Here is a 144,179-nt window from a genome sequence, read left to right on the forward strand (position 1 = left end):
GGCGTATAACACGCACACGCTATTTGCACCCAACTTTCATGGTGAAAAAGTGAGTGTTATACGCCAATAAATACAGTATTTATATATATATATATATATATATATATATATATATATATATATATATATATACAGTGGGGACGGAAAGTATTCAGACCCCCTTAAATTTTTCACTCTTTGTTATATTGCAGCCATTTGCTAAAATCATTTAAGTTCATTTTTTTCCTCATTAATGTACACACAGCACCCCATATTGACAGAAAAACACAGAATTGTTGACATTTTTGCTGATTTATTAAAAAAGAAAAACTGAAATATCACATGGTCCTAAGTATTCAGACCCTTTGCTGTGACACTCATATGTTTAACTTAAGTGCTGTCCATTTCTTCTGATCATCCTTGAGATGGTTCTACACCTTCATTTGAGTCCAGCTGTGTTTGATTATACTGATTGGGCTTGATTAGGAAAGCCACACACCTGTCTATATAAGACCTTACAGCTCACAGTGCATGTCAGAGCAAATGAGAATCATGAGGGCAAAGGAACTGCCCGAAGAGCTCAGAGACAGAATTGTGGCAAGGCACAGATCTGGCCAAGGTTACAAAAAATTTCTGCTGCACCTAAGGTTCCTAAGAGCACAGTGGCCTCCATAATTTTTAAATGGAAGATGTTTGGGATGACCAGAACCCTTCCTAGAGCTGGCCTTCCGGCCAAACTGAGCTATTGGGGGAGAAGAGCCTTGGTGAAAGAGGTAAAGAAGAACCCAAAGATCACCGTGGCTGAGCTCCAGAGATGCAGTCAGGAGATGGGAGAAAGTTGTAGAAAGTCAATCCTCACTGCAACCCTCCACCAGTCGGGGCTTTATGGCAGAGTGGCCCGACGGAAGCCTCTCCTCAGTGCAAGACACATGAAAGCCCACATGGAGTTTGCTAAAAAACACCTGAAGGACTCCAAGATGATGAGAAATAAGATTCTCTGGTCTTATGAGACCAAGATAGAACTTTTTGGCCTTAACTCTAAGCGGTATGTGTGGAGAAAACCAGGCACTCCTCATCACCTGTCCAATACAGTCCCAACAGTGAAGCATGGTGGTGGCAGCATCATGTTGTGGGGGTGTTTTTCAGCTGCAGGGACAGGACAACTGGTTGCAATCGAGGGAAAGATGAATGCAGCCAAGTACAGGGATATCCTGGACAAAAACCTTCTCCAGTGTGCTCAGGACCTCAGACTGGGCCGAAGGTTTACCTTCCAACAAGACAATGACCCTAAACACACAGCTAAAATAACGAAGGAGTGGCTTCACAACAACTCCATGACTGTTCTTGAATGGCCCAGCCAGAGCCCTGACTTAAACCCAATTGAGCATCTCTGGAGAGACCTAAAAATGGCTGTCCACTAACATTTACCATCCAACCTGACAGAACTGGAGAGGATCTGCAAGGAGGAATCGCAGAGGATCCCCAAATCCAGGTGTGAAAAACTTGTTGTATCTTTCCCAAAAGACTCATGGCTGTTTTTAGATCAAAAGGGTGCTTCTACAACATACTGAGCAAAGGGTCTGAATACTTAGGACCATATGATATTTCAGTTTTTTTTAATAAATCTGCAAAAATGTCAACAATTATGTGTTTTTTTTTGTCAATATGGGGTGCTGTATGCACATTAATGAGGAAAAAAAAATTAACTTAAATGATTTTAGCAAATGGCTGCAATATAACAAAGAGTGAAAAATTTAAGGGGGTCTGAATAATTTCCGTCCCCACTGTATATACACAATATATATATATATATATATATATATATATATATATATATATATAACATATACAACATATATATACAACATATACAGTACAGAGATACAGTATCTCACAAAAGTGAGTACACCCCTCACATTTTTGTGATAATTTTCTTCTATCTTTTCATGTGACAACACTGAAGAAATGACACTTTGCTACAATGTAAAGTAGTGAGTATACAGCTTGTATAACAGTGTAAATCTGCTGTCCCCTCAACATAACTCAACACACAGCCATTAATGTTTAAACCGCTGGCAAAAACAGTCAGTACACCCCAAAGTGAAAATCTCCTAATTGGGCCCCAAGTGTCAATATTTTGTGTGGCCACCATTATATTCCAGCACTGCCTTAACCCTCTTGGGCATGGAGTTCACCAGAGCTTCACAGGTTGCCACTGGAGTCCTCTTCTACTCCTCCATGACATCACGGAGCTGGTGGATGTTAGAGACCTTGCGCTCCTCCACCTTCCGTTTGAGGATGCCCCACAGATGTTCAATAGGGTTTAGGTCTGGAGACATGCTTGGCCAGTCCATCACCTTTACCCTCAACTTCTTTAGAAAGGCAGTGGTCATCTTGGAGGTGTGTTTGGGGTCGTTATCATGTTGGAATACTGCCCTGTGGCCCAGTCTCTGAAGGGAGGGGATCATACTCTGCTTCAGTATGTAATAGTACATATTGGCATTCATGGTTCCCTCAATGAACTGTAGCTCCCCAATGCTGGCAGCACTCATGCAGCCCCAGACCATGGCACTCCCACCACCATGCTTGACTATAGGCAAGACACACTTGTCTTTGTACTCCTGGTTGCCGACATACACGCTTGACACCATCTGAACTAAATAAGTTTATCTTGGTCTAATCAGACCATTAATCCATGTCCTTAGTCTGCTTGTCTTCAGCAAACTGTTGCAGGCTTTCTTGTGCATCATCTTAGGAAAAGGCTTCCTTCTGGGACAACAGCCATGCAGACCAATTTGATGCAGTGTGCGGCGTATGGTCTGAGCACTGACAGGCTGACCCCCCACCTCTTCAACCTCTGCAGCAATGCTGGCAGCACTCATACATCTATTTCCCAAAGACAACCTCTGGATATGACGCAGGGCACGTGCACCCAACTTATTAGGTCGACCATGGAGAGGCCTGTTCTGAGTGAAACCTGTCCTGTTAAACCGTTGTATGGACTTGGCCACCGTGCTGCAGCTCAGTTTCAGGGTCTTGGCAATGTTCTTATATCCTAGGCCATCTTTATGTAGAGCAACAATTCTTTTTTTCAAATCCTCAAAGAGTTCTTTGCCATGAGGTGCCATGTTGAACTTCCAGTGACCAGTATGAAACAGTGAGAGCGATAACACCAAATTTAACACACCTGCTATCCATTCACACCTGAGACCTTGTAACACTAACGAGTCACATGACTGAAAATGGCTAATCGGGCCCAATTTGGACATTTTCACTTAGGGGTGTACTCACTTTTGTTGCCAGCGGTTTAGACATTAATGGCTGTGTGTTGAGTTATTTTGAGGGGACAGCAATTTACACTGTTATACAAGCTGTACACTCACTACTTTACATTGTCGCAAAGTGTCATTTCTTCAGTGTTGTCACATGAAAATATTTTCAAAAATGTGAGGGGTGTACTCACTTTTGTGAGATGCTGCATAGATATATATATATATACACTAAATTTATAGAATATAAGTCCTCATGCACACAGCGCATTAGAAAAAGAAGCTGCAAAGCCACTACCAACGCCAACAAAAAGTGGCTGTAAAAACACGCTTTTAGTAGCTTTTTGCATTGGCATTAATGCGTGTTTAGCCACGTTAGCTTTTATCGGCGTTTCTCTGCTTCTATTCAAAATCAATGCTTCCCCATGAGAGCCATCTTAACTGATCTGACTTTCAGCCCATCGATTTGAATAGAAGTCGCATCCAAGTAAGATCATCATGATCCGACTTGTGGTGCAACTTGTGCTCTAAGGATCTTGAAAGGGAACCCCACGCTAAAGGGTAAAAAAAAAAAACAGCTTGGGGTCCTCTACCAGAATCCATACCAGGCCCTTTGAGTCTGGTATGGATCTTGAAAGGGAACCCCATGCCAAACTTAAACAAATATGGCATGGGTCCCCCCAAAATCCATACCAGACCCTTATCCGAGCATGCAGCCCGGCATGTCAGGAAAAGGGGGTATGAGCAAACACCCCCCCTCCTGGACCATACCAGGCCACACACCCTTAACATGGGGGGTTGGGTGCTTTGGGGCAGGGGGCCCCCCACCTTAAAGCACCTTGTCCTCATGTTGATGGAGACAAGGGTCTCTTCCTGAAAACCTTGGGGGGTGTTTGTGGGGGCCTGCAGGCAGGGCGCTTATTGGAATCTGGAAATCCCCTTTAACAAGGTGGCCCCCAGATCCCGCCCCACCCATGTGAATGAGTATGGTGTACATTGTACCCCTACCCATTCACCCTTAAAAAAAGGCAGTGTAGTGTAAATAAAAACAAGAGACGGTTTTGACAAGTACTTTATTAAAAATATCCCTGCAGTCTTCTTCCTCTGGTCTTCTTCCTCTGGTCTTCTTCCTCTGGTCTTCTCCGCCGTTGCTGTCTTCTCCGCCCCCGACCCAGTCCTCCTTTCACGCTGTCTCCCGTTGTTGTGTCAGCTCCGCTCTGCTGGTTATTATATAGCCATGGGGCCTGGCCCTCCGGTGACATCACCATGAGACCCTGCCCCCTGTGATGTCACGTGAGGCCATAGAATAACAAGGAGAGGCGTTTTTAAGCTGCAAAAAAAAAAGTCTGATGCTGGTAAAAGCAGCTGTAAAAACACCCTGTGTGCACTGTGTGCTAGAAAAAAATGAATCCTTCTATGGTTTTAGGTTGTCCAAGTAGTTACAGACAATATGGAGGATAACAGCATTCTATAGACTAATACTTTCATTTTTTGAGCCTATCATTTTCCTTATGTTTAAGCACTTTGATGAAATTACAAGACTTTGATTCCTTTTTTTTTTCTCTAGTGACTGATGTAGATCCGGATCCACAGGACATCTGTTACACTTACATGGATATAAGTCACCTGCCCCAAGGTTAGTTAAGTTTGAACATTCTGTTATGGGAAACCATTCAGTAGTAAACATCAATGGGAAATAAAAAGATATGTTTTGAACCTTCATCGAGGTAAAAAGGGCACCCCCCTCTCCCACACATTTGCAGAACAAATAATGGCACCGCCGTGTATCTGCTAAAGATGTGAACCCAGCCTTATAAACCGATTCAAATATTATTGCAGTATCTTATGTAAGTGTACAGAACTGGTCCCATCTCCTTTGCTTACTTGTATGGAGCAAGGGAATTTGGGAAGATAAGGAGATTCAAAAAAGGGGAGAAAACAAGTAAGAGCGGGACTTTAACCACTTCAGCCCCAGAAGATTTGGCTGCTCAATGACAAGGCCATTTTTTTTCTCTACATCTCTCTGATGTAGAGAAAGAAGAAAATAAATAAAATGAGGGGGGGGGCTAAAGGAAGAAGGGTGGGGCTAGTCTCAAAATAGATTATTCAAATCTGAAATAATGCATTACCAATGTGTATATTGGTTTTGAGCAAAGTTTCTTTGGTTAAACGCGTAACTCAACCAAATATTGTTTTTCATGTTAAACATATTTCTCATTAATGAAAGAAAATACTGTAAGTAGAAAAAAAAAGAAATCAGTCCAGATGCCAAAATCAAATGATTGTGATTGTTCTACTAATGTATGCTAAGTTAAAGCCCAACAACAGACTTGGGTCCTCCACTCCCATTGGAGCAACCCTGACATCTTCAAGTGAAACTAAACTCTAGAATGGAAAAACACATGTATATGAGCTGCTGGCGCTGCACACCCCAGAACATTATACAAAATGGAAGAATTTCCTCATGGGGTTTTTTAGCAGCCAAAACATATTCAAAATTGTTGATTAAAATTCTTTTATTTTATCAAAAAGCCATTGACAATTTCATGAAAGTTGTAAAAAATGAGCTCTGGCATTTACATGAAAATAGCATATCAATCATAATGAAACTACACATTGTATGAAACGCGTTATTTGCATTTTACTGCAACGTGGTCTTCCACATGATACCCCTACGTGTTGCGACCCTTCTAATTGTGGTCTTCTTCAAGGGGGATTTTTTTATTCTATGCAGGGAAAAAAATACTTTTATATGTTTTGGTCATTATTTTATATTTTAGGATTACATCTAACCACACACAATAGTGTATATTTACCAATCATGATGATGGAGAAGAAAAAGATATGTCCTGTAGCCAGAAGTTTCTTTAAAATCTAGTCTTGAAGAAAACCAAAATTAGAAGGGTTGAAACGTGTGTTTGGGGTAGTAGTTTTCTAGCAAAAAAATTATGATTTTTACACGTAGGAAAGAAGTGTCAGAATTGGCCTGTGAGGCAAGTGGTTAAAAAAAAACATGTATACATGTTATATTGTTCCACCAGGTATCTTTAGCTTGGATGACATTGTAGGTCATTTGTGTTATGGTGGAATAAATCTAATATTTTTTTTTAATTTTATCTCCTGTAGGTAATAAAGTAAAAAAGGTAAGTACTATGCATTTGACATCTTTTTAAAAGCAGTAGAATAATCCCAAACCAAACCAATTTATACAGCTGCACAGAGGATTTTTGGAAGTGTATTGTGATGATATGAGGAAGATTTATGGTTCTGCAAAAATGAGAAGGGTCAGCTTTGTAATTGTATACCTTCTAGGCCAGTGGTTCCCAACCTCGGTCCTCAGGTACCCCTAACAGGTCATGGTTTTAGGATTTTTTCACCTTTGCAGCGCTTTAAATCCATGTTAATGGCTTGGAATTTATGCCAGCTATTTTATCTAAGGGAAATTCCCAAAACATGACCCGTTGAGTGCATCTTCCTGGCATCGGAGCACCACAAACCAAAAACACTATTTATTTCATTTTTAATATTCAAAGCAAACTCCACCATACATCCATGTCTTCATGCTTTATTTTGTAAAATAAAGCATTTTGTAAAATAAAGTAAAATAAAGCATAGTAGACATGTGCACTGCCGAAAAATTTGTTCATTTTCGTTTGATTTGTTTGTTTGTTTTTTTGTTTTTTGGGTCATTTATTATGATCGCAATTCGTAAATTTGTAAATTTATCAATTCAAAAATTTGTAAATTCGAAAATCCAAAAATCCGACAATAAGAAAGAAAATCCGAAAATTCTAAAGAAAGAAAATCCAAAAAATTCTAAATAATAACTAACTAACTAACTAATAATAACTAACTACTGTATTAAATTATAGGTATTGGATTTTCCTTTCAAATTTGGCTGTTAGTGAACGTAACGAATACAAATTTATCCGAAGTTACGAATTATCCAAAATAACGAATGCTGCATCTAAACAAATGCAACTGAACAAATTAATAATAAATAATAAAAAGTTTTTATTATTATTATTGTTATTTATTATTATTAGTTTGTTATGTTCCATTCGTTTAGATGCGGCATTCTTTATTTCGGATCATTTGTAACTTCGGATAAATACGTATTTGTTACATTCACTAACAGCCAAATTTGAAAGGAAATTCCAATACCTATAATTTAATAGTTAGTTATTATTTCAGATTTTCAAATTTTCAGGTTTTTGGATTTTCAAATTTCGAATTTGCGAATCTACAAATTTACGAATTTCTGACTATTCGAATGTATGGGTTTTCATTCATTCGAATGTTTCCAAATTAACAAATTTGTTGAAATTCGTAAAAAAAAAAACCACGACTTTGGAACAAAAAGAATTGCACATGTCTAATCCCTAGCATTTCTAGCTAGGCCTGCCATGTGTACATGCCGTCCACTGCCTTTGCAGCCTAAGAGAGAGTGGTTGGAGGGTGGTAAAAACTGACTTTGGGTCCATCTATGTTTGAGATCATCTGAATAGAGGAGTATCTATACTCAGGGACACCAACCCTATATATCCTATTACTCTGCTTCCCCGAAAATAAGACCTAGCGTGATTGTCAGTGATGGCTGCAATATAAGCCCTACCCCCCAAATAAGCCCTACCCTGTTTCACTGAAAATAAGCCCTACCCTGAAAATAAGACCTACAAGGACTTTAACTAGGGCTTATTTGGGGGGTAGGGCTTATATTGCAGCCATCACCGACAATCACACTAGGTTTTATTTTCGGGGAAACAGGGTAGTACTGGCCTAGGGGGTATTGCCCCAAGGCCATTTATCCATTTTCCCATGCCACAAATTTAAATTGTGTTGCAATTCTTTTACAGGACGAGTTGACTGTTACATACGCTACACTGAAGTATTCAGATATCTATGAACAAAGTTTAAGACCTAGAACAGATGAAGTTGACTCTGGCACTTTCTCTTCATGACATTGGAAGTTCTTTTGAGGTCCTCACTTCTTGAGGAGCAACAAACAACCAATAGATAAGGAAATCTCTGTGAAAGCTTTTCTCGGTCAATAGCTGCCTTGTTCCTATAAATACATGGCTTTTACTTTTTGTGGGTTATATTTTGGGAAATAATAAATCATTTTTTATGAATGGGAATTTAGTGAGAGTAGTCCTCCAAGCAGGAAGGCTAAGAAAATGCTTAAGGATATATGTACACTCCTATGGTGGATCTTCCTTTCTAAATGCTGCTTGCCTGGCTGTCATACTGATGTTTTGGCTGAAATACTTGCTGGGACATTTATCTGGAGTATAGAGATAGGAACTCTGACTTTTCTCTGACTTTCATTTGTTGCATGGGTGATCCCAGTCCCCAGTCCAAAATTACTGACGCAAGATGCAGCTAAGCTTATTACTGAAGAGAAGAGTGGAAGCCGTACCCAAAAAAACGTTAGTTACCACAGCGCAAGCATTTGAAGCCAACTTTAAAATTTTACTTCTACATTGCAATGAACCTGTGCTGTGGAAGATAGCCAAAGGTAGCACCCAACCTTCCTTGACACATTTTACCACTCCTGGCTTGCTCACAAGGATACGAGAAGTCCCTTCCTCTTTTGTTGGTTCTTGGGTGGAAACATTGCTGTATGCGGTCAACTTGACATGACAATGAAATAATATGGTAAGAGGAGCTAAGTGAAGTGTGGCAGATATTCTTTTACATGATGTCAATCCATTATACACCATGCTCATATAATCAGGTATTGAAATGCAATTAAATGGTTCAAGTACAATCGACAAACAAAAGTGAAATGAGTTTATAATCTTTGATAATATTGTAAAATAAAGAACATTTTAGAGACAGCATTATGAACAAAAGTGAGTGAATTGTTTTGTTAATCAGGTGCATTCAATAATATATTTTATTTTGGATCATTTTTAATGAACATAAAATTGATGACTGGGATAAATTAAGACTGGGATGCCATCAAAGTTCTTGTGCGTGTGAAGGCAGGCGTACCAATACTTTTGGCAATATAGTGTGTATATGAGTCACCGCACGCCCAAAAGTTTCTTGCCTTTATTTGTACACTTTATTGTAGAAAGTCCAATACCCCACCTAGTAAGGGGGAGCTTGGCTGAGAATCACATATATTATGCCAAGCTCCCCCTTACTAGGGTGGGGTATTGGACTTTCTACAATAAAGTCTACAACTCAAGGCAAGAAACTTTTGGGAGCGCGGTGACTCATATATACACTATATTGCCAAAAGTATTGGGACGCCTGCCTTTAAACGCACAAGAACTTTAATGTCATCTCAGTCTTAGTCCATAGTGTTCAACATTGAGTTGGTCCTCCCTTTGCAGCTATACCAGGGTCAACTCTTCTGGGAAGGCTGTCCACAAGGTTTAGGAGTGTGTCTATGGGAATGTTTGACCATTCTTCCAGAAGCGCATTTGTGGGGTCAGGCACTGATGTTGGACGAGAAGTTGGGAACATGAAATTGGCCAAAATGTCTTTGGATACTGACACCTAAAGAGTTCCCTTCACTGGAACTAAGAGGCCAGGCCCAACCCCTGAAAAACAACCCCACACCATAATCCCCCCTCCACCAAATGATTTGGACCCGTGCACAAAGCAAGGTCCATAAAGACACGGATGAGTGAGTTTGGGGTGGAGGAACGTGACTGGCTTGCACAGATTCCTGACCTCAACCTAATAGAACACCTTTGGGATGAATTAGAGTGGAGACTGCACTTCTGCACAGAGCAGGAGCCTGGTTGCAGCACCAATTTCCCATTTAGGATCATTAACTGGGCAGGGAGGGGAGAGGACACAATTCAGTGTATTAACCACTTGCCAACTGCCTCATAGCAGTTTTACTGCTACAGGGTACTGCGCTGCGCAGGACCTGTCGGTTCACTTTTTGGAAGAATGGTCAAACATTCCTATAGACACACCTTGTGGACAGCCTTCCCAGAAGAGTTGAAGCTGTTATAGCTGCAAAGGGTGGGCCAACTCAATATTGAACCCTACGGACTAAGACTGGGATGACATTAAAGTTCATGTGCGTGTAAAGGCAGCTGTCAATATAGTATATATATATATATATATATATATATATATATACACTGTATATTTTGTACATCATAGTAATCTAGTACAAATAATAGTGGTAGAAATTTTAAGAACATAATAAAAAATGTAAAAGAGTATATATATTTTTTCCTTACATTCTTTTTTTTTATTACAATAATTGTATCAAACACTTATGCCCTGTACAGACGATAAGATTTTCCGACAACAAATGTTCGATGGGAGCTTGTTGTTGGAAATTCCGACCGTATGTAGGCTCCATCGGACATTTTCCATCTGAATTTCCGACAAACAAAATTTAAGATCTGGATCTCAAATTTTCCGACAACAAAATCCGTTGTCGGAAATTCCGATTGTGTTGAAGTTTGAGCCGACATCCGTCGGAAAAAAAGCGTAGGATTTGTAGGAAAACTGATATCATTTTTTGGCCATTACACTAAAAGCCCATTAGGTGTTCAACTACTGTGGATTGGTAAATGGTCTTTGGGTGTTTTGGGTCTTCTTGATTTTTTTTATTATGTCAAACATACAGAGATTCTCTAATCATGGATTCATCTTCAACGATGTGGAACTTAGCACAATAGACAACAGACTCAATTTCCGAAAGGTCTAACAAAGCAGCAGACTATACATTCTCCAGTCCTGTACAAGCACAAAGGAGATTTAGTGATGGATCCTAACTAGTAAAAAATATCAAAGGTTATATTCCAGCTGTAATCTAGTTTTTAATAGGATCCTCTTTTTATAGATCCCTGGGTCAGTTTTAATAAAATATTAGACTTCATTAAGATGTTAAATAATAATTTTGAGTTACATTGAGCAATGTGCAATCTTGTAGCATTTTCAAGACAGTCATTCAAGTAACATTCACATCTTTAGAGCTCGGTATGTGTATCTTCAGACCTTCACAGAGTGTCCTGTGTTTTGTGGCTCATTATGTCTCATTGGGTGGAATTGGAAAATCTGCTAAAGAAAAGATAAGTATTGAGAATTACTTTTTAGGAAATTATGTTTTGGAATTAAAAAAAGTCAGATTTAGCTGTTTCATTACAAACCAGGAAATAAAGTGTGCCTGGGTCAGTGTGATAGTAAAAGCAAGTAACGCTTTATTCAGATACACCTACATAAAAGTATCTTGCAAGCTGCACACAGAGTGGATGTGGATCACCAATCAAGCAGTCAGCCGTCACAAGAGATGAGAAGACCACTGTGGGGATAAGCTCAAACCTGTCATATGGAGGTGTATAACCAACAGCGTCTCCAGCTCTCACACCTGCTCTCACAGAGCTAGCAAGAGACCAAATCAGGATGGGGGCGGGTCGGGCCGCAACGTGTTTCCTAGGCGCCGCCTCCTTCTTCAAGAAAACCCGCCCCCCTCTAGAGGGGAAAATTTATACTGAACGGACAGAATTTTCCCTTCTAGAGGGGGGGCGGGCTTGCCTGAAGAAGGAAGCAGTGCCTCGAAAATGCATTGCGGCCTGCCCCCATCCGGATTTGGTCTCTTGCTAGCTCTGAGCTTATCCCCACAGTGGTCTTCTCATCCCTTGTGACGGCTGACTGCTTGATTGGTGATCCACATCCACCCTGTGTGCAGCTTGCAAGATACTTTCATATAGATGTATCTGAATAAAGTTTTACTTGCTTTTACTATCACACTGACCCAGGTGCCCTCTGCTGTTTTTGTTTGTCTGAGGGAACTCCCATTTCCTGCTGAGGAGCAGCCGGAGAGTGTGTGTGCAATCCCCACCCACCTGTGGATTCATCAGTCCTGTGGACTTCTCCTTGATATCCCTTACTACTATGGACTGTATGGACTTATTCTTATTAATTAATTCTGGATATATCTTGTTGTTTCCCCCCTCTCCCTGTTATTGATCCCTTATGATCTACCTTATAGCTGCCAGTGAGCGCTGACTCACACATTACCTGACAGTTCTGTGTGATATATTGCTAGGAAATAAAGTGTAATTAATTCCAATTCCAACCAACCTTTCAAAGCTGTCAACATTTTCCAAATGCAAAAGACTATCTTCATCCAGCCTTCCCGATACTGAAAATAGACCAGAACAGTTATGGCACACTAACAATATTGTAGCTGAATATGGGACAGTTGAAGTGGGGTGTATTTATAAAAAAATACACATCGCAATGTTCCTAGTGAAGTGTGAATAAGGCAACAAAAAACGGATTGTCACTAGGCTAGTTTCTGTGCTGGTTGAATGTTTTTCATTGACTCAAAACAGAAAATGTTGCATTTGGCCACTAAATGGTGATAAGTATCAAAGGAATTTCCTAAGATACTTATCTCCATCTAGTGGCCAAATGCAGTGTTCTATAATGCAGTGTTCTATAATTTAAATCAATGAATTTTTTCCTCATTCGCACAGAATGAATATACAGTACTTTCACTCAGCAAATTGCTATGCAAATTTTCTATGCATGCAACCCTTTGCGTTCAGGGGTAGGGATGAGCTTCGAGTTCGAGTCGAACTCATGTTCGACTCGAACATCGGCTGTTTGCCAGTTCGCCGAACAGCAAACAATTTGGGGTGTTCGCTGCAAATTCGAATGCCACGGAACACCCTTTAAAAGTCTATGGGAGAAATCAAAAGTGCTAATTTTAAAGGCTTATATGCATGGTATTGTCATAAAAAGTGTTGGGGACCTGGGTCCTGCCCCAGGGGACATGTATCAATGCAAAAAAAAGTTTTAAAAACTGACGCTTTTTCGGGAGCAGTGATTTTAATAATGCTTAAAGTGAAACAATAAAAGTGTAATATTCCTTTAAATTTTGTACTTGGGGGGTGTCTATAGTATGCCTGTAAAGGGGCGCATGTTTCCCGTGTTTAGAACAGTCTGACAGCAAAATGACATTTCAAAGGAAAAAAAGTAATTTAAAACTACTCGCGGCTATTAATGAATTCCCTGTCCGACAATACACATAAAAGTTCATTGATAAAAACGGCATGGGAATTCCCCACAGGGGAACCCCAAACCAAAATTTAAAAAAAAATGACGTGGGGGGTCCCCCTAAATTCAAAACCAGGCCCTTCAGGTCTGATATGGACATTAAGGGGAACCCCGCACCAAAATTAAAAAAAAATTGGAGTGGGGTCCCCCCAAAAATCCATACCAGACCCTTATCCGAGCACGCAACCTGGCAGGCCGCAGGAAAAGAGGGGGGGATGAGAGAGCGCCCCCCCTCCTAAACCGTACCAGGCCACATGCCCTCAACATTGGAAGGGTGCTTTGGGGTCCCCCCTAAAGCACCTTGTCCCCATGTTGATGAGGACAAGAGCCTCATCCCCACAACCCTTGGCCGGTGGTTGTGGGGGTCTGCGGGCGGGGGGCTTATCGGAATCTGGAAGCCCCCTTTAACAAGGGGACCCCAGATCCCGGCCCTCCCTCCTGTGTGAAATGGTAAGGGGGTATTTTGTACCCCTACCATTTCACAAAAAAACTGTGAAAAATGTTAAAAATGACAAGAGACAGTTTTTGACAACTCCTTTATTTAAATGCTTCTTCTTTCCATCTTCTTTCTTCTAATTTTTTCTTCCTTCATCCTTCGGTTTCTTCCTCCATCTTCTTCTTCTTCTGGTTCTTCTGGTTCTTCCTCCAGTGTTCTCATCCAGCATCTTCCTCTGCGGCGTCTCCTTTTTTTTATCTTTTATTCATCTTCTTCTCCGGGCCGCTCCGCATCCATGATGGCATGGAGGGAGGCTCCCGCTGTGTGACGCTTCTCCTCTTCTGACGGTTCTTAAATAATGGGGGGCGGGGCCACCCGGTGACCCCACCCCCCTCTGACGCACGGGGACTTCCCTGTGGCATTTCCCGAGATGTCAGAGGGGGGCGGGGTCACCCGCTCTCCGTTAATTAAGAACTGTCAGAAGAGGAGAAGCGTCACACAGCGGGAGCCTCCCATCCAATCGTGGATGCGGAGCGGCCCGGCATGGGAATTCCCCACAGGGGAACCCCAAACCAAAATTAAAAAAAAAATGACTTGGGGGTTCCCCCTAAATTCCATACCAGGCCCTTCAGGTCTGGTATGAATATTAAGGGGAACCCCGGCCAAAATTTAAAAAAAATTGGCGTGGGGTCCCCCCAAAAATCCATACCAGACCCTTATCTGAGCACGCAACCTGGCAGGCTGCAGTAAAGGGGGGGACGAGAGAGTGCCCCCCCCCTCCTGGACTGTACCAGGCCACATGCCCTCAACATTGGGAGGGTCCTTTGGGGTAGCCCCCCAAAACACCTTGTCCCCATGTTTATGGGGACAAGGGCCTCATCCCCACAACTCTTGCCCGGTGGTTGTGGGGGTCTGCGGGCGGGGGGCTTAACGGAATCTGGAAGCCCCCTTTAACAAGGGGACCCCCAGATCCCGGCCCTCCTCCCTGTGTGAAATGGTAAGGGGGTACCCCTACCATTTCACAAAAAAGTGTCAAAAATGTTAAAAATGACAAGAGACAGTTTTTGACAATTCCTTTATTTAAATGCTTCTTCTTTCCATCTTCTTTATTCTAACTTCTTTCTTCCTTCATCCTTCGGTTTCTTCCTCCATCTTCTTCTTCTTCTGGTTCTTCTGGATCTTCTGGTTCTTCCTCCGGTGTTCTCATCCGGCATCTTCCTCAGCGGCGCCTTCTCTTCTTCATCATCAACATGGGGACAAGGTGCTTTAGGGGGGACCCCAAAGCACCCTCCCAATGTTGAGGGCATGTGGCCTGGTACGGTTCAGGAGGGGGGCGCTCACTCGTCCCCCCCTATTTTCCTGTGGCCTGCCAGGTTGCATGTTCGGATAAGGGTCTGGTATGGATTTTTGGGGGGACCCCACGCCAATTTTTTAAAAATTTTGGCACGGGGTTCCCCTTAAAATCCATACCAGACCTGAAGGGTCTGGTATGAATTTTGCTGGGGATCCCTACATCATTTTTTTTTTAATTTTGGCACGGGGTTCCCCTTAATATTCATACCAGACCTGAAGGGCCTGGTATTGAATTTAGGAGGACCCCCACGTCATTTTTTAAAAAAATTTTGGTTTGGGGTTTCCCTGTGGGGAATTCCCATGCCGTTTTTATCAATGAACTTTTATGTGTATTGTCGGACCGGCAATTCATTAATAGTCGCGAGTGGTTTTAAATTACTTTTTTCCTTTGAAATGTCATTTTGCTGTCAGACTATTCTAAACACGGGAAACATGCACCCCTTTACAGGCATAATATAGACACCCCCCAGGTACGAAATTTAAAGGAATATTGCACTTTTATTGCTTCACTTTAAGCATCATTAAAATCACTGCTCCCGAAAAAACGGCCGTTTTTAAAACTTTTTTTGCATTGATCCATGTCCCCTGGGGCAGGACCCAGGTCCCCAAACCCTTTTTAGGACAATACCATGCAAATTAGCCTTTAAAATTAGCACTTTTGATTTCGAACGTTCGAGTCCCATAGACTTCAATGGGGTTCTAACGTTCTTACGAAGTTTTGGTCTGTTCGCAAGTTCTGGTGCGAACCGAACCAGGGGGTGTTCGGCTCATCCTTATTCAGGGGTTTAATTTTCTGTTTCAATGCTCTATCACAATGCAACCTTCTATTAATACTTGCACTGTTCTGATTGCATATACAGATAACCAATTTTGAGCTATTTATTTACTCCATGGTGCTATAATCCAGCGGTCGCCAACCAGTGGTCTGTGGACCACTGATGGTCCATGAGAAAATGTTGGTGGTCCCCAGGGGTTCTGCCAAAAATTAACATTGTGAAGGATGTATACTGCCCAATGTTGTTTCCAGTGTTGTTCTCAATGCACGCTGACAGCATTGATAACTGCTGCCACCCCTGTAGTTCCGGCTCCTGGTAACACAGAGGGAGACACCAGGAGTAGTGCAGAGAGCAGGAGGTGAAGAAGGAGGGGACTTCCAATGGCAGCGCTGATCACAGACTGTGGGAGTGGAGCTTGAGCTCATGGCTGGATAAGGAGGTGAGATCCAATGATGAGTCTGTGTAAGGCAGCAGTGTGATGCAGAGTGCCAGGGGGAGGGCAGAGAGCCAGATCATTGTGTTTAAGAGGCATCAGTGTGATCCAGGGGGAGAGGGCAGAGAGCTGGAGAATTGTCTGTATAAGGTATGTAAAATTAATGTCAGTGGTCAATGGGATTCAAAATTGTGAGTTTAGTGGTCCGTGAAATCCGAAATGTTGGCAACCACTGCTATGGCCCATTAAAACACTCTCTTGGGCTTCATAAAAAAACAATGGATTGGTAGCCCAACATTTAACCTAAAGAGCCAGGATAACCCTGCTTTGGTTTGGTCTATTACCAGAAATCTTTGCAGCATAGGTGCTGACCTGCTCCCTCCTTCTTGCTGTAGTTGCTCCGAAAACAGCTATGAAGGAGACGGCTGATTCATGGCTACAACTTGTTTCTTTAGTACCCACTTTCCTGAGACAAGCAATGGCAAGAAGAATGCAAGGCTGACACATCCCCTTCTGCATTCTTCTTGCCATTGCTTGTCCTGAGAAAGTGCAAAAATAAGCTGTAGCTATGAATCACCCGTCTTCTTCAAAGCTGTTGTCAGAGCAGCTACGGCTGGAGGAGGGCAGGTCAGTACTTATATTTAAATTAGATTCCGTGCTTAGGATAATATGGGTTGCTGCCCACCCTAATTGGGTTCCCGAAGGAACTTACAGAGGTAAGTATAGAAAATGGGGTGAATTGGCGCTACCCTATATGGTGCTCAATGGTTGGTCAGGAGGTAGTATAAAAGGTATACTGTACTCCTAACACCAGATCAGCAGTGGGCATGCTCCCTCTCGTGGGATGAAGTATGTGAATATTACACAGAAATCAGTGCTGAGAAAGCGTATGTATGTACATAATATAATATAAGCTAAATCCAATCAGCTGTGATCAAAAAGTAAAAAATTAACATAAAAATAAAAATGTAATAAAAGCTACATAGAAATCAAATGATAACATATAGGGCTGTATAGCATATAAGTGCAAGGGTGTCCAAAAAAATCCACACCCTATCATACAAATATTGGGCCTGTGTGCATAACCCACTACTATAGTGCAATAAGTCCACTTTCAAACATAAAATATATTAAGTGTCCAATTAGTTAGCCCAAAAAATTGATCAACGTCAAAGAAGCATACATGTGGAAAATAGAAAAATAAATAGTCCCAAAATGTTCAGTGTTCCATAAATAAAGTGACTTCCGTGCTCGACAGAGATTGTGACTGTAGTGATCCCCCAATGGGTCCCCACTCACCAGACGTAGATACCCCTGCAGGGGTAATAGGCATAGAGTGGGTGGCTTTATATGGCTTTCCTCCTTAGTAGTTGTGTCGGCCAGTCTGTTCCTCCATCAAACTAGTATCTCTGTTTGGTCAGAATCCAAGTATGGCTAATCAGAGCTTCCCAGGGCGTTCTCCATCACCAAACGGCGTCCTCACAGAAAAAACAAGGGGCTCCCATTGTTCAGTATTTAGGTAAAAATGTTATTAAACTAAAATAAGGATAGGTTTAAAAACAAAGTCGCTGGACAGCTAAAGCGAGGACCTTTGGTAAAAATGGTAAGCACCGAGCCAGTCCGTGGCATGCGTACCATCTGCGTTCCAAGCAGTGTCTTCTGGGTGTGACGTAAGAGCGTGGCTCTGTCTTACGCGTTTCGTCATAGGATGTTCTCAAAGGCGGACCGCACAATATCTGTCGAGCACGGAAGTCACTTTATTTATGGAACACTGAACATTTTGGGACTATTTATTTATCTGTTTTCCACGTGTATGCTTCTTTGACGTCGCTCAATTTTTTGGGCTAACTAATTGGACACTTAATATATTTTATGTTTGAAAGTGGACTTATTGCACTATAGTAGTGGGTTATGCACACAGGCCCAATATTTGTATGATAGGATGTGGATCTTTTTGGACACCCTTGCACGTATATGCTATATAGCCCTATATGTTATCATTTGGTTTCTATGTAGCTTTTATTACATTTTTATTTTTATGTTTTACTTTTTGATCACAGCTAATTGGATTTAGCTTATATTATATCCTTTAATACGCACTTATCCTTTAGATGTACATACATACGCTTTCTCAGCACTGATATCTGTGTAATATTCACATACTTCATCCCACGAGAGGGAGCACGCCCACTGCTGATCTGGTGTTAGGAGTACAGTATACCTTTTATACTGCCTCCTGACCCACCATTGAGGTCAGTACTTATAACTGCACACTGAAATATTTTGTTTCGGAATTTCGTCTTCGTCTGAAAAATAAATTTATTTAGTTACTTCCGAAATTCGTTTTGTTTTATTTTGTTTCGTTAAAAAATGTATTTGTCCAAAAATCCGAAATAATTAAGGTCGAATCTGTCATTGAAGGCTTATGGTGTCTGTCGAATGTTCTAAGAAGATTCGACGGAGCAGCTAAACTGTACGACGCCGCAATCGTACATTTCTGGTCGAATGTTCCGCCTACAAGCTATAGTAGAATTCTAATGTTGTATGACACTAGTAATAATTATATTTATTAATTATTACTAGTTAACCAACATTAGAATTCTTCTATAGCCTATGGGCTGAGCATTTGCCCATAAATGTCCTTTCGCAGCAACTGCTTCGTCGAATCTTCATGTTGAATCTTTTCTCTCTATATCGAATAAACTTGGACTAATAGAGTTAGGTTAGGCACATTCGACCTTTTTTACTATTGTCTCTATAATGTCGAATCTTTTCTCTCTATGTAGAATCCTTTCTCTCTATGGTGTCCGTTTATAAAACAGAGATCAGCCGTGATCTTCAGGATCGCGGCTGATCTCTGGTTATCTCTGGGGTGTACCGGTTTATATAGCTGAGATAAGAAGCAGGGAACATGTTCTTCACCACACATCACAGTATATGATCGTTTTGTCACAAACAGCCAGTTTATAAAAGTGAGATCTGAAGATCTCACAGCCGTTACACTGAAATATCTCTCTTCCAGATTCACCAGCTCAGAGGTGGAGAATCTGGGAGAGAAGCTGGTGTGATAAGAGGAAGAAGGCTTCTTTCTTCATATATATGTGTGTGTGTGTGTGTATATAGGTGTAAATATGTGTGTATATATATATATATATATACACACACACATACATACATACACACACACACACACACACACATATATATATATATATATATATATATATATATATATATATATATATATAGTGTGTGTGTGTGTGTGTGTGTGTGTGTGTGTGTGTGTGTGTGTATCTGTATATGTATATGTATATATATATGAATATATATAGAATATTTCCTTAGTTATCACATGTTTGAAAACATATAATTACATGCACTTTTAAACTTTAGTTTCACTTTTTGAACTCGGCTGCACCGTAATCTCACAATATCTCACGAGATTACAGGCAGCCCACCCAATTTTACACTTATCTCGGCCGTTTTCAGAGGAAACACTTCTCCTCTGTTCTCCCTCTGAGAACTGAAGCTCTCAGTTTTATAAACTGGCTGCAGAGGAGATAATTTACCTCTGAGAACTGCCGAGAACTGAATTGAGAAAAAACTTCTCAGTTTTATAAACGTACACCAAAGTCGAATATTTTCTCTCTGTGTGGAATAATCTTGGAGTAATAGAGCTAAGGTTAGGCACGTTCGACCACAGGTTCGATGGACACAGATCGCTATTGTCAGTGCCATGTCGAATCTCCTATCTATATCAAACTGTTGTCGCAACGAAAACAAAAAAAAAGCATTTGTTTATGTCGGATCTTTCGGTTTTTGGATTCTGCACGTTCGTTACCCCGAAAATACCCGAAATTCGGACGAAAATGTATTCGGACGAAAGGGAATGCACATGTCTACTTATAACTAGGGTTAGAAAGCACTTAGAAACAAGGGACAAAATACTACATGTACCTTGTCTCACAGTGAGGAGAAAACTTGAATGAGCAGGATGGAAAATTGTTTCTTCAAAGGAATTTCTAACAGTGTTCTTGTTTTTTTGTTCATTTTTTGTTCCAAAATGAAATGTTAAATGCAAATGAAAATTTTGAAGTCATTTTGAACAACATTCGCCAAGTCATCAAAATAGTTAATTGAATATTGAATCCTCGAGACTTCCTGATCCCATTTCCCATTGGTCTCCCCAACTTTTGCACTATTGTGTATAAATTGGGGACTTCAAGAAGTGGCCATAGGAATTACAATCATTAAACCAAAATTACAAATTATTATTTGCTTACCACTGAGCGGCTCTTGGTGATACTTGAACTTTAGTACAGGTAGCCTACGTCGATATCGATAGATTATGGCTAAAGCAAGGATAACTACCAATGCCACCACGATGAGCGCTGGCACCACATATGGATTAGAGGATTCTAAAAACAAAAAGTAATATGTCAGGGTTCACGAGGTCTCAAAAGCACTAAGGAAAGCTCCCATTTCTTTTTTTTAGTGTAATTTTTCCCATCCTACCAGCTGAATGATGGCACACTACTGGTGATAAAATAAAAAGGATGTCATTCTGGTGCAGAGATTAAAGCCAGCACATTGTTAACGCTATACGGCAATGAAAGAAAATATAGAATTGTGCTAAACCTGTAAATATAAAGTGAATATGAATCACCCACCAATTGAGGAGCAATCCAAAATTCAACATAAATCAAAAAATAAATGTGCAAGTACATGAATACTAATTTCTAGAACCAGAAATCCCATAAACACAAATACACATGAAAAAAACCTTCTAAACCATAAAATAATAAATGCTCCAAATTCAATTATAGCAATTATAGCAAATAGCTAAAATATAAGTGACATTCGTGTAAGTAAATAGATATATAATGTCCAACCATATATATAACTAAAATATATGCAACATCCACCCATGCAAAATAAGTCAAATAAAGTCCATCCACAAATAAGGTGAATCTTCAGAATGTTGGTATAGAGAAGATTGTGCTGAAGCCACCACCGCTATGTAGAGAATCACTTCTTACCAGAAGCCCAGGATCCCCCATTACAGAGGATCAGGGGAAGACTGTAGTATTAGTATATTCTCCAGGGCATACCGCGCAGGACCCATGCACTTCAGATCGTCTGTGCTAGTAGCACAATCTCCAATGTACACCAAACAGGACCGCTACTAAATGTAGTATCAGTAAAAATCGCCTGCAGTCTGGTGTGCCAGCTGGCACACACTCAGACAAGCCCGTCCTTCTGGAAACACAAACAGCAACATGAGGTGACGCCAGTGCGTTGCTCCTCCCTATGCGTTTCGTAAGAGAATTACGATGTCCAGGGACACTCTCATCCGCCATACGCGTTTCATAAGAGAATTACGTCATCCAGGGGCGCTGGCTTCACTTCATGTTGCTGTTTGTATTTTCAGAAGGACGGGCTTGTCTGAGTGTGTTAAATAAATACAGTAGTATAAAAGTCTAGCAGTCAAACACTGGATCATTAAATACCCAAAACAGCGCTGGAATAAAAAACAAAAATGTGTCACAGCATGTGGCCAGAAACACAGTTGTAAGTCTCTATGTAGAAGGTGATAATGAAGACAGTTCAAAGGCTTTTACAGGTGTAGAATCACTGATGTCCAAGCGTGCACCTTTCACCAGAAAATAAACGTATTCCACCACGTGATGCACACTCTCCCAGGGGGTCAAACTCACCAGAAGCCGCTAATAAAAGAGCACTGAGTAAAGGTATTCAACATCCACTTCAATAATGAGTCCTCATCATCAGCAAGATCCACTGGCAAAGGGGCTCCATATATACCATAAAACACAAGAGTAATACCACATAGCGTAATCCTGTTTATTAATGTTAAAATCCCCTATTCAACAGCGGTCCCCTTAATCTTAACTATGTACATTGTAACAAAGTAAAACGAGCAGATAAAAAAGCCCAAAAGGGCGCTGTCACCATATCCACACAACATCTTAATGGATTTAAATAACAGTGCCTTAAGCATCTAGCCAATCAGGCACTCCCAGTAACAGATGACGGCCACCAGCCTTTGCAGCCTGACTGGCCATAATATAAAGTGCCTCCAGCCACTCAGCCAATCAGGCACTCCTGGTAACAGATGACGGTCATCGGCTCCAGAAATCTGATTGGACATGAGCAGTGCAATGCTTACGAAGAGCACAGGAAAAACACAGACATAGCAGTATCATTTATATTTTCAATACACATATAAAGCACAATAAAACGACAATGAGCAGCAATGATAACAATGGCAGGAGCTAAGCACTTTAAGCAATACAAGCATAATTATAGCATCAAATCTAGGAATTATAGATGGACAATGAGTTTAAGATTCTAAAACAAATTAAGATCAAGTGGACAGGGTACTTAAATAAGCTCAGAGCAGCAAATCGCAAAATGTCACTATTAATAGGAAGGCAAAAAAGAATAAAAATAGCGGATAAATTAAGGAGTGATAATCCTATAATGAAAAAATAAGGAGCAAAAAAATAAAAAAAATAATATAAACTGTGCTCAACTTAATGAGCCATTCATAAATGGATAAATATATTTAGAGAACTACATATAACTAGGCATATAGACACACCAATCCCTTCAGAGAGGGTGAAGGTGACCTCTTATTAAATCAAAAGTAATAGCTACCAGGATGAATATATGGTAGATATCACTAGAAATCATCTAATAAGGCGAAAGTACAGATAGGGAAACCTTATATATGTCATGTATAATCTATATTAACTTATTAACAGCTCTGATCGGTGTACTCACATCTTTATCTTTTAAACTTTTTATTATTATCTTTATTATTATTATTATCATTATTATTATTATTTTTATTATTATTATTATCAACTGTGAGTATAGGATTGGGTATATGGGATTGTATGATGGTTATATATATATTTTTTTATGGTTGAACTAGATGGACTTGTGTCTTTTTTCAACCAGACTAACTATGTAACTATTTAATAATTCCATTCCATTTCTTTAGATGCGGCTATCGTTATTTCGGATAATTCATAACATCGGATAACGTTGTATTTGTTACAGCTTGCTATGGAGGCACCCAAACAGGTTCGCTCCCAAGCCACTGCTCTGTCTTGTCCATTCACACACAGGGTCCCTGTCCCCACTCTCTCCTCATTGGCTCACTGGCTGTGATTGACAATAGTGGGAATCAATTGCTGTCTCAACCAATGAGGCGGTAGATACCTAGTTCTCATGCACATTGCTGGATGAAGATGGGGCTCAGGTAAGTATTGGGGGGGGGGGCTGGGGGGGTCTGCTGCACACAGAAATGTTACTTTCATGCATAGAATGCTAGAGCCCTTACAACCACTTTATGCCCAAGCTTGCCTCCCGATCTGCCTTTGGATTTTTGCCTCTTCTTTATGACCTCAGCCTGCTAAAGGTGCAATGTTTTTGGGGGCCACTCGGGGTCCCTTCATTACACATGTAAAAAAAAAACAAGTTCAAGGGAAAAAATACTCCAGAAGAACACATATATAAGCAACAAGTTTTCTGTGTTCAGAACTGAATATTACTTGTTACTCAACCCATTCCCACAGCTAGGAGAACTACAAACATTTAACGTAGAACTATGGGAAAAAACTTTAGAAGACGGTTATAACCCCTCTTAATTTTTTTTTTCTGCCATCTGTGTCCTATTGGAGAGGTTTCCCTTCACTTCCTGTCCCAAAGATAAAACAGGAAATGAGAGGAAATCTCTGCACATTAAGGGAATTTCTTGGGGCCTCCTAGGTCACCAGAGCTCATGGGATAACACTCATGGGGTGTCCTCATGGGAAGATTTCTCCTCTATTACAGTACTTTTCTGAGGGACAACCCATAATTTGGGATTTTCTTTTAATTTTACTTTCGATGGTAATGGTAAACAGGACAAATAGAAAGGGGAAATCTCCTTGACGGGGACACAGACAGCAATAAAAACCGACAGGTGTTCTAATCCATCTCCCCTCTATCCAAACCTAAAAATATGTCCTACCTTTAGTTATATTTTAAATCAGTCAACCTCCCCAAATTGGAGACAGCAAAACTGAGTTGTTGTCTGTGTCCAATCGTTACCCGCAACCAAAGAAAAATGAAAACTGCTGCTGAACACCAGATCATACCTGTCCTGGGACATTTCAGACTCTCAGAGCGGGCTGCAGTGATCACAGGTTCTACAAGAGAAAGGTATTAGACATACATTATTCTATGCCCTGTACATTCAAAAACTTGTGGCACCCAAAACATAATGAAATTAAAACATTATCTACTGCTACTGATGGGGGGTCTTCCCTGCCGGAAGAAGACAGTGGTCACTGCTGGTGGCTATAGACGCTGGCAGTGATCTCATGAAAAAAAAAAAAAAAAAAATATATATATATATATATATATATATATATATATATGTATGTATACACTATATATTACCAAAAGTATTGGGACGCCTGCCTTTACACGCACATGAACTTTAATGACATCCCAGTCTTAGCCCGTAGGGTTCAATATTGAGTTGGCCCACACTTTGCAGCTATAACAGCTTCAACTCTTCTGGGAAGATTGTCCACAAGGTTTAGGAGTGTGTCTATAGGAATGTTTTACCATTCTTCCAGAAGCACATTTGTGAGGTCAGGCACTGATGTTGGATGGGAAGGCCTGGCTCGCAGTCTCCGCTCTAATTCATCCCAAAGGTGTTTTATCAGGTGGAGATTCAGGCCAGTCAAGTTCCTCCACCACAAACTCATTCATCCATGTCTTTATTGACCTTGCTTTGTGCATTGGTCCAAATCATTTGGTGGAGGGGGGATTATAGTGTGGGGTTGTTTTTCAGGGTTTGGGTTTGGCCCCTTAGTTCCAGTGAAGGAAACTCTTAAGCCGTCAGCATACCAAGACATTTTGGACAATTTCATGCTCCCAACTTTGTGGCAACAGTTTGGGGATGGCCCCTTCCTGTTCCAACATGACTGCTTACCAGTGCACAAAGCAAGGTCCATAAAGACATGAATGAGTGAGTCTGGGGTGGAGGAACTTGATTGGCCTGCACAGAGTCCTGACCTCAACCCGAAAGAACATCTTTGGGATGAATTAGAGTGGCGACTGCGAGACCTTCTTGTCTAACATCAGTGCCTGACCTCACAAATGTGCTTCTGGAAGAATGGTCAAACATTCCCATAGACACACTCCTAAACCTTGTGGACAGTCTTCCCAGAAGAGTTGAAGCTGTTATAGCTGAAAGGGGTGGGCCAACTCAATACTGAACACTATGGACTGAGACTGGGTTGCCTTTACAGTTCATGTGCGTGCAAAGGCAAGTGTCCCAATACTTTTGGTACTATAGAGTCTCTCTCTCATACTGATACTGAAGCTACAGCTGTCACTGTGGATTACATTGTGTTAAAAATGAATTTACTTAAAATATTTTTTTTTAAATGTATCAACAATGAATGATTTAAACTATTATTTAATCATTATTAATTATTATTTAATTAACACATTAATACATTATTATTATTATTATTATTATTATTATTATTATTATTATTATATTTAATTAAACATGTAAACTGTTATCTAGAAAAACAACCTTTTTTTTACATGTTTGTGCCTGTGTTATTCTTTATTAATAAAAAAATAATATCAATTGTGTATTTATAAAAAAAAAATTACTGTATACCCAAAAAAAATATTTTTTGACCTTTTGAATCTCTTGACCCTCCGTCTTAGATTCTAAGCTTTAACGAGCAGGGCCCTCTGATTCCTACTGTATTAAACTGTATTGTAATTGGACTGTCTGCCCTCATGTTGTAAAGTGCTGTGTAAACTGTTGGCGCTATATAAATCCTGTATAATAATTATAATAATATAAAATAATAATAAATAATTTACATGTCTTTAAAAAAAAACATGTAAAAATTATTTTGGTAGGAAACTAATTATAGATGTATCATTAAGTATATTTGGTGTGGGAATTTAGGCTTCGATGACCACTGGCCATGAAAAGCTTAACATTTCCAAGTATTAGATTTAGGAGCAAAACACAATGTTTTGTCAAAATAAAAATAAAAAAAACAGGCTTTTCCACAAGTATTACAACATCTTACCTGTAACATTAATTCTCAGGATATTACTCTTGGAGTCAGAGAAGCTGTTTTTGGCCTGGCATTGATAGGTTCCAGAATGGTGGAGATGTGTCGAATTTATAAACAGCACTTTTCCGTCATGAGTTATGTCATATAGAACACAGTTCTGACCCACGTCCTTGCCATTGTGGAGCCATACGTAGGAGGGAGAAGTGCCACGCTGCACGGAACATTTGAAAGTCACATTAAGCCCAGATGTCATGTCTGGTACTTGGGGGACCATTGTTATTTTTGCATTAAGTACTGGCACTGTTAGAAAGAAAGGATACCTAATGTCAGAGAACCTCAACCAAATCTTACCAGCCAAGGAAGTCTATCGTATGATTAGTAAATATTTAGGCAGGGATTGTGTTTATTGGTTAGTGGTGGGTTTTTCTTTACAAAAGAGAAAATGCCTTTGAGGTATACATATATGAGGCCTATATTTTGTCTGGGCAATACCAATCCCTTGACCACTCGTTAAAATTTCATTAGGCAACTATTTTTTTTTATGATGCTTAGGTATGGCTTTTTTGCATGGTTACATTGGTCCATAGTTACATTGGTCCAGCTTGGACCAATGTAAGTATGCATGTGCCATACCAATGGAATTCCCGTGAAAGCTGGAAATCAATGCGGTAGACATCTCTGCTACAGAGATCACCGTTAGCTTCTGGGGTTCTGTGCCGAGCAGCTGCTCTGCTGTATTATGAACGCGAGAGTTTGCTTGCTTGACACAGGTGCCATTTACAGAACGTCTTTTACATTTTCTCGATGAATGCAGGATGTTCTCTGATTGAATGAGTTGGAGAGGTGGGGAGGGGACATTACAAATCCCACCTCATCAAATCAAAGAATGCCTTGCATTCATTGAGAAAAAAATGGAAGGCATTCTGAGATTTTTCAGATTCCACAGGGATCGGCCAGGTATGGCACATACATTACATATTTACGTTGGTTCAAGTGACACCAATGTTACTATGCAGAAAAAAAGACACATGTAAACTTCAATGTAAGGTCAGCTTATCTTTAAACCTTGCACCCTCACTAAAATAAGAAGAGTTAAGTTAAATATAGAAAAAACTTTAACGTTGGGATAAAAATACCACACCAAATTCTACCCACTCTGCTGCTAGTGACCTCAATTGGCCTAACCATGGGCTCCTGAGAAAGCTAAGGACCTTGAATCTTATGGGGACACACACCAACAGCTCTGTGCATAGATGTTTTTCTTAAGTCATTTGGAAGTCCCTAGGTGGGGGTTGGATCTTGGGATCCTGAATTTTAAAACAAGGTCTATTTTGGAGTATATCTAAACCTAATACCTAAATTCCCATGTAAGCTTTAAAGTGGTATTAAAAGCTTGTTTTTTTTTTTATAAAATACATGTTATACTTACCTGCTCTGTGCAGTGATTTCTCTGGTCCCCAGTGCTCCTGGCCCTTCCCTCCTGTTTTCAGAAAACAGCTTGCTATGGGGGCACCCGGGCAGGCTTGGTCCCAAGCCAATGCTCTGAGAGTCCATTCACACAAGGAGCCACGGCTCGGCCCTGCCTCCTCTCTCTCCTCATTGGCTCCCTGGCTGTGATTGACAGCAGTGGGAGCCAATGGCTTCCACTGCTGTCTCAGCCAATGAGGAGGGAAAGTCCCCGGAGAGCTGAGGCTTTCGTGCACATTGCTGGATCGCAATGGGGCTCATTGTGGGGGCTGCTCCATACAGTTTTTTTTACCATGCATAGGTAGAGTTTAGGTATGACAATTGTTGCATAGTTATATTGGTCCAGCTTAGACCAAGGTAAGTATGTATGTGCCTAATCTGTGGGATCCCTGTGGAAGCTGGAAATCACTGTAGTGGGCACTGTTACTCCAGTGATTTCCAATAGCTTCTGAGTCCCATGCCGAGTTGTATAATGAACACAGGAGACTGAATGCAAAGCGTCCTCTGATTGGACAAGGCAGAGAGTGCGGGGAAGTATTGTCAAGGTCTCCACCTCTTCCATTCAGAGAACATTTTGCATTTATTGAGAAAACACAAAGTATTCTTTGAATGGCTCCCATACCAAGAGCTCAACCCCTTGTGTTTAGTAAGCAGCAAGGCAGCCACTTGGTCCTGGACCTGGAAGCTTACTGGATTTACTGTAGTAGCTGTGCCTATTACAGTGATTTCAGATCCCATCGCAATTGGCAAGGTAGGGCACATACATACTTACATTGGTCCAAGCTAGACCAATGTATCTATGTAAAAATTGCCATACCTAAACTTCAGCTTTAATATGTTAATATAATTTCAAAAGTTGTTTTAAATCTTTTTAAACCTGGAGTTTCTATTAAAAGAATAACTGGTGGCCCTTCCTTAAAGGTCCATGTTCAGGCACTTCCTGGTATGTAACAGCAGTGTGTCCCTGTCTCCCAATTGTGCCCCTGAGTGACCGTAAACTTATTAGAGAAAAAAGTTTGCTCCAGGTTGCCCAAACGGGATTACAAAGTTAAAGTGTTTATAACCCTAAAAAAAAAATGATGATACTGCCTCTTATAATGATAATATGGTCTGTAGCAATGCAGTGAAATTTACCCATTCCTATGGTGAATAATATCTGGTTGGTCCTGCCTGTGCCTCTCTGCATGAAAGTAAACTGACCATGCTAATTATGGCTGCCGATTTAAGACAGCGTGGTCAGTTTACGTCTTATGTCATGCCCCTGACTGTACAAGCACGTTGTGTAAGAGCGCAGCATGTGTGTAACTTACGTGGTCTGTGAAAAACCTCACCCCCCCGCTCACCAGTCCTGCCTCCAGCTGCTCCTCCCCGTTTGTCCCTCCTGCCTCCAGCCTCTCCTCACCCACCCATCCTTCTTGTATCAAGCCATTCCTCCCTGCCTATCCATCCTGCCTCCAGTCGTTCCTCCCTGCCCATTCGTCCCACTTCCAGCCGCTCCTCCCCACCCTTCGCTCCTGCCTCCAGCCACTCCTCCATGCCCACCTGTTCTGCCTCCAGCCTTCCCTACCCACCCATCCTTCTTGTATAAAACCATTCCTACCTGCCTATCCATCCTGCCTCAGCTGTTCCTCCCCGCCCATCCATCCCACATCTAGCTGCTCCTCCTCACTCTTCGCTCCTGTCTCCAGCCACTCCTCCCTGCCTATCCGTTCTGACTCCAGCCTCTCCTCCCCACCCATCCTTCTTGAATCAAGCCATTCCTCCCTGCCTATCCATCCTGCCTCCAGCCGTTTCTCCCCGCCCATCCGTCCCACCTCCAGCCTCTCCTCCTCACCCTTCGCTCCTGCCTCCAGCCACTCCTCCCTGCCAATCTGTTCTGTCTACAGCCTTTCCTACCCACCCATCCTACTTGTATAAAACCATTCCTACCTGCCTATCCATCCTGCCTCCAGCCATTCCTCCCCGCCCATCCGTGCCACCTCCAGCGGCTCCTCCCCACCCATCCTTCTTGTATAAAACCATTCCTATCTGCCTATCCATCCTGCCTTCAGCCGTTCCTCCCTGCCCATCTGTCCTGCCTCCAGCTGCTCCTCCACACCCATCGATCCTGCCTCCAGCCACTCCTCCCTGTCTATCCGTTCTGGGTCCAGCCTTCACTCCCCACCCATTCTTCTTGTTTCAAACCATTCTTACCTGTCTATCCATCCTGCCTCCAGCCGTTCCTCCCCGCCCATCTGTCTCTCCTCCAGCCGCTCTCCCCACACATCCCTTCTGCCTCCAGCCTCTCCTCCCCACCCATCTTTCTTGTATCAAGCCATTCCTACCTGCCTATGCATCCTGCTTCCAGCTGTTCCTCCCCACCCATCCGACACACCTCCAGCCACTCCTCCCCTCCCCTTGGAATAGAACAGTGACAACGTCATTCCTGGCAATGACGTATGCCCCCAGTCTGACACACACCCACTAACAGGTCAATGAATCGCTCGGGAACCTATAGCGATCACATGACCTGCACTTTAGAAGTGGGCGGTTCAATGAGGGCAAATTAGAAAGAAAAACAATGCATTTGTGGTAGTTCTAAATGCGCATATATGAAAATGTATTTTACATTTGGTAACTTTACAACCACTTTAACCACCATATAGTAATAACTGTTATACGAAAAGGTTATCGTAAGATTTCCATCTTGCAGATTAGAGAAAAAATAAAAATGGAAACTATTTCCTGCACACCTTGAACCAAAATATATGTTTTATTGCTCCTCTTGACCACTTTGCTGGAGGGAAAGGAAACTTCACAGGAATACTCCCCGGAATCTTCCTCGTTGACTTTGTCAGTACGGTATTTAGTGGAGGATCTAGCTGCTTGCTTTGTTTTTCCATCTTTATAGAATGTATACTCCAAGTTTGAAATTTGCCTGTTCTGGTTTACTGTTGTGTCACATGTTAGGACCAAAGAACTTCCTTGTGTAATAGGGTTTAAATTCACAATAAGGTTTGGAGGGGAAAACATTTCTAGAATATGAAAAAAAAAAGTTCATTGGTAAAAAGTTTTACATCACAAATTGCATTTCTGCCTAACCAGGGGCATAAACATAGCTATGGCAGCCCTGTTGCTCAGTAAGTGTAATAAGTCAAAGAGTGCACCAAATGAGAAATCCTTAGAAGTCCAAAGTCTTTATTGTTCAGCTGGTTACAACAAGCAGGTCAAAAGACACCAACCCGTTTTGGAGGCCACGCATTTCATGGCCTGGCTTGTTGTAACTAGTTTAACAATAGAGACTTTGAACTCCTAAGAATTTTTCATTTGGGCACTCTTTGACCTATTAGACTTGGGTGAATAGTCCTCCTGGGGGATCCCCGTCTTTGTGGTGAGCTGCAGACTACAGGCCAATTGGGCTCATTTAATGATTTTGTCCGCATTTTGATAACTTGTGAAAATCCATTTCCAGCACTCCTCCACCACTATCTCTTGGATGGTGGTCAATAACGCAGGGGTTAAATCCAGACTCCATTACATTTACTACCCTTGCCAAAGTAAATATGCAGCATTGATAGACATGTGAGCCGGTGTCAGCAAAGTAAAGGGCCAGTGAACTCCAGACTAACTGAAAAAGGACATGCTAGATTGTTTAACTAGTGTGGAAGGCTGCTCTCACTATAAAAGGTAGGGAGGTGCTACAGACATGGACAAGTCTGTTGATACCCTTTCATGAAAAAAGTAGAACGCAAAATTTTCTCTTAAATAGTATGAACCCAGAGAAAAGAAATTGACGTTCATCATTGTTTATTCCATATAACCTACAGTACATATAAACTATATTGCCAAATATCTGGGGATGCCTGCCTTTACACACACATGAACTTTAATGGCATTCCAGTCTTAGTCCGTAGGGTTCAATATTGAGTTGGCCCACCCTTTGCAGCTATAACAGCTTCAACTCTTCTGTGAAGGCTGTCCACAAGGTTTAGGAGTGTGTCTATCAGAAAGTTTGACCATTCTTCCAGACGCGCATTTACGAGGTCAGGTACTGATGTTGAACAAGAAGGTCGCAGTCTCTGCTCTATTTCATCCCAAAGGTGTTCTATCGGGTTGAGGTCGGGACTCTGTGCAGGCCAGTCAAGTTCCTCCACCCCAAACTTGCTCATCCACACTATATTGCCAAAAGTATTGGGCCACCCCTCCAAATCATTTGGTGGAGGGGGGATTATGATACAAGGTTGTTTTTTAGGGGTTTGGGCTTGGTCCCTTAGTTCCAGTGAAGGGAACTCTTAAGGCGTCAGAATACCAAGACATTTTGGACAATTTCATGCTCCAAACTTTGTGAGAACAGTTTGGGGATGGCCCCTTCCTGTTCCAACATGACTGCGCACCAGTGCACAAAGCAAGGTCCATAAAGACACAGATGAGCAAGTTTAGGGTGGAGGAACTTAACTTGCCTGAACAGTGTCCTAACCTCAACCCAACAGACCACCTTTGGTATAAATTAGAGTGGAGACTGCGAGCCAGGCATTCTCATCCAACATCAGTGCCTGGCCTCACAAATGCACTTCTGGAAGAATGGTCAAACATTCCCATAGACACACTCTTAAACCTTATGGACATCCCTCCCAGAAGAGTTGAAACTGTTATAGCTGCAAAGGGTGGGCCAATTCAATATTGAACCCTACGGACTAAGACTGGGATGCCATTAAAATTCTTGTGACTTGACTAGTTATATGTTTACTCCAGTGTCTAAAATGCTGATTCATTTCCCTTTTTTTTGCCAATTATGCAGAAATTCTACACAATGATGGCCCCAACACTTCTAGCATTAAGCTTGAAATATGTCCGCAGTGGTTAAGAAAAAAATATAAAACGAATGCTAGGCCAGTCTAATTATCAGTTTGTTAAGAAATCTCTTCAACGCCTAATGGAAAAGGGAAAAGTCCTGTACATCTCACATCTCTGCAAAACCCCATAAGAAGGTATATGACAGCCTTAGCCCAGGCTCCAACCAGGCCATGCTCTTAGCACGTTTCACTCCACCACGAGAGCTTAGTCATTAATTCCCTGTGACTAAGCTCCATGGGTGGAGTGAAATGTATTTGGGGTGGCCTGGTTGAAGCCCAGGCTGAGGCTGTCATACACCTTCTTATGGGGTTTTGCAGAGATGTGCGACTTACAGGACTTTTCCCTTTTCCATTAGATGTCTAGAGCTGGGACGAGCTCTGTCCTTTTCTGCACTCCAAGCGATTGCTACACAAGAAGACCCAGTGGAGCCTTGAGTGGCACCTGTAAACTTAGTTTGGCTTATTCTCAACATAATACAGGCATGTTTTCTTTCAAATTTGCCATCCTAATTTCTACTTTTAGAAAAATCAAAATGAAAAAATAATTTTCCTCGCCAATATTTTTGGCCTCATCACCTTGTACATCAATGGAAAGTGCTTGGCTCATCTTCGTCACGCTGTTCATTGAACTCTTAACTTCACAAGTGTAGTTTCCTGAGTCCTTCTGCTGAGCTGATTCAATTTTGTACGTGTCAGACGTGCTGAATGGCTGCACATTCACTCCATCTCTGTAGAAAGCCAATTGTAACTCTTTCTTGCCTCGGAGGGGGCTCAGCTCTGAGTTTAAAGCCGTTTGGCATGAGAGGACTACACTGTCCCCCTCTATTATCAGATCTTGACTTGCCTTTAGTTGTATGTAAGGGAACAGCTCTGAAAGAGACATTAAAACCAATACATAAATCACCTTTGAATAGTCAATTTCCAATTTTTACAATAATGGTTTGCCAAAAAAAAAAAATGTTTTCAGTCCAGGCAGGGAAAAGTAGAAGGGTGCCTACTGGTTATAACCCCCAGCTAGTTATTCTTTTACTCTTTTTAGCTTCCACACTGCTCAAAGGTAGGGATTCTCTTCCTAAGACCACAGGACAGTGTTGGGAGCAGGGGATTGGCTACTTATTCAGAGCTAAGGACTATTTCTCTGCTCTCCATGTAACATTGATGATGTCTGGTGGCTGGTCAGGTTGTCAAGGCTAAGAACTCTCCCCACCCCACATGACAGTGCTAGGGCATGGATTTTGGCCACTTACTCAAGGTGAAGGACTATCTCTTCAAATTAATATGATATTGATGTTGTCTAGTGGCTGGCCACTTACTCAAGAATAAGAACTTTCCCACCCTTAGGGGACTGGCCACTTACTCAGGACTAAGGACTATCTCTCTGCCCTATGTGACATTAATGGGCCATTTTCTTAGAGCTAAGGAGCTAATGTCTTTGCCTCCATGTGACCCTGATGAAGACTGGTGGCTGACAACTTACTCATGGCTAAGAACTCTCTTCATCTCCACATGACAATGCTGGGGCCTGGGGAATTGCCACTTACTCAGGGCTAAGGGCTATCTATCCACCCTTATACGAGATTAATGGGGCCTGGTAGCTGGCCAATTCTTCAAGGCTAAGAACTCTCCCCACCCCCACATAACAGTGCTGGGACCTGAAGACTGGTCACTTACTCAGGGCTAAGAACTGTCTTTCCACCCCCATGTGACCATGATGAGGTCTGGTGGTTGGCCACTTTCTCAAGGTTAAGAATTCCCCTCACTCCCATGTGACAGTACTGGGGTCTGGGAACTGGCCACGCACTCAGGACTATCTCTCTGCTAGCATGTGCAGTTAGCTTGTGTGTCACTAGGTGGCTCTGTTTCTAAATTAGTCTTGTATTGGGAAATTAGTAATGCAGTGTTAGGCTTCTTTAAGACAAAACCTTAATTTAATTGTGCAATTTTTTGGAGTTAGTGCCCATATATATGCCAGGATGGGGAACCTAGTAAGTTGGGGTATAAGAGCTAAGCACCCCAGAGCTATGCGAATGTAGTCAGCAAGTGCCTAGTGGCTCCTAATGGGGCTGAAGCCCTGAGGTAGTTCAGCAGCCAGAAGGACCAGCAGTTGTAGACTTGACTCTTTTACAGTTGTCTGTGAACCATGAGCAGGTTGCAAAAAGCTTTTTAGGCTAGGCAAGAGTCCTTTGACATGAGTACTAGTACACCTGGGAACAAGTGTAACATCTGGGAGCATGTCTGACTGGTCAGAGCTATAGATAGGTACATTGGAAGAGACCGGTATACTAATAAAGGGCACCTTGTGCATTCTCAGTGATGAAAGCTGAAAGATGTGGACTTATACATGGAGAAGTGGTCCCATCACTGTGGTGCTCCCAAGGAGAGGAGGTGAAGATGACTTACAAAATTGCATTCTGGCATTCCATGGCCAAATGACAGTTAAGGAATGTCTGTTCCTGTGTATGGTGTCCCATGCTAAAGAATTCTGTTAATTTGTCAATGTGATGTTAGATGTCATGGCAATCTTTTAGAATTTACAGTAAAGTGCAGAAAATACATTCATTGTGTGGATATTTCTTTATTCTTAAATAATAAGGCCTATGGCCATATTGACTCATGAGCAGGCCTACAGCCAGGAATTAGAAACAATATGGTAAATAAATTCACCAACCAGCAGGTGGATAGCTGTCCTATCAAAGAAGAAGTGGGGCACTCTAGCAATTTGCTACCAACAACTTTCCAATCACAAACCCCTTTACATCTTCATCTCATGTGATTTCAATAGGGTCTGGGGGCCGTCCACTTCCTTATGGCTAAGAGCTCTCCCCTACCAATCACATGACAGTGCTTGGGGACTGGCCACTCACTGAGGACTAAGAATTTATTTTCCATCCCAATGTGATAATACTGAAGTTCAGGTAGTGACCACCTACTCACAATTTAGGATTCTCCTTCTACCCCCCTCCCATGTAAGTGTGTTGGAACCTGAGAATGGACATATTAGGCCCCTAGCATTGCAATGGGACAGTTCAGGTTTACCAATAAAGTGTATCTAAAACCATTTTTTTTTCTTTTGCATAGAGTGTGGAAAGTTTAGGGTAAAAACCCCTGTCAGTTTATTTTTTCCATTCTGTGTGTAGGTGGGGATGTAGTGTGTGCAGTGCCAATAATTCACACAGTCAGGTGCACTAGAAAACTTGAATTAAAATAATGCAGTAACAGTTCATAACAAACCCAGTGGGAGGGCTACCCAGCCGAGTGCACTTACAGTTTCCAAAAATATGAAGGCGCAGATTCCAGCTAGACTGACAGCGTCTGTTGAGAGAGGGCAGAATGCTGCCATCCAGAAGAAATGTGACCCTACGCTTTTCCTCCTTGTCAGGAACCTTTCCCTAATGCTCCTACTGTCCCTCACAGACAGCACACCTGTCCCAACTCTAACAAATGTACCAAATGCACACCAAACCTGGGAGCCAGGGCCTTAAAGGGGCTCTGCCTAATCTAGGATGGTTGCCATAGTGACATGGGGTGGTAACATACACTCGGATAGCTTCCCCAGTAATCCCGGAAACCATAGAGGAACCCTGCTCCCTCCGCCATCCTCTCCAACTGCAGTGCCACTGCAGATTGAGCCACCTGCATTGGAGAAATTTTAGGCAGATTGAGCCATCTGCAGTGGAGAAATTTTAGGCAGATTGAGCCATCTGCCTACATGTGTCCCAATGGGGAGAATTCACTTCATTGTCAAGAAAATTTAAAGGTAGGAGGAAACCTCTGTAAAATGAAGTCCCCTCTTGGACACTGGAATGGGTGTCCCTATTGGAAGATTTCCTTTCTATTCCTTTTGGGTGACAGTTGTAAAGTTTAGATTTACCATCCCTCTGTGTTAACGATAATGGTAAACAGATGACTCTCCTTAACCGCTTCAGCCCCGGAAGATTTTATCCCCTTCCTGACCAGAGCACTTTTTACAATTTGGCACTGCGTCATTTTAACTGACAATTGCGCGGTCGTTTGACGCTGTACCCACATGAAATTTGCGTCCTTTTTTCCCCAAAAATAGAGCTTTCTTTTGGTGATATTTGATCACCTCTGCAGTTTTTATTTTTTGCGCTATAAACAAAAAAAGAGCGACAATTTTTAACAAAAAACAATATATTTAACTTTTTACTATAATAAATATCCCCAAAATGTAAAAAAAAAAAATTTCTTCATCGGTTTAGGCCAATATATATTTTTCTCTACATATTTTTGGTAAAAATAAAATCACGATAAGCGTATATGGATGGATTTGCGCAAAAGTTATCGCCTTTACAAACTTTGGGAAAGATTTATGGCATTTTTTTTTTTTACTTTCTGCGATTTTTAGCGGTATTGCAACATTGTGCCAGACACATCGGACACTTTTGACAAATTTTTGGGACCATTGACATTTATACAGTGATTAGTGCTATAAAAATGCACTGATTACTGTATAAATTACACTGGTAGGGAAGGGGTTAACACTAGGGGGCGATCAAGGGGTTAACTGTGTGTTTCCTCAATGTGTTCTAACTGTATGGGGATAGGACTAGGATAGGGGTAGGAGAGGGGACATTTCGCTGTTCCTACATAGTAGGAACAAACAACCTGTCCCCTCTCCTCTGACAGCATAGGGATTTGTGTGTTTATACACACAAATCCCCATGCTGGCTCTCGTGCATGGCCAGCAGTGATCGTGACCGCCAGCCACGCGCATCGGCGTCGCACGCGCGCGGTTCTTAAAGGAACCCCTTACCTGTACGGGGTTTCAAGCAGGGGAGCCATTCTGTCCCCGTATATGTATGCGAGCCGGTCCGGTTATTGGGGAAAAGGAAAGCATTACATATCTCAGAGTTTCCAAACCTTCCCTGCTCCATTCAAAAATTAAAAATAAACTTTTGGCCACGCACACACTTCAAGTGACAGGAGTGTTCTAATCATATAGCCATATTTTATATGCCAAGGTTAAGGCTTACCCACCTGCCACCCAATTCATCCTTCAAAAAAGAAAAATCAGCAAGGATAAACTGCAAATATGATGTTACCTGTGATTGAAACAAACACTTCCGCACTGTAGGAGCTAGTAGCAAAAGACAATTTCTTTCTTTTTGTGCAGCGATAGGCCCCAGTTATATTCTTGTAGGCTTTTCCAACTTGCAAATTGGACTCACTGTCCAAAATTTTCATAAACACTCCATCCTTGTAAAATTCCACCTGTGAAAAGTCCAAACCAGACCGATGGTGGCATTCCAGATTCAGATCATCACCTTCATTGATAATAGGAGGAGCTTGTAGAATGAGGTCACCTAAAATGTAAAACATATTTACACCCTGTTCCAAATTATTATGCCAATGATATTTTTCTCATTTACCTAAACAATTGATGTAAACAACAGTCAGCATAATTCTCATGTTATCAACTATTAAGAGTACAATTCAAATTTTATTGAACAAACCTCCTAAGGATAACAGTTTTTTTTTCTCAAGATAAAAAACTTACAATGCACTGTTCCAAATTATTAGGCACAGTAAGTTTCAAAACACTTTATAGGTGGTAAAGAACTTAAAATTGTCATTTGTTGTGTTTGCAGCATATTTACTGAAATCAAAAGCTATTTCAGTCAAACTTTGAACAACATTTTAACTTTTTAAACATTTTAACCTCCCTGGCGGTATGATTATTTCAGATTTTAGGTGCTGAAAGCGGTACCATTATTTTGCACAGAAATTTGGCGTTTTATATTGTAGGCCTGTAATTCTTAGGAATAGTTCACTTAAATCTGTCCAAACAAGAGTCTAGTAGACATCCCGGGTATGATAAAGTTTGAAAAACGAAATAAAAAATTATAATATAATAACTAACTATAAATAATTAAAACACATAATAATATAATAATAATAAAAATTATATAATAATGTAATCAAATCAAAAACACTGAAATTTGCTCAGTTCCAGAATTTTAGCTTTTATTACTTTTAGTGTTTGATGACGGATCTCCCCACAAATCACTATCGCTCAATTCTGCAAGTGATTCTAATTTATTATCGCTGTTTTCTAGCTGGTCTAAAACCACTTTTGATGTAAAGAGACAGTTTTGGTTGCTATGGACAATCTCCAGTTTCCAGGCAGAAAGAACAGTTTTATATATATAAAACTGCATGCAGGACACTGGGCAGACCACTAGGGACAAAGGGGATGTGTAGTTATTTGATACAGTACTGTAATCTGTAAGATTACAGTATGCTGTATCTATACTGTGTGTTTACTGTGTGTTTCACTTTTGAATTTGCCGCCGAACTCCGTCCCCGTGCGTCGCAACGCTCGCAGGGAACGGAGCTCGGCACTGTGAATCGAGCGAGACACAGCGGCTCGCCGATCACAGCGGGGAGACATCGCAGGAACCAGGGGACAAGGTAAGTAATCTCTTCCTGGATCCTGCGATGCAAGCCCGAGTCTGGCTCGGGGATACCGCTTTTGGTATGTAAAATCCACCCCGAGCCAGACTCGGGAATACCGCCAGGGGGGTTAACAGGTCACGTTACATTTTAACATAAGACCCCTTATTTGATAGCAGCTTCACAAGTCTTGCATCCATTGAACTTGTGAGTTTTTGGACAGTTTCTGCTTGAATTTGTTTGCAAGATGTCAGAATAGCCTCCCAGAGCTGCTGTTTGGATGTAAACTGCCTCCCACCCTCATAGATCTTTTGCTTGAGGATGCTCCAAAGGTTCTCAATAGGATTGAGGTCAGGGGAGGATGGAGGCCACACCATGACTTTCTCACCTTTTATCCCCATAGTAGCCATTGATGCAGAGGTATTCTTTGCAGCATGAGATGGTGCATTGTCATGCAGGACGATGATTTTATTACGGAAAGCATAGTTCTTCCTTCTGTACCAGGTAAGGAAGTGGTCAGTCAGGAAATTCACATACTTTGCAGAGGTCATCTTTACACCTTCAGGGACCCTAAAGGGGGCGACCAGCTCTCTTCCCATGATTCTGGCCCAAAACATGACTCCACCACCACCTTGCTGACGTTGCAGCCTTGTTGGAACAGGGTGGTCGTCCACCAACCATCCACTACTCCATCCATCTGGACCGTCCAGGGTTGCACGGCACTAATCAGTGAACAGGACTGTTTGAAAATTAGTCTTCATGTATTTTTCTGCGATCATTGGTTAGTGGTGGCCGAATGGAAGGTTTATGCACAGTTGCAAGACTCTGGAGGACTCTACACCTTGATGTCCGTGGGACTCCAGAGGCACCAGCAGCTTCAAATATCTGTTTGCTGCTATGTAATGGTGTTTTAGCAGATGCTCTCTTGATCCGATGCATGGACCTGGCAAAAATCTTCCTCAATGTTTCATCTGCACGAAACCCATCTGTGCTCTGAATCAGCCACAAATCTCTTAATAGTGCAATGATCACGCTTAAGTTTTTGTGAAATATCTAATATTTTCATACCTCGTCCAAGGCATTTAACTATTTCACTCTTTTCGGCAGCAGAGAGATCCTTTTTCTTCCCCATATTGCTTGAAAATGGTGCTCTGCTTAATAACGTGGAATACCCTCCTTTAGTAGTTTTTCCTTTAATTTGGCTCACCTGGCAATCTAATTATCACAGGTGTCCAATATTGTTTTCAGTGATCAAAAGAGCCCTGAGACATAATGCCATCCATGAGTTAAACTGAAAAACAAAATATTTAATCTTTGTGACACTGAAATAGAATTTGCATAATAATTTGGAACAGGGTGTAGTTGATGAACATCACAAGAATTGGGCCAGCCTGCATACATTTTCCCATATTTTCTCAAATTTGATTATTTTCTAGGAATGTCAGCTCCATCTAGTGTCTGAAATGCTGTATTTTTTCTGACCAAGGTATTTCAAAAAAATACATAAAAATCTGCATTTTGGCCACCAAATGGAGCTGAGGATACTAGGAAGTATTCGTAATAGAGAAAATACTGTAAAATTCATGCAGGCTGGGCTATTGCATGTAATGTTCATCCAACAAATGTGTTAAAACTAGACCCCTTTGTGTGGATAATACAATAAGAAAAACATTTTGCTTTTTTTTTTCACCCCCTGGGCTATTATGACAGTGTCATACAGAATCTCAACTTTTAGATGTTACATTCTTTTTTTTCTTCAAATAAATTGGACAGTTTTGCATAGGGTTGGGAGGTGGAAGTTCATGACCCTTTATGTCTCTGTTGGGGAGGTTTCCCACCACCATTTTGTTATTCACTTGAAGGTAATTACAAAAGACAGGGGGGCCCTCTTTACATCTAGAGGAAACCTCCACATACAGAAAGACTTCTTCATAGTAATGCCCCATACACATGGTCGGATTTTCCGATGGAAAATGTCCGATTGGAGCGTGTTGTCGGACATTTCGACCGTGTGTGGGCTCCATCGGACATTTTCCATCGGATTTTCCGATACACAAAGTTTGAGAGCAGGCTATAAAATTTTCCGACAACAAAATCCGATCGCGTCAATTCCCACCGTGTGTGGCCAGTTCCGACGCACAAAGTGCCACGCATGCTCAGAAGAAATTCCGAGACGGAACAGCTCGGTCTGGTAAAATTAGCATTCGCAATGGATACAGCACTTTCATCACGCCGCAAAAAATGGTTTACTACAGCGCACTCTCTTCTTCTTTATAATGTGAGAAGAATGAAGTAGTTTTGCTGCTCATATTCACACAGACTTGTCACAAACTTCTTTCTTTATTATTTATCGGGATTCCCTCAATATATTTTGATTTGTCACATCTGACTAATTTTTTTTGTTTGTTTTTAATTGTAAAATATTTTGTTTCAAGGCAGTTTTTTTTGTAATTTTTTTGACTTTTTATTCCAGAATATTTTTGTGTGTGTTTTGTGTGTCAAGTTACCACAACACCATTGATATCTTGTATTATTTAATCTCAATGAGATTGTTTGGTGTTGGTGTCTCTTGTTAATTTCACATTGTATTTTTGAAATGTACCTGCTTCCTCACAAACAAACTGTTTTTTTTTTAAGGAAAACACACATAGGCGAGTATAATTGAACCAAAAATTCCTTTATTAAGGGCTCAGAACCAAACAAAGAGGGAGGCAACACTGGAGAAACAGCAGAAATTGGTGAAGCCTTTGGCCCCCAGGGCACACATCAATTATTTTACTGCAAAATTGGTGGCATGAGGAGTCCATATCTAAGGGAGTGCAGTCTGGTCCAGAAGTCACAGAGATCCGGAAAGCAGCAGATGACATCTGTGTCCCCAGGCTGTGGTACTACAAGAGACTGCATCTTTTGTCAGACCAGACTGAACCCAGGGCCATCACTCTCTGGTCTTCCTTCCACGCTTCCTTCAACGCTGTGGCTGTGGTGGTGGAGTTGTGGCAGCAGGAGGAGGAGGAGGAGGAGGATGGTCCAACTCAATCACGTCTGTATTGGATGTGATTTCGCCACTCACCCCCTTAGTTAGGACTTTATAAATAAGTTTCTCACACATGAGGCGTTGGCCCTCCTGCATGCCCTTCAGTTTGGTGGCAGCCATGCAGGCAAAGGCCTCTTCATGAGTGGGTAAGGCTCTGAGGGACGCAGAAGCCTCCTGAATGAGCCTGAGCACTGAATCCTGCTTGTTACTCCCCTTCTTGGGTCTTTTGTATGGAAGGCGGAGGGGAGGAACCTGCGATTCGGTCAGGCTCGGACTGGTCCCAGGCTTCTCCTGGCTGCCACTTAGCCACGCCTCCTCCTGGCTGCCACTAACCCCCGCCTCCTCCTGGCTGCCACATTCCACAGCCTCCTCCTGTGTAGCACATTCCACAGCCTCCTCCTGGCTGAGGTCTTCCTGTGTATGAAAAAGGGACATAGTTTTAGTTTTTTCTTCATCAATCACACACAATTGTCACCTCATGACTGTTGCAAAATGAATGTTAAGAAATATAACTGATGATCATTCTGAGCCCAGCATTTTTCATTCTTGTCCCAAATATTTTTGCCCACTACTGTCTATTGATATGTAAAACACTTTAATAAATCTGCAATTAGTGATCAATAATAACATCTAGTAAACATCATTTATGTTTTGCAAAGAAATCTGTAGAAGAATGCTATACCTGGCTCCAGCTGGGCTCCTCCACTTCTTCCTGGCTGGAAGTCCCAGGTTGGACATAAGCCTCAGCTGGGGTGGAAGGAAGAGTGGAAGGAAGAGTAGAGAGGGATTCCCTGACTTCAGTGTGGTCTGACAGAAATCGCAGTCTCTCATAGTAACACAGCCTGGGGACATAAACGTCATCTGCTGCAGCTCTGGATCTCTGGGAATCCGTGACCTTCTTGCGCTCCCTAAGATAAGTGCTCCTCAGGCCACCAATTTTGGCTTTTAAATAGGGGATGGTTGCCGTGGGGACCACTGGCTTCACCAACTCCAGCAGTTTCTCCAGCGCTGCCTGCCTCTTTTGTTTATTATTATAATGCGGATTTTTCACCTGCCACAGACAGGGCAGCTCCCTGTACTTGTCTATGAACAGGGGGAGGAAGTTGTGGTCATTGAAGCCATCCATTTTTTCTGCAAAACACTACACGAGACAAACCCTAATGTCAGGCAAAACTCTCCTAATCTTGTTACAATATAGGGCCTCAATCTCGAAGCAGTATAGGCCCAAGTTTTGCTCTTACCTTCGTTATCACGATCGGTGCCTCCGATACTCCTTCCTCCGCTCACAGATCGTACGTACTATGCACGTGTGTTACGCTTTATACACACTGCGCATGCGTGTAACTCCGCCCGCCCCTGACGTTCTTTCTAGTCTATTCCCCGCCCCTTTTCGTTCGGCGCAGTGGGGGAAGAGCACATGGCGGAGACAGAGCAGGTGCGTGGTAATTATAGCAACCAGGAGGAGGGGGAGGAAAGCCAGGAGCCGGAAACGTCATGATCCAGAAGGAGAAGATTTAAGGCCTCAAATATGTCCTTAGGGGAGATGTTGGAGATGGTGGACATCCTGAAGAAGGCCGACTATGATGGAAAGTATGGACCTTACCCCAACCCCAATGTCAGAAAGGCCAAGATAATGGCGAAAGTGGTCAAGAGTCTGCACCGGAATTTCGGGGTACGACGATCGAAAGATCAGCTCAGGAAGCGGTGGTCGGACCTCAAATTAAGAGAACACGAGCAGTACAGAAAGATCCGGAGAGTGCTGCAAAAAAGTAAGTAGTTGTGCTGTGTTCCTATTCCTTTTATGTTTATTACGTTCGTGCTGCTCCATGTGCTTTTCTTAACTGTTATCCAGTTTAAAATGGCAACTTTCATGTTCATGGGCACATTATTCATTCGTATTAAACATTTTTCTTTCGGCCTATAAAACACCATTGTTTTGGCCATATGCATTTGACCACATTTTTTAGGGCCTACTTGTATGAAAATAATTTGGTTGTGTAGATGGGTTTGTTACTAGAATGAAATGCAAACTAAATTCTGTGTAATTTACACATCTGGACGCTGGAGCACTAGTGTGGGACACAAGAACACCCTTTTTATTAGGGGGCCCACACAGGTGCTCCAGTGTATACTATAGGGGGGTCTCCATCTGTGAAACTTGTACAAAACAGGTAAAGTATTGAAGCTTGACAAAGGACACTAAAAATTCTACATCTTGGAACTCTGCCAAAACAGACAATTGTACCCCACTTCCAAGCAATGTTGCATATTTATAGTTCTGCCATCAAATATCTGTGTGCTAAGTATACCATTTTTTTTAATATAGGGGAGAAAAGACTCGGAGGACACCCCTCATCCGAGGAGATCAGAGACCCCCCACCTCTGGAAGGAGGGGAAATCCCCCAAAGACAAGAAGAGCAGGAGGAGGAAGACGTAGTGGAACTAGTCACCACAACAGGTGAGTGTCTGCGACCACAGGCTCAGGTAAGTGATGGATGCCGGCATATTTATAATACATGTTTTTTTTTGGTTTCTATCTTTTTAGGTGATTGTGATGTTGTGGATCCAGGGCATTTCACCTCGGAAAATGCACAGATTCTGATCGGGGAGATCATGGGGTGTAATGTTGCATTGGAAAACATCAAGAAAAACATAAATGATGTTATTCAAAAAAATAAGAACATCATTGCTGTTTTGGGGAGAGTTTAAAACCCCTCCAAATCCCTTTGTTTTATGGTGTACTACAATTTTTTCATTTTTTGTCTAATTGTAGAAAATTTTGAGGATGCACACAGTGTGTCAACATGTGCTATCTGCCATCACGGGAGATCAATGGATGCATTTTGGGGGTGCAACCCCTTCCTCAATAATAAAGTAGATGTGAGGAAGGGGTGGCTCCCCCAAAACACGTCCCTTGATCCCCCGTGATGGCAGGTAGCACATGTTGACATTCAGGTATTTGTGTGCATCTTCAAAATTTGGCTTTTCCGGGGGTGACTTCACCCCATCTGAACGCAATATCAAACACAGTTCCTAAATACTCATGTCTGATATTGCCTTCAAGTTCTACCAAATGTGAACTTTGTAAGTTCAAGATTTGTGTCTTTCTTGTGTGTTTTTAAACATGCCTGTTTTACCTTAAATGGACATTTCTACTTTTTCTAATGCTACCCCAAAAATTGTTATACAACAAATATGTTGGTTTGTTTTAAAAACCTTTTCTAAATGCACATGCGATTGTGCAGGTATTAAAAAGATTGTTAATCAAGAATGTGTGGATTATTGTCTCAATGCTACAGCACTTTTGGGGTGCTCTAATTGGTGTTTTCTGTGACAATGGGGTTATTTCCTAAGTGAAAATCCACTTTGCACTACAAGTGCAGTTTTAAGTGCACTTGTAGTGCAAAGTATCTTTGCCTTTAGTAAATAACACCCAACAGTGCTTTGTATAAGGTTACACAATCACGCCATATTCAGGACTCACCACATTTCTGTCAGGTTCAGCTAAAACAAACACAAGCAGAAAATGTCACCAAAGATTTGCTTAATGTTTTTTTTATTTGATAAAGGTTTCACACATTGTCTGGCATATTGATAGCCCCCCTACCCGCAAAGAATTCAAGGTATCTTAGCCGGACATCACAGGCACTTAGGGAGGGCAAGCCAGGACGGCCACTTTCAAGCGCCGTCAGGGTTGGTTTATTTTGAATTCCGGCCTCAGCCCCAACTGAGCCAGCATAGTTGGCAGAATGTTGCCGTAAAAAGTTGTGTAGAACACAGTAGCCAGGATAATATGATTCAGTTTATACTCCGCCATATGTATGGGTGTAAGAAATAGGCGGAACCGGCTGGCCATGATTCCAAACATGTTCTCCACCACTCTTCTGGCTCTGGCCAGCCGGTAATTAAAAACCCTCTGGTCCGGGGTGAGGGTCCTCATCGGGAATGGCCGCAAAAGATGGTCCCCCAGCGCAAAGGCTTCATCCGCAATGAAGACAAATGGGAGTCCTTCCACATTGTCTTCTGGAGGTGGCAAGTCCAAGCTGCCATTCTGGAGACGCCTGTAGAACTCGGTCTGGGCGATGACTCCACCATCGGACATCCGGCCATTCTTCCCCACATCCACATACAGGAACTCATAAGTAGCCGACACCACCGCCAACATCACAATACTATTGAACCCCTTATAATTATAATAGTACGACCCCGAGTTGGGTGGTGGGATGATGTGGACGTGTTTCCCATCAATTGCCCCCCCCCGCAGTTAGGAAAGTCCCACCGCTGGGCAAAGTGGGAGGCCACAGTCTGCCATTCCTGTGGCGTGGAAGGAAACTGTTGAGGAAAACCAAAAAAAATTAGTCTTTTTGCACATAAACATGGAAAGCTGATTAGACACAAACATTCTTGGCCAACATCAAGATAACATTTATTTATGGGAAGTATAAGGTACAACTATCATATTCCCCCTCCCCCCCTCTCATGGGCCATTTCCAACATTATAGGGGGGGGCTCTTGGCCAGGTAACCCTCTCCACTTCATTGAGAGATGAATGCCTAAATAATGGGTATTACTTTGAACAGCCCCTCCTTAGTTACACTATTGGCAGCCCACTGGACAGGTAAGAAGTGTCATAATACAAAGATATAAATACACATTGTACACATTTTAGCACATTTGGACATTCTGCTATTACCTATCATGATAATAATAGCATACAAAAAATTTAAACAGTACCATTTGAAAGTATACAGGCAGGCCCTTGCACTACATGCTTGAGGGTATTCATCCATAAATCTGACCACTAAAGAGATGGGTATAGTGTGTATTGGTTTGGCCAAGTCAGCAGATAGATGATTGAGGATAGATAGAGAATGGTTATCAGCTGACTTGGGGCAGTTGGGGGGAGGGAGGGTTCCAAATGATTTGGGGAACCCCCAAAAAAAAGCCTCTGGAACTCTGCATGAATTTAAAGCACAAATCACATTTCAAAACATTTTAGGGGGTGTTTGGGGTAAAGCACTACTATGGAGCTGATAAAATACATTGTTAAGTGACTACATGAGGTGAATATAGGGCCAGGAGAGCATGCTGGGGAGGTAAGTGAAGGCAAATATGTATTAAGGACAAAAAAAATAATTACATAAAAATCCAGCATGCATGAGAACAAAGGGGACATTCACAGCATATTACAATCATGGTAATTAGGGAATGAGGAAAGAAATACAATATATTATCAAACATTAAATACAATAAAATGTGATATTAAAGGATAAAAATCTTACATTAATATAGTCCTTTTGCAGGACCTGTATGATGGCAGAACAGGTCTCTGGGATAATGATCCCCAGAGCCTGGGGGGAGATGCCTGTCGAGAACTTCAAGTCCTGCAGGCTTCTCCCTGTCGCCAAATACCGCAGGGTGGCGACGAGCCTCTGCTCCGGAGTGATGGCTTGCCTCATGCAAGTATCCTGCCTGCTGATATAGGGGGTCAGCAAAGCCGACAAACGGTGAAATACGGGGTCCGTAATCTGGAGAAAGTTCCTGAAATCATCAGGATTATTCTCACGGATCTCACGGAGCAAAGGCATATGACAGAACTGGTCTAGCTGAAGCAACCAATTCTTGGTCCATGAACTCCTCCCACCCTGTTCATGGACTGGACTTGTGTCAAGGTCAGGACCCCAACACCAAGCCCCTGCCCAGCACGAACTCTACGAGGAGTACATATACACAACATGGCTAGAAAACGATCGGATGCTCAGAACGAAGTAACAGAACGCACTGAAGAACAGCAAGGCCTGTGAAGAGCGACCTGAAAAACAGTAACGAATGAACAAGAACACAATGACAAGTCACGCGTAGCTTGCTTGCACGCACTGAAGAGCAGATACAAACCCACAAGCACAAACTGAACAGCAGAAAACGATCTGAAAACCACGAGTCTGAAAAAGCATGAATTGTCTCTCAACAAACTTTTACTAACGCGAGATTAGCAAAAGGAGCCCAAAGGGTGCCGTGCTTGGTTCTGAACTGGCCTTTTCTAGTCTCGTCGTACGTGGTTTACGTCACCGCGTTCTTGGCGATTGGAAATTCTGATAACTTTGTGCGACCGTGTGTAAGCAAAACAAGTTTGAGCCAACATCCGTCGGAAAAAATCCTAGGATTTTGTTGTCGGAATGTCCGATCAATGTACGACCGTGTGTACGGGGCATTAGAGTTGTGAATATGTGGAATATACTCCCTCAGGAACTAGTCATGTTTTTAAAAAAGAGCCGGATGCATTTCTAAATGCACAAAACATAAGTGAATAAATCAAATATTAACATTTAAAGGTAATAACACCAGAGATTGCTGATCCAGGAAATATCCAATTGCCTTCAGCGGATCTGGAAGCACTTTCGTCCCCTCTGGGGGAAATTTGGCCATGCTTTATATAGATTTGTTGCCTTCCTCTGAATCAACTGTGAGTATAGGGTTCTGTATATGGAGTTTTTCAATTTCTTTATTTTTTTCTCTATTGGCTAACCTAGATGGACATTTTCAATTGGACTGTCCAAATGGACTGGCCAGGCAATAGCATAGAAAGTAAAGGGAATCATCAGAACAGACACAGAAGCAAGAAAATCCATCTGACTCTTCACAATTCTACTAATAAAAGGGATTTATTGCTGTCTAGATCTTCTTTTGAGAATTCTTCCTCACTTCCTGTCAGAGGACACAACAGGAACTGAGGGAAGTCTCCCAGAATGGAGAAACACAGCACCCAATTGGAAGTGGTAAACCTTTCCCATTCCATTCCATTCCAAACTAAGACAAGTTTGGTAACCAAAAACAGATACTGTATTTCATCTAGTAGAGAAGTAATTGGTTATTTTGTACTTTTTACTTACTGTTGGAAACATCCAACCTGACAGGATCACTTAAATGAGTTACGCTGGACCGACATTGGTAATATCCGCTGTCATTCACGCTTGCAGATTGAATTGTAAATCTCTGTTGGGTCTCCTTTATCTTCTCATTGTCTTTGTACCAGTAAAACGTCTGATCTCCTTTCATGTTAGAATCCACATTACACATGAAAGTCATGGATTCCCCAGTAATAATTTTCCCAACATTTGGTGTGAAAGCCACCACGGCCATACCTAAAAAGACACAATACATTTAACAAGTATCATTTTTTTGTTTGTCTGATTGTTTTCATCTATTTTGCTGAAAAGATGCTAGAAATTTCTATTAGCTTTTTATTGTTTTAATTGTTTTCTGGTTTTGAGCAGTGAGGAATTGAACCTATAGTACCTGACCACAAGATTGTGTTTCCAGTGCGATCCCATCGCGCTGGTTCTCGGCGACAGGGTACTGTTTATGTCGCGCTGGCTCACTCATCGGGAAAGGAAAACTTTTTTTCCTTTTGCGATGAGCGACAGGCAGTGCTGACAGCTGTCTGGTATGAATCCTGAGGGGGAACGCCGCGCCAAATGTTAAATTAAAAAAATAGTGTGGGTTCCTTAGGTCTGGTATGGATTGTAAGAGGGACCCCCTATGCCAAAAAATCGGTATGGGGGTCTCTCCAAAATCCATACCAGACCCTTATCCGAGCACGCAGCCCGGTCGGTCAGGAAAGGGGGTGGGGACAAGTGAGCGTCCCCCCTGAACCGTACTAGACCGCATGCCCTCAACATGGGGGGGTGGGTGCTTTGGGGGAGGGGGGCACCCTGCGGACCCCCCCACCCCAGACCCAGAGCACCTTGTCCCCATGTTGATGAGGACAAGGGCCTCTTCCCGTTGGTTGTCGGGGGCTGCGGGCGGAGGGCTTATCGCAATCCAGAAGCCCCCTTTAATAAGGGGCTCCCAGATCCTGGCCCCCCCACCCTATGTGAATGAGTATGGGGTACATGGTACCCCTACCCATTCACCTAGGAAAAAAAGTGTCAATAAAAAAACACACTACACAGGTTTTAAAAGTAATTTATTAGGCAGCTCCAGGGGTCTTCTTCTGACTTCGGGGTCTTCATCCGACTTCTCCGCTCTCTTCTCCCGGTGTTTGACTTCTTCTCCCGCTGTTCCACCTCTTCTCCCGGGCCACTCTGCTATCTTCTTCCAGCTCTTCTGCTAGCGGGGGCCCGGTCTGCTACCGCTGTCCGGTTCTTCTCCCGTATCTCCTGCCGGACTCCCCCGCTATCTTCTTCCAGCTCTCTTGCTAATGGGGGGGCGGTCTGCTGCGCGGTCTTGTCCCCTCTTCTATTCTCTTCTCTTCTTCTGATGTTGACACAACGCTCTCTCCTGCTGGAATGCTGTGTGCGAGCTGCGGAGCCATTTATATAGGCAGTGATCCCGCCCCCTTGTGACGTCACAGTCCCAGCATGCTCAGGGACTCTGGGGTCACGCCCCCTTATGATGCCAGAGTCCCTGCGCATGCTGGGACTGTGACGTCACAAGGGGGCGGGGTCACGCCTATATAAATGGCTCCGCAGCTTGCACACAGCATTCCAGCAGGAGAGAGTGTTGTCTCAGCATCGGAAGAAGAGAAGAGGGGACAAGACAGCGCAGCAGACCAGCCCCCCGCTAGCAAGAGAGCTGGAAGAAGATAGCGGAGTGGCCCGGGAGAAGAGGTGTAACACCGGGAGAAGAAGCCGAACACCAGGAGAAGAGAGCGGAGAAGTCGGACAAAGACCCCGAAGTCGGAAGAAGACACCCGGAGCTGCCTAATAAATTACTTTTAAAACCTGTGTAGTGTGTTTTTTTAATGACACTTTTTTTCCTAGGTGAATGGGTTGGGGTACCATGTACCCCATACTTATTCACATAGGGTGGGGGGCCGGGATCTGGGGGCCCCTTATTAAAGGGGGCTCCCAGATTCCGATAAGCCCTCCGCCCGCAGCCCCCAACAACCAATGGCCAGGGTTGTCGGGAAGAGGCCCTTGTCCTCATCAACATGGAGACAAGGTGCTTTGGAGTGGGGGAGCCCGCAGGGCGCCCCTCTCCTCCAAAGCACCCACCCCCCATGTTGAGGGCATGCACCCTGGTACGGTTCAGGAGGGGGGGCACTCGCTCGTCCCCACCCCCTTTCCTGACCGGCCGGGCTATGTGCACGGATAAGGGTCTGGTATGGATTTTGGGGGGACCCCCACGCCGATTTTTCGGCATAGAGGGTTCCCCTTACAATCCATACCAGACCTAAGGGCCTGGTATGCCCCTGGGGGGAACCCACGCCGGTTTTTTCATTTAAAATTTGGCGCGGCATTCCCCCTCAGGATTCATACCAGACAGCTGTCAGCATTGCCTGCCGCTCATCGCGAAAGGAAAAAAAGTTTTCTTTTCCCGATGAGTGAGCCATCTCGGCACTGGCTCTCATGACGGGGCTCGCAGGTGTCAAATCTCGCCGATAACAGCGGCGAGATTGACACAATATCGCGGTCACTTACTGTACCTGGGTTTGGTTCAAGCAGGGTTTGCCGAACTTCAATGGGCACTGCCCTGGAGAACATTTACCGGTGCAAGCAATGTTTATAATATTATTAAGCAAAATAAACTAAATAAAAACACAGAGGGCATGTCCGTGATGGCACTGGGTTAAGGCTGCTTTTAGCAGAGCTCTCAGAGCCAAAATTGTTATCCTCCATTCTAAGGGTGCAGTAAGTCTCCCCTACCCTAGAACACCTTTCACTCAGTGGCAGCCTGTGCATAAGGGGCGCAGGGCGCTGCTCCCTCTATCCATGCATCCGGCCTCCTAATCTGCATGCAGGGCACTGGAAGCATGGATTTCAATGTTTTTTTTTTAAGCACATGATTAGAGCCTGAGGCTCTAATTGGCTTCAAAAAGGATGTGATGTCCCCAATCCCACCCAGTTGTGTGACAATAGCAAATTTATATTTGCTATTGTCTTCCTGGTCCTCCTCCTGGCCTATCAAGCATTGGCTCCTGAGACCGATTGGCCAGGGAGTCTCAGGACCCACTTCCTGTTCAGCCAGGAGATGAAGCACCGATTGGCCAGGGAGTCTCAGGACCCACTTCCTGTTCAGCCAGGAGATGAAGCACACAGTAGACAGTAGAGAGGTCTCCAGGGATGGCTCACCCGCAGCAGCTCAGCCACATCCAGCACTTCCCTGGCTCGAACAGGGGAGGGAGGAGAACAGGAGATCAGAGTGTCATCTTGGGCATCTGCCTCCTAAGTTAAGGAGGCCTTCCGCCTTCTCATCCATCCCGTCCGTCTCGCGCGAGGGGGAGAGAGTGATGTCGGTGATCGCCACCTTCACACCTATCTCCCATGGGGGGGGGTAGTCTCCCACGAGGAGAGGGTGATGCTGGTGTTCCCTGCCTTCATGTCCATCTCCCATGAGGAGAAACCCCCCATATCTCCTGCCGGGGGGGTGGTGTTGGTTTGCCGCCCCCCCAAAAAAATTGAGCACCAGCCACCACTGCTTTCACTACCTCATTGCTGCCACTGGGTCATGACCAGAAGGAATAATCAAGCCACTATCCACTACACTGGTGCCCTTGCTGACTCCCAGGACCTGGTGGGGGAAGCCAACACAGGTGCCATTACTATTCACATGGCATTCACATTCACACAGATTGAGCCTCTGGATTCACAGCAGCAGGGCACTGAGTACCTCACAGCAGTTATGAATGTCATACCTACTTGCCAGTCACCCCGATTACTAAAATTTAAACCTGCAGTCGAAAATTGGGCTCAATAGGAGGGACATAGACACCTTCAGAGAGTATATTGCAGAGGTGGAACAGCAGGTCTTCTCCACTGAAGGTAGAGAGACTAATCATGCTGCTGACTCAAACACACTAAAAATGAAATCTTTGGAAACCTAGCAGAGGATTCATAAAACTTTAACCATCAGAATAACTTGTATATCCTGGGCCTCCTTGAAGGGGTAGAGGGGATGGATCCCACTACTTTTACTGAACACTGAAAACTGCTCCCTAATGCTATGGTTTTCCTCCTTCTTCACTGTGGACTGTGCTCATCATATTCCAGCAACCGCGGGAACATCCCACTCTACATTTAGTTTCAAGCTTCTACACTTTAAGGATCATACATGGGGCAAGTGCTCGGGGAGACCTTCTCTATGGTAACAAAAACATAAAGTTTTTGACCAGCTCCCCAAGCTGTTATTGGCAATATAATGGAATAGGCAGGAGTAGGGGTGACATGATTACTCAAATATGGTCATGGCTATATTTGGGCAATGGTATAGGCCAAATATGGGCATGTGGCCATATTTAGCAAATTATGTCACTCCCTGTCCCTGCCTCTTTGCTTACGTGGCTGGAGATTACCAGTCATGTAAGTGTTATAGGCCAGGTGACATCAGTGGTTGGTAAGGATACACAGGTGCCTTAAGTGCTGCAAACCGAATACTTCGTTCATCCTTAGTTTTGAGTAAAAAAATGGCCAAAAGCCAAAAAAGGCGTTTCAATCAATTTCTATATCAAGTTTGACCATTTGGTCTGAATGAAACCAAAAACCTGCCAAGCATATGTCAGCATTAATGTGGCTCTGTACTAATGATAGCTCTAACCGTATTACTAAACCTAACCCTTTGTTTATAAACAAAGTTGTTTGATCACTATGCCAGTGTTTATTGGATAATAACTTGTATTTGTTAGAAAACATAATGCAATTTTTTTTTGTCATTCAAATTTTGCCCAAAGGGTCTGCATGATAAAATGTAAGGCAAATTTCTCAAAAGAAGACAAAATCTGTAATTCAGCTAATTTCTAATCAGGATATTTAGGAGTTTATTTACTAAAGGTAACAAACTGTTCAATTTGCAACAGAATTTTCACTTTGCAAAGGAATTTTCCCTTAGTTTAGTACACCAAGTACACAAATCCCTTGAGTAGAGCTGACCTTCTAATAACATCTGCAATTTCATAAACAGTCTTCTAAATAGAAGCCTATGTTCTATACACACCTTGTATTTGAACGGAGGTCTCTTTGCTTGTCTTGGTCACAGTTCCTTGTTTATTAGACACTTTACAGGTATAATTCCCAGAATCCTTTGGCTGCACTGACTGAATCTCGTACTTCTCTGATACACCGCGGTTCTGCACTTGCTGCCCATCTTTGTAGAAAGTAAAAAACAATTCTGTAGACTGTTTCCGGGGACTGAGGACGGCGTGACAGGTGAGAGTCATGTCCGCACCTTCATTCATTGAGTATGGGCTGACTAATACTTCCGGGGGTGAAAAAAGATCTAGAAAATGAAATACAGGAGATACGGGTGAGAGTTGTAATTAAATAAACCAGCCATAAGATAAAAAATAAATATCTTTTTATCTCACTTTTACATTGCCTAGATGGTCCATGTTGTACAGTAAATCTATCGACCTTGGTGTGGACTTATCTCTACTCAGCAGAGAGCAAAAGGCAAAACCTGACATCTGTTTTACTTTCTAGTTAATATCATATCAGTTGAAGCTCATCTACTACAATCAATTTTTAATGTCTACACTGTCAACTCTTTTAAACATTTTACCTAAATAGTTTAAAGCATATATGAGCAAAAGTATTTAAACCCTCTCCAAATGACTGAATGTTGGAATATTCAGTAAAGGGTACAGATAACACTACAATATAAACATTTTAGACAACTGTGCTCTTCCAGCCTTGTGGCAGCAGTTTGGAGGAGACCCTATTCTGGTCCAGCATGACTGTGGCCCAAGCACAAATCCATGAACACCTTTGGGATAAGTTTGAATTCCAAATGCAAGTCAGGTCTTCCTGTCCAATATGCAAGTCAGGTCTTCTTATCCAATATACTGTAAGTACTTGGGACACTTACCCAGAAACACAATCCAAAATCTTGTGGAAAGCCTTTCAAGAAGAGTGAAGTCTATTATATCCATCCATTAATTATATCCATTAGGGGGAGCAACTCCATAGTAATGGTTTTGGAATGGGATGTCCAATAAGATGGAATAGATGATATAGTAAAAGGTCTACAAGCATTTGCCCATATTGTGTATTACAGATCACAATCAGCTATTGGTACTTTATTGGTTTAAACCTTTTAAAATGTAAACTTAAAGTTGTACTCTAATCAGTCAACTAAATAAACAGTTACATTGCATACATATAAATAGTTTCACCTACCAATTTGCAATTCTGGTCTACCTTTCCTGTGACTATTCAAAAAGACAGCATTACCAGGTCCTTTACTGCCATTACATTTAAGCTGAACTTCTTGGTCAAGAACACCTCTCTACCCATACAAATGGAACAATGAAGTAACGGAAATAATTAATGAGGCCGTGCCTTTTCTCTTGTCTCCTGTAAGCATGTATACAGTGTTGGATAGAGATGTGCACAACGAAAAAATTTGTTGTGTTTTTTTTTTGCTAAGTTAATAATTTTGTTTCGTCATATTCATTGTGTTAGAATGATTGCTTTTTGGAATGTGTTCCGTATATTCGGATTAGTTTCATATATGCATTACTTTCTAATCAATTTGAATTTTCGGATTTGGAATTATTTCCATTTTATTCTATACTATTCAAAATTTGACAGTTGAAATTAGGAAGATGGCTATATTCTTTCTATTTTATTCTATTCTGTTTAAAATTAGAATTTTGCATTTCAGAAGATGGCTATATTCTTTCTATTACCGTATTTATCGGCGTATAACACGCACAGGCGTATAACACGCACATTCATTTTAAGAGGGAAGTTTCAGGAAAAAAACATAAATTATAAATAAGAAACTTTGAAGCAAAATAAGGGTCAGTGCCCATCTGCAGCCTCACCATTGCCATCAATGCTGCCTGATCAGTGCCCATCTGTGACATCACAAGTGCCATCAATGCAGCCTCATCAGTGCACATCAATGCAGCCTCACTGTTGCCATCAATGCAGCAGCCTCACTGTTGCCATCAATGCAGCAGCCTCACTGTTGCCATCAATGCAGCAGCCTTTACCATTGCCATCAGTGCAGCAGCCTCACCATTGCCATCAGTGCAGGCTGATCAATGCCCATCTGCAGCCTAGAGGGGACAGGGAGGGGGGCGGGACGAGCGCCGACAGATTACATACAGTGAGAATTTCCTATGATAGACAGAACAGTGGTCCAGTGGCGGCCCAGGAGACGGGACTTCCTGTTACAGAGGCCGCCAAGTAAACAGGAGATTCTCACTGTATGTAATCTGACGGCGCTCGTCCCACCCCCTCCCTGTCCCCTCCGAGGCAGCTAAAATTGAAGTATTGGCGTATAACACGCACACGCTATTTGCAGCTGATTTTCATGGTGAAAAAGTGAGTGTTATACGCCAATAAATACAGTATATTCCATTTCATTTTATTCTATTCAAAATTCAAATTTTGACAATTAAATTTAAAAAATACAATTTTGGAAGACAGCTATATTCTTTCTATTCTGTCCTAATTTATTCTTTTTTTCTATTCTACTCCTTTATTTTCTCTTCTATACTATTGTATTCTTTTATTTTATATTCTGTTGTATTCTGTTGTAGTCTAGTGTATTCTATTATTTTTTATTCCTTTCTAATCTATTCTATTTTATTATATTCTATAAAGCAGCATAAGTAGGATTCATCAGCTTATTTCACTTTTATTCCTCACTGTATTAATTGCAATATATTTATATTTCAAATTCATATTCAAATTCAAATTCATTTTAGAATTCAAATTTGTATAAATTGTTTTGGTATAATCTATTTTGGATTCATTGAAATTGTGATTCGGACATTATGGATACATCCGAATCCCTGAATAACGGAAATTTTGTCTGAATTTCGATCCATAACTAAACGAATTGCACATGTCTGTTGGGTAGACAGCCCCATGCTTACCAACAGAGCCCCGATTGAAACAAAAACATTGGGAGAAGGTTTTCAAAAGTTACCTGCTACTGAAATAAATTCCTCAGCGGTATAAAGCTTTGTAGCTGAACCGGTGTTTATAAATCGTGTGCATTTGTATTTTCCACTTGCATCTTTGGACACCACTCCAAGGTTTAAATCCGAAAGATATTCCCCAGATTTTATGATCTTGTCATCTTTGTAAAATGTTGTGTTTTTGGCTACACCGGTACGCCACATGTAACATTTCAGTGTGACAGCGTCCCCCTCGTGGATAAAGTTTGGGGCTTGCAAGATGAGCCAGACTAAACAAAATAAGTGCAATATAAGGACTATTTTAAATATATTATTAATAATAATAACAATAATAATCAATTTATCTGAATAAGTAGCCTCTTTTCTTAACAGTAAAATACTAGAACATTTTCCCATCATCTTTATCTACTGTATATTTCTGCACAATCATGATAAGTAGAAAACAATTACATTCCATAACTACAAGTACTAGAATTTAACCTGTCTATAAAAGTAACAATATACTTGCTTTACCATAACGGTGTAGATATCTAACTTTTTAGAATGGGGGTGTTTAGAATATAAAGTATAGCTAAAGGCAATGTTTTTATTTTGTATTGAGTAGAAAAGGTTAACCCTATTTTTTTTTTTTTTTATCTATGTTCCATTGGGAGAAATTTTCCCTTTACTTCCTGTCCTATAGACACAACAGGAAGTAAGAAAGATCTCCCCAAAGTGAGGGGAAATCCATTCTGAGACAGTTGCCACTTAACTAAGGGTCTTCATTGGAACATTTCCCATCTAAACCTTTTCTGGAGGCAATTCAATATCATTCATTTTTTTTTCTCACTACTCACTTTCAGACCTTGTGACAAAAGTCACCAGGACACAAAGAGAAGGTTAATAATAACAGCAGAAACACAGAGAGCAATACAATTTGAACAGAGTTTCTACACCCTTTGCCTGGACCTGGATCACCTGCTGGTGGCATTGTGATTCCCTGGGCGAGGGTTGTAATTCCAGTGTTCACCAGCAGTTGTCTCCCAGCAGGCAGAAAGCAAAGCAAAACACTGGAGCAAGAGGCACTAACAGAAGGACCTAAATATCCTCCCAGCAGCCAGAATAAGGTGGAAATCAGTTTCCATCTTATGCTGGCTGCTGGGAGGATATTTAGGTCCTCCCCTATTAGTGCCTCTTGCTCCAGGGTTTTGTTTTTCTTGCTGCCAGATACTGCTAGCCAGTATCCTGTTCCTGATCCTGCCTTGTATGCTGTATCCTGCTGCTTCTTTCCTACTCCTCTTGTGTCTGATCCCAGTCCTGGCTCCCTCTTCCCATCTGTTCCTTGCATCTCCAGTTCCCCTTATTTATCCATGTACCCCATTTTGTATATATTGTATATAGTTAGTTGTTAGTCAGGCTTTCTGTTTCCTAGGCTGATTACAGTGTCTTGAAAAAGTATTTATACCCCTTGAAATTTTCCACATTTAGTCATGTTACAACCAAAAACGTAAATGTATTTTATTGGGATTTTATGTGATAGACCAACACAAAGTGGCACATCATTGTGAAGTGGAAGGAAAATAATAAATGGTTTTCAAAATAGTTTACAAATAAATATGTGGAAAGTGTGGTGTGTATTCAGCCCCACTTACTCTGATACCCCTAACTAAAATCTAGTGGAACCAATTGCCTTCAAAAGTCACTTGTTAAGTAAATAGAGTCCATGTATGTGTCATTTAATCTCAATATAAATACAACTGTTCTGTAAAGGCTTCAGAGGTTTGTTAAGAGAACCTTAGTGAACAAACAGCATCATGAAAACCAAGCAACACACGAAACAGGTCAGGGATGAAGTTGTGGAGAAGTTTAAAGCAGGGTTAGGTTATAAAAAAATATCCCAACAAGCATAACTTATCCTGGCTAGGACGGATAAACTCTATAAATATTACACTACTCTCCAGACGGCTCTACCTGTTCCACTCCCTCCACATCCTAATTTAAAGGGACCACATTGGATCCTTTTAAAGCAAGTTACTGAAATTCACCTGGGGAAAGGGCGGATATAGAATTCCTCAATGTACCCTATATTGTCATAAGAAAAGGGGGGCCTAAGCCTACCTCAACTACACCAATAAAATTTGGCTTGCAGACTAGCCCAGCTTTCAATAGTGTATTCCAGATTCGAAAAACCGGACTGGGTTTAAATAGAAAGACAAGCAGTTCCCTACCACACCTTTGACTTCTTGCTGTGGTGTACACTGAAAAAACGCCGTCCAATAATGGTCCCTACCTTATCTCATTACTTCGCCTTATGGGACACTATGTGCATGTCGACGGCCCGGACCTCAGCAAGCAAGCCGCTGTCCCATTTGTTTAATAACCCTGACTTCAGGGATGAACATTATCAAAACAACAAAATCTCTGCGCTTAGGACAAAGAAAAAAGAGAGAAAAAAGGAAAAAAGAAAGGGGGGAAATTAGGGATGAAAGAAACAAGGCAAAGGGGAAGCTGAACCCCCTATGGAGAGGAAAGATAGGGGAGAAGAGGACAGAGAGGAGAAATATTAAAGAAAAGAAAACAAAAGAGAAGAAGGGCTAAGGAAAAAGGTGTGCTGCCTCCCCTGGTTAGGCCCTCAAAGGGCTAATGAATGTAACAAAGTATAGATAGGGGTTGTGGCGCTCCCTTGTGGGGGGTATATAAGTGAATACAGTGAATGCTGATAAAGATATGATAATTAAATACCATACGCAAAGAATAAATTAGTGCAACAAATCTTATGCTCATACATAGATTAATACCAACAAAAAATTGAAAAATGTGGAAAAAAAATATAATAATAATAATAAAAAATTATGAAAACATCCCATTCGCATGTAATGGGCAAGTGTAAAGTATTAATCAGTTACAGGTGCTAACCATTAGGTGCTAATAATTATATATATAGTGCATGTGCAACTCTGTAATTAGTCCAACGTGTCCCAAAAGTAGATGACAAATGCAAGCCAATAGGAGAAATAAATATAAAAAGAAAAAGAAAAAATGAGATAAAAAATTCAAATGGAGTTAAAAATACAAAAAATCTAATCAAAGGTGATATATTCAAAAATATATATATCAGAACAAAGTTCCAACTACATTGGTGACTGTGGTGCCCACAGAGAAGGATATCCGTGACTTCTGTGCTCCCCCTTTTGGCTCCCCACTCACCGGCACCCAATACCCCTGCAGGGGTGACAGACACTATAAGATTCCAATGCCGTCCTCTTGGTTGGTATCCCGTGGTTGCTGAAATATGGTTATCCTCTGTCCCAGGGTACCCAGCTCAGTCATCCATAACACCTTACACCCCCACGTCCAAGAAGGGGAATCGCCAGAGAAAAATCCTCATAAGAAAAGATGTCACTTTATAGTGTAGTATAATTTAAAAAGCTTTATTAAAATAAACTGATCCCCGATTGGGAACAAGAATAAAAACCGCAAACACTACACCATGGGTGAAGCCGATACCAGGAAGAGCTTTCCCGCAGCGTGCGGTCCAGCTGCGTTCCAAGCTCGCTAGCTCCATACCCGGAAATGACGTAAGTGCGTAGCCCCGTCTTACGCATTTCGTCATCGACGTTATCAAAGGCGGCTAAGAGAGCCATACCTTGGTATGGCTCTCCGATTTAACAAATACTCATGCTGAGTTACGTAATTATTATGTCCCATTGTATCTCTTTTGTTCCTCTTATATTCATCTTGTATATGATTTTTATTCCTCAAAATAAAACTTTTTGAAATAAAACAAATATCCCAAGTTTTGAACAACTCACGGAGCACTGTTCAATCCATCATCCAAAAATGGAAAGAGTATGTCACAAGTGCAAACCCACCAAGACATGGTCGTCCAACTAACCTGACAGGCCAGGCAGAGAGAACATTAATCATAGAAGAAGCCAAGAGGTCCATGGTAACTCTGGAGGACCTGCAGAGATCCACAGCTCAGGTGGGAGAATCTGTCCACAGGACAACTATTAGTCGTGCACTCCACAAATCTGGCCTTCATGGAAGAGTGGCAAGAAGAAAGCCATTGTTGAAAGAAAACCATAAGAAGTCTAGTTTGAAGTTTGCGAGAAGCCATGTGGGGGACACAGCAAACACGTGGAAGAAGGCGCTCTGGTCAGATGAGTCTAAAATTAAATTTTTTGGCCTAAAAGCAAAATGCTATGTGTGGGGGAAAACTAACACTGCACATCATTCTGAACACACCATCCCCACCCTGAAACATGGTGGTGGCAGCATCATGTTGTGGGGATGATTTTCTTCAGCAGGGACAGGGAAGCTGGTCAGAGTTGATGGGAAGATGGATGGAGCCAAATACAGGGCAATCTTAGAAGAAAACCTGTTAGAGTCTGCAAAAGAGTTGAGACTGGGGTGGAGGTTCACCTTCCAGCAGGACAATGACCCTAAACGTACAGCCAGAGCTACAATGGAATGCTTTAGATCAAAGCATATTTATGTGTTAGAATGGCCCAGTCAAAGCCCAGATCTAAATCCAATTGTGAATCTGTGACAAGACTTGAAAATTGCTGTTCACAGACACTCTCTAAGCAATCTGACAGAGCTTGAGCTATTTTGCAGAAGAATGGGCAAAAATGTCACTCTCTAGATGTACAAAGCTGGTAGAGACATCCCCAAAATGACTTGCAGCTATAATTGCAGCCAAAGGTGGTCCTACAAAGTATTGACTCAGAGGGGCGCCATACAAATGTCCCTCCACACTTTTCACATATTTTTTTGCAAAACATTTTGAAAATAATTTATCATTTTCATTCCACTTCACAATTATGTGCCACTTTGTGTTGGTCTATCTCATAAAATCCCAATAAAATACATTTATGGTTTTGGTTGTAACATGACATAATGTGGAAAATTTCAAGGGGTATGAATACTTTTTAAAGGCACTATAGTTAGATATTCTGACACTGGGGTTTTTAGTAGTAATGATGGTGATCAGCAACTTATAGTGGGACTGTGCAGCGTCCAGTGGCAGAAAAAGGTAATGAGTTGAGTGCATCAGGGCTGGACTTCAAGAGGAAGAAGCAGTAGAAGAAGCCAATCAGATCATGTGCTTATAAGGAAAATGCTGATGGGAGAAGAGAGCAGAGGGACAGGAAGATGAGCTCATCATTGGGCTGCTTCCCCTTTCACTGTTCAGTCACAAGTGGGGGTCAGCCCGGGATGACCTGGGCTCAAAGGAAGTGAGTTGAGGGCATCAGACTGAGGACATCTATTGGCAGAAAAAGGTAGTGAGTTGAGTGCATCAGGGCTGGATTGCAAGAGGAAGAAACAGTAGAAGAAGCAAATCAGGTCATGTGCTTATAAGGAACCTGTTGATGGGAGAAGAGAACAGGACAGGGAGATGAGCTCATCACTGTGCTGCTTCCCCTTTCACTGTTCAGTCACAGGTGGGGGCCAGTCCTGGATGACCTGAGCTCAAAGGAAGTGAGTTAAGTGCATCAAACCGAGGACATCTAGTGGCAGAAAAAGGTAGTACTTTGAGTGCATCAGGGCTGGACTACAAGAGGAAGAAACAGTAGAAGAAGCCAATCAGGTCATGTGCTGATAAGGAACATGCTGATGGCAGAAGAGAGCAGGGGGACAGGGAGATGGGCTCATCACTGTGCTGCTTCCCCTTTCAATGCTCAGTCACAGGTGGGGGCCAGTCCAGGATTACCTGGGCTCAACGGAAGTGAGTTGCATGCATTAGACTGAGGACATCTAGTGGCATAAAAAGGTAGTGAGTTGAGGGCATCAGACTGAGGACATCTGGTGGCAGAAAAAGGTAGTGAGTTGCTGCTTCCCCTTTCACTGTTCAGTCACAGGTGGGTGCCAGTTCAGGTATCTGGACTCAAAGGAAGTTAGTTGCGTGCATCAGACTGACAACACCTAGTGGCAGATAAAGGTAGTACTTTGAGTGCTTCAGGGCTGGACTACAAGAGGAAGAAGCAGATCATGTGCTGACAAGGAACATGCTGATGGAAGAAGAGAGCAGCAGGAGAGGGAGATGAGCTCATCACTGTGCTGCTTCCCCTTTCACTGTTCAGTCACAGGTGAGGGACAGTCCGGGATGACCTGGGCTCAAAGGAAGTGAGTTAAGTGCATCAGACTGAGGACATCTAGTGGCAGAAAAAGGTATTGAGTTGAGTGCTTCAGACTGAGGACATCTGGTGGCAGAAAAAGGTAGTGAGTTGAGTGCATCAGGCCTGGACTACAAGAGGAAGAAGCAGTAGAAGAAGCCAATCAGGTTATGTGCTGATAAGGAACATGCTGATGGGAGAAGAGAGCAGAGGGGCGGGAAGATGAGCTCATCACTGTGCTGCTTCCCCTTTCACTGTTCAGTCACAGGTGGGGGTCAGCCCGGGATGACCTGAGCTCAAAGGAAGTGAGTTGAGTGCATCAGACTGAGGACATCTAGTGGTAAAAAAAGGTAGTGAGTTGAGTGCATCAGACTGAGGACATCCACTGGCAGAAAAAGGTAGTGAGTTGAGTGCATCAGACTGAGGACATCCAGTGGCAGAAAAAGGTAATGAGTTGAGTGCATCAGACTGAGGACATCCAGTGGCAGAAAATAGTAATGAGTTGAGTGCATCAGGGCTGGACTTCAAGAGGAAGAAGCAGTAGAAGAAGCCAATCAGATCATGTGCTTATAAGGAAAATGCTGATGGGAGAAGAGAGCAGAGGGACAGGAAGATGAGCTCATCACTGTGCTGCTTCCCCTTTCACTGTTCAGTCACAAGTGGGGGTCAGCCCGGGATGACCTGGGCTCAAAGGAAGTGAGTTGAGGGCATCAGACTGAGGACATCTGGTGGCAGAAAAAGGAAGTGAGTTGCTGCTTCCCCATTCACTGTTCAGTCACAGGTGGGTGCCAGTCCAGGTACCTGGACTCAAAGGAAGTTAGTTACGTGCATCAGACTGATGACATCTAGTGGCAGAAAAAGGTATTACTTTGAGGGCATCAGGGCTGGACTACAAGAGGAAGAAGCAGATCATGTGCTGATAAGGAACATGCTGACTGGAGAAGAGAGCAGCAGGAGAGGGAGATGACCTGGGCTCAAAGGAAGTGAGTTAAGTGCATCAGACTGAGGACATCTAGTGGCAGAAAAAGGTAGTGAGTTGAGGGCCTCAGACTGAGGACATCTGGTGGCAGAAAAAGGTAGTGAGTTGAGTGCATCAGGGCTGGACTGCAAGAGGAAGAAGTAGTACAAAAAGCCAATAAGATCATGTGCTGATAAGGAACATGCTGATGGGAGAAGAGAGCAGAGGGACAGGGAGATGAGCTCATCGCTGTGCTGCTTCCCCTTTCACTGTTCAGTCACAGGTAGGGGGGCTGTCGGGGATGGCCTGGGCTCAAAGAAAGTGAGTTGAGTGCATCAGACTGAGGACATCTAGTGGCAGAAAAAGGTACTGTGGTGGAAATCTGTGGACTGAAGACGAATATTGCAAAAACGGGTTTTGTTATTTTAGCTTTTTTGAGCTATTTATGTTCATCTTTTTATTTTTGGCTTGCACTTGCCTGGTGTAGATTAATAGTTGGCTTGGTATAATTGGTAGAGTAATGGGTGTATCTAAATGTAAATGAAGATGGAGACCCAAACGTTAGTCCAGCATGGGAGCCATTGCCAATGAGGATTGAGTGACATGGCCAAGAGGGTAGTTAGAGCTTTTAGTTAGAGTTGAGAACTTACAATGAAAATTTGCATCTTAAATACAATAAGTATCCTTGAATACTTCTATGGTCAACATTTTTGTATTATACAACTGGATAGATTTGACTTAAACTATTTTCCCATCACTTACTTTTATGTCATTTTCTGATTTTGACTTACCAAAGAAAACATCGAGGTGTACCGGATCACTTTTTTCTCCAGAACCGGCTTGGCACTGGTAATTTCCAATGTCATTATCAGCTGCACTATAAATCGCAAATGACTGGCGATTTCTGGTCATGATATTATTATTTTTGTACCAGGTATATGTTTGGCCGAATTTAATTGTCCCCAAAGAGACACACTGTATTGTAATCGAATCTGTTCTCAAAAACTTGTCCCAGTTTAAGTAGAAAACCACCTCTGGCTTTTCAACCACTAACAAAATAAAAGCAAAAGAAAACAATTAGAAATTTCCAGATAGACCCGGCCTTTTTTAGAACGTTTTGCTTACAAGTTTAAATGAGTATTTTTTGCTAGAAAATTACTTAGAACCCCCAAACATTATATACTGTATATATAAATTTGGAAATTCGAAAGAAAAATTGAATATTCGAAAATTCAAAAATCTGAAATAATAACTAACTAATAATAACTTAAGTATTACTAACTATTAAATTATAGGTATTGGAATTTCCTTTCACATTTCCCTTTTAATGATTAATTCAAAATGTTGCTGTGGCACTAAAAAAGCACTGAATATGGTGTTCAGAACTTCTTCAGAACTTCTTCATGAAGAAGTCATGACAGATCCCATTATTGGAACTTAGACATGTGCACTGCCGAAAAATTCATATGTTTTAGTTTTCATTTCATTCGTTTTTTTTTTTTTTTTGTTGTTGGTTTTTTTTTCGGGTCATTTGTTGTAATCGCAATTCGTAAATTCGAAAAAAAATCTGAAAAAAAATTCTGAAAAAATTGTAAATTCAAAAAAATCTGAAATTTTAAAAAAATCTGAAAATCTGAAATTCGAAAAAAAATTGAATATTCAGAAATTCGAAAATTCGAAAATCTGAAATAATAACTAACTAATAATAACTTAGGTATTTCTAACTATTAAATTATAGGTATTGGAATTTCCTTTCACGTTTCCCTTTTAATGATTAATTCAAAATGTTGCTGTGGCACTAAAAAAGCACTGAATATGGTGTTCAGAACTTCTTGCAGAAGTCATGAAATCTCCCATATTTGGAACTTAGACATGCACACTGCCGAAAAATTAATTTGTTTTAGTTTTCATTTTATCCGTTTTTTTTTTGTTTTGTTTTTTCAGGTCATTCATTGTAATCGCAATTCGTAAATTCGAAAAAAAATTGTAAATTCTGAAAAAATTGTAAATTCAAAAAAATCTGAAATTTGAAAAAAATCTGAAAACAGAAAATAAAAAAAAAATCAGAAAATCGAAAAAAGAAATCAGAAATTCTGAAATTCGAAAAAAATCTGAAATTCGGAAATCTTGAAAAAAAATTGAATATTCAGAAATTCGAAAATCTGAAATAATAACTAACTAATAATAACTTAAGTATTACTAACTATTAAATTATAGGTATTGGAATCTCCTTTCATGTTTCTCTTTTAATGATTAATTAAAAATGTTGCTGTGGCACTAAAAAAGCACTGAATATGGTGTTCTTGCAGAAGTCATGACAGCTCCCATTATTGGAACTTAGACATGTGCACTGCCGAAAAATTCATTTGTTTTCATTTTCATTTCATTCATTTTTAGAGAATAAAATGGCAATCATTTATTTAAAAAAAGACTTTTTTTTTAATAAAAAAAAATCAGTAAAGTTAGCCAAATATTTTTGCATAATGTGAAAGATGATGTTACGCCGAGTAAATAGATACCCAACATGTCATGCTCGCAAATTGCGCACATTTGTGGAATGGCGACAGACTACGGTACTTAAAAATCTCCATAAGTGATGCTTTAAAAATATTTACAGGTTACATGTTTAGAGCTACAGAAGAGGTCTAATGCTAGAATTATTGTGCTTGATCTAATGATCACAGCGATACCTCACATGTGTGGTTTGAACACTGTTTACATATGCGGGGGTGACTTACGTATGATTTCGCTTCTGCCCGCGAGCTCGGCGAGGCGGGGCACTTTAGAACATTTTTTTCCTATTTATTTTATTTTATATTTTTACGCTGTCCCTTAAAAAAAAAACAATTACTCACTTTTGTTCCTATTACAAGGAATGTAAACATCCCATGTAATAGAAAAAAGCTTGACAGGTCCTCTTTATTGCAAGACCTGGGGTCAAAAAGAATGCCGCATCTGCCGCAAATGAGTGCTGCAAAATAACGAATGCCACATCTAAACAAATGGAACGTAACAATAAATAATAATAATAATAATAAGAAGAATGAAAATCCGATAATTAGAAAACCCGAAAATTAGAAAATCTAAAATAATAACTAACTAACTAATAATACACATCTATTAAATTATAGGTATTGGAATTTCCTTTCACATTTGGTTGTTAGTGAGCGTAATCATTTATCCGAAGTTACAAATTATCCAAAATAACGAATTACACATCTAAACAAATAGAACAGAACAAATTAATAATAAATAATAACAATACATTTTTTTTTATTATTATTATTGTAATTTATTATTATAAATTTGTTACGTTCCATTCGTTTAGATACGGCATTATTTCAGGTAATTAGTAATTTCGGATAAATTTGTATTCGTTACATTCACTAACAGCCAAATTTGAAAGGAAATTTCAATACCTATAATTTAATAGTTAGTAATAGTTAAGTTATTATTTGTTAATTATTATTTTTCAGATTTTCGAATTTTCAGGTTTTTGAATTTCCAAATTTCCGATTATTTTAGATTTTCCGAATCTCCGATGTTTTTTTTTCGAATCTACGAATTTCCGATTTTTTTTCGAATTTGCAAAATTCCAAATTTTTTCCAAATTCATGAATTTCCAATTTTTTTCACATTTACAAATTTTTTCGAAGTTACGAATTTTCGAATATTGAATTTTACGAATATTTGGAAAAGTTTGTTAAACGGGTTTTCGTTCATTCAGATATTTCTGAATTAACAAATTTTCGAAATTTGTTAAAAAACAAAATGAATAAGGAAACAAATTGCACATGTCTATCGGAACTTTTTGATAGTTTGATGCCAAGTGGAATACACAGGTGGTAGATGTTTTTTTTTAAATAATTAATATTATAACACTCCAAATTTCAATTCTGATTTTTTTTTTCTTTACTGAATGTTAACATTTTTCTTATTTGCATTGATTGTGCTGTATGTTTTACTCTCACCTTGTACCTTAATAGATACCAATTTGCTCATCTTCCTAACACTGCTGGTCGATGTTTGCACTTCACAGAAATAATCACCAGAATCCTTATGGCTTACAGAGGGGATTGTGAAAGTATTTGATGAGCTGAACCCTCTAACATGCCATCCATACCTATAGAAAGCAAATTGCAATTCTGTAGCTGCTCTTAGAGGGTGAAGAACAGTGACACAAGTCAGGGTCATGTTGGAACCCACCTGGATGGGGTTTGGGTATATCTTAAGTTCTGGTGGGGAAAACAACTCTGGAAAATAAAATAAAGAAAAAATGTGTTATTCTGGCACAATAGAAAGGTAGGAAACCTCAGGGGCAAATTTCAGGTCTCCCATATGCTTATGTCAGAGGTGGTAGGGCTTCCGACACCTTTATCCTCTTGAAAGGAGGTTCCAGGTCCATAGAACAGTGACCTCATGTTGCCTTTATCTTCAAAGAGGTTATGTATCCCCCAAAATTCTGTTGCTCTACTATGCAAATATTGACCAAAAGTTTGGTCCTTCCACAAGTGTTCTTCCTTATTGGCCTTTTAATTAAGTAAATGACTCCACTGATCAATAGGAATGTACATTTCCAGAACACAGAGGTGCCTTGAAAGTAAGGTTAGCTTGCACCTGGTTTTACATGTGCCTTAGACATGGGGACAAGCTAAGAAAGATGGATGCCACATTCCTGGAACCAGAGTGGAGCACAAGCGAACAGGATGACGTCACACAGCAGGGGACCATAACGCATTGGTCAGGACTCTATCTGCAGCAGACGCTCATGAAGACCTGGCATTCCTGCCAGTATGTTACATGGCCACACAAATGCACGCCGGTGCGCACAAATGCTGCTGGAGCACAGGTGTGTGCACGCATGCGCACTGACAGACCGCTGTATGCACGAATGGACTGGCGCCAAATGGCCTTTATAAGGGAGCCAGTTCCTCTTTGTGATTGCTGGTTTATCTTCAGTTCTCCAGTGTGTTTGTTCCTGTGATACCCTTGCATCTAAGAATACCCATTACCAACTCGGCTTGCCCCTGGGCCTGTCTTCTGTATACCACTGATCTGACCTCGGCTTGTTAAATGGACTGTCTTATCCTGCTCTTCTGTGTATGATCTTGGCTACCCTCCTGACCACGCTTGTTCTTGTCCACACCCAGTACCTGACCCTGGCATTGAACTGGCTTCTCTCATGACTCCTGCTCTGCCTGAATACTGTTGCTTCCCATGGGTGCCACCTGTCTGCAGACACTATTCTGGTGTCTTATCTGAGTACCTGGACATCTCCAGTCATAACACCCCTGCAAGCTATTCCAGCAGGCAACTCATGCTTCTTTGAGCCTGACTCCTCCTGTTTCACCTTCAGGGAACTGGAGCTTAGCCACAAAGAAAGCCCTCTCGCCATTGGCCTCCAGCACCAGGTACATGATAGCGTTTTAGAGCATGCATTCCTTCGTCAAACCGATCTTCAGGGGCTCCCTGCCACGAGACATCGTCCTATTGGCTTGCGCTCCACGCTGGTCCTGGAAGCGTGGCAGCCATGTTATTGGTGGGTGATTCCTTCTGTTGCGGGTCAGCACAGAACATTCTAGTCTCCTGTCAAATGATTTTATCAGTTTCTTCCCATTGACCCAAGTAGGTCAATTGTGGTCGATTTGAAAGCTAGAAGTTTTTTGGTTGTCCTGCATATCTCTGTTGCATGTCTGTATGTGAGAGATATTCATTTTGTAAAGGTAAGATAAGTTTGTAATTGAAGGATACTACTTATGAGGTTTTCGGACCTGGCTGTAATTTCCATACTTTTATAAAAACCAATAGTTACATTGTAGGGAGGACTGGGCACCAGTTGGGCAATCAAAATCAGATAGCAACAGAAAATAAAGCTATCTCTATGTGATACATTGTATTTGTAACAAGGGATATATTTTTCTAAAAACATAAGCAGGCCCATCAAAAAACAAAAGTAGACCTACATTAATTAGGGTAAGGAAATATTACCTGTAATCTCAATGTTTTCCTCATCTTCACTAGTCTTCAGAATATCATTTAAGTAGGCTTCTTTTGAGCATTTATACTTTCCAGACATGCTATTATCAACTTTTCCAAAAAATAAAGAAGTCTCTTTGCTTTTGCCTTTTATTAATTTAAAGTCCTTGTAGAATGTCACCATGGCTTTGGTGGTATTCACATCAAGACGGCTGTCGCATTTGAGGTGTAGGATATCGCCTTCAAACACATAACGAGGTACTCGCAAAATGGCAAGATCTGAAGAGGAGATATAGGCAAAGCTGTGAACAGTGACATCAAAGACCATACCTGAAGAATTATATTAAAAGAGAGGTGTATTCAATATCATCCGGAGTCACAACCTACATCCTGGACTGAGATGCCGGATCAAAGGTGATGCAGTCATGTAAATCCTGGTGCCGGTGAAGTTCTGGACTGCATTCATAAATGCATATCACAAACTTGCAACAAAGTTACAAATAACTAAGTGATCACTGGCTTCCACTTGCGTGTAGCATACATTTGAGGAAAATAGAAAAATAGCACTGGACAGTGGCTATATGTGAGCAGTGATGTCAACACACTCATCTCAAAACATTGCCCAAATTGTTCTTTCTGCTCCTCCCAAGACATCTTGGTCTCTAGCTCTCTTGCTACCTCCTCCCATGCTCACCTTCAGGACTTCCCCAGAACCACCCCCACCTTCTGGAACTCCCGACCCCAGTATGTCCAGTTAGCTCCTACCCTGTCCATCTTTAGGCAATCCTTGAAGACTCATTTATTTAGGGAACCCTACCCCACCTTCACCTATATACTGTAATTGGGTCACCTCTATCAGATCATTCCGGCAGCTATTACCTTTCGTACCACATCCCCCTCCCTAGAGGTTGGAAGCTCCATGAGCAGGGCTCTCCTATTCCTTCTGTATTGAAATGTATTGTAATTGCCCTGTACCCTTTTATACTGTAAAGTGCTGCACAAACTGTTGGCACTATAATAATAATTATGTAACCGAGGATTCCCGGTGACATCAGCAGCAGTGGTGGTGCGTCCATTAAGGGGGCATAGGGGCCGCCCCCTCTCTCCAGCCACCCCATCTATGTATAATGGATAGATTTATGCATTGCATGAATCTATCCATGGCTATCGCCCACCACCCCCTATTCAGGCGTCCCTTTTTGGATGCCTGAATTCCAGCGGCGGGGGTGTATTTTTGAAGCACCTGATTAGAGCCATAGGCTCTAATAGGCTTCAAAAGAGGTGAACCGCACGTGCAAAGCATTGCACTCGCAGTCCACCCAGGTGTGTTAGAAAAGAGAATTGATATTCTCTTTTCCTAACACTGAACCGCCTCTCCGCCAATAAGGTGCATGGGTATTTTACCCGTCACCTGATTGGCTGAAAAGACAGGCGCTACGATTGGATGCCTATCATTAGGAGGGGAGGAGACGCATGGAGGACACAGGAGCTGCTGTCTGTAAAAAACCTATAAACCATGCGCTTACTCCAAAAAAGTCATAGATGTAAGCAGCTAACACAACAAATAGAAAATTTGTAATAAATCATATATAACCAAGTGTAGCGCTAAAAAATGAGAAAGAAAATATTGCTATACCACATATAATAGCAAAATGAATTGTGAAAAGATAGTGTTTTGTATACTTTGTGAACATTCATACATATAGAACACTTATGTTATAAAGCCTTAGGGTCACCAAAAGTGATAACAGGATGTAAAAATGGCAATAAAGTCCAAAACTGAATGTGCAGATACGGTGAACATAAATTTCGCAATGGTGATAAATTCCAAAACATATACTCGTGAGAGATTTCTGTATGTAATCCAACATGTGCTGACAGACCCTTGTGCGAAACCGCCACCTAGGATGACTGGAGGCTTACCAGAAAGTTGGGACCCACCTAGCATACGCTATATGGGTCAAACAGGCTTGGATTGCTCACTGGCAATGAAGGTAGGGAACCAAGGGCTGGTGAATGGTGAAGTTGTAACGTTGCTATCCCAAAGAGGTCTTCTTCATATGGAAGCTCGGACACCAACGGACATTACCCACATGTAATGAAGAAGGGGCTCATAGCGTAATTCCGTAAACCATAAAAAATTTATTAAAAGGAAAAACACTTACATTTCAGAATAAAAAGCGCTTGCAAGTAAAATGGCGGCAGTGGAGTCCTCCCGACGCGTTTCGTCATACAAGCAGGACCAAGATACATTTCCTGGACTTGGAGATAGAAATAGTAGACAGAAAATTTAAATTTAACACCTACTTTAAGCCCACTGACCGTAATGGTTTTATTCCCACCACCAGTTGCCATCATAGATCCTGGTTAAGTGCTGTTCCTCGCAGCCAATTTCTCAGGCTCCGTAGGAACTGCACGGACACGGAATTATTTATCACACAAGCAGGTGTCCTTAAACAAAAATTTATAGACAAAGGGTATGACAACGCCAACCTGGATTTTGAGATCCAGAGAGCCATGAATATTGAAAGGAAAACTTTACTCGAGGTAAAGCCAAAAAAAGAACCGGATGAAAAGTTTAAATGGGCAATGATAACATCTTTCTCAACCCAGCACAAACAAATTAAAAGCATTGTAAAAAAACACTGGGATGTCTTGAGACATGATAACATTCTGGGCGGGTCATTGCCAGAAGAGGCCAAGATTATATTTAGGGGAGCACCATCTCTACAGGGTCAGATAGCCCCCAATGTTATAAATCCACCATCCCGGCCTTCTTTTTTCCATAACATGACAGGCTTTTACCCGTGTAGAAAATGTGTGGTATGTTTGCACAATAACCTGGAAGGACGTAAAGTCACAGAATTCACATCTACAGTCACGGGGAAAAGATATACAGTGAAATCTTTTTGCACGTGTAGTACCAAATACATAGTATATCTTATCACATGCCCTTGTCGTAGACAATACATTGGTCGTACCACCAGAACGTTTACAACAAGGGTAGGGGAACATATTGCTCTAATCAAAGGCAGGGACTCTAAGCATACGGTACCCAGACATTACAAGCAATATCATAATAGTAACCCCACTGGTTCACAATTTGTCATTATAGACAAATACGTCCCGCCGTGGAGGGGAGGGGCCAAAATCAGAGGGGTCTCTCGCCTTGAAATGTTCTGGGCGTATGAACTACAGACCTTTTTTCCTCAAGGCATGAACGTGGAAGTAGATGTTAATGCCTTTATAAACGAGTCTTGACAGATTTATCATGAGATAAGAAACATCAACTTCCGTTTAGGAGTACTAATACCTAGGGTGTATATTATGTCTGATACTTTTTACATGCATGTGCCTTTCCATCTGTTACACATTATTTTATTATTATGATTATATTTACTTTATTTTGACAATTGGGTAGTTATTATTAAAGTATTGTCGTTTTTGAAGTAATACAATATGAGCTATATGGGGACATAGAGTGAGTCAAGAGATGGAATAATTAATTGTCCATCTCTTCTCTCTCCTGCTGAGAATCCATCTTCTTCATATTTTTTTCATTTTTTTTTTTTTGTTTTCATGGACTCATCTATCATCTTTGAATGAAGTCCTGATCGTGTTTAGGTCACCCATTAATGCACACTCATTGCGTACACTTTGAAGGCCGGTCTGGGGATTATAACATCATTTCCGGCCCTTTTCCCCTCTCTGCAGGTCACTTCCTGTTGTGATCAAACGGAGACCGGAGGTGATGTACGCATGCGTCGTTTTTTGATGACGTTACCGTGCTGGACCACGCCGCGCGCATGCGCGAGCGCGGTCTCTATTAGACTATAGGGGATGTGATTGAGGTTGAGACGCACAGTTGCGGCCTCGCCCTTCATTGATGTCACCGCGCTGAACTACGCCGCGCGCATGCGCGAGCGTGGTTTTTTATCGTAATATACGTTAGGGGGGATGTCACTGATGTGGTGATGCAGAGTCACGGCCTCCCCCTCCATACACCCACTAAGAGGTCATAAGGGGTAGTAACAAGTGGAAGTGGGAGGTTCTGGATGCCGGGACTCTGCATCATGTCTCCTCCTGAAGCACATGACACCATTAGACCTATGGGAATGGAATCATTTGAAAGAGAGGCTTGGAAGGCACTCAGCATCATGTCTCCTCCTGAAGCACATGACACCATTAGACCTATGGGAATGGAATCATTTGAAAGAGAGACTTGGAAGGCACTCAGCATCATGTCTTCTCCTGAAGCACATGACACCATTAGACCTATGGGAATGGACTTTGCATCATGTCTCCTCCTGAAGCACATGACACCATTAGACCTATGGGAATGGAATCATTTGAAAGAGAGGTTTGGAAGGCATTCAGCATCATGTCTCCTCCTGAAGCACATGACACCATTAGACCTATGGGAATGGAATCATTTGAAAGAGAGGTTTGGAAGGCATTCAGCATCATGTCTCCTCCTGAAGCACATGACACCATTAGACCTATGGGAATGGAGTCATGTGAAAGAGAGGCTTGGAAGGCACTCAGCACCACGTCTTCTCTTGAAACACATGACACCATTAGACCTATGGGAATGGAATCATTTGAAAGAGAGGCTTGGAGGGCACTCAGCATCATGTCTCCTCCTGAAGCACATGACACCATTAGACCTATGGGAATGGAATCATTTGAAAGAGAGACTTGGAAGGCACTCAGCATCATGTCTTCTCCTGAAGCACATGACACCATTAGACCTATGGGAATGGACTTTGCATCATGTCTCCTCCTGAAGCACATGACACCATTAGACCTATGGGAATGGAATCATTTGAAAGAGAGGTTTGGAAGGCATTCAGCATCATGTCTCCTCCTGAAGCACATGACACCATTAGACCTATGGGAATGGAATTATTTGAAAGAGAGGTTTGGAAGGCATTCAGCATCATGTCTCCTCCTGAAGCACATGACACCATTAGACCTATGGGAATGGAATCATGTGAAAGAGAGGCTTGGAAGGCACTCAGCACCACGTCTTCTCTTGAAACACATGACACCATTAGACCTATGGGAATTGAATTACATGAAAGAGAGGCTTGGATAGCACTCGGGTCCGCCATTTTGGATGACCCCGGAAGTGCCAATGCAAACAAGCCTGGGAGCTGGATTCTCATCAGAGGGGTCTTTGTCCCTATATAAAGGAGTCTGGCTGCAGTGGGCAAGTACCCCAGACGAAGTCTTGTATGACGAAACGCCACCCCAGACGAAGTCTTGTATGACGAAACGCGTCGGGAGGACTCCACTGCCGCCATTTTACTTGCAAGCGCTTTTTATTCTGAAATGTAAGTGTTTTTCCTTTTAATACATTTTTTATGGTTTACGGAATTACGCTATGAGCCCCTTCTTCATTACATGTGGGTAATGTCCGTTGGTGTCCGAGCTTCCATATGAAGAAGACCTCTTTGGGATAGCAACGTTACAACTTCACCATTCACCAGCCCTTGGTTCCCTACCTTCATTGCCAGTGAGCAATCCAAGCCTGTTTGACCCATATAGCGTATGCTAGGTGGGTCCCAACTTTCTGGTAAGCCTCCAGTCATCCTAGGTGGCGGTTTCGCACAAGGGTCTGTCAGCACATGTTGGATTACATACAGAAATCTCTCACGAGTATATGTTTTGGAATTTATCACCATTGCGAAATTTATGTTCACCGTATCTGCACATTCAGTTTTGGACTTTATTGCCATTTTTACATCCTGTTATCACTTTTGGTGACCCTAAGGCTTTATAACATAAGTGTTCTATATGTATGAATGTTCACAAAGTATACAAAACACTATCTTTTCACAATTCATTTTGCTATTATATGTGGTATAGCAATATTTTCTTTCTCATTTTTTAGCGCTACACTTGGTTATATAGGAGCTGCTGTCTGACCCGCTGCAAGGTACCACCAGTCGCTGCCGTCTCCCGCATGCCTGACCTGCCACTGAGACAGGCTAAGTACCGGGCAGACGGCGAGCAGGCGGGGGGAGTCACATGCACATCTGCACTGCACCCCAGGCACCCACATCTCGCTTTTCCCCATCCTGCACTCAGTGGGAGCCACTCAGGAGACCAGATTTGTGGGAGCTGCTGAAGACAACCTGTCACTTGTAAACACAGAAGTTGGACTTCTGTGTTTACAAGTGATAGTGCTGAGCAGGGAGCAGATGGTCTGAGCCAGAGGTGGTGGAACTGAGTTCCACCAAGTTCCAGCTGAAAAAAAGCCCTGTTGGTAGGTATCTCATACATAGGTATGAGCACAGTAATTTAGGCAAAATTGATATCACCACAAAATGTATACAATGCAGACATGATCAATTTTGCTCATTAAGCTGCCTAGGCTAAATTGCTTTTAAGAAATTACTTTCCCTAGCCTGTGAGTAGGTGCAGCGTGGTTAGGCAGCTATGAAGACACAGAGTTCGATTTCAGAAAACCTTAGAGTTTGTATTGCAGAAAATGCCAACTACAGGCAACCCCAGTGGGAAAGAGCTGCTTAGGGTAACACAGTTCAGTTCAATGCAGAGAGCAATGGGTGAAGATGCACTGACAGCATCTGTCTTCAGAGGGCGGAATACTGCCTGGCTGGTCTGGTCCCAAAGGGGTGGCTTCTAAGCAGGATTGCAAGTCCCTAGCCTGTTCCTAGTCATCTTGAACCTTTATCTGCTGCTATCTCTTTCTCTGACAGATGGGTGCTCTTTCTCTACTCTAGCTGCTTCTCAAAATGCGCACCAAAATCTGGTGGAAGAGACTTATAAAGACTCTGCTAATCCAAGATGGCTACCAGAGGTCACCTGAATGCAGTGTAGCCAACCAGAACACTGCCCCCAGGAACCAGGAAATCAAAGACAAACCAAGTTTCTCCTGACTTCTTCTCCAAACTGTGGTACCGCTCTGGTCAAGCGCCACCTACAGTGGAGACAACAGACTGCACCTGCCTACAAAGCCTCAGGAGCTTATTTGATTCATGGCTGACGAATGGGTCCTACGAGGCTCCAAATACGTTGCACTTGCTCTTATGATGTGATCTTTCTGCAATAAAAACCTTTTGGACGACATTTGAGGATCCTTGGTGTGCTGGTGAATATGTGCATTTATCTGAGATGTTTCCAGTAACCAGCTGGTAGTCGCTACAGCACCCACTATCGATGAACCTTTTCCCGAGGAACGTGTGCGAGGGGAATATAGACAAGATCGTACTCTTATAAGTCACCAAAATCCACATTATTTTTACCTCCTCCACTGATTCCAGTGCATTTGGGGCAGAGCTCAGGTATCTCATAAAAGTGCAAATTATTTGTACAAGTTGAGGGTGTAGGACATTGGTAGGACATTTCAGGTAAGGTATGTGACTGCAGCAGTAGGTTAAAAAAAATCTCTAAACTTCATCTTTAAAATTAATTATAGTAAAGTATGTTTATGATTGCTTTGATATTGCTTGTATACAAATATGATGCAAACAGATTATCTGCTAACATATTTTTGTGAATAGTACAGACATAGTACTCACCAGTAATGACATGCTGTCGGTTTGGGTCACTGATAGCACTGTTGCCGACTTGGCACTGGTAGTTTGCACGATCATATAACTGAATGGAATCTATGGTAAAGTTCTGCCGGTTTGAATCCAGTTTATTGTTTTTCCGGTACCAGGTATATGTTTGCTCTCCTTTTCCCCCAAGACATGCTATAGTCAGGGTCTCATTGTAGAACATTTTTCTGTAATCCGGTATGAAGGTGACGAATGGCTTATCTCCATCTCCTACAACACAGCAGTTCAGTTTTATATATATAAAAAAAAAAAAGATGAAGAAATAAATACTTTATTTACAGTAGAAGTTTGTTTCATTTTTAGATTCACCAGAGCCACTTTCCACATTCTAATAGGAGTTAAAGTATATCTTTAGCCAAATTCTTTTTAGGTTTTGGGTAGAGTAAGGAGGGATTAAAACATCTGTCAGTTGGTTATTGCTCAAGAGGTAGTGATAGAGGGGCACTGAGCATAGATTTGCAGGGGATATAAAAATGAGGACATTACTTGAGTCCAATTGGCCTGTATTTGGCAACTCACTACAAAGACAGGCCCCCCAACCAGCAGAGAACATTGACCTAAATTGAGAAATCCAAGCTTAATGGGTCAAAGAGAGTGCCAAATGAAAAACCCTTAGGAGTCCAAAGTCCTTATTGTTCAACTGGTTATAAGCAAGGCAAAGGACAGCCAACGGGTTTTGGGGTCCACGTTAACCCCTTCATTGGGGTTGGGTGATCACTTCTACTGTGAGTGCCAACACTGACATTTTCTGCTTCCAGATCAGTCTGCTGCCTGTTTTTTTTAGTCCATTCTACCATTTCACACAGCCCTGATGAAGGAGAATTGTATGACCCCTGAAATGCATTGACTGTATTTTTCCCTGCTTGTTGCACCCCCAAGGATTTTTTCATTTCATGCTCTCTTTGACTTATTACACTTAGGTGTTTGTTGCCATCTGTATGCTCAGTGTGTAGATTCTCCCTCTCTACTTATGGTGACCACCATCAACATGGTTGTCAACAGAACAGAAACAACAGAACAGGGGAATTCTTCCAATGTGGACACCTGTTCCTGCAGCAACTGTCTAAGATGGGGGGGTCCAAGCTTGACTTTGACAATTAAAGTCGATATTTGCATATGACTTACACCGGCCATACATGGATCGAAATTCAGGCGGTTCAGCAGGAGCAGCCTATATTTGGGTAAACATATGAGTTGTTTTTGGATAAATTATTGTGGTCACTTCTATACACAAATATTTGCACATTTTTAATGGAGATTTTTTTTTATAATGTTTTAATAAAACATGTTTAAAGATCTTTATGTAGTTTTTAGCACTGCACATTTATACACAACATATTTAGAAGGACTGTGGCAAAGTTGGCTTTCAAGGATCTTTCACTAAAGGTTTCCTTTATAGCTCATCTCTGGGCAAATGTAGCATCCCTCCCTGTCTTAATCCTTCTCACCCATTAACAAAAACTCTCTGCCGACCCATTTTATTTGCCTAAAAATGTCATTACTTGACCCTCCACACTTTCCAAATGATCCCTTACTGCAGTCCGGGCTGTTGCCAACCAGTCTTATTGACACTCCTCAATGTGTCTTCATCATGCCACTGTTGGAGTCTTCAAAACATGGTGAGGACCCCACTGGTAGACAGCTAATAAGAGGTGTTCACTTCACATTGAAGGGACTTTTTCGCTCAAAGAAAGACCACTCCATGGTTCAGTGAAGAAAAAGGAAGACTCAGGACCCCTGTGTCTTGTAACTGCAAATTTAGGCAAGTATTTGGTAAATTCATCTTTTTTATTTAATTTCAAGATTAGCTAGAGGTGGGTGGGTAAAGTTCAAGAGGGGAGGTGGAAAATACCCCTCAGATCAGCTTTAAGACTGCAACAGCTTTAATATTTTTTGGTTGTTTGAAGAAAAAAGTTTAAATATTTGGTTTAGTCTATTAGAAGTTTTTTTTTTTGTTCATTTCAAACGTCCAGTCATATCATGTATAATGGAAATTCTACTGGTTGTTTGAAAATCTTGATAGGCTACTCTTTGTGACTTAACCGAATGAAAAATTAAAAATTCAAACCAAAAAAAGCTCATTACCACATTTTCAGGAGGAAGGCCTTACCTGGATTGTCCTGATCTGCTGCTGGAAGATAGAAAGTGATGGACATAGTGAATATATAAATCTATTATTCTATCACAGCAAGCCCTGCCTGCATATTTGCTTTGAAATCAATTTTCAAACAATGAATCAACTCTAATATTTTAACATGCAACGTACAACTTAAATGCAGTGTTACTGTATGCCGCGTACACACGGCCGCATTTTCCGACGGGAAATGTTCAATAGGAGCTTGTTGTCGGAAATTCCGACCATGTGTAGGCTCCATCAGACATTCCGATCGTGTGTACACAATTCCGACGCACAAAATTCCACGCATGCTCGGAATCAAGCAGAAGAGCTGCACTGGATATTGAACTTCATTTTTCTCAGCTCGTCGTACGTGTTGTACGTCACCGCGTTCTTGACGTTCGGAATTTCCGACAACATTCGAGTGACTGTGTGTATGCAAGACAAGCTTGAGCCAACATCCGTCGGAATAAAATCATGGATTTTGATGTCGGCAAATCCGATCGTGTGTACGTGGCATTAGAGTTGAAATTTAGAACATTATGAAGATTTGCTCTGTTGAATTCAGTGGGGTTAAAATGCATAGATCCATTGGCACGTTCAAAATTATTTTCCCACATTTTACATACATTATATATTTTGAACTACCCCTTTACCCAAAGTAAATGGCTATAAGGGTCCTTTGGAACCCTATAACAGTTCAGATCTCTAAGGCAGCCCTAGTTCTGTCCGGTACACAAAAAGAAGCAAATGAATCGGTTCACCTACGAGAATTTGAACATTTTACTACTTGTAGTTCTATCTGTTGGAGGTCAAATGACTGTTGTGACAAACAAGTTGGCTTATTTATGGTTAAGTAATAGCATTTTAATTTATGTATTCATTATAAAATATCTATTCTACCTCCAGTGGTCCAAGAATGGTGTCTAAAAACCACCACAAAATGAAACCAATCTTGGACACAGAACCTTCACTAACTGTCAGGAACCTCATATCAGCTGTCAGAGAGATTGTGCCAGCTGCCAGGAACATGCACACAAAGGTGTGCACATGGCTGCATTGGCATGTCTACCACAGATATTGACACCTAGTGGCCTATTTAAACTTGGGCTCTGCATGGGATCATTGTTGATGGTCTTTCAGCTTGTGTCTTTGTTATCCTTGATCCTAAATATTCTTGACTCTGTTATTGAATGGGCTTCCCTTGGACCCACCTCTGGATTACACTGCCTGTTTATGTCGGCTGCCTACCTGTGTTACTGACCTCCACCTGGACTCTTAACCAAGATTCTGCTGGTCAGTTCTCTAATTCATTGCCTGCACATTGCCAAGCTCTGCTCATCTCTGACCTTGAACCTGCTCGTGATTTGGGGCCTGCCTGCTCAACTGTTACCAAACTCTACTTCTGACCTGGCTCTGCTCTCTATTGGTCTGCGTGAAGTCGGGGTGTCCTCATTACTGTGCTTCTGTTTACCTAATACCAGATCACCCAAGTTTAGGTCTGCAGTTATGGCTTCCTTGCACCTGCGCCCTTCCATCGCTCTAGCAGTCCCTATCTCAACCTTCCTGGGTGCTCAGACAGGAATTGTGCAAGAGGCCATCCTCATCATCTGGTGCTCCTCATAGAGGTATGTGACACTAAAATTTAAGCCTCCAGCTAAGACTTATAGGGTTGGTCCTCTTAAAATTTATATTTTAATTATAGATGGAGTTTGGCACCTCTCTTTCTGTCCATCCAAAAGTTCTGCTTGTTCTTGCCTGAACTATGAATTATGTGATTAGGTAAGCAAAAAAAGGCAAAAAAAAAAAACAGCACAATACTTACTTAAAACATGCAAGACTAGAGCTGTAAAACAATTGAAGGAAAACAGTTAAAATGAGTTAAACCTTATTATCAAACATAATTCATTAGGCATTTTGAAACTTGCAGTACCAGTGAAATTATATATATATATATATATATATATATATATATATATATATATATATATATATATATATATATATATTTATGGTTGGAGCCCTATGTCCGATATGTACATAGATAACACTTATAGTAAAGATAAGACTTAACATCGGAAATAGACCTGAAAGTGTGGACTTACCATATGAAATGGACCTGAAAGTGTGCCTTGGTCTAATGGCCGGTATGCCAAAATAAGGGGGCATACCCTGGTTTAAGAAATGATTATTCTGTAAGAGAAATGAATGAAATGAATAGTTTGAGAAATGCTGTGAAATGGGGATGGGAGGGTGGGTATCGCGCACAGGAAACCGACAAGCACCACAGGTGAGCGGGCTGCTTAAGTACCCCCCCGGGCTCCTCCCATAAATTCAGGCCACCATACTGGCCTTCCTACTTATGGTTGGAGCCCTATGTCCGATATGTACATAGATAACACTTATAGTAAAGATAAGACTTAACATCGGAAATAGACCTGAAAGTGTGGACTTACCATATGAAATGGACCTGAAAGTGTGCCTTGGTCTAATGGCCGGTATGCCAAAATAAGGGGGCAAAAACATTCAGGTAGGGTTATAATTTTATTGGTTTTCAGTTATTTATTGAGCCAATTTGGAGAATGCCTGTGCCATCTCTGTTTGTGGATTGGGAATATACCGGGCGAAGCAGGCTGATTTCCACCTGCCTAGTCTTTTGATGATGTTGTCTGGAACCCCGTGGCGGGACGCCGAGGAGGCTGCTCCGATGCGGAAAGAGTGTCCGGAATACTGACTAGGGTTAAGGTGAAGAATGCGGAGAAGTATCCTTATGTGTTCCACAAACTGAGAGGCGTTTAAGGGTTTAACTGGGAATGGTAGAAGGGGACTGCTGTCTGGTTGCTCAGGCAGTAGTGACAGGAGTCGGTTGAGTACGGCGACTGGACACCAGCTGTTGTTGGTTTTGTAGAGGTGAATGTTCACTCCTGAGCCCGTTTGCTGGGTTTTAGAGACCTCGAGGTGCAGGATGAAGTGGTCTTGGTATCGAAGCAAGTGTCGTCTGCATAGTACTTGGTCTGTGGGTTTGTTAGAGGTGAATTCGCCAGGCCGCAAGAACCCATAGTAAGCTAAATATATGGCTGCTTGTAAGACCGTGCTGGGGAGCAGACCGAATGGCGAAGTAGCCAGAATAGTTGACATGTCCCTAAAGATGGGTCCCGTAATGGGCAAGCGCTTAGTGCTGATGACCGGTTGTTGTTTCTGAATTCCCCTTAGAATGGCTCGTATAGCGTGAGATGAGAACAGTGACGATTTCGTGGGGTCTTCAAGCGCCATGAAATGTTGAATGCCGGCTAGGTATAGCCGGATGGTATTGTAGGATAAGGCCAGCTGCGTGTGGCAGTGTGCAGTTAAGGCCAGTACCTGTTTGATATCTGTTGGTCCTTTACAGCAGGACGTGAGGAATTTATTAAAGGCCTTCCAAGCTGTCTGGTAGGCTTTGAGTGTGTTGTGGGAGAGGGAATGATTTATGAGTTGCGTAGCTCCGTGTAGATGTTGAACTAGTCCAGGGTCAGTTGTGACCAGACAGGGATAGGGGCCGACATTGGATCGGCATCGGGAACCTGTTTGAAAAAGGAGGGATAATTGAAACGTGACAGTGCATCAGCTGCTGAGTTGTATCTGCCGGGAATAAATGTACAGTGTATATTGAACTGATGCTGTAAAGACTAGGGATGAGCCGAACACCCCCCTGTTCGGTTCGCACCAGAACATGCGAACAGGAAAAAAGTTCGTTCGAACAAGCGAACACCGTTAAAGTCTATGGGACACGAACATGAATAATCAAAAGTGCTAATTTTCAAGGCTTATATGCAAGTTATTGTCATAAAAAGTGTTTGGGGACCTGGGTCCTGCCCCAGGGGACATGGATCAATGCAAAAAAAAGTTTTAAAAACGGCCGTTTTTTCAGGAGCAGTGATTTTAATAATGCTTAAAGTCAAACAATAAAAGTGTAATATCCCTTTAAATTTCGTACCTGGGGGGTGTCTATAGTGTGCCTGTAAAGGGGCGCATGTTTCCTGTGTTTAGAACAGTTTGACAGCAAAATGACATTTTGAAGGAAAAAACTCATTTAAAACTACCCGCGGCTATTGCATTGCCGACAATACACATAGAAGTTCATTGATAAAAACGGCATGGGAATTCCCCAAAGGGGAACCCCGAACCAAAATTAAAAAAAAAAAATGACGTGGGGGTCCCCCTAAATTCCATACCAGGCCCTTCAGGTCTGGTATGGATATTAAGGGGAACCCCGGCCAAAATTAAAAAAAAAAAATGACGTGGGGTTCCCCCTAAATTCCATACCAGACCCTTCAGGTCTGGTATGGATTTTAAGGGGAACCCCGCGCCAAAAAAAAAAAAAAAAACGGCGTGGGGTCCTCCCAAAAATCCATACCAGACCCTTATCCGAGCACGCAACCTGGCAGGCCGCAGGAAAAGAGGGGGGGACGAGAGTGCGGCCCCCCTCCCTCCTGAACCGTACCAGGCCACATGCCCTCAACATTGGGAGGGTGCTTTGGGGTAGCCCCCCAAAACACCTTGTCCCCATGTTGATGAGGACAAGGGCCTCATCCCCACAACCCTGGCCGGTGGTTGTGGGGGTCTGCGGGCGGGGGGCTTATCGGAATCTGGAAGCCCCCTTTAACAAGGTGACCCCCAGATCCCGGCCCCCCCCCTGTGTGAAATGGTAAGGGGGTACATAAGCACCCCTACCATTTCACGAAAAAAGTGTCAAAAATGGTAAAAATGACAAGAGACAGTTTTTGACAATTCCTTTATTTAAATGCTTCTTCTTTCTTCTATCTTCCTTCATCTTCTGGTTCTTCTGGCTCTTCTGGTTCTTCTGGTTCTTCCTCCGGCGTTCTCGTCCAGCATCTCCTCCGCGGCGTCTTCTGTCTTCTTCTCCTCGGGCCGCTCCGCACCCATGGCATGGGGGGGAGGCTCCCGCTCTTCTCTTCTTCTCTTCTTCTTTTCTTCTTTTCTTCTTTTCTTCTCTTCTTCTCTTCTTCTTCATTTTCTTCTCCGGGCCGCTCCGCAATCCATGCTGGCATGGAGGGAGGCTCCCGCTGTGTGACGGCGCTCCTCGTCTGACAGTTCTTAAATAACGGGGGGGCGGGGCCACCCGGTGACCCCGCCCCCCTCTGACGCACGGTGACTTGACGGGACTTCCCTGTGACGTCACGGGGAATGCCACAGGGAAGTCCCGTCAAGTCACCGTGCGTCAGAGGGGGGCGGGGTCACCGGGTGGCCCCGCCCCCCCGTTATTTAAGAACTGTCAGACGAGGAGCGCCGTCACACAGCGGGAGCCTCCCTCCATGCCAGCATGGATTGCGGAGCGGCCCGGAGAAGAAAATGAAGAAGAAGAGAAGAAGAGAAGAAAAGAAGAAAAGAAGAAGAGAAGAGCGGGAGCCTCCCCCCATGCCATGGGTGCGGAGCGGCCCGAGGAGAAGAAGACAGAAGACGCCGCGGAGGAGATGCTGGACGAGAACGCCGGAGGAAGAACCAGAAGAACCAGAAGAGCCAGAAGAACCAGAAGATGAAGGAAGATAGAAGAAAGAAGAAGCATTTAAATAAAGGAATTGTCAAAAACTGTCTCTTGTCATTTTTAACATTTTTGACACTTTTTTCGTGAAATGGTAGGCCTTACCATTTCACACAGGGGGGGGGCCGGGATCTGGGGGTCACCTTGTTAAAGGGGGCTTCCAGATTCCGATAAGCCCCCCGCCCGCAGACCCCCACAACCACCGGCCAGGGTTGTGGGGATGAGGCCCTTGTCCTCATCAACATGGGGACAAGGTGTTTTGGGGGGCTACCCCAAAGCACCCTCCCAATGTTGAGGGCATGTGGCCTGGTACGGTTCAGGAGGGAGGGGGGGCTGCACTCTTGTCCCCCCCTCTTTTCCTGCGGCCTGCCAGGTTGCGTGCTCGGATAAGGGTCTGGTATGGATTTTTGGGGGGACCCCACGCCGTTTTTTTTTTTTTTTTTTGGCGCGGGGTTCCCCTTAAAATCCATACCAGACCTGAAGGGTCTGGTATGGAATTTAGGGGGAACCCCACGTCATTTTTTTTTTAAAATTTTGGCCGGGGTTCCCCTTAATATCCATACCAGACCTGAAGGGCCTGGTATGGAATTTAGGGGGACCCCCACGTCATTTTTTTTTTTTAATTTTGGTTCGGGGTTCCCCTTTGGGGAATTCCCATGCCGTTTTTATCAATGAACTTCTATGTGTATTGTCGGCAATGCAATAGCCGCGGGTAGTTTTAAATGAGTTTTTTCCTTCAAAATGTCATTTTGCTGTCAGACTGTTCTAAACACAGGAAACATGCGCCCCTTTACAGGCACACTATAGACACCCCCCAGGTATGAAATTTAAAGGGATATTACACTTTTATTGATTGACTTTAAGTATTATTAAAATCACTGCTCCTGAAAAAACGGCCGTTTTTAAAACTTTTTTTTGCATTGATCCATGTCCCCTGGGGCAGGACCCAGGTCCCCAAACACTTTTTATGACAATAACTTGCATATTAGCCTTTAAAATTAGCACTTTTGATTTCTCCCATAGACTTTTAAAGAGTGTTCCGCGGCATTCGAATTTGCCGCGAACACCCCAAATTGTTCGCTGTTCGGTGAACTTGCGAACAGCCAATGTTCGAGTCGAACATGAGTTCGACTCGAACTCGAAGCTCATCCCTAGTAAAGACAGTTGTACCAACCTGCGCAGGAAGGACATGACTGCTAGGGACTTGGACCTGCCTCTGTTGATGATGTCTGCCGTGGCCTGGTTGTCGGTGGTGAAGACTACGGTTTGTCCTGTCCAGTGGTGGCCCCAGAGTTGTGCGGCTGCCACTATGGGATAAAGCTCAAAGAGGGCAGATGTTTGGGAAAAGCCGGGTATCAATAGTATCTGTTGAGGCCAGGGTCCTGAAAACCAATGATGGCCAAAAATTGCCGCGAAACCTGTGGAGGCTGCAGCGTCCATCACCACCTGGGGTGAATGGACCGAAACCATAGGTATAAATAAAGATATGCCATTCCAGGCGGACAAGAATTCCTCCCACATGGATAGGTCCGCTATAGCTGCGGAGTCTAAATTCAAAATCTGATCAGGGTCTTGAGTTTCTGACAGAAATCTGAGCAGGCGTGATACAAATGTGCGGCCTTGTGGGATAATTCGCATTGCGAAGTTGAGCATACCCAGGAGAGACTGCAACTGTTTTTTGGTACAGCCCTTCGTGTGTGTAAACTCGTGAAGGACTGCCCTAATGCGTGTTAGTTTGTCGGGGGGGAGACTGGCTTGCATTGCGCAGGTATCCAAGCTGACCCCGAGAAAGGTGATGATGTTTGCTGGGCCATCAACTTTGTGCTCGGCGATAGGAACATTGAGGTTTCCAAAAATTACTCTAAGTTTGTCGAGATCTCCTGGGGGCTTGCTGGGCGGTTCTATCAGTAGGAAGTCATCCAGATAATGGATGACTTCATGGCATTGACCCTTGTGTAATAGTATCCAAACGAGGGACTGGGCGAACGTGTCGAAGAGCCACGGGCTACTCTTCGAACCGAAGGTGAGTTTTGTAGCAAAATAATATGCTTCCTTCCATTTGATGCCATGCCAGCACCAAAGGGATGGGTGGATGGGCAGGAGCTTGAAAGCATCCGAGATGTCGGCTTTGGAGAGCCAGGCACCTGTGCCTGCTTCGATGATCGCTTGTATTGCCATGTCCACGGAGGAATATTTTAGGGAAAACTCTTCGGAGGGGATCAGGGAATTGAGACTGGGTATGTGGGAAGAATGAGGTGCAGACAGGTCGTACACCAAACGCAATTTATTTGAGAACTTGCCCTTGACAAGCCCAATAGGGCTGACTCTCCATGTGCTGAAAGGGGGGCAAGTGAAAGGGCCTATCACGTAGTCTCGATCTACCTCTGCCTGTAAGAGCTGATCTATGGCTTGTTCGTCAATGGCTGCCGAACGAAGATTGGCACATTCGTGAGTACTGTGGGGTAGTGAAATGAGGCCGGTGTGAAAGCCTGCTGTGAAGCCTTGGATAAGGTAGGTGGCCAGGGAAGGGGTGGGATGTGAAGTGAGATACAGTCCTAACCATAAGAGGTTGATCCGGCTTAGTCATGCCCTCTTGTGTTGCTTGACTTCACACAAATTCCTAGGGTGTGCTCTTTGACATAAGGTGCAGATGTGAAGTAGACGGCACTGGCTGAAGTTGCAGGACCCATAGTTAAAGTTGTTACAGATGGCTGCCCCTCCCACGGTTCAGACTGGGCGTCCGAGTTTGTCCACCTGAGGCGTTGGTTCAGGGATCGACTGACCCTGTACTGTACCTGAAGTAGAGGGAAACTCGAAGGGCCGTCTGATCGCCGTATTGGTGCACCAGGTGGCAGTGTGGGTGGAAGACTGGCAAATCGCACACAGAGGTGAGCGTAAGCCGGCAAAGTGGCGGCAGAAGAGCTCTGTGTCCATGAGACTCCAATCTGTCGTAGTCTGGAATTGTACGAGTCTGGCGGCGGCCTTGGCTGAAAAGGAACGATGATAATCGTAAAAGGCGAAACCTCCATACTTGTGGCCCAAGTCTACCACAGTATGGAGATACAAGTCCAGCTCTTCACGCCTGCTAGGGGTGGCTGAGCACAGGACATCTCTGAGCATGCCAAAGGCCAGGGTAAATTCTGGGACTGATAGCTTGCGGTTCAATCTGGGGTCTTTGGCTTTAAGGACCACCGATATGTCGCCCCAGGAGTAGGTTTTATTTTCTGCCAAATCATGCACGGAAATAAGGAGAGAGGCCAGGTTGACGTCCTTGCCGTCCAAAATGTCCTTCCTGATACTGGTTGGGACCAGATGGGAGGGGTAGACAATGGGGCTCGAGCCTGAGGTACCTGCAGGAAGAGGTGTCAAGGTTTGAGTTGCAGTTGGATCGGGGACAGCCGTGGCCGGTCGGGCCTCCAGAAGTGCAACCCTGGTTTGGACGTCTGCAACTGAGGTGGATAGAGATGACACCATCGTGTGTAATTGCGAGATGGCCGATGATATCGACTGGAGGGATGCCTGTTGGGTACTGGGTCCTGCTGCTGGTGGGGGAAAGAGGAGTTTGAAGAGCTCGCCTTTCCTCGCTGTGGCGGGGAAGGGGACACCTCTGCGTCTGAGCTCTGCCGTCAGTTTGGGGATAGTCCATCCCCTGAGGGATTGCACGCTGCCGCTTTCTGAGACCGGAGAAGGTGACAGAGGGGCCGTGAAGTCTTCGCTGCCGGCCTGGGACATTGTTGCTCTGGTGAGGATCTCTTGAGCTTTATTTCCTGGTTGACTGTAACCTATTGGGGGTGACATGAATTTCAAGTTTTTCCTTTGATCCGCTGAGACATACTTACCCGACTTATTCTCCCATTCCCCTTTTTTTTTTTTTTTTTTTTTTTTACCTGGGGGGATATCGTCCAACCTGGTGCAGGGTGGACCTACTGAACTTTGACTGACCTGAGGAAAATGAAAAGGTGACAATTCGTGAAGGGATTGCTAACTAACTTGAAGCAATGATTTGTATGGTGCTTGCAATCTTGTGACAATGAAATGATTCGAAATGTTTGCCTTGATTATGAATGCACTTCCATGACAGAGTTCCGGCCTGGTCGTCATGATTTATTCGACCGTGAACCGGGCTCTGGAGCATGTATTGAAATGAGGCAACTGAAAACATTGGTGCACCGAGGACGAATCGGTGCCTGTTTGATGCATCTGGATTCGAATCGGAGCGCAGTATGAAATGAAATGAGAGAAATGATTATTTTGACCGAGGCTCGAATTGGTTGTGCCGTGTTTGCGACTGGCAACCAACCGAGCTCTGGTATAGGTATGAAATGCGATCGGAACCAGCGAAGCATTTCGTGATGAATCGGTGCATGTCAGATGCGACTGGTTTCGGAACGGTGATGCGTTGTGGGAGTGAAATGGTAGTAATTGCATGACAGAGATATGGATCAATCCCCCGATGTCTGCGACTAGCTATGATCCGGACTCTGGAGCATGTATCAGAAATGAGGCCGAGCCCTGGGGCACGCCGTAATGAATCGGTGCATCGAAGATGCGACTGGATTCGAAACGGAGCGCGGTAAGTGAGGATGTAACATATCGTTTACCATGACGGAGGCTCGAATCGGTCGTGCTGTTGTAACGACTGACTGCGAATCGGACTCCGGAGCATGTACTGAAATGTGGCCCATCCTGGGGCACGCCGAGACGAATCGGTGCATTTCCATGCGACTGAATTCATGTCGGAACGTGATACGTGGAATGAAATGATAACCATGACAGAGGTACGAATGACTGATAATAACGTAACTCTGGAGCATGTATAGAAATGAGGCCAATCCTGGGGCACGCCGAGACGAATCGGTGCATTTCCATGCGACTGAATTCATGTCGGAACGTGATACGTGGAAATGAAATGATAACCATGACAGAGGTACGTATGACTGATAAAACGTAACTCTGGAGCATGTATAGAAATGAGGCCAATCCTGGGGCACGCCGAGACGAATCGGTGCATTTCCATGCGACTGAATTCATGTCGGAACGTGATACGTGGAAATGAAATGATAACCATGACAGAGGTACAAATGACTGATAAAACGTAACTCTGGAGCATGTATAGAAATGAGGCCATAATAACTGGGGCACACCGGAACGAATCGGCGCACCTTTTGGTGCGACTGGATTCGAATCGGAGCGCGGTAAGTGACTGAAATGAGAAATGATTTGAAATGTCAGAAATGAGTCTAGAAATGTTTCAGAAATGAGAAATGGTTGGTATCGAACTGACTTGATTCGATAAATTGCAAATTGCGACTCGCTATGGCTGTCTACCGACGCATATGTATATTTTTTTTTTTTTTTTTTTCATTTTTTAAATGCCGACATGCTAGAAATGAAGCGACGTCTGCGTCGCGGTGCTGTCGAAATGGTAACATATCGAAAGTACGAGCGATACACATTGCAGTTGTAAAATGCGAGTGAAAACGAAAATTTGAAATCACGGTTTAGTGACATGATATGAAAACGAAAAGTCCGACGGGACCTTACCTGCGACAGCCAAGCCAGACGTGTGGTACAACTACGAACGAAAACGCGGACTTCGAAAGTTTTGAGTACGGAATATCGAATACGGGAACTTGCGAGGCAAGAACTTGCGGACGCTGGTATATCGAATAGTCGGCCTGGTGACGTATATCGCGCACAGGAAACCGACAAGCACCACAGGTGAGCGGGCTGCTTAAGTACCCCCCCGGGCTCCTCCCATAAATTCAGGCCACCATACTGGCCTTCCTACATATATATATATATATATATATATATATATACACACACACACATACAGTATATAGGAAATATCATATGAGAGTACCCATGGCACATTTAGAAATTAAGTGGTAAAGGCTTCTTTATGCATCATTTATCTTTGATTCTGACTCAAGATATCCTCTTCGTAAGGCTTCTGAGGAAGAAGATTGCAATCTATCCACAAAACATGTCAACCTACCACCACCCACTTGCGGGCACTGTAAAAATGTCCTATTAAATATGTATAGAGTCTAGCAGTGACTGGAAAATTATAGTTTACCTCAATAGGATATCTGGGAGATTAAAGTAGAACTATAGGCAAACTTGATTTTTTAAATTTTGGATAGAGGAATGGAGGGTTATAACCCCTGTTAGATTCTTTTTTTTCGCCATCTGTGTTTCATTGCGGACATTTCCCTTCACTTCCTGTCCCATAGCCAAAACAGGAAGTGGGAGGAAATCCCTGCAAATTAAGGGAACTCTTTGGCCCCCCCCCCAGGTCAGAACTAGTATCCTCATTGGAAGATTTCTTTTATGTTCACTTGCAATGATACTGGCATACAGGACAAATAGAGAGGGTGAATCTCGTTAATGGGGGGGCACAGACAACAACGAAAACCTAATACATTTTCTAATCCATCTCCACTCCATCCAAAACAAAAAAAGTTTTGCCTTTAGTTATACTTTAAGGCAGTGTTACCCAAACTTTTTTTCAGTCAAAGCACCCTTTAAAATTATGGACAGTCTCGAGGCACCCCATTCTAAAATGTAAAAAAACAGGGCTTTTTTTCTCAGGAAATAGGTACAGAAACTCAATCATGCCACCCCCTCACACACACCCTCCAAACCGCATCAAATAGTGGGTGTGGTCACATTTCACTAATAGTGGGGGGGGTCTAGACAGGGCCATTAAATACCAGAGCGCAGAGTTCGGAGGGGTTACACACAGACTGCAGAGTTTGGGGTATGCTACGTAAATAGTGCAGAGTTCAGGGGTGCGCTGCATACAGAGTGCAGGTTTCAGCCTTATTCCACAGCTGCTTACCTCTGCATCCCCCATCTCACTTTCACCCCTCTTCACCTCTCTCCACCATCACCACTTGACCTCACATGGGAAGTATCAGTGTGGATTAAGAGAATATAAAGTACAATATATACGGGGACTCAATGGAAAAAAACAATGTGGCAATAAAAAGTGCATGTAGGGTGGCAAATAAGGATTATCACTGTGGGTACAATGATTGTCTGTAGGTTAATGTGACATTTGAGTTCATGATAATTTTAGCAAATACTGTAGACATCATCACCGAGACATTGACACAGCCAGAATCTTTGACACCAATTCCTTTTAGTAAATGTGGCTGCCCTTTAAATAGAACATCAAACAGATAGCCCTAAAATGCATCTCCAGCACAAATAAATCAACAAATAAAACAATTTAAAAAACACAATTCAAAATAAATTTCAATAAATAAAAATATCTTTTTTATGTAAAATAAATAATAAAACTTTTTTTTTAACTCAAATATCTCACAGAACAACTTAAAAATGCATAATATCCCAAAATGCTAGATGACAAATATCTAAAGCAAATAAACACATAAATAGACACAAACAAAATTGTACTTACAAGCTAAAATCACCAGAAATAAGGGAGGCATGTCTGACATAACAAGCCCAATACAGAATGAATTAGTTTCTGCTTCAGAAAGCAAAGATAAAATTGAGTTTTGGTTTCCTGTTTTGCAGGAAAATAATGTTCCTGAATTTTTGAACTGTTTTTTCAATCAGTTGCAGAAAACTCACATGATTGTATGTAGTTACACAATGCTAATTATTACTATTATGTATGTTGTAATAATAACTGCTTAGTCAGATGGTCTGATAGGAGACTGGATGTATGAATTGTTTACATAAAAAAGAAAAAAAATAGAAAACTGCTGTAGGTGTGAAAAATGAAAATCATTAAAAAAATTATTATAAATAATACAAATATATATATACATTTGAAAATCTGTGCAAAATTTAAATCAGTGCAATTCGATACACAGCATCACTCACAAATATCTCAATACTTTGATAACCAACTAATATATACCAGCAATGTGTTGCACTGTTGAATCTATATAAACCATATACCACAAAATATATGTTAAAAAATACAAATTCTACCAAAAAAATAACTATATACCAAATACACTATATAACCAAAAAGTATTGGGACGCCTGCCTTTACACATACATGAACTTTAACTTGGCATTCCCGTCTTAGTTCGTAGGGTTCAATATTGAGTTGGCCCACCCTTTGCAGCTATAACAGCTTCAACTCTTCTGGGAAGGCTGTCCACAAGGTTTAGGAGTGTGTCTATGGGAATGCTTGACCATTCTTGCAGAAGCACATTTGTGAGGTCAGGCACTGATGTTGAATGAGAAGGCCTGGCTCCACTCGAATTCATCCCAAAGGTGTTCTATCAGGTTGAGGTCAGGACTCTGTGCAGGCCAGTCAAGTTCCTTCACTCTAAAAAATTTGGTCTTTTTTAATTTTTTTAACCAAAAATAAAAAACCCAGACTTGATCAAATACCACCAAAAGAAAGCTCTATTTGTGGGAAAAAAATGATAAAAATTTCATTTGGGTACAGTGTTGTATGACCGCGCAATTGTCATTCAAAGTGTGACAGCGCTGAAAGCTGAAAATTGGTCTGGGCAGGAGGGGGGTTTAGGTGCCCGGTAAGCAAGTGGTTAACTGCCAATTGCACCGTATTGCAACGCTAAACCCAAATGAGATTTATATTATTATTTTTTTTCACACAAATAGAGCTTTCTTATGGTGGTATCTGATCACCAATGGGGTTTTTTTATTTTTTATTATAAAAATACAGAAAATGTTGAAATAAGAAAATATGTGAACTTTGCGAATAAACAGAAATTTTGAATTTTATCTTGGTTACTGGTCTATGTTCCCGGCTGGCTGAACATCCTGAACTAGTCTACAGTAGAGAGCGCTCCATTGTCTGAGTTTGTTTATATCTCATCTGAGTATGTGAGCTGCCGTTCAGTGGGATTCCAAACTATACCTGTTGAACTATCACCTGTCAGGGAAATAAGCACGTTCCCAGGCGCGGTGGTGCAGGGATTGCGAACCGGTGTATGCAGAGGCACGCGGGCGCCTAGATCGACGCACAAGGACGCGCGGTGCCATAAACAGGCGAATGCGCACGCGCAACGGCACACGCACAGCGTGACAGTGGCGCCACTGGCCTATTTAAACCTGCTGATCTTGACTTGGCTCACGGACTCTGCTATTACCTGTCTCCTGTGCATGACTGTCCTTCTGTGTATGACCCCTGGTCTGGCTCCCGACTCTGCAATCTGGTCTGCTCCATTGACCCGCACTTCCAGGGCCATTCAAGCACGCCTACCTTAGAGTGTATCCCGCCTGTTCCTGAAAATTCCTTGCAACCAGCCTTCAGCAAATAGGCAACTCGTGCTTCTGTGGGCACCACACTCCCTGTACCACTTCCAGGGGTGAACTGCACTCAGCCGCAAAGAGACCACTCCCACCATCTCGGCCTCATACCAGCACCCCAGTTCGCTGCACTTTTGGGGTATAGAACAGGTGGACAGACACTGGAGGGGGGGGGTCATTATATCAGACAACTCAGCAAAAGGGAATCCTTCTGGATTTATGAAAGTAAGGTACTTTGGCTGAGGGGTTTAAACGTGGACTTCAATTTAAACTGTTTTATTAGTAATTTATGAGTTTAGTTATTGATGACTATAAATATATATATATATATATATATATATATATATATATATATATATATATATATATAGTCATCAATAACTAAACTCATATATATATATATATATATATTTATATTTTTAATTTATTTTATAATATTATTTGTATTGGTTTTTTGATGTATTGTAGTGTAATTTTATCATATTAAATGTGGTCAAGGTGCTTACAGGATGGTGTTGCCAGCGGTAGGTTTAGTAACTTACACAAAAGTTTTTCCTATAAAAAACCTGACTTGGGAAGAATTGATTTTCCGCTTGTCAGATGTCCCCATGTGTATTGGTGCTGTTTTCATCACTTCCTGTTTCCTGTGTCAGCCCGGAAGGGTGTGCCATGAGGCCTGGTTCAGCAAGGTGGGCGGGACCGGGGAGTGATGATGCAGCGCAGCTGATTAGAGAGTATTAGTCTTTTCAAACAGCGGTGAGATGTTCAGTCTCCAGCCCTTACTGAAGAAGTCACGGTGGTGTAGTAGCCCATTTGACGTAACGCGTATAGGGGGAAGGAGTCGCAGTGGCAACGTCATCCCGCGATCATCTTGTCGTTTCTATGCATCCTGAGCCCGCACTGCTTAAGTGTTGTGTTTGTGAGTAATGTTTTAATGTTTTAATGAGGAAATAAACCGTTTTGATATACAGAGAGCACTAGATTTTGCCTTTTCTATTCCTATGTGCACCGGACCCCATTGATGGAATTGGTACTGACTGGTATCCATCTAATCAGCCGGAGGCAGCACGGACGGAATAGGAGTTCCATTACCAGCTGATCCGTTTTTATCCCAGAGAGGGAACCTGCTTTTTCTGACCTTCTGGTGAAACAGGGGTCAGAACGTGAGGTGAGCGGCTAGGATATTGATGTGGAGGAGAGCACTTGCATTTTCAACGTTTAAGCACCGGGGGTGTGTTGTGCGTTTTTGTGCAGAAGACTCTGAGGATTATATTTGTGCATTCGGACTCTTATTTTTATTCAATTCATTTTTTTAGTGTGTGGACTTTATCTTTATTGTTTATTGTTCACTATTCCCACTTAGGGAACACGTAAATTTCATTAGTGTGTATTGTTCACTATTCCCAGTCAGGGAACACGAATATTTGATTGTGCACTTAGTATCTTGCTACATTGCAAATCAAGGAAAGGGGGAGCGTTTTAAATCAAAAAGATATATAAACAAGTACATGTACCATCATCCCAAATATCTTGTACAGGGCAAAAGGCATGAGGTAGAGGGAGGTCGCAGGTAGCTGCCACTGTCGACCAGTATCTCAATACCGCATGCACTGAAGGCAATAACCCCTAAAGAGGGGAGGGAAAAAACGAGGGGACTATTCCGGTACCAGGTATAATCAAAATTAATAATAAAAGGTAATAGTGACAAAAACAATAGTAAAATATAAAAATTCCATTTTAATAGAAAACATGATTAAAAGATAAAAGATAAAAGATAAAAAGATGATCTTTTAATCATGTTTTCTATTAAAATGGAATTTTTATATTTTACTATTGTTTTTGTCACTATTACGTTTTATTATTAATTTTGATTATACCTGGTACCGGAATAGTCCCCTCGTTTTTTCCCTCCCCTCTTTAGGGGTTATTGCCTTCAGTGCATGCGGTATTGAGATACTGGTCGACAGTGGCAGCTACCTGCGACCTCCCTCTACCTCATGCCTTTTGCCCTGTACTACATTGCAAATCATTTATTCTTATTTAAGGATTTATTGGTAATTATTTAGGAAGCACAACACTTTGTTGTGTTAAGGTTTATCATACCAGCACCTGACATCACCTTTTCGCTCAGTTTTTGGATTTTTTTTACTGTAATGTTTAGACTTTATTTGGTCAAAAATGTCACTACTATCACGTCTCTTCCCTTATATACCAGATGACAGTGGAAGGAAGAGAGTAAAGATCCCTAGTGCAACACATCCATGGAGTCCTTTGGTGGTATGAGAGACAACCTCAACCGGGGCTCCCACCAGGCCACCCTCCCAACGCATTTCACTCCGCCACTTGGAGCTTAGTCATGGAGAATGAACGGGGTTCCCCACGACTAAGCTCTGATGGGCGGAGTGAAACACTTTGGGGGTGTGGCCTGGTAAGAGCCCAGGCTGAGGTTGTCTCTCTGATACCACCATAGGACTCCATCGATGTGGGGCACCAGTGATCTTTCCTCTCTTCCTTCCAGTGACTACAGGATCTGGGACAAGCTCCATCCCTTGCTGCTACTCCTGCAGTGGTTGCAGCATTACCCACACTACTCCCCATATTGATCGAGCCTGAGCGGCACAATAAACAAATCATGGGTCATACCAAATGACAGCTCGGGGATCTGTCATTCGGTGAGCAGCCGACCAGCGCACGACGATATACATCAGCACAATGCCATGGCTGGGAAATTGGGCGTACAGGTACGTCCCCTTAAAATCTCGGCATTGTGGGCGCGCACAGGGCCGCAGCATCCTCCATGACTGTGCCCGCGGGTCCCGCGGTCTCGATGTTCCGCGGCGGCCCGCGATTGTGACACAGAGAGGCAGTACGAAGAGATACCTATGTAAACAAGGCATTTCCCTGTTCTGCCTAGCAACATGACAGAGATCTACTGCTCCCTGTTATTGGGAGCAGTGATCCCTGTCATGTTCTAGTGAGGCAATCCCCCCCATAGTTAGAATCAATCCCTAGGACACACTTAACCCCTTGATCGCCCCCTATTTTTTAACCCCTTCCCTGCTAGTGTCATTTACACAGTAATTAGTGCATTTTTTTAGCACTGATCGCTGTATAAATGACAATGGTCCAAAAATAGTGTCAAAAGTGTCCGATCTGTCCGCCATAATGTTGCAGTCACGATAAAAATCGCAGATCGCCGCCATTTAGTAAAAAAAAAAAAAAAATAATAAAAATGCCATAAATCTATCCCCTATTTTGTAGATGTTATTTCTTTTGTGCAAACCAATCAATATACGCTTATTGCGATTTTTTTTTTTTACCAAAAATATATAGAAGGATACTTATTGGCCTAAACTGAGGAAAAAAAAATTTTTTATGTATTTTTGGGGGATATTTATTATAGCAAAAAGTAAAAAATAATGCTTTTTTTAAAAAATTGTCGCACTTTTTTGTTTACAGAGCAAAAAATAAAAACCGCAGAGGTGATCGAATACCACCAAAAGAAAGCTTTATTTGTGGGAAAAAAAGGACGTCAATTTTGTTTGGGTGCAACATCGCACGACCGCGCAATTGTCAGTTAAAACGACGCAGTGCCGTATCACAAAAAAAGAGCTCTGGTCAGGAGCTTCCGGGGCTGAAGTGGTTAATTTTGCCAACAAACCCAGACCACCAGAGAGGTGAGTGTGGTACCTCTACTTTTGCAGGGCGCCTTCCTCTAGGATGGTCTTTTATTCCGGCAGGTATTCTTTAGTATATTTTCAGTACTTACTCAGTAACTGACAAACAACAGCAACAATAAAAGAACAAAGAGGGCGATCTAATGACTGATTTTTGAAAAATGTGTTTGCATTATAATTGATTCTCTTACTAGGTCAAATTGAAGAAACAAAAATAATAAATAACACAGCCGGTTGGTTTGTCTTTTAATATATAATATTTAGAAGTGTGCTAACAGTGGTTGATAATAACTGCTGATTGGGCACATGTTTAGGCTCATTCCCGAAAAGTGATAACGGCTTTCCTGTTTGTCTATGTAACTACTTAGCAGGAAAAGGTTGCCCAACAATGTTCACTGTTTGCTAAACATTAATGTTGTCCCTATTTAGAGATGGCTTTTAAATTAAAATGTTTTCAAAATTCAGCAGATGGAAATACCTCACAATAATGATGTAGAGCACCCCAATGGGAGCTGCAGGCAAATACAGTCCTATCTCCCCCCTCTTAAGGCCACACAGCCATGCACACAACATTTTTTCATTCTGCCACTGGCTTAGAAGACAGTCTAGGGCAGGGGTCTCAAACTGGTGGCCCTCCAGCTGTTGCAAAACTACTATCCCCATGAGGCATTGCAAGGCTGACAGTTACAAGCATGACTTCCACAGGTAGAGGCATGATGGGACTTGTAGTTTCGTAACAGCTGGAGGGCTGTCAGTTTGAGACCCCTGGTCTAGGGTTTTTTTTTTTTTTTGGGAAAGAAGAACTGGGATAGGGAGGGAGGAGCAAGGGAATAACCTGAAAACTGTAGAATTGGATACCTTGAGAACGCCTCAATTTCTGGCTGCACTGCCCAATAGGGATGAGCTTCGTGTTCGAGTTGAACCCAAGTTCGACTCGAACATCGGCTGTTCGATCGTTCGTCGAATTGGGAACGATATGGGCCGCTCGCGCCAAATTCGTGTGGCGCGTCACGGCCCATAATTCACTGCGGCATCGCAGTGCATTGCTGGCTGATGATTGGCCAAGCATGCACTATGACCCGCATGCTTGGCCAATCACAGCGCCGCCTGAACAGAGAGCCGTAATTGGCCAAAGCCAAGGAGGCTTTGGCCAATTATGGCTCAGGGGATTTAGTACACGCCCCACGCTATATAAGGCCGCCTGCACGGCGGCCCTGTGTAGTGTGTGTTCCGGCGTTCATTGAGAGAGAGAGAGAGAGACAGACAGTGACATTTGATTTGAGTTAGATAGATTAGGCAGAACAGTCAGTCAGTTAGCTGCACTTACAGTGTATTGTGTATATATATGCATCCCAGGTGTTGCATATATATATATATATATGCACTGTATTCAGTTTAGCTAGATCCGTTCTTGTTATCTTCCTACTGACAGGCAGGCTTGTCTTGTTACAGTATTTACAGCTACCTGAAGAAAATTACTGGTGTTTCTTTGATCCTATTAGTACCACAGTCAGGCAGCTAGACTATTTACAGTTAGTGCAGTGCGTCCTGCTCACAGTGTTCAGCTAAACCTACAAAAGTTAGTGGGGTGCGTCCTGCTCAGTGTTCAGCTAAACCTTCAAGTTAGTGGGGTGCGTCCTGCTCACAGTGTTCAGCTAAACCTACAAGTTAGTGGGGTGCGTCCTGCTCACAGTGTTCAGCTAAACCTACAAGTTAGTGTGGTGCGTCCTGTTCACAGTGTTCAGCTAGATCCGTTCCTGTTATCTTCTTATTGACAGGCAGGCTTGTCTTGTTACAGTATATACAGCTACCTGAAGAAAATTACTGGTGTTCTTTTGATCCTATTAGTACCACAGTCAGGCAGCTAGACTATTTACAGTTAGTGCAGTGCATCCTGCTCACAGTGTTCAGCTAAACCTACAAGTTAGTGGGGTGCGTCCTGCTCACAGTGTTCAGCTAAACCTACAAGTTAGTGTGTTGCATCCACCTCACAGTGTTCAGCTAGATCCGTTCCTGTTATCTTCCTACTGACAGGCAGGCTTGTCTTGTTACAGTATATACAGCTACCTGAAGAAAATTACTGGTGTTCTTTTGATCCTATTAGTACCACAGTCAGGCAGCTAGACTATTTACAGTTAGCGCAGTGCGTCCTGCTCACAGTGTTCAGCTAAACCTACAAGTTAGTGGGGTGCGTCCTGCTCACAGTGTTCAGCTAAACCTACAAGTTAGTGTGATGTGTCCACCTCACAGTGTTCAGCTAAACCTACAAGTTAGTGCAGTGCGTCCTGCTCACAGTGTTCAGCTAGATCCGTTCCTGTTATCTTCTTACTGACAGGCAGGCTTGTCTTGTTACAGTATATACAGCTACCTGAAGAAAATTAATGGTGTTCTTTTGATCCTATTAGTACCACAGTCAGGCAGCTAGACTATTTACAGTTAGTGCAGTGCATCCTGCTCACAGTGTTCAGCTAAACCTACAAGTTAGTGGGGTGCGTCCTGCTCACAGTGTTCAGCTAAACCTACAAGTTAGAGGGGTGCGTCTTGCTCACAGTGTTCAGCTAAACCTACAAGTTAGTGTGGTGCGTCCACCTCACAGTGTTCAGCTAAACCTACAAGTTAGTGTGGTGCGTCCACCTCACAGTGTTCAGCTAAACCTACAAGTTAGTGGGGTGCGTCCTGCTCACAGTGTTCAGCTAAACCTACAAGTTAGTGGGGTGCGTCCACCTCACAGTGTTCAGCTAAAGCTACCTGTAGAAGGTTGGTGGTGTTCTCATACTACAGGCAGGCAGTTGATTTTGCTAGCTGCAGTATCAGTACAGATATATATATATATATATATATATATATATATATATATATATATATATATATCCCAGCTTAGTGCAGCTACAGGCCATTAGTATGTCTGGAAGGCCAAGAAGGAGAGGCAGACAGTCACAAGCCAATAAGAGAGGGCAAGCAGGCTCTGTGTCTAGTGCTGGTCATGGAGACAGCGCATCCTCATCAGCATGTGGCCGTGGGACACGATTGGGCTTTTTTTCGGCAGCTGGCCGTGTTGAGCCACAACATGCGGAAGACTTGGTCGAGTGGATGACCAAGCCGTCCTCATCCTCCTCATCCTCTCTCACCCATGCCCAGGGTACTTTGTCTGGAAAAGCAGCGGCCTCTTCCCTCAGCTCAATGTCATCAGTGACTCCTTCCCTAGCCCCACCATGTCCTCCTGAGGAGTCCCTCGAACTGTTTGACCACAGTGTTGGGCACATGCTCCAGGAGGATGCCCAGCGTTTGGAAGGCTCTGATGATGATACTGAGCTCGATGAATTCAGTAACATGAGCGCAGACAGAGGGGGTGCCCAAGAAGGACAGCAATCTGGCAGTCATGCTCCCCCTGCTGCAGCATACTGCCAGGTTTTCTCCAGTGATGAGGAGGGAGGGGATGATGAGGTCACTGACTCAACGTGGGTGCCTGATAGGAGAGAGGAGGAGGAGGAGGAGGCGGCACATCACCAACGAGGCAGGATGCCCTCCAGGGGCCAGCCTAAGGGCAGCACATTGACTGCATCACAACCCAAAGCTCCACATGTGCAGGGCTCTGCAGGGCTCTGCAGTCTCTGCGCGTTATTCAAAAAGTTCTTTGGTGTGGGCCTTTTTTGAGACAAGTGCATCAGATCGCACCGCTGCTATTTGCAACATATGTCTCAAGCGTATCTCGCGTGGCCAAAACATCTCCCGCTTGGGTACCACATGCTTGACCAGACATATGTTGACCTGCCATGCAGTTCGTTGGCAAGCGTATCTAAAAGACCCACACCAAAGAACAAAGAGGACCTCTCCTTGCTCCTCAACAGCTGAGATCTCCAACCCCACTATACCTTCAGTCCTCTCTGAGACTTGCACTGAGAGAAATGAAGGTGTAGAATTAGGTGTGTCACAGCCAAGTACTTGTGGGCAATCTGCTTTTGGTACACCGACGTCAGATTGTACCAGGTAAATTTCCCTGCCCCAGCTGCCGCACCGCCAAAAGAAGTTTGCTCCCAGCCAGCGCAGCGGTTGAATGCTAGCTTGGCAAAATTGCTAGCACTTCAACTGCTGCCTTTTCAGTTGGTAGACTCTGCCCCCTTCCGTGAGTTTGTGGAATGTGCGGTTCCTCAGTGGCAGGTACCTAAACGCCACTTTTTCTCACGGAAGGTGATTCTGGCTCTCTACCGGCATGTGGAAGGCAATGTCCATGCCTCGCTTGACAGGGCGGTCAGCAGTAAGGTGCATATTACCGCTGACTCATGGTCCAGCAGGCATGGACAGGGACGTTACTTAAGTTTCACGGCGCATTGGGTGACTCTGCTGGCAGCTGGGAAGGATGCAGGACAAGGTGCAGTAGTGTTGGAGGTTGTTCCGCCACCACGCCTCCAAAATGCTAATGATTGTGACACACCTCTCTCCTCCACCCCCTCCTCTTCTTCTTCCTCCATGGCCTCTTCCTGTGCTTTGTCCTCGGAACCAGCGGTGCTCCGTAGCCATTCAAGGGGCTACGCAAGTACGCAGGCCAAAAGATGCCATGCGGTGCTTGAGCTGGTGTGCTTGGGGGACAGGAGCCACACTGGGGCAGAGGTTCTGTCAGCTCTGCAGGGGCAGGTTCAGAGGTGGTTGACGCCACGCCAACTTAAGGCAGGAATGGTGGTTTGCGACAATGGCACCAACCTCCTCTCTGCCCTCCGACAGGGACAAATGACCCATGTGCCCTGTTTGGCTCATGACCTTAACTTGGTGGTGCAGCGGTTCTTGGGCAGGTACCCGGGCTTACAGGATGTCCTGAGGCAGGCCAGGAAAGTCTGTGTGCATTTCCGCCGGTCATATAATGCCAGTGCTCGGCTGACGGACCTCCAAAAGGAGTTTAACCTGCCCAAGAACCGCCTAATCTGTGACATGCCCACCAGGTGGAACTCAACGTTGGCCATGCTGCAGCGGCTGCACACGCAGCAGAGGGCCATCAACGAGTACCTGTGCGACTATGGCACCAGGACAGGGTCAGGGGAGCTTGGATTTTTTTCCCCACGTCAGTGGGCCATGATCAGGGATGCATGCACTGTCCTGTCACCATTTGAGGAGGCCACGAGGATGGTGAGCAGTGACAGTGCATGCATCAGTGACACTGTCCCCCTTGTCCACCTGTTGGAGCACATGCTGCGTGGAATAATGGACAGGACACTTGAGGCAGAACAGAGGCAGGAAGAGGAGGACTTCCTTAGCTCTCAAGGCCCCCTTTATCCAGACAGTGTTTCTGCATGCCCGCTGATCACACAGGAAGAGGACGAGGAGGAGGAGGAGGAGGAGGAAGATTGTGTCAGTATGGAGGTGGAGTCTGGCACTCAGCATCAGCAGCAGTCTTTAAGGGATCAGTCCCAAGAAACACATGGACTTGTACGTGGCTGGGAGGAGGTGGCTGCGGACCATGTCGTCCTTAGTGACCCAGAGGACTCCGGACCGAATGCCTCAGCAAACCTACGCTGCATGGCCTCCCTGATCCTGCAAAGCCTGCGTAAGGATCCTCGTATTCGTGGTATCAAGGAGAAGGACCAATACTGGCTGGCAACCCTCCTTGATCCACGTTACAAGGGTAAGGTTGCGGACCTTATCTTGCCATCGCAGAGGGAGCAGAGGATGAAACATCTTCGGGAGGCCTTGCAGAAAGGTCTGTGCAACGCGTTCCCAGAGACTGGGAGGTTACAAACTCCTGTTTCTGGACAACGTGTTGCTGAGGCTTCGGTCAGTCAAAGAAGGAGCGGTGGAGAAGGTGGCCGTCTGACCGATGCGTTCAGACAATTTTTTGGTCCGCAGCCTCAAGGTATGATCGGTTCCAGCAACCATCGCCAGCGTCTGTTTTACATGGTGCAGGAATACCTAGGGGCAAGATCAGACTTGGACACCTTTCCCACCGAAAATCCTCTGGGTTACTGGGTCTTGAGGATGGATCACTGGCCAGAGCTTACACAGTATGCAATTGAGCTACTGGCCTGTCCTGCATCCAGCGTTCTTTCGGAACGCACATTCAGTGCTGCTGGAGGCTTTGTAACCGATCACAGGGTGCGTCTGTCCACCGACTCGGTCGATCGACTGACCTTCATAAAAATGAATCAGTCTTGGATCACCACCAGCTACCAAGCACCTGATGCTGATGTAACCGAATAATTTTTTTTTAAATCTCAGATCCCTTCAAAGACTGCCTATGCTGATGCTGAGTGACTATCCCTGAGTAATTATCCTCTTCCTCCTCAATCATCACGCTGATAGCTTGAAAGAACATTTTTGGTTCTGGGCGCCACCACCAATGCCTAAGGCACATTTTTTCAGCCCCTGTTTAACAGTGGCGTGTGATTACAATTTTTGATGCAATACTTTGCAGCAGGGCTCATTCCTGCGTTCCAACTAGAGTGTCTGTAAGGGGTTGCAGTGTTGTGGCACCAGCACCAGTGCCTAAGGCCCAATTTTTCTGCCCCTGTTTAACAGAGGCGTGTAATTACAATTTTTGATGCAATACTTTGCAGCAGGGCTCGTTCCTGCGTTCCAACTAGAGTGTCTGTGAGGGGTTGCAGTCTTGTAGCACCAGCACCAGTGCCTAAGGCCCAATTTTTCTGCCCTTGTTTAACAGGGGCGTGTAATTACAATTTTTGATGCAATACTTTGCAGCAGGGCTCGTTCCTGCGTTCCAACTAGAGTGTCTGTGAGGGGTTGCAGTGTTGTAGCACCAGCACCAGTGCCTAAGGCCCAATTTTTCTGCCCCTGTTTAACAGGAGCGTGTAATTACAATTTTTGATGCAATACTTTGCAGCAGGGCTCGTTCCTGCGTTCCAACTAGAGTGTCTGTGAGGGGTTGCAGTGTTGTGGCACCAGCACCACCACCACCAAAGGCCCAATTTTTCTGCCCCTGTTCAACAGGGGCATGTAATTACAATTCTTGATCTAATATTTCACAGCAGGGCCCATTTCTGCACCCACCAAGAGCGAGTGAGGACTTACAGTGTTGTGACACCAGCACCACCACCACCACCACCACCACCAAAGGCCCAGTTTTTCTGCCCCTGTTCAACAGGGGCATGTAATTACAATTCTTGATCTAATATTTCACAGCAGGGCCCTGTGAGGGCTTACGTTGTTGTGGCCACCCTAAGGGCCAAATTTATGCTGAGTATATAGGGCAGGCCCCTACTTTCAAACACTTTCTCCTTTCCACTGATGCTTTCCAATCCTTGTTCCACAAAAAAACCCAAATTTTCAAAAAACATTTGTCATTGGGACAAAAAGTGAGGTGAAATCTTCTAAAGAGGAGGAAAGACAGCAAAACAAATGTCACAGGGGTGATAACCCTTCCCTATGTTTTCCAAAAAGCTTAAAAAAGATTTTTTGGCTGGAGCTAAACACGTTAAAAATGTACCCGTTCAAAATGACAAACAGATTCTACTTAACAACAAACCTACAGTCCCTGTCTTGTTTGCACCGCCTGTATACTGCTGTTCAGAGTATATAGAGCCTTGTGGCCCCACACCTTTCCTTATTTTAATTTGGGTGCGGGGTTCCCCTTAATATCCATACAAAACCCAAAGGGCCTGGTAATGGACTGGGGGGTACCCATGCCGTTTGTCTCACTGATTTTCATCCATATTGCCAGGACCCGACATTACATTAAACCCGCATGCAGTTTTAAATGAGATTTTTTCCTTTAAAAATGACATTTGGTGCAGGGACTGTTCTAAACACAGGAAACAGGCGCCACTTTACAGGCATACTATAGACACCCCCCAGGTACGATATTTATAGGAATATTTCACTTTTTTTTTTACTTTAACCATCATTAAAATCACTGCTCCCGAAAAAACGGCCGTTTTTAAAAGTTTTTTTTGCGTTGATACATGTCCCCTGGGGTAGGACCCGGGTCCCCAAATCCTTTTTAGGACAATACCATGCAAATTAGCCTTTAAAATGAGCACTTTTGATTTCGAACGTTCGAGTCCCATAGACGTCAATGGGGTTCTAACGTTCGTGCAAATTTTCGGTCCGTTCGCAGGTTCTGGTGCGAACCGAACCGGGGGGGTGTTCGGCTCATCCCTACTGCCCAACATTGCTGGCCGCACTGGACGCACTGGAAGTCCCACAGGATTGCTATGCTTCTGGTGACCTGTACTCCTCTCAGAGTTAAAAGCTACACATTGTCACTTTCCTTCAGCACAGGGGACTTCTACACACATGGATCATCAGTTGCCTCCTGCCAACATCCACCAGTCTCTTCCTAGTGGGGGTAAACCAACCTAAAAATGAAAAAAATATTTTTCCCCAACACCAGAAATGGCACTAGGCTATCAGCACTCAACCACTCATGGGAAGTGTGAATGATAAAGTAAAAAAATTACCCAAAGAATGAACAAAGACAATGATACCAACCAAAAATATGCATGTGTAGTGCCGCGGCTTCCTCGTTCCTGTTGTCAATGGCCGATGGATGGTAATGTACACCTGGAGTCCAGGGTCGAAGGATGCGTTTGGAGGAAACCTTCCATTTACTCAGCTCCATCGGCCATTGACACCGAGAAACAGGAAGCCGTGGCACTGCACATGCTTGCTGGGCTGCCATTTCCCTATTAACAGTCGGCAGCAAAGAGATTCAGACTCTGTGCCTGCAGCTGCTCATCATCCATCCATCCAGCTGCACCCCTTTGTGCCTCCACCACAGGCTCACCCTCTCCAGTGGACTCCCATATATATATATATATATATATATATATATATATATATACAGTATATCACAAAAGTGAGTACACCCCTCACATTTTTGTAAATATTTTCTTCTATCTTTTCATGTGACAACACTGAAGAAATTACACTTGTCTACAATGTAAAGTAGTGAGTGTACAGCTTGTATAACAGTGTAAATTTGCTGTCCCCTCAAAATAACTCAACACCCAGCCATTAATGTCTAAACCGCTGGCAACAAAAGTGAGTACACCCCTAAGTAAAAATGTCCAGATCTGGCCCAATTAGCCATTTTCCCATGTGACTCGTTAGTATTACAAGGTCTCAGGTGTTAATGGGGAGCAGGTGTGTTAAACTTGGTGTTATCGCTCTCACTCTCTCATACTGGTCACTGGAAGTTCAACATGGCACCTCATGGCAAAGAACTCTCTGAGGATCTAAAAAAAAGAATCGTTGCTCTACATAAAGATATCCTAGACTATAGGAAGATTGCCAAGACCCTGAAACTGAGCTGCAGCACGGTGGAAAAGACCATACAGCGGTTTAACAGGACAGGTTCCACTCAGAACAGGCCTCGCCGTGGTCGACCAAATAATTTGAGTGCACGTGCGTCATATCCAGAGGTTGTCTTTGGGAAATAGACGTATGAGTGCTGTCAGCATTGCTGCAGAGGTTGAAGGGGTGGGGGGGTCAGCCTGTCGGTGCTCAGACCACACGCCGCACACTGCATTAAATTGGTCTGCATGGCTGTCGTCCCAGAAGAAAGCCTCTTCTAAAGATGATGCGCAAGAAGGCCCATAAACAGTTTGCTGATGACAAGCAGACTAAGGACATGGATTACTGGAACCATGTCCTGTGGTCTGATGAGACCAAGATAAACTTATTTGGTTCAGATGGTGTCAATCGTGTGTGGCAGCAACCAAGTGAGGAGTTCAAAGACAAGTGTGTCTTGCCTACAGTCAAGCATGGTGGTGGGAGTGTCATGATCTGGGGCTGCATGAGTGCTGCTGGCACTGGGGAGCTACAGTTCATTGAGGGAACCATGAATGCCAATATGTACTGTGACATACTGAAGCAGAGCATGATCTACTCCCTTCAGAGACTGGGCCGCAGGGCAGTATTCCAACATGATAACGACCCCAAACACACCTCCAAGACGACCACTGCCTTGCTAAAGAAGCTGAGGGTAAAGGTGATGGACTGGCCAAGCATGTCTCCAGACCTAAACCCTATTGAGCATCTGTGGGGCAAGATGGTGAAGGTGGAGGAGCGCAAGGTCTCTAACATCCACCAGCTCTGTGATGTCGTCATGGAGGAGTAGAAGAGGACTCCAGTGGCAACCTGTGAAGCTCTGGTGAACTCCATGCCCAAGAGGGTTAAGGCAGTGCTGGAAAATAATGGTGGCCACACAAAATATTGACACTTTGGGCCCAATTTGGACATTTTCACTTAGGGGTGTACTCACTTTTGTTGCCAGCGGTTTAGACATTAATGGCTGTGTGTTGAGTTATTTTGAGGGGACAGCAAATTTACACTGTTATACAAGCTGTACACTCACTACTTTACATTGTAGACAAGTGTCATTTCTTCAGTACTGTCAAATGAAAAGATAGAATAAAATATTTACAAAAATTTGAGGGGTGTACTCACTTTTGTGAGGTACTGTATTTCTTTTTTTTATTTTTGATACAGATAAGTAAGTACTGTAACTCAGGGACAGGACTGAGGAGAGGAAGAAATTAGAATGGGGACACACACATATGAAATTGACTCTCACAATGACACTGACAGCAGTGTGCAGCAGCATAGATGATGATGACACCTCACCGACACGACACATCCCCTCCTGAGTCACTGTGACAGTCTCTCTCCATGCCAGGCAGGCCCTTCAGTCCACTCCTGTCCAAACAGCACTGACAGTCCCGCTCCCGGCTTGTCCTGCTCCCGTCCTGCTGACCCGCACACTCAGGCTCCCTTGCACTATGACATCACATGTCACTCTCAGGCACCGCCTCCGCCAGACCCGCCCGCCAGCTCAAACACAGTGTAGCAGGCCCCCAGATGGTGTCGGCCGACTCTGGAACAGAACTGTGCATGCGCAGTACTGAGCTGATCACCGCAGCCACATTTTTTTTTTCTGGAAACCTTTTTCTGTCACTGGCATTTACTGGCAGAAGAAAAGTACCCATTTTTTACTGGCTGCCACTATAAATACTGACGGTTGGCAAAACTACCAATAGCAGACTTTAAAAATGTAACTAAAACCAAATATAACAAAAATCCCCATTTCAACATATAATGAGAATTTAGAGAACTGAAAGAAAAAATAGAAGTGAAAATATCCCAGTGAGAAAGAAAGACAGAGAGAGATTACTGAATCCAAAAAAGACTTATGAAGGAAGCTTTGCTGGCAAATACAAAAAATCAATTCATTTTCAATGTACCACAGTTACAACTCAAGTAGAGTACCAGTTGAAAAACACACAATATTCAAAGGTTAATATACTGTACCTAAAGTAATACCTCGCTGGCACAAGATTTGAGAAGAATTAAAATTTGAGTTTATTTAGTGTATCAAAACCCCAAAAACTAAAATGAAATATACAAGGGGTCTTCAAAAAGTCTACGCACTTTTATATTTTCGTTTGAAACCATGAGGGCAGGAGGAGTAGTGAATTGTGACTAGTCTGTCTGGCAAACCGGCTGACCTTGCAGTTTATTTTAAGAATTGTCATACTGTGGTGTAGATCAGTGGTTCTCAACCTCGGTCCTCAAGTACCCACGACAGGCCATGTTTTCAGGTTTTCCTTTACTTTTCACAGCTGCTTTAAATCAATATCAATGACATGGTATTGATAAGAGCTATTTTATCTAAGGGAAGTTCCCAAAACAAGGCCCGCTAGGGGGTACTTGAGGACTGAGGTTGAGAACCACTGGTGTAGATGGCTGCAAAACGTATACGGTAAATTGCATCAAAGAGGAACAGCGTTCTGTCATACTCTTTTATGGACAAAAGGTGTGTCGGGAGCACAAATTCATGCTCATGTGTGCTCAGTATGGGGGAAAAAGTTCTTTCTTGTAAAGTCGTTTATGAGTGGGAAGTTATGGAACACCCGGCTTATACTCTGGATTTACCACCGCCTAATTTCCACCTTTTTGGACTGCTTAAAAGAAGCTTTTAGTGGAAGAAGATTTTCTTTTTTTTTTTTTTTATTATTATAATTAACAATTTTCATTGAATTAAAATGTTTTTAAAACAAAGAAGACAGAGATAGGGAAGAAGATTTTCATGTGATGATAATGTAAAAGCAGCGGTGCATCAATGGCTATAAGCTCAACCAAAAACATTTTTTTGCTGATGGTATTAAAAAGTTGGTACGACGCTGGGGAAAATGAATCATAAAGGAAGGTGACTGTGACAGAACCATCCAGTACCCAGCTTGGGTGCTTCAGTCAGTATACAGCTTCCTCCAGGACATAGGAACCAGATATCATAGTGGACCACACAAGACTAGCCGACAATAGCTTATATGAGAACTCTTTATTGAAAACGGACTCCGAATTTATATACCACACCAGATCAGGTGAGACTGATCACATTATCGGATGCAAAGGATACTGTATACGGAATATAATTAACATAACTAAGGAAAATGAAAATCAGGGGGAAATCGTGTGTGCGTGTCACACACAGTCCCGCCCCCTGGCCCGGCATTGGACCACTGTTCTGTCCATCATATGACCCCGACGGGACTTTGAGTGACTGAGCGACGGATACACAGGAGATCGTGGATCTGTGTCATCCAGCACTGGTGCGGCTGCAGATGGGCATGTTAGAGGCTGCAGATGGGCACGTTAGAGGCTGCAGATGGGCACGTTAGAGGCTGCAGATGGGTGTGTTAGAGGCTGCAGATGGGCACGTTAGAGGCTGCAGATGGGCACGTTAGAGGCTGCAGATGGGCACTAAACATTCTGCAATAATGGGCATATTAGAGGCTGCAGATGGGCAGAGATCAGGCTGCATTGATGGGCATTGGTGAGGCTGCAGAGCACTGACCCCTTTTTAAAATTTAAGTTTTTTTTCTGAAACTTCCCTCTTAAAGTTAAGGTGCGTGTTATACGCTAGTGCGTGTTATACGCTGATAAATCCACCTCTACTAATAGCTGACAGTGATATAATTAACATGAACTAATTAACTAGCCACTTAAACCAGCCTAGATGGTGTTCACACAATACCAGCAGACAGACAGAAACAATAGGTAACCGTGACCCAATTAACAAATAACAATGGGAGAGACTAGATAGGCACTGCCAAAAAATTTGTTCTTTTTTCATTTTCACCTCATTCATTTTTTTTTTCTTTTTTGTTTTTTTGGGTCATTCATTATGATCGCAATTTGTGAATTCGTAAATTTGAAAATTCATAAATTCAAAAATTCGAAAAACTGAAAATAAGAAGGAAAATCCAAAAATTTGAAAGAATAACTAACTAATAATAACTATATTATATTATATTATTAAAAACTAAATTATAGGTATTGGAATTTCCTTTCAAATTTGGCTGTTAGTGAACGTAACTAATATGAATTTATCCAAAGTTACGAATTATCCGAAATAACAAATGCCGCATCTAAACAAATGGAATTAAATTAATTAATAATAAATAATATTAATAGTAAAAAAAAAAAATATTATTATTATTATTTAATAATAATAATTCATTACGTTCCATTCGTTTAGATACGGAATTCGTTATTTCGGATAATTCGTAACTTCGGATAAATTCGTATTCATTACTGTCACGAATGTCAAGTCTACCTCAATGCAGGTGGTGAGAAACTATAGCTAGCTACTGTGTGCTTCACCTATAATAGCCCCCTTTCCCTTAAGGCAAGCAGGCCTACCAGTACTTGGTTGCCCCCAGGACTTATACACAATGCTATAGTGCCTGGCCACCACACCAGGGCAGACACGAGCAGAGCAAACAACAGACTACTTGCAGTTTAGCAGACAGATAGCGTGGTTCTAAGACGGTCCAGGTAATAAGGCAGGCTGAGTTCAGGGATTAGTCCAATATATGATATAAATATATGATATGATCTGGGTCATACACAGGGAGATCCAACAGCAAAACAAGGCAGACAAACGGGAGGCTTAATCAGGAACAAAGCAGGTAACTGTGTCGCTATCACAAGCAAGGCATAGAGTGTTCAGTTTGCTTATATCAGGTGACTGATCAGATCAATCACCTTGCAGGTGAACACAGACAGGGGGAAAGCAACAACCAACACCCGGGTGCTGGAATCAGGAAGAGGGGCACTAAGTGATCATGACATTACTCCCCCTCTGAGGAGGTGCCCCCACACCCTCAAAGACCAGTTGGACATCCAGCACAGGACCATCAGATTGAGCAGAGGTCTGTGGATCCATGAGGTCAGGCTGGTTAGCAGGGGATGTGTCACAGGGGTCAAGCCGGACAGCTGAAACACGAGTGGAATACAGAGAGCCCTAAAAAAAAGATGGAAAGCCCCACCTGGCCAAATGAAGCAGTTTACCCAAAGGGTGGATTGAATATCTTAGACCGGTTAGAATGGATGTAGTAGAAGTAGGGAGAGGCCAGGTTACAGAAAGCCCTGAATAAGAAGAAGCAGGAGGCACAATGGGCATGGGCATGGGCCAGATCGGCACAATTAAGGCAGTGGCCAACCGAGTCGCATCGCCAGGCGTAGCAACTGTCTGAATCACAACACCAGATGTAACGACAGTCTAAATCGCATCACCGGGTGAAGCGACAGTCTGAATCACATCGCCAGGCGTAGCAACAGTCTGAATCGCATCACTAGGTGTAGAGACTGTCTGAATCACATCACCAGGTATAGCGACAGTGGAACTTGCGGACTTGTTAGCCTGGCTGTGTGTCCAAGGGAGTTTAGTGACAGGCAAAGGTAGGGGTAATCCAGGGGGCTTGACTACTGAGGATTTAGAGGAAGTTTCCAAACAGAGCTCAAGGCTATGAGACAACAGACAAGCTCGGTTTCTAGGAGGAGAGGGTTCAGGCTGTGGCAATTGGCTGAAGAGATGGCCTGTAGAGAATTCAATAGACTTTTCAGCGTTTTTTGTTATAATAGAGTCATATAAAAGGTACATGGTCATGTAAACTGTAGTCACATTTGGAAACATTGTGACGATCAGGATCTGAACAGGACTGGAATAAAGGCACGTGGCTGGTACTGGTCACACAAGAGTTATACATGGGCAACTGGTCAGTGGTTTTAATGCAATTCTGGATGCAGGTCTGGGTCCAGGACCCAATTTCTCTGCAGCCCAGTCTATGTGCGGGTTGTGAAGTTTAAGCCAGGGATACCCCAAGATAAGGGGATAAGCAGGAGAAGAGATCAGGTAGAAGTTGCTTGTCTCCCTTTGAAATTCCCCAATGGTCAGGGTAATAGGTACCATACACAAGGTCACCAGACCCATGGACAAGGGAGAATTATCAATGGCTAAGACTGAGAAGGGTCTGTGCACCTTAGTCACCAGTATCTGTAGACTGTGTGCTAGGCCCCTATCAATGAAATTGCTAGCAGCACCAGATCCAATGAAAGTGGAGAGGTAGTGAGAGAACTTGGCAGAACTAAGTTGTGCAGGGACAAATAAGCCATCTCTGAGGGAAGCAGACACAGTATGGTCAATAGAAGCAGACCCCACCCCTGCTAGACTTTTGGCGTTTCTCGGTTTATTAGAACAGTCAGCAACAAAGTGGTTGTGGTTGCCGCAATATAAACAGAGTCCCTGAGATCTCCATCTAGCATTTTCCCCAGGGGGATAAATGAGTAGCACCAATTTGCATGGGCTCATCCTCCTGGAGATGTTGGGAGGGCTCAGGAAAAGAAGAAGAGTTGGGCAGTGTACTGGGGGGCAAAGAAACAAACCTCTCTGTACGCCTTTCCCGTAAACGCCTGTCTTTGCGGATAGCTACTTGGATGACTTCATTCAATGACTTAGTTGTATGCTATACTTTAAGTTCAGGGTAGTGAACTAGGGAGTCCTTGATAGAGTCTGATAAACCTAACCTGAATTGGCTTCTTAGAGCCTGGTCATTCCAGCCTGAGTCAGGTGCCCAGTGGTGGAAATCAGAACAGTATTGTTCAGCGGTGCGTTTACCCTGATGTAATGACCTAAGGTTAGCTTCTGCTGAGTGGGCACGATCAGGTTCATCATAGAGTAAACCCAGCACCTTGAAAAATTCTTCAGCTGACCCTCTGGCTTGCTCATCTGCAGAGAGACTAAAAGCCCAAGACTGGGGATCACCCTGCAACCATGTAATAATCAGGCTGACCCGCTGTGCTTCAGAACCAGAGGAGTGTTGAGCTTAAAGTATAGCATACAACTATTTTTAAAGTTAGAAAACACATGGGGATCACCAGAAAAATGGTCAGATGGGTTAACTTTGGGCTCTGGCTCCTGCGTTACTGCTGGAGGTGCGTTTACAGGCGCAGACAGTTCCTGGACTTGGCATGTTAGTTTGCAAATTTCTTCAGCAAATAAACGGCCTGTGTAGAGTTCATCTTGACAGAATTTTTTTCTTAAAGGCTTGTGATAATGTCGCGAATGTCACATCTACTTCAATGCAGGTGGTCAGACACTATAGCAAGCTACTGTGTGCTTCACCTATAGTAGGCCCCTTTCCCTTAAGGCAGGCAGGCTTACCAGTACTTGGTTGCCCCAGGACCTATACACAATACTATAATGCTTGGCCACCACACCAGGGCAGACACGAACAGAGCAAACAACAGACTACTTACAGTTTAGCAGACAGATAGCATGGTTCTAAGACAGTCCAGGTAATAAGGCAGCCTGAGTTCAGGGAACAGTCCAATATCTGATCCAATGACAGTCTAGGTGAAAGGCAGGCTGTGTTCAGGGAATAGTCCAATATCCGATCCGCATCATACACAGGGAAATCCAACAGCAAAGCAGGGCAGACAAACAGGAGTCGTGATCAGGAACAATGCAGGTAACTGTCTCTATCACAAGCAAGGGATAGAGTGTTTGGTTTGCTTATATCAGGTGACTGATCAGTTCAATCACCTTGCAGGTGAACACAGATAGGGGAAAAGCAACAGCCAACACCATTGTGCGGGAATGAGGAACAGGGGCACTAAGTGATCATGACAATTACGTTTACTAACAGACAAATTTGAAAGGAAATTCCAATATCTATAATTTAACCACTTAAAGACCAGCCTCGTTTTGGATTTTACATGTTTAAAACAGGTTTTTTTGCTAGAAAATTACTTATAACCCCCAAACATTATACATGGTTTTTCTTCTAACACCCTAGAGAATAAAATGGCGGTCATTACAATACTTTTTTTTGCACCGTATTTGCGCAGCGGTCTTAAAAGCGCACTTTTTTTGGAAAAAAATCACTTTTTTGAAAAAAAAATAAGACAACAGTAAAGTTAGCCCAATTTTTTTTTTATATTGTGAAATATAATGTTACGCCAAGTAAATTGATACCCAACATGTCACGCTTGAAAATTGCGCCCGCTCGTGGAATGGCGTCAAACTTTTACCCTCAAAAATCTCCATAGGCGACGTTTAAAAAACTCTACAGGTTGCATATTTTGCGGTACAGAGGAGGTCTAGGGCTAGAATAATTGCTCTTACTCTACCGGTCGCTGCGATACCTCACATGTGTGGTTTGACCACCGTTTTCATATGCGGGTGATACTCGCGTATGCGTTTGCTTCTGCGCGCGAGCTCGTTGGGACGGGGGGGTTTTAAAAATTTTTTTTTATTTTTATTATTTATTTTACAATATTTTATTTATTTTTACACTGTTTAAAAAAAAAATGGTGTCACTTTTATTCCTATTACAAGGAATGTAAACATCCCTTGTAATAGAAAAAAGCATGGCAGGACCTCTTAAATATGAGATCTGGGGTCAAAAAGACCTCAGATCTCATATTTACACTAAAATGCAATAAAAAAAAAAAAAAGTCATTTAAAAAAATGACATTTAAAAAAATGTGCCTTTAAGAGGCGTGGACGGAAGTGGCGTTTTGACGTCGCTTCCACCCAGCAGTGTCATGGAGACGAGTGGGAACCATCTTAGCCTCACTCGTCTCCAGACACACCACAGGGAAGGACGCGTTCGCCTCCCCCGCTACCGACGGCTCCGGTAAGCGGCGGAGGGCACCGGATCGCGGCGGGAGGAGGGGGCCCTCTCCCGCCACTGATAAAAGTGATCTTGCGGCGAATCCGCCGCAAGGACCACTTTTATCTGAAAGCCGGCCGCCGCACGAAAACGGGGATAACGGGTTTATGGCAGCTAGCTGCTGCCATAACAACGATATCCCTGTTCAAAGTTTGGACGTACATCGTCGTGCGGCGGTCGGTAAGTGGTTAATAGTTAGTAATAGTTAAGTTATTATTAGTTAGGTATTATTTCAGATTTTTGAATTTTCGAGTATTCGGATTTTTGAATTTGTGAATTTACGAATTTTCAAATTTACGAATTTTCGAATATTCTAATTTACGAATATTCGTAAAAAAAATGTTAAACAGGTTTTTGTTAATTTGGATATTTCCAAATTAACTAATTTGTCGAAATACATTAAAAAACTAATTCGGAATGAAACAAATTGCACATGTCTAGGGGGGACACAATCTTGTGTATCCTGTCCACTAGACACATCATCAGAAGACATACCATGTCCCTACAGTCTGATACAGTGGAATTAATTTATCTTCATAGGTCCCCTGCAGATTATAGTTGATAAATATTTCTGTCCCAAGTAAAGCCTGTACAAGATTAATATTACAACTCTCCATCCACTACAGAAGGGAAGCTTTATTTTCCTTATTCAGAGAAGTAATCCAAGCCTCGCTCTCCACTTGCTCTCCATTACATGGCTGTCCATCATTAGAGAATGATCTGCTCTCTCCATGGACCTTAATCAGTGGGTAGGAGGCTTGCCCCTAGTCATCTCCAAAAACCCCTTGTACTGGTTGGGTCTGTCACAGTGACTATGTAGAAAAGTAATGTAATTTGTTTTTAAAATTCTTCTTCATCTGAACCTAAGTCTAATGCCTGAGTCTAATGCTGTCTGAACCTAAGTCAAATGCCTAAGTCTAATGCCATCTGAACCTAAGTCTAATGCCTCAGTCTAATGCCATCTGAACCTAAGTCTAATGCCTGAGTCTAATGCCATCTGAACCTAAGTCTAATGCCTGAGTCTAAGGCCATCTGAACCTAAGTATAATGCCTGAGTCTAATTTCATCTAAACCTAAGTATAATGCCTGAGTCTAATGTCATCTGAACCTAAGTATAATGCCTGAGTCTAATTTCATCTAAACCTAAGTATAATGCCTGAGTCTAATGTCATCTGAACCTAAGTCTACTGCCTGAGTCTAATGTCATCTAAACCTAAGTCTACTGCTTGAGTCTAATGCCATTTAAACCTAAGTCTAATGCCTGAGTTTAATGTCATCTGAACCCAATTCTAGATTGTACAGTATGTCAAATACCAGCCTACATTAAAGGGATGATGAAGTGATATACTTCAGGTTGTTGGCAAACACAAATATGCTAGGGTGCAAATTAGGGAAGTTCTTATTAACAGTGGGTGTGAAGACTGGACATTTAAATAAACAGGATGCTCATGGTGTAGGTTAAAGGCTTGCATACATTGCTTGTTATTGCATATGTGTCTACCATCCTTTGGGGAAATGTGAAAACCTCAGCTGTTCCTTTTTGTCAGAACATCACAAGAGAAGATGAAAGTCTATTTTTCCATCTGCTGGTGCCTTGTTGTATATCTCAATGGATGTAAGTTGTCTTTTTTTAAATCAAATTCTGAAAAAAAAATCTCTCTATCTATCTATCTATCTATCTATCTATCTATCTATCTATCTATCTATCTATCTATCTATCTATCTATCTATCTATCTATCTATCTATCTATCTATCTATCTAATTAATGTGTAATGTTATATACATTTATATATTTATATTGTATTATGTTATTTGTTCTCTATCATGAAGTACATAACAAAGTAGGGAAGGTTTTGAACCTCTGTCATGTTTTTATTCACTCTTTCAATTATCCTCAAGACAGAAGGTGATAAAATAAATCTCTTCCAATGGGGGGGGGGCATAATCCCAACATGCTAAGACAACTTTCTAAGAGAGGATTTTGCTTCCTTTATGTCTCAATATTCAAAAACTAACCAAGTGTGCACCACGTGTAACCAAAATAGAATAAAATACCTGAGAAAATATGGGAAACAAATATCCACACCGCAAAATTAAATGATAAAAAACCTATAGAAAAAAACTTTTACTATAAAATAATAAATTACTATAAAATTGGAAACATCCCACAAAAATAACTCACTGATCACAAAAAATAAATTAAAAAAAAAAGTATGAATTTACCAGTCTATATTTAATGTTGTCATCCATCAGGGAACTAAAACAGAGCCCTGGATGACACAATCCAAGTCAGTTAATCATATACATAATATATATATATATATAGATATATATATATATATATAGATATATATATATATATATCTATATATATATATATATATATATATATAGATATATATATAGATATATATATATATAGATATAGATATTATATATATATATAGATGCAATATATAATATCTATCTATCTATATATATATATATATATATATGTATATATTGCAAGTTACCAAAGAAATATATTCAACAAATGCATAGATGTGTATATTACAAAAACTGTGCACAGCTGTTATTTCCAGTTTATTAGTGGTGTCATCAATTTTAATATTTTTGTACTTTTATTAAAAAAAAAAATATATATATATATATATATATATTTCACCAAATAAAGACATTCAAAATTATAGATAGATAGATAGATAGATAGATAGACAGACAGACAGATAGACAGATAGACAGATAGATAGATAGATAGATAGATAGATAGATAGATAGATAGATAGATAGATAGATAGATAGATAGATAGATAGATAGATAGATAGATAGATAGATAGATAGATAGATAGATAGATAGATAGATAGATAGATAGATAGATAGATAGATAGATAGATAGATAGATAGATAGATAGATAGATAGATATTGATATATATAATTTTGACTGTTTTTATTTGGTGAATTGCAACACACACATTAAGTATTGGGTTTTCTGACCTGGATGGATGGATTGATCACCACATTATATAGGGACTGGTATACTGCTCTGTTTTTTTTCTGGAGGGGAAGGGCTTTATATTTTCAAATCTTTTTGATCTGTGTGTTATATTTGCGGAATGTTATTTAATTGTTTAGTGCCATGTGATTTATTATACACTTATTTTTCTATTTTTCATACACTTTTTGTGGTGCGGACATCTGTTTCAGGAAACACTTTTTTTGTGGGTTTTGCATGCCTTTCTATTTTGAAACAGGAAATGATGAAACATCTTCCCTAAAAGGGCACAGAGGAAAAAAAATAAAAATTTGGCCCTGCACTAGTAGAAACATTCTTGTGAAAATTCTCAGTACATCGGATAACTTGACAAATGTCGATTGAATATACTTAAAATTTTAATTAGCTTTTAACCAGTGACAGAACCACCAGGGTTGCAAAGGCGGCACTTGCGACTTGGTCCTGAAGTCCCACCACTGCGGGGGGGCCCAAGACGCCAGGACCAAGTTTTGGCATTGGGATTCACTCCTGTCGGCTGCACCTGCCTTCCTACTTGCCTGTGCTCTATGTCTTCTCCTTCACCGAGTGCCTCTCCCCCCACCTCAATGATCTCCTTTGCATTGCAGTGATTGGTTGCTGGGACTGCCGGTGTCCTAGCAACCGATTGACACTGCAGACACTGGTGAGGAGGAAAATAGCCCTAGAGCCCCAGCCACTCCACCTTTCAGCTCCCACCACTGCGGGGGGGCCCAAGACGCCAGGACCAAGTTTTGGCATTTGGCTTTACTCCTGTCGGCTGCACCTGCCTTCCTACTTGCCTGTGCTCTATGTCTTCTCCTTCACCGAGTGTCTCTCTCCCCCCACCTCAATGATCTCCTTTGCATTGCAGTGATTGGCTGCTGGGACTGTCGGTGTTCTAGCAACCAATTGACACTGCAGACACTTCTTGGATTGCAGTGCCTCCTGAGTAAGTCCTGTGTCCCAGGAAACAATCTATCTCATGGGGGTCTTAAAGAGGGCAGGGGGTGCTGATAGAAGGGGGGTCGCTCTGATTTAATGGAGGTCTCTAAGAAAGGGGAGACATTGATTTAAGGGGACAGTGGGGGTCTCTAATGGGGGGTGCTGACTGCTGATCTGTCACGTACCTTACAGCAGAACCCGAAATTATGAGGGTGGCCTCTTACACGGTTCCGGTCCAAGCACCCCTGGTAGTGGGTACAGGGAGTGCGAGGGCAACGAAAGGGTGCAGGTGCTGCAGGCAGGAGGCTGGAACTTGGAGATACAGGAACCTCTGCTGAGGAGATGTGGAAACTGATCACCAAACTTGTTCAGCGGGAGCCAGATCAGGATCAACTGCAGAATCAGCAACAGGCTGGCAGCGGGGTACCAAGTCAGAAGGCAAAACCGTAGTCAGAAACAGGCAACAGATGGGCAGCAGGGTGCAGAATCAGTAGGCAGAGCCGTAATCATAAGTTCAAGCCTAGGTTAGTATTGCAGGTAGAGGCAGGTTCGGCAGGCAGGAGAGATCCAAGAGAATGGTCAGAAGATAGCCGGGTTTTCAGGAACAAGATCAATCAGGCAGAGCAACAACAGGAACACAGGAACAAGCTGAAGACAATCCAGCACTGATGCTAGGCAGACTCTCTGTTTATATAGGTTGCTGTGTGCCAGGATTCGTGCCAGCGTACGTGCTTGCGTGCATGCGCATTAGCACCTTAGCACATTGGCACATGCGCGTTAGCACATTAGCGCTTTGGCACTCGCGGGCGTGCGTTAGCGTGCGTGCGCGTTCGCATAGAGGTGCCATTGTGCATGCCCACCCTGGATCTCATTTGTCTCTGGCTATGGTTCCGTGCATGCACATTGGCATTAGCAGAACGAGGATTGTCAGCTGCTGCACGGAGACGGGTGCTTGCTGTGTGAGTTCTCTGACATGATCTAATGGTTGGTGACCAACCAACCAAATCATTCACAATTATTTTTTCACAATTAATTAATATAATTATAGGCAGAGGTTACATTGCATTTTTTTATTTTTTGTGTCGCTAGCAGGAGCACTGATATAAGAGGACTCTGACCTAATAGGGGACTCTAAGGGGGGTGGGGCACTGATATAAGGAGGAGTCTGATCTAAGGGGGGTCTCCTTACTGATAAAAGGGGACTCTGATCTAATGAAGGTCTGTAAGGGGGTGGGGCACTGATATAAGGGGGAGTCTGATCTAAGGGGGGTCTCCTTACTGATAAAAGGGGACTCTGATGTAATGGGGGTCTCTAAGGGGGAGGGGGCACTGATATAAGGGGGAGTCTGATCTAAGGGTGTCTCCCTACTGATAAAAGGTGACTCTGATCTAATGGGGGGTCTCTAAGGGGGCACTGATATAAAAAAACTCTGATTTAATGGGGTCCACAGGGGGGCAATGATATAAGGGGGATGCTGACCTAATGGGAATCTCTATGGGGGCCCTGTATCATGAAGGGGGTGACACAGACCCCTGTATTATGAAGGGCGTGACACAGACCCCTGTATTATGAAGGGGGTGACACTAACACCTGTCTTTCAAAGCACAAATAGTGTCTTTCTACAGCAAATCATTTGGAAAGTTGTGATTAACTAGATATTATTATAAATGTTATTTAATTACAAAATATGTGCATAGTCTATACTACAAACAAAAAATAATTGGCATGTGTCCCACACACATAGGTGGCAACCCTATGTGTGTGGGACTGTAATAAAGGACCCTGCAATGGGAGTAAAGGGCCCCGGGCTCGAAGGGAAGGGGCCTGGGACAGGGTCAGGGGGACCCTTCATGGCTTATTGCACCGGGGGGCCCTGAAGGTTCTTGTTAGACCTTTTCTTTTAAATTTTTCGATTTTGGAAACAATGGACTTTCCCAAAAATAAAACCACATTCGCTGTTTTTTTTTATTAGAGAACATTTTTCCATCCCTTTCCCACTACAAACTAAACAAGAAACAAGTAAAAAGGCGCAAAGCAGGTATACCTCACATAACAGATCCTAAATAGTCCAATGGCAGGGTAGGTGACTGTAGGTGTATATAGACATATACACAAGAGGAAGTCTATCAGGGCTGCCACCAATAAAAGACCAGAAGCAGGGTCCAATAGGCTGAGGAAGATAAAAACAAGGAAGAGGGGCGCCTCTGAGTATAAATCAATAATCATTTATTACAACAAACAATATCCACTCACATGGAAGACTGTAGTATCGCGTTCTGGTGCATCTCTGAGTAGAGGAGAGGTTGGAGGACCACAAGTCTCAGCGAGTCCGTGCAGTGCTGGTCACACATCAAGTCCTGGCAGGGATGGATGGTGATGGCAGAACACGGTGGAAGTTCCCTCGGGTCTCCAGATGGCACTTCAGAATGGGTAGTAAGTTAAATAACAAAGACCAACGGTCTGTGGGTTCCAGGGAGGGGGTGGGGGGACGTCAAGGCTGATCGCCGGGCGCGCTGCCGTCTGAGGCCCGTACGGCTCCGTGGAGAGAGATGGTGACGGCCGTACAGGGAGCCAGAACGAGGCCTGGAAAGCAAGCGCGGCGCCGGGCCGTGACGTCACAGCTCTGCGACGCGTTTCCGAGTCTGCGCGCTATAGATGACAGGAATAGCGGCACTCCTTTTTCAAGCATCTTGAAAAAGGAGTGCCGCTATTCCTGTCATCTATAGCGCGCAGACTCGGAAACGCGTCGCAGAGCTGTGACGTCACGGCCCGGCGCCGCGCTTGCTTTCCAGGCCTCGTTCTGGCTCCCTGTACGGCCGTCACCATCTCTCTCCACGGAGCCGTACGGGCCTCAGACGGCAGCGCGCCCGGCGATCAGCCTTGACGTCCCCCCACCCCCTCCCTGGAACCCACAGACCGTTGGTCTTTGTTATTTAACTTACTACCCATTCTGAAGTGCCATCTGGAGACCCGAGGGAACTTCCACCGTGTTCTGCCATCACCATCCATCCCTGCCAGGACTTGATGTGTGACCAGCACTGCACGGACTCGCTGAGACTTGTGGTCCTCCAACCTCTCCTCTACTCAGAGATGCACCAGAACGCGATACTACAGTCTTCCATGTGAGTGGATATTGTTTGTTGTAATAAATGATTATTGATTTATACTCAAACTAAACAAGAGAGTGATCCCATCTTGATGCTTTCCCAGGCTTTCCACAAGATTTTTCTTTAGACATCATCTTATCCTCTCTTATCCTCTGCAAGGCTCCCTGAGCCCAAGGGTCCCAAGCAACCACATACTGGACAAGCAGGTTCCTTCTGCTCCAAGCATATGCATAGGCCTCTAAGACTTAAGCCTAATCACTCAGCTGTTCCTCACACACCCTCCCTAGGCCACAGCCTGGGAGAGGACCAGAGAGAACACCTGGTCCTCCCTAAATATTTATACTCTCCCCCAGCATTCGTCTATAGCAATAAACCTTCTACTGGTTGGTTAGGGAAAGCATGAATATTCATAAGTCAGTTTTACTGTAGCTTCTCACATTAATACCCCAAGGGTCCCAAGCAACCACACACTGGACAAGCAGGTTCCTTCTGCTCCAAGCATATGCGTAGGCCTCTAAGTCTAAGCCTAATCACTCAGCTGCTCCTCACACACCCTTCCTAGGCCACAGCCTGCAAGGGGGCGGCAGAGAGAACACCTGGCCCTCCCTAAATATTTATACTCTCCCCCACCATTCGTCCATAGCAATAAACTTTCTACTGGTTGGCTAGGGGAAGCACAAATATTCATAAGTCAGTTTTACTGTAGCTTCTCACATTAATACCAGAGTTACCAATGGCACCTAGTGGTAGAAAGGAGAAACTACAGCACCACTGAGTTTAGGGGTCTACCACCCAGCAGGACTCAATTTAGCTAGCAGCCTCTGTTTAGGACAGGGTGGCTACATTCATTTGAACTTAATGTTTATATCAGTTACAGGAACCAAAGCTTTTTCTTAACTTTGAATGAAGAAAATCATCAAACTCTCACTGATTGGGGACCTATTGGACTGACTCAGCAGTGGGTGTGTAAGAAATCTGCAGAGAGACCACTGCTTACACACAGAGACCAAGGGTCCTTCTCTACAGCGTGTTGGCAGAGGATAGGCTTTTTTTACTCAGGCTGTGGATGCTTTCTACAGCAAGCAAACTGTGATGCTTTTTTGATGGACCTGGAAGGTATTTAGTTGATTAAATTGAAAGCTCAGTTGGGATTTAATATTAAAATATACTGTAGATACAATGAAACAAAAAATATTCATACCATGGTAATTATCAATATTATGCTTGATCGAATGTCTCTTTTTAATGCAGTGGTTTCTATAATTCCCTGTGCTTCCATGAAAAGCCTTTTTGTTGAGGAGGGAGAAGACGTCATTCTACAACTGGACTTGAATAATATCCGCCTCACTTCTGTCACCTGGGGCTATGAAAAGTTCCTTATTGCCACCACAAAACCAGGTCAACCAGTGGAGATGGGAGACCATGGCTCTGACTATACAGGGAGACTAGATTCCAACTTAAAGGATGGCTCATTAATTATCAAATCTTTGTCCCCCAAAGACATGCGGGTTTATCGAGCTGAATTATTTAACAGCCAAAATAAATACATCTGTGCACAAATATATGATCTCAGGATTAGCGGTAAGTAACTCAATAACTTTTACATTTTCTGGTTCAAATATCTACAAAATACCATTGCTTACAAAATTGGATACATTATTGTTTATCAATCATTTTGATTAATGTTCTTTTTTATTTTATAAATTGTAAGACATCATGAGCAAGGCCAAGCATGTAGGTACTTGATAGCTTCTCATTGTGCGTAGGAGTAGGAGACCACTGTGAGAAGGCTAGGATATGCTCAAACAAGGAAAGTAAGGGTGCTATGGGTAAGGTGAGAAGGGTGGGTATTGGTATGGGGGAAGGAGCTGTGGAAAAGGCTATTTCTGGGGTATGGAGAGGGATCAGCAGGGAGGGATGGGGCAGAAGAGCAGGAGGTTGTGCCAAGATGGATTTCTGCCGTCCCGCCTGAAAGGGTGGGGGTCAAAAAGGATAGGTGTGAGGATAGGGAAGACTGCAGACATGTGGTCAAACAGCATTAAGGGGGGGGAGCTAGAAGTATAGAGCGTAGCCTGCCAGCAACTTTAAAACTAATATTTTTTTCAGTGGTCACGTGTCCACAATGACTCCTTTCACAATGTTCTGCCACATGGCGGGGAGACATGTGGTTCAATCCCAAGTAACTGGTCAATGTCATGATATTGACAATGAGTCTCTGTCAATAAGGCTCCATAGGGGCTGGGTAGGTGCATGCCAAGCTGACAAATTGACCACAGGCACAACATTGCCTAAAGAAGCAAGGTTGCAAAACTATGCCACCACAGATGTCTATCTATGGTCAGTGTGGTCAGAAGAGAACAGGAATCCCTGCAGCATGGGTTGGACTGATACAATCAGCAGATTTTTAGTCTGCAGTATGACAAGTACATGACATGTACATAGCAAGGGAGGTTGGGACTTTAAATGAAGCAGTGGGAATGCGGAGGTAAAAATAAAAAGATTTTTTATTTGTAACATAGTAATAATTGAAAAAGGTTTCATATATATGCACACACATAAATGGCACAACATATGGGCATGGTAGATAAAAAATACAATCAAGAAACACATATCATAATGGATACATGATGATAAAAATAGTAGCATACTATACCACAATGCACTTTCCAGGTACTTCCCACACCTCCCTCTCTTTCCCCCTGCTCTTTCGAAATGCACTGCATTCGTCTTTTCTCTCCAGCTTGTCTGAGGGTCGCAGTCATTTATCGGCCTCTTGGACCAGTGTCACGCTTTCTGGATGACTTCTCTGCATGGCTACCCTATTTTCTCTCACCCGAAGTGCCTGCCATCATCCTAGGTGACTTTAACATTCCAATCAATGTTAATAATGCTACCACTTCTAAGCTACTCAACCTAACCTCCTCTTTTAACCTAACACAATGGACACAAACCACCACTCACTCCAACGGCAACACTCTCGACCTTGTATTCTCCCATCGCTGCACTCCCTGCAATCTCTCTAATTTGTAGTTTCACACTCTTCTTGTCTCCTACATCCCATGCTGCCAGCCCACAAACCACTACCCGCAGGAACCTTCGCAACCTCAAACCTTCCCTTCTTCACTCTGCTACTGATGGCCTTTATGAAAAAATCACACCCCTGTCCTGCCTAGACCTAACCACTTCCATCTACAACACCACGTTGTCATCCTCCCTAGACGTATTTGCTCCTCTTTCTACACGCAGAACCAGGCCCCATCTGCCACAACCTTGGCAAACAGACGACACCAGAAGTCTCAAGAGACACAGCCGTGCTCTTGAGCGAGCATGGCGTAAATCTAAATCCCTGCAAGATTTTACCCTTTACAAATCTGCCCTTCTCAAATACAACTCCTGCCTCCACACTGCTAAACAAACCTATTACAACACTCTCATCAAAACCCTCTCATCCAAACCTTGTCAACTCTTTTTTACCCTTAATTCCTTACTTCACCCCCCACTGCCCCCACTCACCAACTTGCTTACCGCTCAACATATTGCCAACCACTTCAATAGCAAAATCAACACAATTCGCAAGGAGATATCCAGCATTCAAATTCCTTCCCTACCCAACATATCAGGTCCAACACCACACTCAATACTCTCCTCCTTTTGCCCAGTTACCACAGAAGAAGTTGATAAACTCCTCTCCATGGCCCACCTCACTACCTGTCCCCTGGACCCTGTCCCTTCTCAATTACTGCGACCACCTTCCCACTCTATCCTCAACTCCCTAACCCACATCTTCCTTCCCCGCTCAAACATGCACTGGTTACCCCCATACTCAAAAAACCCTCACTAGACCCCACCTGTTTGAATAACTTAAGACCTATCTCCCTGCTCCCGTTTGCCTCCAAGCTCATCGAACGCCTTGTTCATGACCAAATGAGTCGCTACCTCACAGACAACAACCTCCTTGACCCCCTATAGTCTGGCTTCCGCCCACAACATTCTACTGAAACTGCCCTACTAAAACTCACCAATGACCTAATAACTGCCAAAACCAATGGCCACTACTCCATACTCATACTTTTAGACCTCTCTGCTGCCTTTGACACAGTTGACCACCCGCTCCCTCTCAGCAAATTACACTCCCTTGGTCTCCGTGATTCTGAATTATCCTGGTTCTCCTCCTACCTATCTCAGCGCACTTTCAGTGTCACTTACAACTCCATCTCCTCCGCTCCCCTTCCTCTTTCTTTTGGGGTACCCCAAGGCTCCGTCCTTGGGCCTCTCCTATTCTCACTCTAAGCCTCTTCCCTGGGCCAGTTAATAACCTCCCATGGCTTCCAATACCACCTCTATGCCGATGACACACAGATCTATCTCTCAACTCCTCAACTCAACCCCCTCGATCTCCTCACGGATCTCAAACTTGCTGAATGACATATCGGTATGGATGTCACACCACTTCCTCAAACTTAATCTTTCTAAAACTGAGCTTGTTATATTTCCTCCTTCACGGTCCCCCTCCTGTGACTTCGCCAATAATATCAACAACACAACCATTGGTCCTTCCACACATGCCAGAGTCCTGGGTGTAATCTCCTTCAGCCCCCATATCCAATCACTGGCTAAATCCTGCTGTCTTAACCTCCGCAACATCTCTAGAATTTGAGCCTTCCTGACTAATGACACCACAAAGTAACTTATTCACTCCTTGATTATTTCCTGCCTCGACTACTGCAACTCTCTCCTTAATGGCCTACCCTTAAGCAGGCTATCCCCCCTTCAGTCTATTATGAATGCTGCTGTTAGACTAATACACCTCACTAATCGATCCGTGACTGCTGCTCCTCTCTGCCAATCCCTTCACTGGCTTCCCCTACCCCACCGTGTAAAGTTCAAAATGCTAATCATAACATACAAGGCCATTCACAACATCGCCCCCATCTACATCACCAACCTCATCTGCAGATATCGCCCAAATCGCCCCCTCCGCTCCTCCCAGGACCTCCTGCTCTCTAGCTCCCTTGTTACCTCCTCCCATGCTCCCCTTTAGGACTTCTCCAGAGCCTCTCCCATCCTCTGGAATTCCCTGCCCCAGCATGTCCGATCAGCCCTTACCCTGTCCACCTTTAGGAGATCTCTGAAAACTCATTTATTCAGGGAAGCCTATCCCACACGCACATAACTGTCCCTGAGCCACCCCCGTTAAATCATTCTTTGCAGCTATTACCTTTTGTACCACCACCCCCTCCTTTTAGAATGTAAGCTCTACGAGCAGGGCCCTCCTGTACCTTTTGTATTGAACTGTACTGTAATTGTGTTGTCCCCCTTATACATTGTAAAGCGCTGAGTAAACTGTTGGCGCTATATAAATCTCGTATAATAATAATAATAATAGACCAAAAATAGGCAGTATTATACATACGTGGAAGGAAAAAGGAACTTTGAAGTGCACTCTTCTGTGTCTCATTGATACTGATAAGCTCCGACACCTCAAAGAATAAAAAACAATTATGGCACCAGCACATTCCTTTAAATACCTGCCTTAGCTCAGAATCAGGTCTTCTATAACCAACACAACCCAAAACTTTCTGGTAGAGTCAAGTGTTGGCCTTGTTTTTTTCCAATCTCTGTTTATTTCCCATCAGTCTATCATTATCGTTTTCACAATCCATTAATTGCATCAAAAATATTATGCAACATACTGGCCTCCTTTAGAGCTATAAACAATTTGCTGCAAAATTATTTGTTCTCAGTAATGACTATTCATATAATTTTAGGAAATGGAGGAGTGTCTCCAAGAATTGCAGGTAAGTAAAATATTCAATGATGCCAGACATTACAAATTATTGAATGTATTGAAATGATAATTATTATAATAAATTATTACTTTTAATTACATCACCCTGAACCAGTCATTTATGGCCTTCTTCTTCCAAAAAGCTGCTTTAGCATTTTTTGCTCGTGTTTGAAAAAATAAAACTATTCTTGAAGATTTCTTAACCTCCCCCACATTATATTACATTTTCTGAAGACAGAGATTTTGGAGAATAAAAGAGTTGTAGTAACAATTTTTTTATGTCACGTGATACTAGCACAACAGTTTATCGAGGGCAAAATTTCAGTAAAATATGCTAAAGTTAATTTTATGGCACATAAAAGCAATATATTACCAAATTTGTTGGTAAAGTATAAAAAGTGAAGTAGCACAGAGTAAAAAGATATCCATTATGCCAAGTCTTAAAGCTGCATGAGCGAGCAAATTGGCAAAAAATTCCAGTATCCTATATTTTCCATAGGCAATGCTTTTAAAGCCCCTACAGGTCATCCTTTTAGAGTTAACTTTGAATATTGGGCCCAAAATGGCACTCTGGCATGCACAGGTATGTGTAACATGTATAGCAGATTCAACATTTCTGTATGTAGGTGCCCCCAGAAACATGAATTTATGTTTGTATGTACATGATGCTATTTTGTTGAAACAGGTTCTCTTTAATAAGACATGAGGGGTCTTTAGACCCCCTGATGTCAGATTGCGCTCCATTAGCTTATTCCCTGGCTACAGTGGTCAAGGAAAGTTACAGCCAAACTCGTAAATGATGTAATACACGTCGCTTCTGGGTTCTTACTAGGTAGGGAAGATGAGCCAACAGATGTTCTCTGGTTTCCTTCCCCTCTACCCGGTGGCACCCGCCCTACCGATCCTGGGTCTGCAGGTGGGAAACATGGTGGGGGGGACCTGCATGGGGGGGGTGGGCACACTACCAAGGATGTGTGGAAGCGATTGGGCAGCTGACTTGCTTGCTCCTCGCCTTCAACATCAATCAAACAAACCAAGATTTTGGAGCCATGCAGTGTCCTTTCCTCAAGGTGACCCTACGTGGCCCCAAAATATTAACTTACTTTACTGATGCCACATCGCATGAATAAAAGAGTGTATGCATATGCAGCGGAGTCCTTGTCATTGGCTGATGCATGCTTAGAAATATCTTTTAAACATTTTACAAAATCAGACCACTCATTAAACTCAGTTTTTTTTTGTCTTTTAATAGATTTTAAAGAATCGTGTAACGGCACAAGACAAATATTTTCACGCCTTGGGCAGAATGTTACTCTACAACTTCCCAGACCTTCAGGAGTAGCATTTATTGTTTGGGATATTAATAACATCGATCACCTAGCAATTACTAGACCGGGTCAGATAGAGAGTCAGAATTATTGCTACTCCGAGAGACTTTCTGTCATGAGTGACGGATCTTTACGGTTGTCCCGAATAACCGCCAACGATGAGCAGATCTTCAGAGCAGAGCTCTATACCAATAACTGGGTCCACTGCTGCACACAGTTTTTTGAAGTAAAGCTACAAAGTAAGTTTAAGACTTTTTTGTCTTAAAGGGTATTTCCACTTTTCCAGCCAAATTGGGTTAATACCTATTTTATATTTGCTACATGTCCCCATGTCTTCGCAAAGCATGAAAATTCCAGCTTAGCTTACCTTTTGCAGATCTCCTTTAATGGAACTTCCAGGGGATGGGGATGGGCAGCTTTGTTACCATAATTAACTCTGTTCGTACTTTGCAGGAAGATATCATCTCATCAGTAGTACTAGCTTTGAACTCTAGTAGATAGCCAGAAGATCATTGCTCTGCTCAAGGCCCTTATCCCCAACTCTCAAGAGCTGGTTCTTCATAGTCAGCTACTAGGATCAACTCTACAACAACTCCAGGAATAGAAAGAGAACAAATCACTCAGAAATGCTTCATATTCATTTATTCATCAGTCCCATTAAATAAACAGTCCTTTCAAGATGAAAACAAACCAATGCGTTTCACTCAGCAAGGATCTTAATCAAAAAGTTGTGAAGTTCCTGGAGTTGCTGTTGAGTAGATTTGAACCCAAGTAGACAGGCAGAAGATAATTGCTCTGCTCAAGGCTCAGATTCACCGACTCTCACCAACAACAGGAGCTTTGTTTTTACCATAGTTAACTCTGTCTGTACTGTGCAGGAAGATATCATCTCATCGGTGGTACTAGATTTGAACCCTAGTAGATAGCCAGAAGATCATTGCTCTGCTCAAAGCTCTGATCCGCCAACTCTCATCGATAACAGGATCCGGTTCTTCATAGTCATTGGCTACTAGGATCAACTCCACCACAACTCCAGCAATAAAAAGAGGATAACTCACTCGGAAATGCTTCATATCCATTTAGTCATCAGTCCAATGAAAAAAATAGTCCTTGCAAGATGAAAGCTTACCATTGCATTTCACTCAGCAAGGAGCATAATCATAAGGTTGCTGGAGTTCCTAGACTTGCTGTTGAGTAGATTTGAACCTTAGTAGATAGGCCAAAGATCATTGCTCTGCTCAAGGCTCAAATCTGCCGACTCTCACCAATCACAGGAGCAGGCTCTTCATAGTCATCGGCTACTAGGATCAACTCTCCAACAACTCCAGGAATAGAAAGAGAACCAATCACTTAGAAATGCTTCATATTCATTTAGTCATCAGTCCAACTAAACAACCACTTCATCAAAGATGAAAACATCCCAACACGTTTCACTTGACAAGGAACTTAACCATAAGGTTGTTGGAGTTCCTGGAGTTGCTGTAGAGTAGATTTGAACCCTAGCAGATAGGCAGAAGATAATTGCTCTGCTCAAGGCTCCGATCACTGTTAACATGAGCAGGTTCATTATAGTTATCAGCTACTAGGATTAACTCTACAACAACTCCAGGAATAGAAAAAGAACCCTTACTCAAAAATGCCTCATATCCATTTATTCATAAGTCCAACTAAACAAGCAGTTCATCAAAGATGAAAACATCCCATTGCATTTTACTCAACAAGGAGTTTATTTATTTGGTTGTTGGAGTTCCTGGATTTGATGTACAATATATTTGAATCCTGTCTGTCTTAACCAAGGGTTAAAGGCTTAGGAGTGTTATAGAGCCTTAGGGCATTATGCTGCCTCATAACCACCTGTTTTAATGCCTAAAAGTCTGGAACCACGTGCATTGTGACTCCATTCACTGAAATGGCTTGCATTCAGCGGATGGCACTGTCCAGGGCCGGGACAAGGGGTGGACAGGAGGGAAAGCTGCCCTGGGCACTGTGGTATCATGTGAGCTGGGGGGGCACCACACGGAGATTGGGGGGAGGAGATTTGTGTTGAGAAGGGGAATTTGGAGAGCGGCAGGGGATAAGAATTGTTCTAGGAGATTTGGGGAGGTGAGCTTGATGTGGTGATTTGGGGGGATTAGAGTTGGAAAGGGGGATGGGGAAGAGGATTTGTGCTAGGAGGGGGGTTTTGGGGGTTTGTTCTATAAAAGTAATATGGTAGAGGGGAAATACATTTTTTTGGGGGGGAGGATTTGTGCTAGTAGGAATGATTGGGGGGATTTGTGCTGGGGGGAAAGGGATTTGGCACGAGGAGAGAGGATTTGTGCTTGGAGGGAAAATTTAAGGAATAGAGGATTTGTGCTAGGAGGGTTTTTTGTTTTGTTTTGGGGAATGAGAGAGGATTTAAGTTGGGGGGGTTGGGGGGGAAGATTTGTGCTGGAAGGGGAATTTCAGCAGGGGGGCAGATTTGTACTGGGAGAAGGGGGAATTTATGCTGGGGGGGCGAGCATGCAGATAAGTACTCAATTTTTTTTGGGGGGGTGGGATTTTCGCTCACACCATACACATATATCTTGGGAGCGGGGAGCAATTTGGCATGTTCGCCCTGGGCTCTAGATGACCTTGTCCCAGCACTGGTACTGCCCACCGAATGTGACAGGAGTTTAAATTGTTGCCCGCATACACCCCAATCTGCTGCCCCTGCAGATTAAGAGGGGCTGGATAGGAGGGCATAAAAACATGGTTCAACGATATATTTTTATCACCCTCCAACCGCAAGTGTAACTCAGCCCTAAATGGACTTGTTCACTTTGCAAAGAGTACCCAGTCGCATGCAAAATTAAAAAAAAATAAAAAATAGGATCTTTGCTTGTGCATGATTGGATGATGGAAGTCAGCAAAGCTTCACCTCATTCACAAAGCTAAGGGAAAATTCCCTTGCAATGTAAAAATGTACTTAGTGAACACCAGTTGTTTTATGATGTTGTGTGATACACCAAGATTTAGCAAACTAAATATTACAAGTTGGGGGTTTGCATCTCTTTAAAATATGGAGTGCGAGTAATAAAATAATTCGAATTTTTAACTTTATATATAATACAAATAACGGAATTTTTAATTTGGGCGTTGTTTATTGCCTCATACAACCTGACATTTCCTTAGTGCCCTTTATACTTGTTTCGCACATTGCGCAATGAGAATTTTAAGAAGAACTGTAAAAAGTGACTTCTGCTTTTCAGGAACACATCAAAATGTAGACTTTTGGAAAGATGCTTAATCTGAATAATATCTTGAGATCATTCACATTGATAAGCTGCATAGGCTGAAATAGGTATATGAAAAGTGAAAGAGCTCATCAAATAAATTAGAATCCAAGTGTGGCAAGCAGCTCAAAGCCTAGTCCAGGAATTAGAGTTGTCAAGAGTTTCTGTTGCCTTTATCACCCCCTTCCTGTTCCCCTAAGACAAGCAGGCCTACTGGTATATGGTTGCTCCCAGGTCTGAGGGCACAATGCAATTGCTTCAGGCCAGATGGCACCAGGACTAAGTGAATGAGACAAGGATGGATATCTATAGTACCTCTGACAGAAGATGGCTATGGCTAGTAGCAGAGTCCAGGTAAAGAACTAGGTCAGGATAGACAGTAGAAAGCATAATCCAGTAGATAATTCTGAGTTCAGGGCAGGTAGTAAGCAAGTGTAATCCAGTAGGTAGTACGGAGGTCGAGGCAGAAAGTGAAAAAGCATAATCCAGTAGACAGTTCTGAGGTCAGGGCAAGTAGTGACGAAGCATAATCCAATAGATAGTCCTGAGGTCAGGGCAGGAAGTGAACAAGTGTGATCCAATAGACAGTTTAAAGGTCAGGGCAGGTAGCTAGCAAGCGTAATCCAAGAGATAGTTCCAAGATCAGGACAGGAAGTGAGCAAGTGTAATCCAGTAAACCGTTCCGAGGTCAGGGCAGGTAGCGAACGAGCGTAATTCAGTATACAGTTCCGTGGTCAGGGTGGGAAATGAGCAAGTGTTATCCAATAGACAGTTCAGAGGTCAGGGATGGAACCGAGCAAGCATAATCCAGTAGAGAAAGCTCCAAGGTAAGGGCAGGGAACAAGCAAACACAACCCAGTAGACAAGTCCAAAGGAAGGGCAGGTAGAGAGCAAGCATAATCCAGTAGACTGCTCCAAGGACAGGGCATGGAGCAAGCAAGCATGATCCAGTAGACAATTCCAAGGTCATGGCAGGTAGCTAGTGAGCATAATCCAATAGACAGTTCCAAGGTCAGGGCAAGAAGTGAGCAAGTGTAATCCACTAACCAGTTCTGAAGTCAGGCCGGGTGGCAAACAAGTGTAATCCACTAGATAGTTCCAGGGTCAGGGCAGGCAGCGAGCAAGCGTAATCCAATAGACGGTTTTGGGGCCAGGGCAAGAAGAGAGTAATGGTAATTCAATAGATGGTTTTGAGGCCAGGGCAGGAAGAGAGCAAGCGTAATCAAGTATTCACTCTATGTTCAAATTCAGATGGCAATCCAAAGCGAAGTCTGGGTGTAAGATAGTGGACAGCAACAAGCAATCAAAATGATAAGTAGCACATCAAGCTGGGCATGACAGCAAGGGAGCCAGAACCCTTGAGCTTGTGATGCCTAAATCTGGTTCTAGAGAAACATAGCCAATTGGGGCAGTGGAGCCAGGAGCAGCGGTGTGCAGCTGCTGGCAGATGGAGTGACCCGCTGCCTAGCAAAAGGGATGCCCAGCAGGAGCCTGCCACCTCCAGCTAGGCCAGGTCCCCTGGAGGCACCATAAGGATCTGCACTTTAGCACTGCTGTTACCTAGGAAACTTCTAAACCATTCCCGGTTCACTTTAAGGTGAAACTCAAATTTTTAAAAAAAATTGTACTAGTCAATTAAAACACAAGAAAATGTAGCTAAATTATCTGTTACATAAATTTGATTTAGAGTTATAATTTTATAACTTTTTTTTTTGTTATTCCAGAAAAAAAATCAACAATGTCTTCCGTGATCTATCAGGCGTTATCAGGTTGTGTTCTCCTTGTTGCTGTGCTTATATTACTCCACCACATTAGGACAGAGTGTATAGTCAACTGATGAAGGTTTTTCCAAGCTGGTCTGAAGAAAAATGAAAAACACACAAATGAAGTTGTAGTTCATTTATGAAATATTAAAAATTAAAACATATTTATGATCATACATATCTTACTAGAGCAATATTTTACTTCTTGATGTAACCGGCTACAAAAATCTGGCCTCCAACCTCCAGTTGTTATGTTATATGTGCCTGCTGTACCATGTACTTATATGGAAACGTATCTTGCTCTCTTTGTTTTGCTTCCTTTGTGTGAAATCCCTGGTGTTCCTGCCAGTCCCTCTGCTTTCCTATTAATAACTGACCACACAGCATAATCAGTTTTCTAGCTGTGCTGGAAACCCAGTCTGCTCTCTTCCAATGATCAGACTTGTTCTGACACCCTGCTCAGCCATTCACTGGGAAGACCAGTGTGCTGCGGTTTCTCCCCCCTCCAGCTCTTATGCAGCTGAAAATAAAGGGAATGTGATCACTTATAAAAAAGGGAAAAATGTTTTTATATTGTCTTTTATTAATATACTTCAATGTTTTGCCTTTCATTTCTATTTCTATTCTATTTTTACCCCTGTAAACAACACAATTCAAATGCACAACGTAGGGCATGGCACATGTGAGTTATCACCATGAACATTGGACTGAAAGCAATAATTCTAGAAATATAATTCACAGTTAACTCTAAATTGATGACCTGTAAAGGCTTTTAAATCGTTGCCTATGGACAATTTTGTGTAGCATAGTTTCTTGAGATTTCACAATTTTAAGCTTGCCTTAAGCTTGGCTTGACATGTTTGGTATCTATTTACTTAATGTAATCTTTTATATTTTACCAAAAAAAAAGGGTGCTTGCTTGCATTAAAGTAATTTTAGTGTATTTTTTTCCTGAAATAATGTTACGTAGTTGGTGAGGTTGAAAAAAGACGCCAGTCCATCCAGTTCAACATGTGGTGTGTGTGCGTTTATGTCAAAGCATCGTATACCTCTGATCGTTGAGGTGCCCATCTAATGCCCTGTACACACGGTCGGATTTTCCGACAGAAAAAGTGCAATTGGATTGTGTTGTCGGAAATTCCGATCATGTGTGGGCTCCATCTGACTTTTTCCGACACACAAAGTTTGAGAGCAGGATATAACATTTTCCAACAACAAAATCCGATCGTTTAAATTGCAATCGTGTGTACACAAAGTGCCACGCATGCTCAGAATAAATTAAGAGATGAAAGCTATTGGCTACTGCCCCATTTATAGTTTCGACGTACGTGTTTTACGTCACCGCGCTCAGAATGATCAGATTTTCCGACAACTTTGTACAACCTTGTGTATGCAAGACAAGTTTGAGCCAACACTCGTCAGAAAAAATCTGATGGATTTTGGTGTCGGAATGTCCAATCAATGTCCGATCGTGTGTACAGGGCATAATAGTTTTATGAAACTGTCGACACTCCCCGCTGAAACCACTGCTTGTGGAAGAGAATTCCACATTCTTACCGCTTTGACAGTAAATAACACTCTACGCAATTTAGGGTTAAACCGCTTCTCTTCCAACTTTAGTGAATGGCCGTGTGTCTTTTTAAATCTCCTGTCACTAATGCTGCGTACACACGAGCGGAATTTCCGTCGGAAAAATCTTGGATGGTTTTTCCGACAGAATTCCGCTCAAGCTTGGCTTGCATACACACGGTCACACAAAAGTTCGCTGAACTTTGGACCGTCAAGAACGCGGTGACATACAACTCTACAATGAGCCGAGAAAATTAAGTTCAATACTTCCGAGCATGCGTCGAATTGTTTCCAAACATGCGTGTCAGAATTGGTACAGACGATCAGAATTTCAGATCGGAACTTTTTCTGACCGAAAAATTGAGAACATGCTCTCAATCTTTTGCTGGCTGGAATTCCACCAGCAAAAGTCTGATGGAGCATACACACGGTCGCATTTTCAGGCCAAAAGCTTTCATCGGACTTTTGCTGGCGGAATTTTTGCTAGTGTGTACGGGGCATAAATCATTTTTTCCCTATACTAGGGTCACCAGTACAGTATTCGTACACCGTTATCTTATCCCTCAAGTGCCTCCTCTCCAGAGAGAATAAGTTCAGTGTTTGTAGTCTTTCCCCATAGCTGAGATCCTCCATTCCCTTAAAGCGGAGGTCCCCCCGTAGGAAAAATTAAAAGTCAGCAGCTACAAATACTGCAGTTGCTGACTTTTACTATAAGGACCCTTACCTGTCCAGGGAGCCCACGATGGCTGCACCCCAGACGATCTTCAAGTAGGCTGTCGGGTGCAGCCGTCGCCATTGCCGGTAAGGGAACCTGGCAGTGAAGCCTTTCGACTTCACAGCCGGTTCCCTAGTGCGCATACGCGAAGCACGCTGCACTTTCTAATGGGCCCAGCGGAGGAGGAAGGAGGAGGGGGCCGAACTTCCGAGAGACAGCGCCATCTCCGGAAGTGGGGAAGGGGACCTGTCAAAAACAGATCCTTGTTCCCCCCCTCAAAGGTGCCAAATTTGGCACCGGAAGAGGGGAGGAGACGAATAAGCGGAAGTTCCATTTTTGGGTGAAACTCCACTTTAATTAGCTTTGTTGCCCTTCTCTGGACTCTCTCCAGTTCCAGCACATCCTTCCTGAGGACTGGTGCCCAGAACTGGACAGCATACTCCAGGCGAGGCCGGACCAGAGTCTTGTAGAATGGGAGAATTATCATTTTATCTCTGGCATTAATCCCCTTTTTAATGCATGCCAATATTCTGTTTGCTTTGTTAGCAGCAGCTTGGCATTGTTTGCCATTGCTGAGCCTATCATCTACTAGGACCCCCAGGTCATTTTCCATCCTAGATTCCTCCAGAGTAGGGATGAGCTTCATGTTCGAATCGAACGCATGTTCGACTCAAACATCGCCTGTTCGGTCGTTCGCCAAATTACGAACGATATGGCCGTTCACGCCAAATTCGAGTGGCGCGTCACGGCCCATAATTCACTGCGGCATCGCAGTGCATTGCTGGCTGATACATGCATTGCTGGCTGATACATACATACACACTGTATTCAGTTTAGCTAGATCCGTTCCTGTTATTCTCTTCCTACTACTGACAGGCAGGCAGGTGTTTTTACAGTATTTACAGCTACCTGAAGAAAATTGCTGGTGTTCTTCTAATCCTATTAGTCCTATTAGCTACAGTATTTACAGTTAGTGTAGTGCATCCTCTGCACAGTGTGCACCTAAAGCTACCTGAAGAAAATTAGTGGTGTTCTTCTGATCCTATTAGTACAGTACAGCAGGCAGCTGCTGTATTTACAAGTTAGTTTAGTGCGTCCTCTGCACAGTGTGCACCTAAAGCTACCTAAACAAAATTAGTGGTGTTCTTCTGATCCTATTAGTACAGTACCGCAGGCAGCTGCAGTATTTACAAGTTAGTGTAGTGTGTCCTCTGCACACAGGAAGAGGACAAGGAGGAGGAGGAAGATTGTGTCAGCATGGAGGTGGAGCCTGGCACTCAGCATCAGCAGCAGTCTTTAAGGGATCATTTACAGTACCAAGAAACCCATGGACTTGTACATGGCTGAGAGGAGATGGCTGCGGATCATGTCGTCCTTAGTGACCCAGAGGACTCCAGACCTAATGCCTCAGCAGACCTACACTGCATGGCCTCCCTGATCCTGCAAAGCCTGCGGGAGGATCCTCGTAGTCATGGTATTAAGGAGAGGGCTGGAAACCCTCCTTGATTCACGTTACAAGGGTAAGGTTGCAGACCTTATCTTGCCATCGCAGAGGGAGCAGAGGATGAAACATCTTCGGGAGGCCTTGCAGAAAGGTCTGTGCAACGCGTTCCCAGAGACTGGGAGGTTACAAACTCCTGTTCCTGGACAACGTGTTGCTGAGGCTTTGGTCAGTCAAAGAAGGAGCGGTGGAGAAGGTGGCCGTCTGACCGATGCGTTCAGACAATTTTTTAGTCTGCAGCCCCAAGGTATGATTGGTTCCAGCAACCATCGCCAGCGTCTGTTTTACATGGTGCAAGAATACCTAGGGGCAAGATCTGACTCGGACACCTTTCCCACCGAAAATCCTCTGGGTTACTGGGTCTTGAGGATGGATCAATGGCCAGAGCTTGCACAGTATGTAATTGAGCTACTGGCCTGTCCTGCATCCAGCGTTATTTAGGAACGCACATTCAGTGCTGCTGGAGGTTTTGTAACCGATCACAGGTTGCGCCTGTCCACCGACTCGGTCGATCGACTGACCTTCATTAAAATGAATCAGTCTTGGATCACCACCAGCTACCAAGCACCTGATGCTGATGTAACCGAATAATTTTTTTTGAAATGTCAGATCCCTTCAAGACTGCCTATGCTGATGCTGAGTGAATATCCTCTTCCTCCTCAATGATCATGCTGATAGCTTGTCAGAATATTTTTGGTTCTGGGCGCCACCACCAGTGGCTGAGGCCCAATTTTTAAACCCCTGTTTAACAGGGGCGTGTAATTACAATTTTTGATGCAATATTTTGCAAGAAGGGTTCGTTGTTGCACTCAACTAGAGTATTTGTGAGGGGTTGCAGTGTTGTGGCACCAGCACCAGTGCCTAAGGCCCAATTTTTCAGCCCCTGTTTAACAGGGGCGTGTAATTACAATTTTTGATGCAATATTTTGCAAGAAGGGTTCGTTGTTGCACTCAACTAGAGTATTTGTGAGGGGTTGCAGTGTTGTGGCACCAGCACCAGTGCCTAAGGCCCAATTTTTCAGCCCCTGTTTAACAGGGGCGTGTAATTACAATTTTTGATGTAATATTTTGCAGGAGGGCTCATTCCTGCGCTCCAACTAGAGTATCTGTGAGGGGTTGCAGTGTTGTGGTACCAGTGCCTAAGGCCCAATTTTTCTGCCCCTGTTCAGTAGGGACATGTAATTACAAATCTTGATCTAATATTTCACAGCAGAGCCCGTTCCTGCGCCCACCAAGAGTAACTGTGAGGGCTTACAGTGTTGTGGCAACACCAACACCTAAGGCCCCAATTTCTGCAGAGTATATAGGGCAGGACCCTACTTTCAAACATCCAACTTACAAACGACTCCTACTTGCAAACAGAAGGAGACAACAGGAAGTGAGATGAAATCTACCCCTAGGAAGGGAAATTCTCTCCTGTAAGAGTTAATATGGGAAAAACATGTCTCCTTTCCACTGATGCTTTATCACCAATCCTTGTTTCACTAAAAACCCCAAATTGTCAAAAAACATTTGTCATTGGGACAGAAAGTGAGGTAAAATGTTCTGAAGAGGTACACAGACAGCAAAACAAATGTTACAGGGGTGATAACCCTTCCCTATGTTTTCCAAAAAGCTTAAAAATAGATTTTTTGGCTGGAGCTACACTTTAAAAATGTACCAGTTCAAAATTTACAAACAGATTCTACTTAACAACAAACCTACAGTCCCTGTCTTGTTTGCACCGCCTGTATACTGCTGTTCAGAGGGCCTGGGGCCCCACACCTTTCCTCTTTTTAATTTGGGTGCGGGGTTCCCCTTAATATCCATACAAGACCCAAAGGGCCTGGTAATGGACTGGGGGGGTACCCATGCCATTTGTGTCACTGATTTTCATCCATATTACCGGGACTGGACATTACATTAAAGCCGTAAGCAGTTTTAGATGACTTTTATTCCTTTAAAAATGTCATTTTGTGCAGGGACTGTTCTAAACACGGGAAACACGTGCCACTTTACAGGCATACTATAGACACCCCCCAGGTACGATATTTAAAGGAATATTTCACTTTTTTTTTCACTTTAAGCATCATTAAAATCACTGCTCCCGAAAAATGGCCGTTTTTAAAACTTTTTTTTTGCATTGATACATGTCCCCTTTTTAGGACAATACCATGCAAATTAGCCTTTAAAATGAGCACTTTTGATTTTGAACGTTCGAGTCCCATAGACTTCAACGTTCGTGCAAATTTTCGGTCCGTTCACAGGTTCTGGTGCGAACCGAACCGGGGGGGTGTTCGGCTCATCCCTACTCCAGAGGTTTTTGCCCCTAGCGAGTAACTTGTGTTTGTATTTTTGGCCCCCAAATGCATTATTTTACATTTTTAAACATTAAACTTCATTTGCCATGCAGTTACCCACCCCATTATTTTGTTAAGGTCTTTTTGCAAGGTTTCCACATCCTGCGGAGAAGTTATTGCCCTGCTTAGCTTAGTATCATCCACAGATACAGAGATTGAACTGTTTACCCCATCCTCCAGGTCATTTATGAATAAATGTGCTTGATAAATATCATGTAGAATAAAAAAACTACCACCATTTTATTCTCCAGGATCTTCTGCTTTTTGAAACTATAATGTTTTTTGGAGGTGTTTAAAGTAATTGTGTAGCAAGAAAATGCAGGTTTTAACATGTTTGCAAAAAAAAAGAAAAGAAATAGCTCTGGTGGACACAAAATTGTATATTTAACCACTTTCCGACCAGCCGCCATCATTATACTGCAGCAGGTCAGCTCATTCCTGCAAATCGCCGTAGCTCCTTTAAGAGCCATAGCAGGCTGTTTGCCCCAGTTGAAGGACTATTGTCTGAAACATGTCGGGTTGTTGAGCCTGTGTGCTTTTTGACACCACGGGATTTAGATATATATATCTTATGTGATCACCCTTTGTACTCACCTGGCCAGGTGACTGTACTTTTATTTTCCTGGCATTTTTTAATAAAAAATCTTTTCTATTGGATTTATGCATTATGTGGAGGCCCTTTTTTCTCTTTTTTATGATCTGATGTGCTGCACCTTGGAGTTTGCATATTCCATCCAGCTGACCACTTCATGTGAGCGCAAGTACATCTGTCTGTTGGAGACCTTAACCACCACCATCCATCCGTTACTGCTCTGGATGAAGCCATTGAAGTGTATTTCTACACCATCACTACCTTCTATCAAGCACCCACAGGATTGATTGATCCAAATGCCTGACTGACCCACCTCCGTATGGTGAGCGTGTCCATCCTTTGTGGTAAGCGTACCCATTTCTTTCATCATTTCAGCTGCATGTTGATTAACGCCACATGAAGAAGTCTCTTCTGCTGTACCCATTGGTTGAAAAGGCATCACTTATACACATTTTTCCCCATGGATTTTTTTCTGCACTTATTGAGGAATATTTCTTCATTATGGACACAATATTTTTTTTTTTCCTCTAAAAATATTGTAGATTGATTTGTCACACATATTTGATAGCCCTTTTTTGATTTGTACATACTTGCCTGTGTTTGAGTTTTAAACCGTCACTAGTTTTGCATTATCTCTTAGTGACGTGTTGTTATGTTGCTTTTCATGTCATATATCACTTATCAGCGCTGCATTTATATATTCACTAATAATGTGTTTTAAATGACAGTAATTGATTCACTTGTAGGGGAGGTTTGGTAAATGTCACATCTAACCCTTAAAAATATTAAAACGAGAAAAAAAAAAAACAGGAAGATCAGGATGGTGAGTAAAGTCTATTATTAGATGATAGTACGGTGTCACGTCAGTTATAACTGCTGATGGGGCACATTCGGATGGCAGAAGTGATTGCTGTTTTCCTGTTTGTGTCTCTTCCTATCAATCTTTTGTGCTGGTGTAATACATTGTTTCTTAGTCGAGGATACACACTGTCATTTTTCACAGAGGATGTCTGAATGAAAAATCAGCCAATCGGAGAGACCCACGCTTAGATGCAAGCATATTCCGAATTTGTGAAATATAACCCATAACTGAATTAAAGGTAAATATTGGGAAAGGATAATAAAAAAGAGATCCTTTTGCTTTCAAAATAGATACAATTTTAAAATGTATTATTAATAATAACTGGCTTCCAGTTCAGAGACTTTCATTTGGGTCCTCAGTGACCCCGATCTTACAAATGACTAAATAAGTTCTTATATTTACAGATATTAAAATATGGTAACTAGTTGCCCACTCCAGTAAGAACATCTAGCATGCATTTGCGATTGCTTTAAAGATGAATTCCAGGTAAGGCAATTTTCACATTTCTAGGCAGGTGTAGTTTGGCCTCCCTGCACAGGTTGCGCTGTTACGGCAGACACCATGCAGAGGGGACAGAGGACAGGAGGAACTCCTGTTCCTCTGAGGCCTCCATAGGTGTCATCAGGGGAGCAGCAGTTCCATTGAACGCTGCTGCACTGGTTGACCTCTGTGGCCATCTTTAGTGTGGGTATTGCTAATTAATAACGCTATGCCCCTGCAGTTGGCAGCCATTTGTGAAGTGGCTAGGTCAGGGACAGGAACTTGATAGTGATGGACAGTGTGACTACAATAAAGAGAGGTTCCAGTGGAGGATGGGCAGAGCAGGGATCGTACAACTGAGCCGCTTTCTGTCTTTCAGGTGCCTTTGCTTCCATGCTACTTGCTAGCTACTTGCTACATGCTACTTTCGGCCACCTCCTTTGTCAGATGTTGCCGGGCATCGTAAGCTTTCTAGAGTGTATTTTAAAATACTGAGACTGTGTTCTGCAAGACTTTTTGTAAAATAGATTCAACCGTGTTATACAGACCCTGTTGCCACCTTGTTCGACCGCAATACATATAGAATATATATGCTGCGGCTTTGACGTGTCTTTACATTCTCATGCTCAACCGTAGCATTGCTTATGGTGCCCGTGCCCCGTGGTTCAGTCAATACCTTGGTTAGCTAGATCAAGTCAA

At 42.9% G+C, this 144,179-nt stretch overlaps 2 protein-coding genes across 4 annotated transcripts; one reads left to right on the top strand and one right to left on the bottom strand.

Moving 5' to 3' along the window:
- Positions 1-10,261: 10,261 nt before the first annotated feature.
- Positions 10,262-92,848, bottom strand: LOC141116935 (Fc receptor-like protein 5). 3 transcript variants are annotated; one of them, XM_073609444.1, is made up of 18 exons: positions 92,745-92,848; positions 81,599-81,619; positions 79,768-79,788; positions 77,616-77,867; positions 70,081-70,347; positions 68,064-68,345; positions 64,884-65,141; positions 57,045-57,305; positions 54,099-54,380; positions 49,058-49,309; positions 37,783-38,043; positions 33,296-33,589; positions 30,620-30,901; positions 26,433-26,720; positions 24,459-24,509; positions 20,574-20,708; positions 12,312-12,372; positions 10,262-11,285 (listed from the first exon to the last, which is right to left on the bottom strand). In XM_073609444.1, the coding sequence occupies exons 1-18, from the start codon at positions 92,782-92,784 to the stop codon at positions 11,264-11,266; spliced, it is 3,330 nt and encodes a 1,109-aa protein (XP_073465545.1). In that variant the 5' UTR covers positions 92,785-92,848; the 3' UTR covers positions 10,262-11,263. The 3 variants fall into 3 exon arrangements, with proteins under 3 accessions (XP_073465545.1, XP_073465543.1, XP_073465544.1); XM_073609442.1 differs by having other exon boundaries at positions 10,263-11,288; XM_073609443.1 differs by having other exon boundaries at positions 10,263-11,288; positions 79,768-79,785; positions 92,745-92,801.
- A 24,811-nt stretch (positions 92,849-117,659) lies between these two features.
- LOC141116942 (uncharacterized) lies at positions 117,660-135,602 on the top strand. Its single transcript, XM_073609457.1, has 5 exons — positions 117,660-117,837; positions 124,538-124,867; positions 129,055-129,084; positions 130,327-130,641; positions 135,384-135,602. Exons 1-5 carry the CDS (start codon positions 117,786-117,788, stop codon positions 135,494-135,496), a joined length of 840 nt encoding a protein of 279 aa, XP_073465558.1. The 5' UTR covers positions 117,660-117,785; the 3' UTR covers positions 135,497-135,602.
- Positions 135,603-144,179: the final 8,577 nt, after the last annotated feature.

This window comes from Aquarana catesbeiana, linkage group LG13 (assembly GCF_042186555.1).
Source record: "Aquarana catesbeiana isolate 2022-GZ linkage group LG13, ASM4218655v1, whole genome shotgun sequence".
Lineage (NCBI taxonomy): Eukaryota > Metazoa > Chordata > Amphibia > Anura > Ranidae > Aquarana > Aquarana catesbeiana.

What these genes read in the sequence shown, in the direction of transcription:
- LOC141116942 (XM_073609457.1), top strand. Translation starts at nt 117,786, where the DNA reads ATGAAAGTCTATTTTTCCATCTGCTGGTGCCTTGTTGTATATCTCAAT. An exon ending in TGTTGTATATCTCAATGGAT is followed by an intron (nt 117,838 to 124,537) that starts GTAAGTTGTCTT and finishes TTTTTAATGCAG; the next exon opens with TGGTTTCTATAATTCCCTGT. An exon ending in ATATGATCTCAGGATTAGCG is followed by an intron (nt 124,868 to 129,054) that starts GTAAGTAACTCA and finishes ATATAATTTTAG; the next exon opens with GAAATGGAGGAGTGTCTCCA.
- LOC141116935 (XM_073609442.1), bottom strand. Translation starts at nt 92,784, where the DNA reads ATGTCAGACATGCCTCCCTTATTTCTGGTGATTTTAGCTT. An exon ending in AGCAGATCAGGACAATCCAG is followed by an intron (nt 77,868 to 79,767) that starts GTAAGGCCTTCC and finishes GCTGTGTTGTAG; the next exon opens with GAGATGGAGATAAGCCATTC. An exon ending in AACATATATTTTGGTTCAAG is followed by an intron (nt 26,721 to 30,619) that starts GTGTGCAGGAAA and finishes TCTTTCTAACAG; the next exon opens with TGCCAGTACTTAATGCAAAA.